The sequence below is a fragment of the Gossypium arboreum genome, chromosome 3 (assembly GCF_025698485.1).
Source record: "Gossypium arboreum isolate Shixiya-1 chromosome 3, ASM2569848v2, whole genome shotgun sequence".
NCBI lineage: Eukaryota > Viridiplantae > Streptophyta > Magnoliopsida > Malvales > Malvaceae > Gossypium > Gossypium arboreum.
Genome location: NC_069072.1, coordinates 2,128,349 through 2,272,527, shown reverse-complemented (window position 1 = coordinate 2,272,527; position 144,179 = coordinate 2,128,349). Strand labels below are relative to the sequence as shown.

General features: G+C 31.2%; 10 protein-coding genes and 1 long non-coding RNA gene across 21 annotated transcripts; 4 read left to right on the top strand and 7 right to left on the bottom strand.

Annotated features, from left to right (window-relative positions):
- Window positions 1-5,857: 5,857 nt before the first annotated feature.
- LOC108474845 (abscisic acid 8'-hydroxylase 4-like) lies at window positions 5,858-10,322 on the bottom strand. Of its 2 annotated transcripts, none has more exons than XM_017776874.2 (9): window positions 10,014-10,322; window positions 9,595-9,919; window positions 8,765-8,914; window positions 7,819-8,067; window positions 7,636-7,725; window positions 7,268-7,346; window positions 7,064-7,170; window positions 6,659-6,780; window positions 5,858-6,175 (listed from the first exon to the last, which is right to left on the bottom strand). In XM_017776874.2, exons 1-9 carry the CDS (start codon window positions 10,208-10,210, stop codon window positions 6,067-6,069), a joined length of 1,428 nt encoding a protein of 475 aa, XP_017632363.1. In that variant the 5' UTR covers window positions 10,211-10,322; the 3' UTR covers window positions 5,858-6,066. The 2 variants fall into 2 exon arrangements, with proteins under 2 accessions (XP_017632363.1, XP_017632364.1); XM_017776875.2 differs by having other exon boundaries at window positions 6,659-6,777.
- A 28,805-nt stretch (window positions 10,323-39,127) lies between these two features.
- On the bottom strand, window positions 39,128-43,008 carry LOC108474877 (uncharacterized). 3 transcript variants are annotated; one of them, XR_008280012.1, is made up of 5 exons: window positions 42,771-43,008; window positions 40,443-40,626; window positions 40,025-40,351; window positions 39,706-39,816; window positions 39,128-39,570 (listed from the first exon to the last, which is right to left on the bottom strand). XR_008280012.1 is itself a non-coding variant. In XM_017776912.2 (5 exons), the coding sequence occupies exons 3-5, from the start codon at window positions 40,299-40,301 to the stop codon at window positions 39,532-39,534; spliced, it is 399 nt and encodes a 132-aa protein (XP_017632401.1). In that variant the 5' UTR covers window positions 40,302-40,351; window positions 40,443-40,626; window positions 42,771-43,008; the 3' UTR covers window positions 39,128-39,531. The 3 variants fall into 3 exon arrangements, 2 of the variants coding, with proteins under 2 accessions (XP_017632401.1, XP_052881574.1); XM_017776912.2 differs by having other exon boundaries at window positions 40,053-40,351; XM_053025614.1 differs by having other exon boundaries at window positions 39,711-39,816; window positions 40,053-40,351.
- A 27,066-nt stretch (window positions 43,009-70,074) lies between these two features.
- Window positions 70,075-70,979, bottom strand: LOC108475619 (uncharacterized). The gene is made up of 2 exons (XM_017777603.2): window positions 70,441-70,979; window positions 70,075-70,337 (listed from the first exon to the last, which is right to left on the bottom strand). Exons 1-2 carry the CDS (start codon window positions 70,826-70,828, stop codon window positions 70,246-70,248), a joined length of 480 nt encoding a protein of 159 aa, XP_017633092.1. The 5' UTR covers window positions 70,829-70,979; the 3' UTR covers window positions 70,075-70,245.
- A 4,468-nt stretch (window positions 70,980-75,447) lies between these two features.
- Window positions 75,448-79,410, bottom strand: LOC108474566 (pentatricopeptide repeat-containing protein At4g33990). 2 transcript variants are annotated; one of them, XM_017776534.2, is made up of 2 exons: window positions 79,260-79,410; window positions 75,448-78,478 (listed from the first exon to the last, which is right to left on the bottom strand). In XM_017776534.2, exons 1-2 carry the CDS (start codon window positions 79,265-79,267, stop codon window positions 76,036-76,038), a joined length of 2,451 nt encoding a protein of 816 aa, XP_017632023.1. In that variant the 5' UTR covers window positions 79,268-79,410; the 3' UTR covers window positions 75,448-76,035. The 2 variants fall into 2 exon arrangements, with proteins under 2 accessions (XP_017632023.1, XP_052881353.1); XM_053025393.1 differs by having other exon boundaries at window positions 79,270-79,404.
- A 3,615-nt stretch (window positions 79,411-83,025) lies between these two features.
- LOC108476359 (ABSCISIC ACID-INSENSITIVE 5-like protein 7) lies at window positions 83,026-86,021 on the top strand. Of its 4 annotated transcripts, none has more exons than XM_017778555.2 (5): window positions 83,026-83,253; window positions 84,066-85,097; window positions 85,192-85,263; window positions 85,355-85,384; window positions 85,646-86,021. In XM_017778555.2, the coding sequence occupies exons 2-5, from the start codon at window positions 84,108-84,110 to the stop codon at window positions 85,718-85,720; spliced, it is 1,167 nt and encodes a 388-aa protein (XP_017634044.1). In that variant the 5' UTR covers window positions 83,026-83,253; window positions 84,066-84,107; the 3' UTR covers window positions 85,721-86,021. The 4 variants fall into 4 exon arrangements, with proteins under 4 accessions (XP_017634044.1, XP_052881352.1, XP_052881351.1 ...); XM_053025392.1 differs by having other exon boundaries at window positions 84,050-85,097; XM_053025391.1 differs by lacking the exon at window positions 83,026-83,253 and adding an exon at window positions 83,294-83,598.
- Window positions 86,022-88,471: 2,450 nt separating this feature from the next.
- Window positions 88,472-90,421, top strand: LOC108474773 (thioredoxin M3, chloroplastic-like). Of its 3 annotated transcripts, XM_053025390.1 has the most exons (4): window positions 88,472-88,738; window positions 89,486-89,506; window positions 89,670-89,704; window positions 89,856-90,077. In XM_053025390.1, the coding sequence occupies exons 1-4, from the start codon at window positions 88,540-88,542 to the stop codon at window positions 89,958-89,960; spliced, it is 360 nt and encodes a 119-aa protein (XP_052881350.1). In that variant the 5' UTR covers window positions 88,472-88,539; the 3' UTR covers window positions 89,961-90,077. The 3 variants fall into 3 exon arrangements, with proteins under 3 accessions (XP_052881350.1, XP_017632276.1, XP_017632277.1); XM_017776787.2 differs by having other exon boundaries at window positions 88,476-88,738; window positions 89,670-90,421; XM_017776788.2 differs by lacking the exon at window positions 89,486-89,506 and having other exon boundaries at window positions 88,478-88,738; window positions 89,670-90,421.
- A 9,066-nt stretch (window positions 90,422-99,487) lies between these two features.
- On the top strand, window positions 99,488-101,277 carry LOC108474731 (U-box domain-containing protein 26-like). The gene has a single exon (XM_017776741.2). It carries the CDS (start codon window positions 99,783-99,785, stop codon window positions 101,031-101,033), a length of 1,251 nt encoding a protein of 416 aa, XP_017632230.1. The 5' UTR covers window positions 99,488-99,782; the 3' UTR covers window positions 101,034-101,277.
- Window positions 101,278-103,379: 2,102 nt separating this feature from the next.
- Window positions 103,380-108,165, bottom strand: LOC108474387 (phytyl ester synthase 1, chloroplastic-like). The gene is made up of 13 exons (XM_017776294.2): window positions 107,341-108,165; window positions 107,208-107,259; window positions 106,316-106,371; window positions 106,028-106,186; window positions 105,831-105,935; window positions 105,627-105,733; window positions 105,365-105,486; window positions 105,166-105,274; window positions 104,917-105,050; window positions 104,469-104,838; window positions 104,205-104,318; window positions 104,033-104,118; window positions 103,380-103,918 (listed from the first exon to the last, which is right to left on the bottom strand). The coding sequence occupies exons 1-13, from the start codon at window positions 107,747-107,749 to the stop codon at window positions 103,618-103,620; spliced, it is 2,124 nt and encodes a 707-aa protein (XP_017631783.1). The 5' UTR covers window positions 107,750-108,165; the 3' UTR covers window positions 103,380-103,617.
- A 4,357-nt stretch (window positions 108,166-112,522) lies between these two features.
- Window positions 112,523-114,005, top strand: LOC128290415 (uncharacterized). The gene is made up of 2 exons (XR_008280252.1): window positions 112,523-112,580; window positions 113,842-114,005. It is a non-coding gene; the product is annotated as an uncharacterized LOC128290415 (long non-coding RNA).
- A 15,656-nt stretch (window positions 114,006-129,661) lies between these two features.
- Window positions 129,662-130,722, bottom strand: LOC108474745 (probable carboxylesterase 13). The gene has a single exon (XM_017776756.2). The coding sequence runs from the start codon at window positions 130,672-130,674 to the stop codon at window positions 129,754-129,756; it is 921 nt and encodes a 306-aa protein (XP_017632245.1). The 5' UTR covers window positions 130,675-130,722; the 3' UTR covers window positions 129,662-129,753.
- Window positions 130,723-134,860: 4,138 nt separating this feature from the next.
- On the bottom strand, window positions 134,861-137,957 carry LOC108475685 (probable inactive receptor kinase At5g58300). 2 transcript variants are annotated; one of them, XR_008280366.1, is made up of 3 exons: window positions 137,279-137,957; window positions 136,017-136,612; window positions 134,861-135,042 (listed from the first exon to the last, which is right to left on the bottom strand). XR_008280366.1 is itself a non-coding variant. In XM_017777672.2 (2 exons), the coding sequence occupies exons 1-2, from the start codon at window positions 137,775-137,777 to the stop codon at window positions 136,068-136,070; spliced, it is 1,044 nt and encodes a 347-aa protein (XP_017633161.1). In that variant the 5' UTR covers window positions 137,778-137,957; the 3' UTR covers window positions 135,099-136,067. The 2 variants fall into 2 exon arrangements, 1 of the variants encoding a protein (XP_017633161.1); XM_017777672.2 differs by lacking the exon at window positions 134,861-135,042 and having other exon boundaries at window positions 135,099-136,612.
- Window positions 137,958-144,179: the final 6,222 nt, after the last annotated feature.

Here is a 144,179-nt window from a genome sequence, read left to right as displayed (position 1 = left end):
AACTACAAGAGGTTCCTCTACGCACTAATCATTCAAAACATTTCCGTGTTTGTAAGGACGAATGCCTCACAAGTTTCTTTACTCGGATCCGATGCTACTAATCCTCTTCTTATTTTTCCATCTTTGATGAGTCCTTTAATCATTTGCTCTTATCATCGTGATTTGGTAACGGACTCTTTGTACCGGGGTATCATCAAACTTCACAATCCCCATCTCGAGGAGTCTTTCAACCGCCTTCTTGAAGGCGATCTGATTTCTATTAAATTCCCGATACTCCCGCATGATAATCACATTGAGCGTTTGAATCATACCATTTGGGGTATGGGGTTGCAACGGCTTTATATAATATGGGGACACCACGTGTGAATCAAATAAACTTTGATATAACTCCTTATATGACATTGGGATTGGCGTAAATTGGAGCTTTTCAAAATTTTGCCTTACACTTGATTCTGCTTTGTCGAACCTTGTTGCCCCTCGTAGTCACCTTTGGTTGATTGACGTTATTGACCTTGAGTGATCTCTATTGTATGAGCTCATACTGTTCACTTCATTCTCCTTTTTCTTTGGAACTGACCTCTTGGTAGTTTCTCCAACTTCAATCTTGCCACCTCTTATGGCATTCTCAATCATCTCACCGCCATTACCATATCGAAAAACTTTTGGTAGTATTCCCAATCATATGGGTGATGAATGGGGCCTTCAAAGTATTAATGAAGAGCATGGTCGCTTTCCTTCTCCAAAAGAGGTGGCTGGACTTGCATCGCTATTTCCTCCACCGTTGTGCATCTTGCTGAAACTCTCACTCGGCTTTTTTCCATGTTTTGTAGTGTGATCCTATCTGGCGTCATATCACCACATGGTTATATGTTACATGAAAGCTCGCAAGATCTCTCCATGAACCGATCTTTGCACGGCTCAACCGATTGTACCACCTAGCCATTGCTCCCATTAGGTCATCACGAAAACAATGGATCAATAGTTGATCGTTGTTCACATAGCCATCATCCTTCTACAAAACATTGTTATGTGCGCCTCTGGGCAAGTAGTCCGTTGTACTTTTCAAACTCGCATCTTAAATTTATGAGGAAGCACCAAATCGGAACCAAACTTAAGTCTTTGGCATCGATCCCCGATGATTGCCGCGCTTCTAAAACCCTAAACTTCTCCTCTAACCACCGCAACGATCTTCCAATTGTTTCGAGGATTCAGTGGCCATTCTTTCCTTCTCTATTAAATCTAGATCAGGAGTAATAGGGTTGACCAAGCTATCACCCAAATTATTTCCCAACCCAGATGGGAAATTTATGGGGATTCTAGCATCCACTGGCCCATGTTGAGGCCTCACTGTGACAGATGGCCTTCTAGGAGGTGCCTCGGTTTGCAGGGGCACATGAGGTGGGGTAAAACTCGGAGGGTAGGTAGGATCTTCATTATCTTCTCCCGCATTGATCAAAGGGCTTTTCCCCTTTTCTAATCCGCCAGCCAATAGACGAGTTAATTGATCCATCATGCTTTTCTGGGACTCTAACATATGGTCCCTCATATCTTGCTCTATCTTAGCCAGTTGCTCTTGCATCTGCTCTTGTAATTGTTCTTGCATCTCCCTTTGCATTTGTTCTATCCTTTCTAATCTCTGGTCCATTGCTTTGGTTTTACGGCGGGTATAGTGGCTGTGTTCGGTTGCTTGATTCTCGTTGGTTTCCAGATTAACTGAAATAATTTTGTTTAATCAGGGTTCTTTAGTGAAAGTTTAATACAAATGTTACAATGTAATGCAAATGTATGGAATGAATGCAAAAGAAAGGAAGATGTTGATCTTGAATTCAATTCCATTAGAATAACTTTTCTAGAAAACATATTTCTTTACATGAAAATAGATTACATATGCGGTATTGTCCTTCATATCCCAAGTAAACGCTGATCTTTTCTTCATGGTCGAATCTCAAATTCTCTAAAAGATGCCTTTACTAGTTCCTTGCTGCTTAATCTGAGCCTCGATCTCTTGCTCACTTATCTCCATGATACTCATCAAAAGTGCCGGCTCTTGAATAATCTTCGTTGGCAATTAAATCAAGTCATGTATTCCTTCGTGGTTCCGGCTTTCTCTCGTCATGCCTTTGTTGGCTTGAATCTCTGGCAATTACATCATGTATTCCTCCGTGAACTACCAGCTTTCTTTCATCGTGTTTACTTGGACTATATTCAGGCGATCGCACTATAATCTACTTTATCAAGAAATTCATTTCCTTATGACAAACTATTCTATTTAGGAATTGAATTTCGAATCAACACATTCTTTTCTTTGATGTAATGTAATGCAAATGTATGAACGCAAAAAAAAGTAAGGCATTGATTCTAAATTTAATTTCATTAGAACAACTTTTCTAGAAAGCAAATTCTTTTACATAAAACAGACTACATATACAGCTTTTCTCTTGTATTCCAAGTGAAGACACCTATCTTCCTCTTCATATCCGGATCTTGTGGTCGAGTCTGACGAATTCTCCAAGAGATGTCTATATTAACTCCTTTTTTGCTCGATCCAAGCTGCGATTCGTTGCTCACTTATTACTGTGATACTTGTCAGCTCCTTTAAGAAGGTCAAGATGTGACGGCTCTCGAATAATCTTTGTCAGTTTCTGTCTTCAGGCAATGAAGCGAAGTCTTGTATTTCTTCACGGGCTATCAGTCTTCTTTCATGTGTTCACTTGGATCATATTTAGACAACCGTATTATAATCCACTTTATCAAAAAATTTGTTTTCTTATGACAAACTATTCTATTTAGCAATCAAATATGAATCAACACCTCATTCCTAGGATGATGTAATGTAATGCAATTATAAACAAAACAAAAATAAAACACGTTAGTACAGGATAAATAAATAACAAATAAAGCAATTGGGTGACCACTAGGGGTTCGGAGTGGCTCTACCTAGGTGGGCTCTAGGTCTCTCTATATGTGGTTTGGTTCTAGAGTAAGGGTACTGAACCAGCAGATTCCTCGATCCTCACCCATTATAGGCTCATTTGAATCGAGTTCAATTCAGAGAATACATTTCCTTATGGCTACACGGAGATGAAAATCTCACGAAACCATAGGTACGGATGTATTCAAAGTGATCCACTATCCCGCACGGAGGTGAAAACCTCACGGCGTAGTTTCTCACTCCCACTTAAGGGTGTGACCACAACGGTCATGCAATACAATGCGAGAAGATATATGCATAAAAACTTAAAACGATTAAAGAAAATAGGAATAAAATGATGAAAACAGTACGAAAAACGGGTGAAACGCAATGAAGAGATCGTATATCAAAACCAAATTCTCAATTTTCGATAAAAGACAAAAGTTAATCAACTTGTGGCTTGACTCTCTTATAAAACTCCCGATTGAGTCGCCAAGTCGTCGTAACCATTTTTTTGAAAAACGGTATCGACTTGGAGAAAAAAAGCAAAACAGAGTCGCCACCAATCTTTTTAGGTGTGATCGGATCACCTTAAGTTAATCATTTTAATAAAAGTTAAGATTTACTAAAACGATAATTTTTGGTCTACGAAAATCGAAAATGAGTTCGGAGTCGATTCGCATGAGGAAGGATTAGCACCTCGATACGCCCAAAATTGGTACCTAGTTGATTAATTAGTGTCTTAGTGTCGAAAATTTGAAAACTTGAAAGAATTTAAAATACGATCCCTCTTTGTAAAGAAAATGCTCAAATGTTAAGGACCTTCTCGTCTCACAATATAAAATGTCACATCCAAGAAGTTAGGACACGACATCTTGAATTTTCGAGAGCGAGCTTGCCTTTTATATAAAAATTCGTGTATTTCAAAAGGTTATTCAGTTAGTTAAGGTGAACGAGGAAAATCGAAACCCGAATTTAGGCACGTTTCCTCAATTCCCAAACACCGAATATTGCCTTTACTTGCAAAAATCTTATTTCGAGGTAACAAAATGCCATACCCAGTAAGTTAGGGCACAACACCTCGTATCTCCGAGAATAAGCATTTTTCAAAACTCATGTCATGATTTAAAGAGTATTCCGTTATTTAGGTTAAAGGAGAAAATCAAACCCAATAAGTTAGGGCACGATTGTCTCGAATTACCAAATACTGAATATTACTTTATGAAAGAATTATTATTGGGTTGGATATAATGATAATAAGAATAATATTAAAGTAAAGTAAACAATAATACTATATATAAATATATATATATGTATATAATAGAAATACACACTACTATACAATAATAATAATAAATATAGAAATACAAAAGCAAATATAATAAAAATATTAAATTAAAGTAATAAAAACAATACTATATATAAATATATATATGTATATACATAAAAATATACACTAATATATAATAATAATAGTAATAGCAAAAATAATGAAAATATGAGTAATATTAATAATATATTAGAATACAAAAGTAAAGTAATAACAATAGGGTGATAATAATAATAATAATACAAACAATAATACATATATATATAATAATAGTAGTTAGAAATAAGAAATAATAGAAGTAACAATAATGATAGTAATAATATAAATAAATATGGAGAGGGCATATATAATATAATAATAATATAAATAATAATATATACATGAGAAATAATAATAATAATATAAATAATAGTAAAATAATAAAATAATAAAACAAAGCTCTCAACTCTCTTTCTCCTCTTTTCTAAATCCGCCGTTGGTCCGCTTTGTTTCATCATGGACCCCACGGGTCACATCGGCGCCACCTATTACACAATGTCGGACCTAAAAAAAAAACCTTTTTCGTAATGAAAATATGGGTAAGCTTCTTACTTTTATTTTTACTTTCAGATAAAAAAATAAAATAAAATTGAAAGGAAAACAATAAACAAACAAAGAACTAAAGATGAAAATAGACAAAAGAAACCTCTTTTGCTTTGATATTTGATTAATCTCCAAAAGTAGCCTTTCCAAGAAACAAAACAACCTTCTTTCCAAAAAACAAAAAACACCTCCAAAAACAAAAAAAACCTCCTCCAAAACAAAGAACAATCCTCCTCCAAAACCAAAACCCACCCCTAAAAACAAAGTCTTGAATGGCTTTTATAGCCAAATTTTACAAGTGGAGTGGTTGGGGTGGTTTAGGTGGCCAAGGGTGGTGGAGTTGGTGGCCAAGGTGGGTGGCCAACAAAGGTGGTGGAGTAGGTGGCCAAGGTTTTATTTATTTATTTATTTATTTATTTATTTATTTATTTTTGTGTTTGGGTTGGGATTAGGTTGGGCCAAAATTGGGTTTGGGCTTGTAACTGGATAATAGGCTAGGTTTAATTCGGGTTTGGTTTTATTGGGTCCCGGGCAAAATTTGGGTCTTACAGAACTATCCTTCTTCTATTTCAACCCTTAAATAGATGCAGTTAAAACTCCTCTTATATCATTTGTTTTTCAACATTAGTGAATTTCTCCTCCTCTGCCTGTAGTTTTTCCCGAAAGGGTTTTCTACGTAAAATCTGTGTGTTTTGTTTTTTTTTTTCTTATTGCTTTGCGATCGTTCTACCACTATTATCAACGTTTATTATAACAATTATTAGGATTGAATTTTTCATGATTATGTTAATAGAATAAATTTAATATTAATTGTGAATTTATTTTTAATTTGTCAAGTACAGTCCGATCGATGCGATTTAATTCAGGTTTTAGCTAATTATGATTTTTCATTAAATCATCTCTAAAATCCAACTTAAACACTAAAAAATTTACACTATTATCTTTAGGTACCAAAATGTATAACATTTATCAAATACAAATCACATTGAACCAAAAACAACACAAATACCACTATTATAAACTCAAATACTAAATTATGCATTAAATTTTTTCTTATTATTACGTGCCATAGCCAAAGGTAATAATATATACATGATTGTAGAAACCCCATGGTGAAAAATAATAGGGTTCCATTAGGTAGCATAAAAAGTATTGGTTTGGACTATTGGTACAATGGTGAAAGCATGGAATAGTATTCTCTTTTACCAAATTAGTTAACTAATTACTAATTAAAGACCAAACATCATGATTGTAACTGCTTTGGTTCCTTCCAAAATCTGGCTGGGAGTCCTTGTTGAGGCACTGGGAATGGCCCATATTGAATACCACTTTTTGAACTCACAACCTCGCACCTGTAATTTCAAATGTTCATCACCACATGCATAACCCTAAACCGGATAGAGACTTGTGTAAACTATCTAAACTATGATTCAGATTTTCATAAATTTCGAGATATTCTGATTGAATTCTTAAATTATTAATATAGTATTAATCAAAGTTTCTTATCGGCTTAGAAATTAAATATCAGTTCGAATTGGAAGTGAAGTATATTTAAAGTACATGTGTACTTAGATTTGATGGTGTCGATAAAATACACTAGGATTCTTTCTTTTTAACACGTCAAATCCAAGTTCTCTATGCCGTAAGTATTCGCGTGCTTTCAATTTGATACATGCGACTTAAATATGTTCAACGTTAATGTCCAAGCTAATAGTTAGATTGATGGAATGACTTATTTAATATCATATTTACTTTCAAAACTCAATCAGGATTTTTTGAAATTTAAGGGCAAATTTAGATCGACACCTAATAAAATCATATATATAAATAAATACCTAAAATTTGTTACTAGGTGGTGGATCAAAATGAGAGCCTCCAGCTTCGCCAGTTCATTGCCGGGGCAAGCATGAACGCCGTTTCCAAATGGCATGAAGGTGTTGGCTTTTGGAGCTACCTGCTTCAAAGTTTAAACCATTAAAAAAGTTGGCTTAATTCATCCTTTAGCCCTTAAATTTTATCTATTGTTTTCACTTCGGTACCTAATCTATCATTTTCTTCCTATCTTACCCTAAAATAAAAAAAATCTCAATAAAAACGTGACATGTGGTGCATTTTTAGTGGATGTTGTTAATTTTTGAGATAAAATAAGACGAAGATAATAGTTCAAGTACCAAAACGTGACAATATATATAATTCAAGAGCAAAATTATAATTAAAATTCGGTATAAATTAAATATTACCTCAAATCTAGATGGATCAAATTCTTGAGGATTGGGAAAAAATTCTGGGTTATGATGAATGTTCCTGAATAATGGCATCACTTTCCAACCCTTGGGTATTAAGTATCCTAAAGAGAAAATATAAAAAAACAGTGATGGTCAATATGCTAATTAATACAATATACAAAAAAGGGAATATTTCAGATTAAGCGTCTTCAGTTTTACCTTTGTATTCAACATCAACTACTGCTTCCCTGAATGTGAAAGATATAATACTTGCCATCCTCAAGCTCTCCATTACAACCTACAAAAAATAGCAAATAAGTGTTTAAATAACACAAGTTTCTTCAAGCTTCATCACTTTTTAATGGGTGAAAGTACCTACTAAGTCCCTCTATAATAAGGATTAGATTAAATTAGTCTCTATACAAATAAAAAAATAAAATAAAGTCAAATTGTAACAAAGTTAATATTTTCCTTTTAAAAACTTAGCCTTGTTTGATTCTTTTTAATAATACAAGGACTAAATTGATCTGATCCTTATAATAGAGGAAACCCTTTTTAAACTTTAGAAACATTGCATATTTATATACCCTATGTGTGAGAGGCATGCTTCTTGTTTGTTCCCATGTTAATGGCATTTTTCCTCCGTTGTTGGCGTCATATATTGCCATTTGCTCTGCCTGTAATGATTTGGGAATATTACAAATCAGGACAAAAAAAATGATAAAATTTGCAACAGAGTCCCTAATGGAAATGAAATATTTCTTTTTTACCTTAACAGCTTCTAGAAGTTTGGGATCATCATGAAGGAATTTAAGAACCCATGTTATAACACTGGCTGTTGTGTCTTGTGCTGCAAAAAGTACTCCAATAATGTTATCTGCAATCTGCTCATCGCTCAATTTTTGATCATTTTCATCCTTGAAGCTTAAAAAATGGCCCAACATGTCCTTCTCCAACAGCCTTTTCTCCTTCCTTGAGCTTATTATTTCACCCAAAATCCGGTTCAGCCTTTTCCTCGCCTTCCATAAAGTAAAATAGAAAAAATCAGAAAATGGCTACCAATCCCTCATGGACGAAACCACAAAATTGCTTTAAGGAGTCAAAAGCGCAATTTTATTATTATAATAACATATAATTTTATAAAAAAAATTTAAAGAACTAAATGACAAATCTATCGTTTAGGGACAAAGCAACTGCTTGCCTCCTTTGTTTTCGTCTCTACCTAATTAGGTCAAGTTGTAAGAATTAGAGGCGGATCTTAACATTAAATTTTAAAGGTTTAATTAAAATTTTTAAATAATTTAGATGATTTAACTAAAAATTTTAAAAAATTTGAAGGTCCAATTAATTTTTTTAAAAATTAGAGGCTTAATAAAGATTTCCAAAAATTTGGGGGTGAAGGCCTCTTCCTTCAATTACCATGTATATCCTCAATAAGAATAAATATATTCGATAAATCAATAAATATATTAAGTATAGTGATAAAACAACATTATATTATTAAAAAGAAATTCAAGTTCAAACCTTAAAAATAATAATATTAAGAGTAATCATGATTCCTAAAAGTTAAAAACAGAGAATTTGGCTCTCATTTAAAAATTCAACCTTTACAACTCTAAATTTAATCTAAATCTAATATGACCGAAAAAAAATGCCTATGTCTATATATATATTGTGTAATAAGGATAATATAGAAGGAGGGGGTTGATCACTTACAAGGATAGCTTGTTGATAAGCAGTCCCAGGAATGTTTGTCGGAAAGGAATTGTAGCCTTTGTCTACTTTCCGGTAATTCTCCTCCAACATCTCTCTGAACCCTCTTTCTATGTGACCAAAAATGGACAAAATGCCGACATCGAATGACAACTGTATATAAAGTCAAACAAAACCCACATGTTAGAACCGTATGATCTATTCATAAAGGTTGTCTCGGTGTTATGAAACTTATTTCAAATTTATACACCCACAATTTTCCTTTTACATTCTACATTTTCCTCTTTTTAAACATGCAAAAATTTATGCAACTATACAAAAAAAATTAAGAAAAATACACATTTCAAAAAGAAACATAGGGACTAAGCTTGAATTTGACCAATAAAAACATTTTTTTTTCACTTATGTCATGATTTGGCCATTAAATTATAACTTTTTTTCCATTTTAGTCTCATCTCATTTTACCTCAAAATTAGTATCCAATAAAAATGTGTTTTGTATCACGTTCTCACCGATAATTTTTTTTTAGGGTTAAAATAAAACAGAAATAATAGCTCATATACTAAAATGAGACTCGAAAAAAGTATCAAAATAAAAAAGGGTATACTTCTTTTTCACTTTAATACCTAACCTATCATTCTCATCTCATTTCACCCTAAACTCAACATACAATAAAAAGAAAATTGGACCATGCGTGACGTTGTTATTGATAACTTTTCTATTTTAGAGTAAAATGAGACCAAAACAATTAGACATCAAAATGAAAAAAGGAGTATACTTTAGGACTACATCAATAAATAACCCCTTTTTGTTTTTTTGTTATAAAAACAAACCTTCTTCATCTCATAAAAGGTGTTTACAACTTGACCAGAAGCAGCCCATGATTCGAGTGTCGAAACAGCAATGCCTTGAATATCAGGGATCAATTTCTTTATAGTTAGAGGTGCTAACGAGTTCTGCACCAATCTCCTCAACCGAGCATGGTATCCGCCTCGGTGAAAGAACAGTGCGTGAGGACCGATAAGCCTCTCTTTGCTCTTCGGATACGTCGGTTTGAACAAATGAGCATGTGTCACCAACACGAACCTAGCCGCCTCAGGGCTGGCCAACATCACACAAGGGCAACCCAGTATATGGGTTTTGAATATTTCACCATATCTGAAAATTACACCAAATTTGTTACATTAAAAAAACAAAAAAGAAAACCCTCAAATAAGAGCTTGTAAGAGCTTATAGGGATCATGGTGGGAACCTTTTTTGTTTGGTTAAAAAGAAAATATTTGGGTCTTGTGAATAGAGTTGAAGAGTTTCACCAACGTATGGCCAACCCATTGAACCAGGTGGAAGCTTGAATTTTTTAAAATGAATCCCATTCTTTTGTTTCTTTAATAATGAAAGAAGAGTGGAGAGGAAGAGGATAATGTATAGTAAAATAGAAACAATCTCCATAGCTAAAAAAGATGAGAGCTAGCAATGAAAGGAGATTAATGGAATGGTGAGGGGGGATCTTGTTGTGATGATGAGAGCAATGGGGAAAGGGTGAGATAGTTTGTGGGGAATTATATAGTGAAATTTTGGAGGGGTAAATTGATGGATAAGGACACAATTATATTCCTTTTTTTTCAACTTTTTTTTCTTGATGAAATTTTATCAACTTTTTTAGAGTTGGAAAAGCAGACTAGCAGAGGTGGCTCCTAGAAATTACTCCATTTCTTGATAAAGATCAATAAATTGACCAATTCACGAGAAGAGGTTGGAGGGTTTGACTTTTTAAAAAATTAAATTCTAGTGAAATTTCAGCCACAAAATACTTTTTTTAAAAATATATTAGATTTAAGATTAAAGTTTAGATTTTCGGGTTCATATTTTTGTAAAGAATTCATTTTAAAATTTGTGATTCTTTTATTAAAAATATGTATTTTAAATTTAATTTTTTAAGAGTGTAATGTGTATTATTACTGTATTTAATTTTTATTGGTTTGTAAATAATATATTTATTGTTGAGGTTTTAGAATTTAATTATATTTAATTTAATATTTTAAAAATTGAATCGGTGTTGATTGACTGACCATCCAGATTCGATTTGATCATCAATCTAACAATAATTACATAAACAAATCAAAGTTTATAAAACATTTTAAATATTTAAAAGAAATTATAAAACTAGTTCAACCGTTATTTTTTTATTTTGATTTTCGAATTTTATCTGTACGAACAATTTGCTCAAAGATTAATTCAACCTTTTTATCCGAATTGATGTACCAATCTATTTTTACTCCAATCCATCATACTCATTTGATTCCTATAACTTTGGTTTAAAAGTTAAATTTTAGTATTTGAGAATTAGTTTATAATATTCGTATTTGTGTTTAACTATAAATAAGAAAAGGAAAATCATGGTTAGTTTAGTGTCAACCATTTTCAATGGAATGACTAATTGCGAGGGTAGTGGTATCTTAAAACTTATATATATTTAATGTAGGTCAAATTTTAGGACAATTCAAGCATTTTTAATTTCATAAGATTAAGAAATCATCACATCTTTTTAATTGGTTTTAAAAAAAATTAAAAGCTAAATAAACGAGACATGTGATAATTTTCTAATTTTACTTGTGGAGTTGAAATATTGAATGTTACTTGAGGTTTCCTACGATGGTTGGGAGGAATAAGAGATATTGCTTTTCAAGGAATGTTGGATAGATTATGGGGGAGGGTGGATAGTTGGAGCTCAAGACTACTACCACAGGGTGAAAAGGAAATGTTTATCAAGTCAATTTTACAGTCATGACTTACATACACTATGTCTTGTTTTCTTCTACCAAAGTTGCTTTGTGGTGATTTACAAAATGTTATTAGCAAGTTTTGGTGGTAGAAATCGCAAAAAAAAAAAAAAAAGAGGTATACATTGGTGCGCTTGGCCTCCACTTTGTTTTCTAAAGGAGAAAGGGAGGTTAACTTCTAATCCTAATTATTTTATTGGTAGATTTTTAAAATCTAAGTATTTCTCCAATTTAGATTTTTTACATCTCCATCCCTTACATGGAGTAGCTAGCATATGGAGTGCTAAAGGTTTGCTTAATGTTGGATTAAAATGGAGAATGGGAGATGGTACCTCCATATCGATATGGGATGATTATTGGCTTCTTCACAACAATTCTTGCAAAATACAATCCCTTAAAATCAGCAATATGAACTATGTTTCACAGTTATTCCTACCAAATAGTAAGCTTTGGAACTTAAATCTAATATCTACAAGTTTTAACCCGATTGAGGCTCAAAAAAGTTTGTGTGCCCATTGCAAATGCTACTGTGCCAAATATGTTGGTTTGGCAACCAAAGTGTATTCAGAAAAAAGCGGGTACAAACTGCTTGTATCGGGGTTGGCCTCCTCAACCAATAAGGGTTATAATGGTATCTCTACAGAAGTTACTAATTTCTATCATCTACTTTGGCATATTACAGGACCGTCGAAACTTAAAAGTACAATTTGGAGATTTTACAACTTTATTCCTACTAAGGAAAATTTACATCTCAAAAGAACCACATCTAATGCTATGTGTCCTAGGTGTGGAGATGCTAGGGAGACCATAACTCATGTAATCTTGGATTGTCATCTTATAAGAGAGAGTTAGGATCTGTTGGGTATTCACTGATAATAACCCATTATGGTCCTGGTTAGAATATATGTTTGAAGCATGGAATGATGTTTCTAAACAAGTTATTTTTGTTGTGATGCATGTATTGTGGTGGTCGAGAAACAAGGCAGTGCATGAAAGTGTTAGGCAAATAAGCCAGGATATAGTTACTGTAACGACTTGATTTTCAGTGGTACTGGAAAATATAGTTTTAGAATCTCATTTTTTTTAAATTGAGCCTGTAAATATTAAATATGAATATTTACAAAGTTAATATAAAAATTTATTAAAGATTAGTCGAGTAATTTTGTTGAATTAATAGTTAATTAAAGCCCAAGGAATAAATTGTAAAAGTTCAATCGCTATAGAGTTTAATTGACAAAAGACTTGAGGACTTGAAGAGCAATTAACCAAAGGTCCAAAATGGTAATCAAACCATTTTTTAATCAACTGGTAGTGGATGATGATGGCATATCCATTAAACATGATTTGTAATTAGCTAAGTTAATTAAATATGATTAGTTAAATTAATTAAACTTTAATTAACCTATAAATAGCAAATTATGGTGGAAAGAAAGAGAAAATTTGTCATCTTCCTCACCACCTTAAATCGTCCACCATTTTTGAAGCAAAAGAAAACTTTCCCAAGATTTTGAAGCTTTCGACCTTTAATATATCAAGATTTGGATCAAAGTGGAGCTAATAAGGGAAAAGCTAAAATTTTAGATTAGCCTCTAAAGCATCGACTCATTTCATAATTTGAATAGGTAAGTTCACATGAAATTTATTGTTTCTTTTGATTGATATGTGTGCTAAGTTTAATTTGATATGTGTATGTTTGATTCTAATTTAAAATACTAGAGTGAATTTGGCAGATATGGCTAGTAAAAGATTGAATTGAAATGTTATGAGAAAATTTGAATGATTTCATGATATGGAAATGTAAGATGTGATTATTTACTAGGTGAAATATGTAAATGTGAATAACTACAGGGATGACGATGAAATATGTGTAATGAATGTCCATGTGAACGTAGTGAAAGGTTAGGATACAATTGGCATGCTAATAGGGTCATATGCACATTTGTATAAATTATAACGAGATCTAGCACTTGTTGTAGATCCTCAGGAAATATAGCAAGATCTAGCATTCATTGCAACTCATCGAGTAATATAATGAGATGCAGCCTTTGCTGCATATCATCGGGTAACATAACGAGATTTAGCATTAGTTGCGGATTCTCGGGTAATACATGACATAGGTTTAGCCCAAACGAGTTACCTGATGTAATTTTAGCTTGGATGAGCAACCTAGTTCACTCGTGTATCCGAGTCTATTTTACTAGAGTTCTATCGGGCGGTATATATTTTAATTGAAATGGGAAAGCTTGAAAATGTATTGAATATGGAATGGTATATGTTTGTAACTTGATAAGTGACATGTAAGTATTTTGGTATTAGGTGATGTTATTCATGGCATGTAAGTGTGTCTAACCTATTTGGATGTTAATGTTGACATGTGACTAGTTATGACATTATGTGCCAAGAATAGCCATGTAACAACCCGATTTTCAGTGGTGTCCAAAATGACGATTTCGGAACCCCATTTTCGTAGTCTGTCGTAGTCTAGTACAAAGTTTATTAAATTTTGGTCTAGTAATTTTTTCGATTTGATAGTTAATTAAGGTACAAGGACAAAATTGTAAAAATCTTATCTCTATAGATTTTTATATGGCCAAAGGACCAGATGAGTAATTAGACAATTTCTAACTGGTCAAATGGTGGTGGATGAAGGTGAAATCCATTAAATTTTGTTAATTTAGTTTAAGGTTTAATTAATTAAGTTCAATTAATTCATTTTCTTGTAATATTTATGTTTTTGAGGTTATGACAGCTTGATTTAGCTAGCCCATGTACCAATTTGCAAAATTGTTAAAATTTTTGAAAGTTGTCATTGTTGATTTCTTAAAGAAATTAATGTTAAATTGATAGATTTTAAGCTTAGATGTGAAAAAGGGCTAGATTTTAAAGTTTAAATTGCTAGTTTTGTCAAAAGGACTAAAGTGTATAAATTGAATATTTGATGCAAAATTTCTATAATTATAGATATTAGAGGGTCATAAAAGGATGTAATTGAGATTGGTATTAAACTAAAGCTCAAAATTAAAAGTTATGATAATTTTGGCTTTAGGGACTAAATTGAATAAAATGAATAACTTTAGGGGATTGGAAAAATGAAATTAAATTGGTTCATGCATATAGTATAATGTTATAAAATGTTTGGTATTGATAAATTGAATTGAATAATTGTATAGATCGGGAATTAAATCAAACCGAAAATAATCGTGGAAAAGTAAGATTGTTGATTAGTCCTTGAAGGTTTGGTTGTTTGCTATTTTTCCAGGTAAGTTCATGTGGAACTTACTATTTTGTTTGATTTATATGTTAAATTATGTGTAATTTGTTATATAATTTAGATTATTATGAAATGGATGAATCTAGCATCAATTGGACTAAATAGCAAAGTAAGAAAACTGTGGTTATTATGAATAGGTAAAATGTACCAAAATGGACATGGAATGTTTACAATATTTGTATGACATGTGTAAACTGATACAAGATTTGAAATATACAATTATGATAATGATGTCTGTATGAACTTAGTAAAATATTATGATACATATGACATGCCATTAGGGTTAAATACGAAATTGATTAAGGATTTACATGATGATATGAGATTCAGCATTTTCTGTGGGTTCTTGGTTTATATGTATCGTTGGTTTAGCCTAGATTGGTAACCTCAATATAATGTTAGCTTGTGTGAGCAATATAATCCTATTTGGTCGGTCCATTCAAAAAATCTTATATTATTTTTAATCATAACATTTTATCCACTTAATCACATAAATAATCCAAAGAAGGACTTTATGATCATTTTGATTTCTATATCTAATTTAAAGAAGTAAACGTAAATAAGACAACCTAATGCTATGACCAAAAATACACCTAATGTTATTTAATTAATCCAGGATTTCTTTTATATTTTATGGTCTAATTATGTTTTAACTCCTTTTACAATATTGAAATTTGAGAAATAATTATGCTTTAATTTAACATGATTTGGATTTTTCGACTTTTATAATGTTATTAATAGGTCCAAATTGATAGCATCATTAGTTGTTGTCACTAAATTAATGATGCATTTCTTTTATATTTAATCAGTCTCTTAGACACGTGGAAATCTATTTAACCATATTCAACCAATAATAAATTTACATGTCAATTGGATAATGTCAACATTTAGCAATGTTACTAATAACATTGTAATAATGGACACAATAAATTATGCCACATTAAAGTATAAACATTAAGTCCCAAAATTTAGCACAGTTGAAAGATTAATACACAATGCCTATATGCTCATTATAGGTCTTAGTCATATTTGCTCTTTTTGATACAATGTCTAGAACTATACATAGTTACTCCCTAACCCATAAATAGGAAGATAATGCGCTTTTAGCATTCAAACTTATGTCCTCTTGCATTGGCAACAATACCCATGTCAATCGGCTATTTTTATCCAATTCTTAAATTAACCATAACCCTCCTATTACTAAAGTGGAAGATATTACACCACTTTAAGCATGTTTGAACATAAGTCGTCCAAAATTTTACAATTGATACAATGTCAATCGAGCTAAAAATTTTTAAAAAAAATCACAATTATACATCTAATTCTTTAATTTTTATACAAATTAATAAACTCTTAAGATAAATCAATATTTTATTGGAATAAATAAAAGAAATTTCTTTAGATAATAATTTACCTTAAAATAAAAAGAGTTAATTCCATCATACATCCCCGAACTATAACCTTTATTCTAAACTGCTCCTCAAACTTTAAAACATTCTAATTACATTCTTAAACTATCAAGGTTATATCAATAAAGTCCTTACATTACTAAAATCATTAATTTAACCTTTAAATAAGGTGTTAGTTCTTATGTGACATAGTTTAAAATTCTTGATTTTGAGGTTTTCAAAACTTTTAAAAATGCTACATCGTTCACTTTCTCTTTTTTCGGTTTTACTTTATTTTTAGTTTTAACTTGTAAGAGTTACACAGTTATGTTTTATTTTTCTTTAAATTTTTCATTTTAAATTATGTCACATAAGATTTAATATGTCATTTAATGATTACATTAATTGCTTTAATAATAAAAGGACTTGATTGATATAATATCAATAGTTTTAGGAGGCTTTTAGAATATTTTAAAATTTAAAGACTGATTTGAAATGAAAATCATAATATGAGGATGTCAGATGCAATTAACTCAAATAAAAATAACTCATAATTTTTTTAATAATGTAACTCAATTGTAAAGCATGATTAAAAAAAATGGTATACCTTTGTAAGGACGCAACAACACTAAAATGGAAAGTACAGGGGCAGGTCTGTCTTTTCGAGATTGAATTAACGCGGAGGGGCTTGATAATGGGACCCATGCATTGATACGGCGGTGCATCACAGCTCACATGTTCGCGCCGTTATGATCTTTTCGTTTAACCAACCAGATCAGCCCGGGCCCATGCACGTAAAGTCATATTCTTGGACGGTGGACCCAATAAGTACTGACCCAACACGTGGTAGCTTCTAGACTGTAGAGAGCACTAGCTTTTGGCGGTCCAAAGGCCCACTAGATAATTTTCACCCCATTAAAAAATATATGTGACTTCATAATCAGTGAGAAGACAGCGCTGAAGTGAAAAGTCACTATAAACGACGATCTTGATCGAACACGTGCCTTCAATCTGGTGGCTCAAATCGAGAGAGTTCTGAACTGCGGTCAAACAGTTCACATCTGAGCCGTCCGATTGGTCGACATGTCGGTAATTGATTATTATTGGTGATTACCCTCATGTTATTTTGTCCCAATATAATGTAAAAATATGTCTGGATTTTTAATCATTATAATAAATATATTTGAAATTATTGTCTATATAAAATTAATTTTTTTTCACGTGAATACGATTATGAAACGTGTCGAAACACATCAAAATAGTCGAAATATGTCGAAATTTTGATAAAATGAAGCATAAATTACTTGATATTAATTTAAGATAAATACAAGTACTGATAATTAAGATATTACTAATACATAAATATAAATATAAAATTCTCTAAAATAAGTTGAATTATTCAAAAAAATATTCAAGGATTATTTAACTGAATTAGATGTTAAAATCAAAGTGTAATAAAATAAATTTAATAAATTATCATAATTTTATGGATGATTTGAAACCGAAAAATATTAAAAGACCTAAAATTGTTTTAAAAAAAACTAATTCTATAATAAGGATAATTGGGTAAAATATATCTTTATATCGCTCTTTTTATATAATATCTAGAACCACCGATAGCCCCTCTCTAATCCATAAATGGGAAGATAACGTGCTTCAACGCACTCGAACCCACATCCTCCAGCATTGACAACAATGTCTACACCGATCGAGCTAAAACTCAATCGACATATATAATAATGTTTTGAAACAATTATTCAAGGCAAACATTAATATAATGATTTTTTAATCATTTTTATAAATATCAATACTTAATTGAGTTTATTTTAGATATTAAAATTTTATGTTATTAACTTATATTGATAATAATACAAACTATCATAATGACTTATTGATAATAAATTTTAACATATAATACAAAAATGATATAATGACTTATTTGACCTCCAACTTTACAAAAGTTTTTAAAATTAATTAATTATTAACGTGACATACAACTTAATAGATGTTAACCTTTTATCTTTTTTGGAGTGATTTGACAAATAATACAAGTTCAAAGGCCAAAGAAGATAAAAAAAATGGAGGGCTAAAATAATTTTTCTATAAAATTGAAGGGCCAAATAAATTATTATAATTATAAAATAGTAAAAGTTAATACATACAACTTAACCCGTACTTTTTGACAATTATAGATTTCAGTTATTGCAACACCTTCTTTAACAAGGGATTCAATTATAGCAGGTCCCTTGGTACCCAAAAATGATTTTTTTTTCACTTTAGTCCTCTTATAAATAAAAATTATAAATTAATATATAGTAAAAATACACTCTAATCCCCATAAAAATTAAATAATTTATGTTCAATTTATTAAAAAATAATAAAATTATAAATTAATACATAATAAACTCATATTTTAATCTATAAAAAATTATAATTAAATTTCAGCCACTGCTAAAAAGAATTTGGATTAACATTTGGTCACATTCCTAAAATGTTTGTCTCTTTCAAAAAAAAAATTGTGAAAAGGAAGTAAGCCTTAAATTCAATTCTCTCGAAAATATCAAATCTAGAAAAGAACAAAATCAATGATAAATATTATAGTATTTTATTCTAATATTTTATTATAATTCTTATATTTGAAGTAATATTCAATATTTAAGAGAATTTAAATAAAATATTTTGTTAGAAAAAATTGGGCCCAACCTTAGAAAAATAAGTTCGTTTAAAATATAAGTTAAGTTTAAGCTCCGACATTAAAGACTCAATCCCAATTAAATTTATGATAATATAAAATAATATAATGTATATGCTAAGTTGGTAATGTTTTAAATTATAAAGCAATACAGCTGACTAAATCTTAGCTTGGTTAGCATTAACATTGTTGTCAATGCAGAAGGACATGTGCTCGAGTGTACCGAAATGTCTTTATCCTACTATTTAAGGATTGGAGAAAGTTTATAGGTAGTTTTAAGTATTGTACAAAAAAAATTATAATGACACAAAAATATATAAAATTACTTAATATTTAATTAATAATCACATAAACTTCTACAAACATAAAATTTACTAATATCGTTCATCATTTGAAAGTTGTGTATAAAAGAAATTATTTATTTGTCCAAGACTCGATTTATTTGGTTTGAAAAACTAATCTAACTAATTGTAATAATTTTGCCGATTGAGTTTTAGCTTGGCTGATACGGGTTAATTGTAATCTAACTAAAGCGTATCATCTTTTTATTTATGGGTTGAAGAAAAACTATAAGTATCATATATCCATAATTCGAAAACCTAAGAAACCGATGGATTAGGTATTGATACAAATCTAAAATCCAGATAAAGTTGAAATATAAGCAATCCTATCATAATCTAAAATAAATTATTTAATATAAGGATAATGAAGTTTTTTTAATTTTACAAGTAAGGTTAATATCAACTTGTCATATATTTTATTTATTCAATTTTTAAATATCAATTAAAGGTACATGGTCATGGGTGAACCAAAAATTCGGTACTGGGATCAAAATAAAATTGTAGAATTTTGATGTTAAAAGTTAAAAATTTTATTCACAGGAGGCTTAAATTAAACTATTGATAATTGAGAGGGATGAAACCTGCTATTATCCCAGTTGACCAAGGATGGCAAAGGGTACACTGCCCCTTCGTGTGACAGTTTTCTAATGTCTAATAAATTTATCGCTCCACTTTAGATTTAATTCTTATTTTTATATTATTTTAAGTTTTAAATTTTAATTAAATTGTAAAAAACTGACTAAATTATTAAAATTTTAATATACTAATGTTGCAATTTATGAGAATTTAATTCCTAACTTAAATATTCCTTTTCTTTTTTAAATTATGACTTTTTAAATTTGTTGATTATTTTAATTTTTATGAAGTACACGTGAGTGAATTGTAACTCAAGATACTACATCGGTGTCATTAAAATTTTAACAATTCAATTAATTTTATCTAAAAAGACAACTTGACTAGAATGATAAAAATTTAAAGTGACAAAATGGATAAACATTAAAATTAAATATATTATTAAATCATAATATTGATATATCATTCGATACCGAGTTAGATTTTTTTAATGTGGTACATATGTTATTTTTATCCAATCTGGTACTTGTATTTGACAAAAGTTATATATCTCGGTACTCAAAGATAACGATGTTAACTTTTTAATGTTTAAGTCACATTTTATAGTTGATTTGGTGAAAGCTAATTGCTAATATTATTATGTTTGAATTTTTCACAATTTTGTTAATAAAATAAATTCGGTGTTAATTGTGAATATTTTTTTAAAATTTTCTACTTAATTTGTTAAATCAAATCAACTCTAGAATCCGAAATTTAATATATATGACTTTTTAGTGCAACTGTTGAGTGTTTCGTGAGTCTTCCCATTATGGAGGCCAATTTTCCTATTTATATGGCATGGTCTTTGGATGTGACGTACTAAATAGGTGCGATGCATATGAACACATATCTTTTTGTAGGATCAACACGTACTCCCTAAATATAAGTTCGTCTGCATGATAGCGCGAACCCGTCAGACGCGAACTATTCGACTTGACCATAAAGTAAAGAGAATCGGATCAGCCGTAATTGGATAACGAGACAATAATGATGAACACTATAACAACAACATTAGACCCAAAAATAATATAAATACTACACTAAAAAATATTAAACTCAAATACCAAATTACATTAACGTATTAAATAATAATCCAAAAACAATAAATCCATTTAAAACTCAAAGGATAGTGAACCATAAAAGGAAAGATCTCGAAAAGGCAAGTGAAATCACATGAACACGAAAACTGACTTTAAAATTAATTAATAAAATTCATTTTCTTGTGGATAAGTTTAATTTCATTTTCTTTTTGTTCTCATTCTCTCAAATGGGTACTATTCTTCCACATTTTTTTTTATCCTTAATTTCACTAATTAGCTAAATCAGACAGGAAAAATAAGCCTAAAGTTTCCAACTTTAATTAAACACATGGTAGCAAAATACCCTTTTGACCTAAACAATCAACGTGTCTAGTACTTACATAATTTCAACCCAAAAGTAAGTAGATTGTTTGGTTCATGTCATGCCTCAAAATTTTGCCTTGATCCATGGCTTTTCCATTAATAGATTGCATGCCCTTTTCTTTCCTTTGATTATAACGCCAAACAAATTTGTAAAAGGCAATTGCGTATTGAAATTAAATTTAAGTTTGAATCATTTATGTTGGACTGAATCATTCGTTTAAGGGTAAGAAAGATGAGGTTTTGAAATTTTTGAAATTTTATGTTAAAAACTCATTTATAAGAATAAAGGTTTTAAAATGTTTTGATTGGATTTTTAAAGTCGGCTTATCCTATTAATCTGATTATCAATTTGAGTATTAATGTTAACTTGAATATGATGTGTAGCATGATGCAAATCAAAATTTAAATAAGTTTTTTTGAAAAAAGAAACACTCGTAAATTTATTATATTTGTTGAGGTTCGATCAATTCCTTTGGGACACTCCGAAGGTATTGTGCTAGGAAGGGTTTTGTCTCCCTTGCTCTGCCAAGAGCTAGCACGTTATGAGCGACTACCCTAAGGGCCTGGTTCACAAAGCTAAGAGAGCCTCAACTGTATATGGGCGTACGACCACCCACCAAGGGGATGTGAGTGTCTCGCCCTTGGTGGGGTTCAAACTCTAACCTATGGCATATAGGTCACTTGTTGGGGAAGATGGCACCACTTGAGCTAGGCCTACATATGGTCAAGGCGCTAGCTCACAACACACTAGCTCTCGACAAAGCATGGGAGACAAAACCCTCCCCGAGGGACAATACCTTTAGTTGTTGTGAGTTTTGTTGATTGCTCGCCAAATGCCACTTCAAAAACTTCTCTCGAAGGAACCGACCGACCCTCAACAAGTTAAATATAGTAGAGACGTAACTCAATCTCTTAGTTTTGTGTAATCATGGTTGGTGCCCGGGGGCTTGGCAGGAGCTTTGGCCTCTTAAAATAAAAAATTTTAATTTTAACCCTTTAAATTTTATAAATTTTAAATTATTGTATGATAAAATTATATTTTAAACTATTTAAAAATAATAAATTTTACTTTTAATAATTTAAAAATTATAAAAATATAAACTATTAAAATAATAAAATTATATATTTTAATTTCTCGTAAGAAAAATACAATTAAGACCAATAGGAATGATGGAATCCTCCGTTCATTTTGACAACACAATCTCCAATAGATATATGCACTGAGCAGATGATATATACTTGGAGATGTGTATGATAGCAGCAAATCGTTTTTGAAGTGATAGCCATTGCAGGGAAGATGTGGGCGCATATGCAATTTTCAATGGATTCTGAATCAGAAATGGACCAAATAAAGTCATATATCAATGGGAATTTATTATATCCATAAATCCTTTCTTCATACTTGTAATCATGCCAATGTTTACGTTCAGCAGAGTTTGGTACATTTAGCCTTTACTAGGGTTTAGGGTTTTCCTTCTAAATACCTAAAAGATTAAAAAAATCTACACTTGGATCCCACTAGAGATTATGAAAAATATGAATTATACTTGATTCTCTATTTTCTTTTAAAATTTTTATTATTAATAGAAACATTAAATGATAATACAAAGACTTGTTACATGGTAAAACGATAAATAAGACACTACAAATTAAAATATAAATATTATGTTTGTAGAATAATCTCAAAAAGAAGAGAAAGACAAAATGATAGTAACTACAACATTAAAAGAATTTGAAATAAATAAAAAAATACAACACATCGATCAAACTATTGAAAATTATATCCTAGGCCATCATCATCAGACCAAGTTGATGATGAACTCTGATTAACCAAAAAATCATTACTAAGAGTCTCAAGAGACTCACCGTATTAGTGGTGTAGAAAAGGTCAAGTCTCAAATAATTTATCTACTTCTCATCCTCATTTTAGATTCCAAACTTACAAGCATCATCACAGTGCTCTATCATGATAAAATCCTCTAAAAATAGTTTCTAATAAATCTGATATCATCCTTATTTTGACAAATTTCATATATACGTCAAAACATAATTAAAAACTACCACTGCTTTTGAAGAAAACAAAGTGGACTACAACCTCAATAATTTTAAGAGAAAATATGGTAGAAAATTATCAAATACTAAACATCATACATTGTATATGATGATTTTAATTTTAAAAACTATTAAATAAAATAATTCATTTAAACATCAATTAACATCCACAATCAAATATATATACCGACAATATATCAAATATTAAACCCGACACATATTCCTTTCATCTCTTGTATTCAATTTTTTCCTTTTTGGAACTTATAAATGAAAAGCTAATGGTTGAGTTTTCCAAAAAAAAATAAAAATAGTGACAAGCAAATAAGCTTTATATGTCTAGCCGGCCAAAGCATAAGATTGGACATTCATTTAATTTTGATTTTACACATAGTCGAAAAAAAGAGTGCTATACAGCATTTGTCTATTTCTTATTTCCATTTTTGGGTCATGCTATTCTATCTGCAAAGATTCCTTTGCACCCCATTTCGTTTTCTTTTAAGCTTTCTCTTTCAAGTCCCTCTACTTTTCTATAAATTTAAAATCTAAAGTGAGTTTGGATAGGAGAAAAGGTATGATATAGTGTGTTTAATTAAGTTTTTGTCTCACGTTATAGTATCGTTATAGTATCTAATCTCATCGCCGCTATTATTTTTACACTAACCACAGATAAACGCTCTACCCATCTAAACCCACTCTTAATCTTTATATTATTATTTTTAAGAATTTAATCTTTTTTTACTTTTCAAATTTTAAAATTCAAGTTTAATTGTTAATATTGTAAAATTTGTTGGTATGATATTTTGAGACTAAAAAATTGATGTGATGAACTTGGATTTAAGAAAATAATTTTAACGGGTTAACAGTTGGATTTGAATTTTAAAATCTAAAAGTTGGACTAAATTACTAAAAATAAAAGTATAAGAACTAAATTTTAAATTTACAAATAATATCTTTTTATTAATGTAAGTATTCAAACCCATTTAAAAAAATCTTAGGTTTAGTTCTATAAAATATTATCGTTTTTATTGATGCAATCAAAGTATTATTTATGTTTGTTTTATAGTCTATGAAAATTAATCTTTTCGGGTTTGTAGTTATTTTCTCAATAATATTATCTTTAGTGTTCGAATATGAATTCTTTCCATAAGAATGCAATACGTATTTTTTTCCGGTTTTTTTAACATCAACATCATTATAACTTTTTATGATAACCTCTCTTTTTGATACAATGACTAAAACTATCCATAGCCCATTTCTAACCCTTAAATAGGAGAATAATATACTTTAACGCACTAGAACACACGTCCTCCTACACTAACAATAATATCGATACCAATCAAATTAAAACTCAATCAACTTATTTTTTAAATTCACTGAAAGTTTGTTCATCCATAAGAGATATATAATATAAGCACCTAAAGAATTTGACCAATAAAATTACTACTAAACCCATAAAAATCTTATTACTTAGTGGTTTGAAAAATATCTATTTATCTCCTTTGAGGTTTGATGAAAAATATATTAATTTCCTAAAATTTATTTATTAAATTAATTTTAAATAAAAATTAATTTAATTTTTTTTGCTTATTATTATTATTATTATTTTGTTATTCATTTGCTTTTCTATAAAATAATTCTCAATTAAAATAAAAAATTTCCAAAAAATAAATCTAATTAATTATAAATTTATTTTAATTATTATTAACTAAATTAAAATTTTCATTTTAGTTACATATATTAAACATAATATATTTTTGATTAATATATGTAAGTATATTTTAATGAACTCGCATGAATAAAAATTATATTTTATTTTTGCCATCTATTTTACTTTTTATTTTTCTTAATCTTTTATGTAAATACATGTTAAATATTTTAAATTTTGGGTTCACCTTCTTATGTACTGTACAAGGTACAATTACTCGAAACAGAATCAAAAATTAAAACCTCTACTAAAAACATTATCCTACATAAAATTGAAACGATAATTTTCTGGCATAAAATTAACAATTTTTCAACTCTTACAAAATAATCATTTTCTAACATAAAATAATCATTTTTATCTTAAAAAATCATTTTCTCGTTCTAACATAAAAGATTTTTGTAGTAATTTTGAAAGTACAAAACTTTATTTAAAGAATATAGCGAGAGGCTAATATGTTCTAGAAGAGGACTTGCACAGTACTTTACCCTTTCCTTACGATAGTCGTATTATTCAATGAGATTATCAAGATTTTAATGTATTATAATATTTCTATATTATTAATAAAATTTTCAATTGTTTTCAAGAGTTAATTGGGTACTAATTCAGTTACAAAATTACAAAAATAACATTTCGTAATTAAAATAAATTATATTATTACATAAATTGGATTAGTAAAACTTTGAATTTACCACTAAACCAAAGTTTTATTTGATTTTTTAATGTCGTTAATTAAGTTTGTGTCATAAATTAACTCGACAGTAACTCACAAAACCATGATAAATAATTATATTGCGTTTAGTATTATTTATCTGATGTATTTATGTGTTTAAATAGCGTTTTACTCATAATTATTAATTTTTTTATTTTAGTAACGTACATATTTCATGTGTTATCTATACTATTATTTAAGCCCATGATCAATGGCGGAGCTAGAAGTTTTTTTTGGAGGGGCCGGAATTAAATTGTATATTTTTACAATAGTAAAAATACAATTTCATCATTTTAATAGCATATATCTTTATAATTTTTAAATAATTAAATTAAATTTTTATTATTTTTGGGAGGTTAAAATCTAATTTTACCATTACTAATTTAAAATTTTATAAATTATAAAGTACCTAAATTAAAATTTTACCATTTTAGGGCCCCTGGGTCTCTACTAAGCTCCGCCACTACCTCTAACTGAGTTGGTGTCACGAGTAAATCACACACCAACTTGATTAGGGAAGTTATGAAAATGTCTTTCCGTGAAATTTGAACCCGCATAAATTAAATTAATAAAATTTTAAATTTTAAATTTACCACTCAACCAAAGTTTCATTTTAATATATTTTATATATTTTTATTTTAATATGTACAAATTATTATCTTCATAAATTGTATATCTATATCTATACTTACGATTAATAAAATCTCTAATTGAGTTGATGTCACAAGTTAACTGGGTATCAACTCGATTAGAAAAATTATGAAAATTCCCTTTCATAATTAAAGTAAGTCATACTATTCGAGGGAATTTTAGTCTTTTCAGTTTAACAAAAATCAATTAAAATTTGCATGGGGGATTTGAACCGGCAATAATTGCATTAGTAAAATCTTAAATTTACCACCCAACCAGAACTTCATTTTAATATATTTTATATATTTTTATTTTATTATGCACATTTTATTATCTTCATCAATTGTATATCTATATATACTTCATTTTAATAAAATCTCTAACTACGTTGGTGTCACGAGTCAACCAAACACTAGCTCGGTTAGGAAAATTACAAAAATGTTCTTTCGTAATTAAAGTAACTCATATTATTCGAGAGTATTTTAGTCATTTCATTTTAACAGAAACCAATAAAAATTTGCATAAGGTGGCAATTGAACCTGCACCAATTGTATTAGTAAAATTTTAAATTTACCACTCAACCAAAGTTTCATTTTAGTATATTCTAGGCATTTTTATTTTAGTATGCACAATTTACTATCTCCGTCAGTTTTATATCTTTACTATTAATAAAATCTCTGGCTGAGTTGGTGTCATGAGTCAATCATGCACCAACTCGGTTAGGGAAATTACGAAAATGCCTTCCGTAATGAAAGTAAGTCATATTATTCGAAGGTATTTTAATTTTTTTATTTTGACAAAAACCAATAAAAATATGCATATGGTGCGGGTTAGACTCGCTCCAAATGTATTAGTAAAACCTTAAATTTATCACTCAATCAAAACTTTATTATTTATTGTATGTTATTTTTAAACACATATTTATATTCTAAATTCCTGGTTTACACACATACGCGTGTGATAAAATTTAATATTGGAATGTTTAATCAATTTTTAAAATGATATTTTAAAAATATTTTTATAATCATATTTCAATATTTAAATTTAAATTTAAAATATATATAAAGTAGATCACTCTCTTGATTATATATAGCTAACTTTTATGTAAAGGCTTAACTTGATAAATTTTTTAATTAGGCACCTAAAATTTTTTTATTTAATTTAGTACCTAAATTTAATTTTTTTCTATTTTGATAGCTGAGCATTTTTTGGGGTTCAATTTGGTGTGCAAACTTGAACGTTTTTCCTAAATTGGTATCTAAGTGTTTTTTTATTTTTTGTCCAATTTACTACCCAACTTGTCAAATGTATACAAATTACTCTAATATACTAATAATGTTATTTTTTATGAGGTAATCAAAATAATCAAAATAATCAATGTATAAGCGATATGTAACGGTGACATGAAAATTCTTTTGTATTTTAAATGTTGCATTACACTAAGTTTAATTTTTTGAATTTAAAATAATGAATTTATTTTATTTTGGGTTTTAAAACTCTTGTTTACTTTTTTTATATCCCTTTGTTAAGCAAATTTGAGTAGATTATTACCAAAACAGAGGAAACTTCGTATAAATGTAATTATTCATGCATTCCATGTCATCTACCACATGTTGTTCATACAGTAGCCATTTTTGTCCCTTTATAAAAGAAACTGACATCTATAGTGTTTTGGGTAATTTGTAACATTTGACAAGTTTAGTTACCAAATTAAACCAAAAAAAAAACTTAAGTGTCAAATTAGGGGGAAAAAGAGAGACTAATTTAGGTACCACTAAATTGGACCAAGAAAAATCTTATGTACTAAATTAGAAAAAAAAATATAAGTTTAGAAATCAAATGTTATATTAAACCTTATACAAAATATAAACTCGAAACTTTAAATTCTAAACCTTAAAGTTTAAACTTGATAAAAGTATCATGGATACCCTTGTACTAGGAGTAAGATTGCATTCTACCCCTATACTTAAAAAATGGGTAAACTAGTCCCTATAAATTAAACCAAAGAGTGAATTATTTCTTCTATTATCCATTGCTATTATTAAAAATTTATCATTGTACATTAGTATAAGGCACATAGTCATACCAATCTTTAACAATAGAAATGATGAATTTTTTTAACAAAAAGGGTCCAATTTTTTCTTTAATCAACTATTTTACTCGTTTTTAGAATATAAAACAAAATGTAATCATACATCTAATAGAAAAATTTCCATAATACTTTTACGGTTTTAAACTCTAAATATAAAAATATGAAATTATGGAAGGAAACAAACAGAAAAAGGAAGTGCTTCCTGATACCCAGAATGATGAACAAATCTACCTCGAAGTAGCGAAACAGCCAAGTGATCCTTTTCACTTTGGCTTTTGATTCCATATTTTGGAACATACGGCGAGTAATTATGACCAAAATGAATGAATGAACAACCCACCACCTTCATTGCTTGACCCCATGCCTCATGCCATAGTGAGAAGAAACAGATAAATTGCTCAAGTATTTTTTTTTTGTATCCTTTTAGCTTTTGTTTTTTTATGATAAATGTAACGAAATTATCTATCTATATTTCTTTTTATTTATACATAATATCAGAAAATTATGATGGTTGTAGTAGGATCTGCAAAAGTGGATTGTTTACCATTACATCGAATTTATTGAAAAATTTGGTGGGATCAATGAGATATATACACAAGATCTTGGCATGACACTAGCTAACATTGAAATAACAGTGCCAGTGGCCCCCCAGACATTAAAGTTCTGCTCATTTTATACACTTTCTTTCATCCTTGTTCATTCAAAATAGTTATTTATGATTATATAATGTAATATATTATTAATTATCTTTTTAATTATGCATTCAGGTCATTTTCTTTCTAGTCCAACGTTTATTTTTTAAATAAAATCATATTCATTAAAAAAAATAAAAAGGATTGAAAGAATAAAACAAAGTGAAAACAATGCACAAGTATACCCAAACCAACAGGCTTATTTAATACACATTTGTCTAAACCCTTCGTTTTCATCCAAATGCTCCAATCTATCAACATTGACAATACCAACAATAGAAGAACAACCAATACAATCAAAATAGTTTACTTTCAATAAAGCCACTCTTGCAAATGTATGAGCTGCTTTATTAGCATCCATACGAATCCAATGGACAAGTAAAGAATGAAAATCTAAAATAATATGATGAAAATCTGATAATAATATCTCGGAATCAGAAATGTCTTAAACCTTTAGAAGAGAGAGCTTGTCACAGCCTTTGGCTATCGGTTTCAAGAACAATGTCATCCACGTGACATGATCGAAGCAAAGACAGAGCCTCATTAGCTGCCAAAATTTTTACCATGAAAGGATCAACCTTACTTTTCATAAAACTAGAGATACACAGTACAAAATCCCTTCCTCATTATGCACAATTGTGCCCTATTCCATATGCCCACCATCAACAAAAATAGCATCATCAAAATTGCATTTGAGGGTACCCCATTCAGCCATCTCTAGCAATCGCTATTGCCCTCTCCTAACCTCCTAACCATCATTTGAGAATCATGAACTATCCCCTCCCCTAAACATCCATGAAAAAACTGATCCATATAAGGCACAATTTGATCTGCGATCATGATTTTCTACTTCCAAACTGACATGTTTTTGCAAAACCAAATACCCCATAACATGCCTAGAGCTTGCCTCCCACTATCCTCTTATTGCATGACAAGCAAACGGGAAACAAGCTCCCCCACCAAGCCAAAAGACAACATAATACCCACTTCTTACCATACAATAACAACACACCAAAGAAATTCCTTAAATCTTAGGGGGCAAAACTTCATTCCAAAGGTTTGCTAAGGACCCTCAACATGATAATCGACAATATCAGTAAACAAAGGAAAAGCCACTTGATATGCAAACCTCGTAGAATAACAACCATTAGGAGCAAAATGTCATATGAAACAATCATCAGAAGGAAACCAACCAATATACATGCTCAAAATCTTATTCGCATCATACAACGCAAGAAGCCCTTCCACCATATCTGTAACAGCTCATTTTTTAGTGGTATCGAAAACGGTGGTTTCGAAACCCTATTTTGATGTTTGAATACGTAAATATAATTATTTAATATTTACGGGGTTATATAAATTTTAGTTAAAGTTTGGTTCCTTAATTTTGTCAATCAAATAGTTAATTAAGGTACAATGACTAAATTGTAAAAGTAGTAAAATTTAATTCCTATGAATTTTTAGTTAACCGAATGGCTAATTGAGCAATTGGACCTAGTAATACTGATAGTTAGTGGAAAATGATGTATAGTTCCACTAACTTATGTTAATTGTGATTATGTTTTATTAATTAAGGTTTAATTTAAGTTAATTAAGATTTATTAATTATTAAGCTTAGTATAAAAGGAAAATTAAAAATAAAATAAAACACTTTCTCTCCATCTTGTGCCTTCCACCATTTCTAAAGAAAAGAAAAGGGGGCTTACAATCAGCCTCAATTTGGTGAGCAACGTCAAGTTCATTACTTGTATTTTTTATGTTTTTGAGGTCCGAGGAGTTTGATTTAGTTAGCCCATGTGTCAATTTGTAAAATTGATAAAGTTTTCAAAAGTTGTCATTGTTGATTTCTTGAAATTTTTGGTACTAAATTGTTAGATTTTAAGCTTAGAAGTGAAAAAAGGATTAGTTTGTAAAGTTTAATTGCTAGCTTTTAAATATAAGGATTAAAGTGCATGAATTTTGAAATTGGTATAATGTGTCTGTAATTTTAATAATAGAGGGTTATAGAAGGATGAAACTGAGATTGGTTTCAAAATAAAAACTCAAATTTGAAAGTTATGACAATTTCAATTTTAGGGACTAAATTGAATAAAGTAAAACAATTTAGGGGGCATTCGAATAATGAAATTGGATTGACATATGCATATTATAAGATGTTATGAAAGGGTTGGAATTGATAAATTGAATTGAATTATTATATATATTGAGAATTAGATCAAATTGAAGATAAACGGGGAAAGCCAAAATTGTTGATTAGTCCTTAAAGATTCTTTGCTTGTTGTTTTTCTAAGTAAGTTCATATGGGACTTACTTTTTTAATTCATAATATCTTTGTATTGTATTATTTTCCTTTCTAGTTTGAATTGTTATGAATATAATGTCTTTTGACCTCAAATGGACTAAATCGTAAAATACGAACTAAATGAAAATTTTGAGTAGGTACATTGTATTGAATGGATGTATGTAAATTTTTATATGACTGGATGATATGTATATGATGATGTTACAAGGTTTGGAATGATACGGTAATAGTAATGGTGTCTGTGTGAACTTAGTAAACGATTAGGATACAAATGACATGTCATTAAGGTCCAAAAAGGAAAAAATGGGTGTTTGATCAAGGATTAATACGATGGCTTGAGATCTAGCATGTGTGGCGGATTCTCTAAAGCTTGTGCGAGTAGCATTGAACTAAGCTTGTGTGTAACACCCCTAACCAGTATCCGTTATCGGAACAGGGTTACGAGGCATTATTGGACTTATACACTAGCATTCGTATAAAACCAAGTCAAAAATTTGAATTCTAAATTAAAAATTTTCAAATTTTATGATAAAGTCCCTAATATGGGCCTACGGGGCCCAATACATGCTTTGGAAATGGTTCGGGACTAAACTGGTAACTTTAGAAATTTTACCTTGAAGATAGGGGCACATGGCCGTGTGGCCTGGGACATGCCCGTGTGGCCAGCCCGTGTGGAATTCTGACTTGCAATTTCTTAAGTATCAAAGGGGCACACGGCCTGGGCACACGCCCATGTGGCTAGGCCATGTGGTAAACTGATTTTTAACCATTTTTAAGCCATTTTCACCACCATTTTAACACACGACCATGCTTGAGACCCGTGTCCTTCACACGAACAAGACACACGGCTGTATCTTTTGCCCGCGTACTATCCTAACTTCACATTTAAGGATGCAGGGGACACACGGCCTAGACACACGCCTGTGTGTCTAACCATGTGGACGAAAATAGGCCCTTTAAGACCACTTTTCTCACCCTCATACTAACCTCCTGCAAAAAAAAAAATACATTTATATACCAATAGAGTCCAACCAATCAACCAATTCAAACCAAAACATGCATATTTCATTATCTAATATAACTAACACATTCAACTTACATTGTATACTTAATTATTCATACAATTACATTATCAAATCAACCCCTATACATGCCATATAAATCAAAAAGTTGTTTAACAAAATCTATCGGAATTAAATTTGGATAATGTAATCCTTGATGTAGATCCGATCCTCCGTATGTATATAAGTCAATTTACAAAATAAATAATATACACAAGTAAGCTTATAGAAGTTTAGTAAGCTCATAGGCATAAAATATAAATCTTACCGAACATTGTACACAATCATATATCTTTTAGTTTAACTATTTCATCTTGTAAATCACAATTTCATTAATAAGCTCATTTGAATAATTTCCATGTTGCTATTCACAAATTTAATTCCTTTGGCCCATTCTTCATTTACTTCCATTGTCAAATTAGGGAACAATAATGGAATTGAGTACTTCATTATCACATTGCAATGGTAAACCATGGACTTGCACATAGTCACTTATCACACACCGAAGCCATAGCCCCACCATGGTCTTACACGGATCACATATCATATCGATGCCATATCCCAAATATGGCCTTATACGGAATCACATTATCACATCACACCGATTCCATAGCCCAGCTATGGTCTTATACGGGAACACGTATCATATTGCACCAATGTCATAGCCCAGCTATGGTCTTATACGGAAGCACATATCACATCTTTTCCGTCAATTCATCATGGTCATAAAATGAAAACACTCAAAACCATTGTTCCAACTAATTTGTACTTTTAGTTAAACATTATTTAGCAATTAATACAATTTGATAGCATTCATCTAAAATAAGGTACCTTAGCAATCATAATATTTTCATAATAAAACATTGAACATTGTCATACGAACTTACTTGGGCTAATTTGCAAAAGTCGTAGAAATTCAAGGACTATTTTTGTAATTTCTCCTTTCCACAATTCATTTCGTTTTCTTGATCTATAATTATAAAATCATTCCTTCATTAGCATATATTTCAATTCTATTCTATTTCACAATTTATTCCCTTAAATTTTCAAAATTATACTATTACCCCAAACTTTTTAGTTTTTTACAATTTAGTCCTGCTCAATTTATTCATCGATTGAGATAATTCCTCTCAAATAATACTTTATCAAGACATTATAAACTACTTCAGAGCCTTTAACACTCAAAATTTCATCACAAAACCCTAATTCCAACAACTTTCACAATTAGATCTTAAAAATTGATTTCTATAAAAATCTCTTCATAAAACATCATATAATAAAATTAATATCTCAATTCCATGATAAATCATCATAAAATTTCAGCACTTATTCATGGTCACTTTCAAAATTACCCATGAAATCAAAAACTAATGAATTAAACAAGTGGACCTAGTTGTAAAAGTCTCAAAAACATAAGAATTACAAGAAATAATCAAGAATTGTGCTTACATGTAGTAAAAATATGAGATACCAGCTTAAAAGAACCCTTCAATGGTGTTTTTTCTAGAGAGGATGAAGAAAAATGAAGAAAACTCTAGATTTACCAAATATATCATATTTTACAATTAAATTTTTTTACCCTATTTCCAATTTTGCCCCTTGTTTACACTTGATTTTTATTTTTCCTGCACACTCATGCTGTCAACCCATCTAATTTGGGTCTATTTACCTTTTAACTCCTTCTTTGATAATCTCTTAAGCTATTTAATCATATTTTATAGTTTTGTACTTTATTCAATTCAGTTCTTTTTCTTCAATTAATAACCGAAATGTTAAAATTTCTTAACGAAACTTTAATACTAACTTATTAACACTCCATAAATATTTTTAGAAATATTTATGGCTCGGTTTATAAATTCAAGGTCTCGATACCTCATTTTTATCTCATTTAATCTACAAATTTTCTTTAATTCATAATTTCACTAAAAAAAATTTCTAAAACCACACTTATAAAACCACACTTAACTTTTATTTACTAACATCTAAACTCACATGTCGGATTTAGTGATCTCAAAATACTATTTCGATATCACTAAAATTTGGGCCGTTACATTGTGTGAGCAACCCTGGTCTGAAACTTGTGTGAGTAGCCCAAATATGTCAGCTTGTGTGAGCAAATTAGTCTCGTGTATCCATGTTCAATTTACTATAGTTCTCCAGGTGAAACAAAAACAAAAAATTGTAATTAAAATGGAAGTGAAATGATTGAAATAAGTTGAATTGTTATATTTACAAATTGAGTGTAGCTTGAAACATGTATGTTATGAGATGGAATGGTCGTATATGTGTACATGATTTGGGTATTATGAACTTGTTATGTTAATGAACTAATCTATTGGTTGAATTTTTTAAATTAAGGATGCCAAAGGATAATAGTTTTTATACTAATGTGTTTCCAATTGTTTAAATTGTTATAATGTCAAAGTAAGTTAAGTAAATTTCATATGAATTTAATAAGCATTAATTATGCTTATCCCATTGTTTTCCCTTCTACGTGTAGATTGTTTACTTGCGGAACATGTCGATCTGATCGTCTCAAAGCTCACACTATCTTGCTATTGACTTAGTATTCTTTTATTCATTTTTTGACTCAATTATGTGGCATGTGCGTAGGTGTTGCTTTGTTAACCTAAAATAATAGTTTTAGTTGAACCAATGTTTGATCTTTGATAAAGTTAATACCTATATGAATATGTGTTGGTTTTATTATTATGTTGCGACATTTTGAATGGTATTTAAATGGCATAGTTGTACATGAAATGGAATGGAAAAGTGTTTGTTTTGAATGGCTAAAAGGCATAATTGTATAAGTTGAGTTTGATTAAGTTGAATTGGTATGGTTGGGTGCCAAATTGTGGCATGTTGGGTTGATTGATTTGAATTGGTTTATGTGTGATATCTGGTATGTTTTTAAAGTGATCTTGTGTAGGTAAATGTGTTCAATTATGCACCAAATGTGCAAATGGCTTAATTTGTTCCAAAAACAAAGTTTTCGTCTGACAACCACATTTCCTCGTCGCAACGCTGGCCGACAATATGTGATGTCGCGACATCAAGTGGCCTGACGTCGTGATATGACAAACTGTTTGGCAACGCCACGACGTTGACCCTGAATTTTCAAAACTTTACAATTTATTCCTATTTCATGCTCGAGTGAATAAAAGAGCTTTTATAAGCTCGATTAAGGCTCAAAGTTAATTGTATATCATATTATGAATATGTTTAAGACATGAATGTTTGTTTAAATAATATAATTACAATATGTTTGACGATAGTTGCTCCAGCAACAGTTGTAGCATCCTGTAATTCAGACCCGACGATCGGGTCTGGCAAGAGGTATTACAATATTTGTGTCCTATGAATCCTCATTAGGATGAAATAAATCACAAGCTTTTAGATGAGCATACCCCTCAATTAGAACAACATCCACATAAAACTTGTCATCATCAGTAATTCAAGGATCATTAAAAATTTTAACTTTACTCCCATGATTTTTTTAGGGTGAATAAAGTTTGACATTTAGCCATAATTAAGGTGATAGAAATTAAATCCACTTAAGGGTAAAGTTAAGAATTATGTGAAGGGAGATGAGATAAAACTTTAAAAAAAAAATTTAGAGGGTCCAAGCTGAAAACTTTGTCTTGAAAGTGGCTTAAATTGAATTTTTTTAACTTTTGAAAGGGGCCAAAATTGTAAATTTTTTCACTAAATAAGGCTAAAAAAGCTTAACTTGAATTATTTACATTAGAGAGACATTAAAAGTGCAATTATACCATTCAACCAAGGAAGCAAACCCCTTTCTTGTGCATATACCTTTGATTTAAAAACCTTAATTCAATCATCTACATTGCTAGAATTTTCATCAGTTGTTAAAAAATTCCGGTGTCTAACCCGACCTCTGATCAATTCCTTTCTATTTTTTTGGCTCTTTAATTTCCTACCAAGAAAGCAAATGAGCAATCAAAGTGTTTTCACCTGTACTGGGAAATTTCATAGAAAAGCAATAAGACAGTGATGTGAAGAATTAGAAGAAAAAAATGAAAGCGAGCAATAGTTCAAAAACTAGTAGACTAAATGACCAACACCATTTATTAACATTTAACATTATATTCGACAATATCTAAAGCTCATATTATTGCAACATGTGTAGTCATTTGAAAGCGTTACAGTCTCCAAGAGGCTAATTCAAGGGGACATTAACTATGTCGAGTTATGGTGTTTGGGTCGTTATCGGTTCGGTAGCTCGATGATTCTTTACAACAATGTTAATGCGTAAACTGAACCTTTCATGTATGTATATATGTATATATATATATATTGTGTGGCTTGTATTCGTAAAGGGTCACAATGTATGGCCCCCCAGACTACATTCAAAAGTGATCCCGGGGATTGGTTGATTTGTTTTTGTTATGGTCAAGTCTTTGTTTGTTCATTATTCTGCAATTTGACAATTCCTTTTCAATTCTTTTGATGGCTGTAATGAATTGGGATATAAGTAGGTGTAATTACGTGAATCTACCATTTGAATCTACCATTTGAGTTACGAAATATCATCTATCAATTCTTTAAGGGGTTAGTATTGTTTTTTGACAAATCAAAAACATCACATTAAATCATATCGTAAATAGCCTATAGTCATCTACCAAAAAAAAATGTGCATCCATGCATAACAAGATTTGAACTTGTGCCCCTTAAACTATAACTAAGTGAAACAAAATCTTAAACTTGACTTAAGACAATATCAATCTTTCGAAGAATTCATCAATTTTAATTGGACAACAATTCAAAAAAAATTTCGTAAAGAATCAAACTTCCTTTCACAAACTATATATCTTTTGATTTGAGTGTAATAATATAGTTCATAATTATTGATATAATAAATATTAATACAATATGACAGGAAATATTTAAAAAACACCATAAAAATAATATATATATATATATAATAATGATTGTGAAGTCACTATATTAAATCCCATTCTCAAGCAAATCAGGCAACACCAATCCCTGAATTTGCCCACCGTTGTCTTTGTTTTAACGTTGGCTGACCCATGCTTTCCATATTTCCTTGTCACAAAACCAGAGCTACGTATCGATTAGGGCACTTGTGGTTGCACTATTCGATAGCTTCCAGTCCCATCATGAATCTTGTTGTCACCATTGACAGAAGAAAATTACACTAACACATATAATAATAAAATGTCAGATTATATTTTATCTTTTCTATTAAAAAATAAATAAAATAATTTATATCCATTAAAGAAAAAATTAATCATTTTATTAGAAATTTTATTTATCTATACGACTAAAAACATACTAAATTAATAAATAATTATGCGTAACTCATATTAATATACAATAATTAATTTTAATAATAAACACGAAAGATTTTTTAACAAAATACGAACTTTCTATTTGACCTAATATATAAACACCAATTTATCAAATTATTTTAATAAAATCAACATAATACAAATCAACTCTCACCACAAATACTCCAAAATACTTTTACTTTTATTTCATATCCCTTATAACACTTTCCCAACAATCAAGGTCTACCAAGATTCGAATCTTGCCAAATATTCCCATATGATGGATGGATTATTAGCTCTTTTCGAAACTTGTGACATGCAATGACTGTTTCTTTAATTACATTTTCATGATATCAACCTTTCTAACTTCAATCCTTCCTTCCATCTTTATGGGAATTTTTTATCTATACTTAAAATCGAATTAGTTCAAATCCTTCAATCTCCTAATATTATTTTCTTTCATTCACAAAACTTGACCCAACGAGAGTTACTATCTCAATATTCAGATTCTATCGAAGGCGATTATTTCTCTAAACTTTTTAAGAATAAGAAAAAGATCGGTAATTAACTAAACTGTTTGATCTAAATTTTTTTTAAAAAGAACTCATAAAAATAGGAAGAAAATTCTATAAAATTGATTAACATAAAAGCGGTAAAATCCAACCCAGTTTTTTGTTTTATGTCGGATTTTTGGACTAATAAGTTGGAAAAAAAATATTTAAAAAAGTTGTTCAATTGGTTTTTTAATGATTTAATGGCGATTTCTAGCTGTTTGCTCAAAACCCAATCTATTATCAACCGGCACACCAGTGGACTCTCAGCCCCACACGGCAGTCGATTCCCAGCCTGACTGCTCAAAACCCAATCTAATATCAACCAGCACACCAGTCGATCCCTAGCCCAAGTGACCAATTCCATCAACATTGCTTTTGATAAAAATGCATGTTTCTCTCTTGATCCACTCTTGGACCAGGGTCTAAACTTCCAGCATCCACCTCCACTGATGCTGGCGATATCAACAGCATATTTTTAGGGGTGGAAGATGAAAGTAGATGGCAATGCTTGAGGCAACGAAACCAATAGAGAAGGAAAACAACTGGTATAGATGTTGTTCCACAAGTTGAAACAAAGAATACTAGTTTGGAACCGCAAGAATTGTTTTTGGTTGAAAAAGGAAGTTCAAGTAGTGGAAGAACGGAGGGCTTATGTGAAAAGGGTTAAAAAAATTTAATGTTTTGAATCCCAATTATTGCCAAGCTAAACTGAACAATCGATTGAGCCTTAACTTAGTTAAGGCTATCACTTGCGCGCACTTAACTGCATATTTTCTTCCAAGTTAAGAGTTTAGAAAGTTACTGATAGTAACAAGAGTTGTATAAAAGAAAAACCTAAACAGCCTTTTACTTTGGCCCTGTTTAGTGGAACATCTGAAGGGTTAGTAGGGATCAAAGTATGAGGGAGTGTCCGTATTTAGCATTGCTTTTGACTGTTCAAAAGTAATTGTTTTTGCAGCAAAAACAATGCTAAACAAGAGTTTTTGCCATTCAAAACTGGCAAAATACTTCTAAAGAGTGCTTTTGAAGCCACACGAAGGAACTGGCTCGAAGAGTTTATTTTAGGCAATTGCGATTGTGAACGGCTATACCAGGCAACATGTATGAGTCGACAGAGCTCTCAGGGCAGCTCCCCTTCCACACCAATTTCTTCTTCTCTCCTTTTGCATATGTTTTATTGAAGATTGAGTTCTCTATTGTACCCACTTTTCACCTGAAGAAGAGTTTCAGTTCATGGATGATAAATAAATGTGAGGTATACAAACATGTAATGTAAAAAATTGTCTCAAACAGACTTACAATATTTTTACAAAAAAATTAAGTGGCATGCATAAAGTTAAAGTTTTACTTGACCATGGCTCGAAGCATCAAGAACTGCCATCATCTTCAAGCTTTTTGCACCGGACATTGCTGGTTTTTTTTCCTTGGTCTTCATCCACCAAGTTCTGATCTGACACCTCTATGAAAGACCACAATACTAAAGCTAAGTAAAAATTAATAAATCAAAACTCTAATCATTCTTATCTAAATATATTCCACAGGAATCAGGAAAATGATGAAGGTTCATGGCAAAGTTCACACATAAGTTCAAAAGTATACATGAGTTCAGTTAGCATGGAATATTGAAACTTGTATTAGAAATGAACAAAGAGAAGATATATATATACCAGCAGATTGAAGCCTAATTAGATTTACCAGCGGTACAGCTACCCAAGCTGTAGTTGCAGAACTGATATATGGGATGCTGCCCTGAATTCCTTGCTGATTTGTGAGAGAAGTTTGTATTACTTCTTGAGTAGATGTAGATTCCATCATTGGGCACCACAATTTCTCTTGGAACAGGAAATGTAGTTGAGCTGCTTTTTCCTGCAGGTGTAAGTGATGTAACCGTGAACATCCCATGATATCACAAGAATCAGCGGGTGCTGCTGAACAAAGGGTCATAACTCTGATAGTTTATCTTTCGGTTTGCAGTCAACTTGTAGAACCAAAATCTGACAAGATAACTATATAAGTTATTGCGCAAAGCAATTAATTGAAATAAAAACAACAATGTGAAGATAATAAGCAGATTAAGTGTCCGACCTGATGGGAAAATCTATGACCTTTTGCTGGAAGTTGTGGGGTTGCACAAGGCTCCCACGTTTTCTCTTCTCAGTGACAGCCATGCAAATTCGTAGAACTATGCAACTGCTTAACAAATGATGCTTCTAAGAAATCAAGATAAGAGTTGCATTTGCTTCTCATTTGTCCAAACCATAGTTTGATCCTGCAGAGTTAAAAATTAAAACAACAAAGGAGAACGTTAGAACTAAACACACAAGGAAAAGAGAGCTATAGCTATAAAGAGAAAACTAAACAACAAATATTGGTGGAGAAAAAATCTAATAATTTAAGTAAGGTTAACTTATAAAGAACAAAGAGATTCCTACAACAAGAGGACATTCTTTAACTTACCATCCAATCCAAAGTGACTTCAATCAGCTGAAGAATCATTCTGCTAGGTTTTACCCAATTGTCCTCACCTTTTTGGATTTCTCAGATAGATTTATCATTAGCAGACAGATGAATAAGGTGCTGAACAAATAATTAAGCCTAGGTTGGGAGGCTAGCTAGTGCAAGAGAAAGTTGCAATACTAACTGAAGGAATCCAGTATTGAAGTTGTTCACGGAAAATATACATCGATAGCAAGTGAAGAATTAATAAGCACGGCAATTTAATAAGGAACCTAATCACCTCCGGAAGAATCCCTTACTAAATGAATTAAGGAAGTGATGGTATCATACTCGCAATGAGGGAGTTATCGCGTTCTGAAAATGTTGAGAGAGAACTATATTTTTGTGATCATTAAAAATATTTGTGTAATTCTTTCTCAAGATAATAATCAACTCCATGACCCTAGAATGATGTACGAAAGCTTTCAAAGTGGTCGTGTGAGTGCTGCCAGTGGCAGAGAACTTGCTGCCATGTTGGAGAGTGGTGAGGAATGGCTGTGTTCAGGAGTCAAGTTCAAATGGTGTGGAAAGAGAGGCTGTCTGGGCAGATTGAGAAGGAATTTCAATAGAGAAGAAAGAATATTGAGAGTTGCATTTATTAATGGAGACACCTCATTCAAATGAGACTTGGAAAGCAAGATAGGCCCAAAATGGAAAACAGGAAGAAGACCACATGAGTAGTTCAGGCAGGAATCTCTTTCGACTGTCTGGTGCCATAGCTTCGTAGTATAATGATCCATAGACACAGCAATGAGGGGAACTGATAAAAGAAATATCAAGTAAGACAATTTAATAATCATTAAATCCAAGCGAACACTCTTCTTCCATTAAGGTTGTCTTAATACACTATTTGTATTTAAATGCTTAGTATTGGCAAGCAGAATAATGCATAGCCTTTCCACACACACAGAAAAAGGGCCCTTGAATTTTAACCTCAGCAATCAGCATATATCTTCAAGATTGATAGCATATAAACAAGAATCTGGAATAGATTATCCACTCAACCTTTGCTCCGAATCCACCATTGTATTTGTGGACTTGTCCAATGGTAAACATCTACTGTCTAAACTTTGAAAAAGTTTCTGAAGCATAAAGAACAAGAAAAGAAAAAATTATACCATTCAAAAACCATCGGTGACCAATCTTGAACAAAATTGCGGCCAATTCTATCTAGATAAAGTGAGAAATAGAACCCTAAATCTTTCTTCACAACTAAAATTATTAGAAATTCAATTTATATTTAGAAAGAAAAAGCAAATCCAAATTAACAAGGTAATCCACTCTGTTTATCCATATTATAATATTTCAGTGGTTATTTCCAAAAAATTTATCACCACAACTACACATCAAGATTTTGCTTGATGATTGGCATTTAAAGAGTAGGATCCAGTAAATAATTCAAATATTCAGTAGTTGGCCAAAAAGCAAAAAACAACAAGCAGTAATGTGTGCTAAATAAATATATTAGTTAAAATTTCACATACCAATTTCCATTTCATTACGAAACTATTTGGCATCATAAAAACTGAGATTCTCAGTAAAAGATCAGTAGCTTTCAAATTTTAAAGCAACTCAAAAGTGCTCTACAGCCTGTGTGACCTACTATTCCAGAATATAAATAGATGCGCAAACTAAAGGTTATAAAGACACTTACTATATAATCTTCATTCTTTCAGCAATTAAAAACACAAAAATCAGCTAAATCCTTCAATAAATAGATCTTCTCTTCTCTTTATCTTTTCCTAATATGATTTTCTAACTGAAAATAGAACCTTAACAATTGCCGCAAAAAAATAAAATCTGCAGTCACAATGTCATATCACTAAAAGCTAACTACTAAAATTTATAAACGGAGAATAACACATGCAAAGCAATTACTGAAATGAAAGATAAAATTCAACTAGAAAGGAAGATTACCAGTCTTGCATTTGCGGTAGAATCTCTGACGCTCTCAGCTCATCCGAGTCAACTCACTTGCACAAGCCTTAGAGGATTCGAATATGGAGCCGGAAACGGAAAACTCCGCCGGAGATTATTTTCTTTTTTTATAAAATAAAAAAGGTGGAATTTGTTTTTAAATTAAAAGGGAAAAAGAAAATTGGTTTTCAATTTATAGCGGGGAGAAAATCGCGAGGGAATGAGATAGCGACGGTGTTGGGCCGATAAAGGCTCCAAATGGCGACTTTTTTACACGTGTCAATACATCAGATGGGTCCCACGTCAGCTTTAATATCTTCGGCAATTGTCAACCAGATATTTATTCTTCCGAATCCCAAGAGAAAGAAGTGCATAATGAAATATTAGGTGACAAGCAACTGTCTATTAAATAATATTTTATTAGTCCATAAAAAGAGGTTGTGCGGATTGACCTACACATCAATACGGATTAGTTGAATTAATTTTTATTTTTATGATTTGTTTAATGATATTTTAATTAAATTGAATGCACTAATAAATTAATAATTTGATTAATTTAATTATTAATTTTGATAGTTAATTATACATAGTAAAAAAATGAAAAGTGAATTTAATTTTTAAATATTTGTATGGTATGTCCTCGTCTAATTTATAGATATTATATTATGTTATATATTATCAGTGTATTACATATAATTTATTTTATTATTTAAAAACTTTAAAATGTATATCATTTTTAATAAAGGCAAACCGAATTTAATTTTTAATAAAAGCTATAATTGAATTATAAATATTTAAGAAATTTTTTATTTAATCATTTTTAAAGGATTAAACATAATTTATTTTATTTTTGAGTTAAAGTACAATTTTACCATATATTAACTTAAATTTTTATTATTTATAAAAAAAAATAAATGACATGATTTTCATTTTAGGAGTGTCATGGCAACTGTCTGCCCCTCTTAAATTTGCCCCTGGTTTTGTGGGATATTATAAATTGAGAGAGGAGAAGTTATTGTCAGGATTTGAACTTTGAACTTTAAATGTTAATACCAAATTTTTAATCGCTTTTTCCTTTCTGTTGTTGGCAGAAGTATTAGATTATGTGGCATTCACAATGTGGGATAAAACAATTTATGTAAATGTTATATATTTATCTATACTACAATAAAGTCTCTGATTAAGTTGGTACCACACGTCAACTGAGTCTCAACTTATTTACTAAATTACTAAAGAGTTTATTCATTTTATAAAATAAGTTAAATTATCATGAGGGTATTTTTATCTTTTTATATTTTGTTTATAAATCAATAAAAATTACTCATAATGGAAAAGCACAATGCATATAAAACCTTTAACTTTACCATTTCAACTAAAGCATTATTTGAGTTTTTTTATGTAAATTATTAATTAAATATATTTGTTACATAATTTTTTCACTCGTGTTATATGTAGCGACGTAAAAATTTTAGCTTAGCTTGGTCACTAATTGTGGCGATTTATTGAAAAAAAGTTTGAAATTTGACGTTTGATTTTTGAAATAAACAGGGAGTCGCCACCGATCCTTTTTCCTAGGTGTGATCGGACACCTATTAGACCTCTTATTAAAACAAATAAAAGGTTGAGTTTAGGTCTACGTTAAAATCCAGAGAAAATTTAGGGTTCGGGAGTCGGTTACGAACGAGGAAGATATTAGCACCCTCGCGACGCCCAAAATTGGTATCTTATAAACACGTGTTGTCTTGATTTTCAAAAATACGAGTTCAATATAAGATTAAATCGTGATCCGTTTGAAAAGACAAGAATTTTCAATCTTTTTGATTTTTTTTTTTTGAGAAGGATATACCTAGAAGTGTGCATGGGCAGGCGGCCTACCCGGCCAAGGACCGCTTTGAAAAATGGGAGGTTTGGGTAAAATATAGGCCAAAAACGGGTTTGGACAAAAAGCGAGGCCGTTTAGAAAACAGGCAGACCTCGGGTAAGATTTTTTTGTAGGGCTGGCCAGCCCGATTTTAATATTAAATTATTTTAAATTATTTTTATTTTTAATTTTAATTTTAAATAACTTTAGTACTTTTACTTTACTTTTTGTTGTTTTGATGTTATTTTGATATTGTAAAACTTTTGTTATTAATATAATTTAATTCTTAATTTAGTTTTAATTTGTTTCAATTTTAATATAATTACTTTTTATTATATTTTTAATTTATGTATTATTTTAATAATTATTTTAGTCCCATTATTTATTTATTTTTTGTTTTAATATTTGATTTATTATATTTTAAAGTTTTTTATTTAATAAAAAAAGCAACAAAAAAATTTAATATGACCGGGCCGGGCCGGGCTCGGGCCTACCATTTTTTTCTCGGGCCGGGCTTGGACAAATTTTCAGGCCCATATTTCGGGCCGGGCCGGGCCCGGGCCTTAAAAAAGGGCCAAAATTTTTATGGGCCCGGCCCGGCCCAGCCCATGCACACCTCTAGATATACCGTTTTAACACGAGGCGATTGATATTCACCCAGCATAGCGATAAAATTGACGACTTGGTGTTAAACCGATATGTTGCCTTATGCCTCGAAATTAATCGAAAAACAGGAAAAATATTTTCGAAATAATGCAAAGCAAATTGATATGAAATAGAAATAAATAAAAGTGTCGTATATATTAAAACAAATAATAAATAGAATAATAATATTAAAAACAATAATCATGCATGTGATATTAAACGTAAATAATGATAATATTAAACATGAAATAAAAACAACGAATATATATACATAATAATAATATTAAAAGTGTGTACATAAGATATATATAGTAATGGAGTCATAAATATACTATACATAGTATTTGAAATATATACATAAAATAGGAAAAAGACTAACTAATATAGTAAAAACGCATATACATATGTGATATTAAAATGTATATAAAAGAAAATATGCGTAAATATATGTACATAAGACCGTATAAAAGTGTACAACTATAATACTAAAGTATATATATATATACACATTAGAATATTTATTGAAACTAAAACTAATAAAATAATATAGTACAAAATATGTAACTAAAAACGCTATAATATGAACACGTACATATAATATAATATTAAAATATACATAATATATACATATATAAAACATGTATTAAGATTAATAATAATAAAGATGATATAAAGATATGTACATGAAATAAAAACATATAACTAATAAAAATAAATAAGGAAATATACGATATAAAACGTATGCGATATATATATATATTAGAAGTGATAAATAAAAATATTTATGCGATAAAAATACGTGCGTATATATAGTAATAACGTTAGAAATACTCAATATATAATAGTTAAAAATATATATACATAATACAAAACATATATAGCGTAGCATTAAAATATAAACACAATATATACATTTTGAAACTAATAATAATAAAAAAAACTATTGATAATACTTCACGAATACATACATATTAAAATATACGTAATAATATATATATAAATATAATATTAAAAGTACGTAACATATAAATATATATATATACACATAGTATATGGGCACATTAGAAGTATTAATAATAATAATAATAAATTAAAGTAGAGTAACGAAAAAAGGTAAAAAGGACGAAATTGAATTAAAAACTAAATTTTGGGGCCAATTTGAAATAAAAACTAAAGAAAAGGACGAAATTATAACATGCGCATAACTTGGAGGGGCTAAAAGGGAAATTTGCCCAACCTCCAAAACGCACAGCATTGAATGTGACTAAATCATAAGGCGCGAAAAATTATGGGGCCAAATTGAAAATAAAAAATGACTTAATTGCAAAAGAGTGAAAAAGCGGAAGGACCGCGCGTATAAATAAACCATTAATAGAAAACACGCGGATCCTTGGCAGGTTTGGATTGAGTCGGATCGGGTAGGCTCAAAACGACGTCGTTTTGAGCCTAAAGGGCAGCCCCAAAACGACGTCGTTTTGGAGGGCTATATAAGGCCAATTTTTGACCAAAAAAATCATTTTGAAGAGAGAAAGAAGAAAAAAAAAGAAGGGAGAAAGAAGAGAGAATTGAGGGGAGAAAGGAAATCCGGCCAGGGGGCCGGTCACCGGCCGATCGTTGACCACCGTCCGTCGCCGGCGCCGGCCACCGCCCACGATAGCCGGAAAAGATAATTTTTTTTTGCTTAATAATATATGTATATATAAAGAAAGAAAAAAACAACAAAAAAAGAAAGAAAAAAGATTCGAAAGAAGAGGAAAAAAAGAAAAAAAATGCAACCTTTTTATTGATGTTTCTTTTGTGTTCAAAATTTAGAAGGATTTTTGTGTTTTTTTTTTCTCTTTTCAATATTGTAAAATATCCCTCTGTTTACAATTGGATCTGGCTCTTATAGCCATTTTAAAAAAATATTTTAAACCTCTTGCTACTGCTCCTGTATTGTCTACCTCTGTCTTGGTGTTTGTCTCCTTTTGCAGGGTATGGCCGTTGTCAGAGAAGCATGGTGGGCAGCAGTGGCGTGGTGGTGGTAGTGGCTGGTGCCAGGTCTCGGGCAGAGGCATGCCTAGCATGCGGCGGCCTAGGGTTTCCCTTGGCTGAAAGTTTTGGTTTTTTTTTGGGGCTAGGGTTAGAATTGGGCTATTTGTTATTGGGTTAATTTGGGTATGGGTAGTGGTTAGGTTGGTATTGGGTTGTATTTGGGTTTTAGGGGGTTTGGGCAATTGGGTTGTACTTGGGTTTTATTTGGGTTAATTTAGATGGGTATTAGGTTTATGAAATGGGTTGAGGTTTAAGTGTGGATAAAATTGAGCTGTGGGTATTTTGTAAAAGGGCCCAAAATTGGCCTACAACAGTTGTCCCTCTTTGCTCATTGTCATGTAACGGGAATAGAGCAAAGACACAAATAAAGGTCAATTTTGTCCAGTCTTGCTAAGTCTTGACGTCTTTGGTACTCTTCTTGTTCAAGTAGTCTCTCTCCAGTCCACCGCATCTTGTAGCTTTGGTTCAATTCATTGCATCTTCTAATATGGGCCTTGTAGCTTCAATCTACTCCAATGTAGTTTCAAGGATATGAGATTTGTGGCTTCGATCCGCTTTACTGTAACTTCAGAAAGATAAGATCTACAACTTCAATCTGCTCTTCTATCGCTTCAGTGAGATGAGGTTTTGGTCTTCTCTTCTGCCACTTTAGAAAGGCAAGATCTGATATCCTCGATCAACTCCACTGCAACTTCAGGGAGACAAAATCTGGTGTCTTTAATCAGCTGTAATATTGATTCTTTACTCAGCGTGTGATCCTGAGCTCGACTCACTTCTCGCAATATGAATTGACTCTTTAAAAAATAGACATTAAAAACAGAAATTAAAAATAGCTCAGCGTGTGAGCCAAGGCTCAACTCACTTCTCGCAATATGATTTTGTTTTTTAAACTTAATTTGAAAAGCAGAATTTGAAAATACCTCGACATGTGATCCGAGGCTCCACTCACCTCTCGCAATATGAGTTGATTTTCGAAAACGGAGATCAAAATTACCTTAGCGTATCCTGAGGCTCAACTCACCTCTCGCAATATGAGTTGATTATTTTGAAAGACAGAAATTGAAATTACCTCAGCGTGTCTTGAGGCTCAACTCACCTCTCGCAATATGAGTTGATTTTTTGAAAGACAGAAATTGAAAATACCTCAACGTGTCTTGAGGCTCAACTCACTTCTTGCAGTATGAGTTGAATTTTTTGAAAGACAGAAATTGAAAATACCTCAACGTGTCTTGAGGCTCAAATCACTTCTTGCAGTATGAGTTGAATTTTGAAACAGAAATAAAAATTATCTCAGGGTGTCCCAAGGCTCAACTCACCTCTCGTAATATGAGTTGATTTTTTTTTTTTTGAAAGACAGAAATTGAAATTACCTCAGCGTGTCCTGAGGCTCAACTCACCTCTTACAATATGAGTTGATATTTTTGTGAAAGGCAGAAATTGAAAATACCTCAACGTGTCAGTCAAGGCTCAACTCACCTCTCGCAATATGAGTTGATTTTTTTTGAACCGTAGAAATTAAAGAACAGAAATGGAAAATACCTCAGCGTATGACCCGAGGCTCAACTCACCTCTTGCAATATGAGTTTATTTTTTTAAAAATAGAAATAAACATCAAAATACCAGAACATATCGTCTGGTGGAACTCAGGTGTCTTTCCTTAATTCAGTACAGCTAACATCATATCCTCTTGCTCTGCTGGAGTACCTGTATATGTCATGCCTAATGTTATCATGATATGCACATGTTTGTCTTAAATGCCTTTATGCCTACATGATTATGCTATGAGCTTTAGGTATGTTTTTCATATATCCCTTTTTCGTCACGATTTTTGATGATCCGCGTTCAATTCTTCGACTCTTGACTATCTCTTCAGTACCCACACCCCTCCTCAAGCTTTACGAATAATCTGTGTTTCTCAGATATCACTCTTTTTGTAACGCCCCTTACCCGAGACCGTTGCCGGAGTCGAGCACAAGGCACTACTAAACTTATTTGAGCACTTAACCAAATTTAGATAATTTATATAATACTTTTCAAACAAGCTGTCCAACTGTGTCATAGTTTCTAAATAATTCATATCTCGAGTTATAAAACTCGAAATCCAAATCCGTAAATTTTCTCTAAATTTATACTCATATATCTACTTACCAATTTTTTTCTAGAATTTTTGGTCAAGCCAATTAGTACAGTTTATTATTTAAAATCTCCCCTGTTTCAGGGTTTGACTACTCTGACCTTTGTGTATTACGAATCAGATATCTCTCTGTAAAGAGCTTCAATGACTATACCGTTTGTCTCTAATAAAACTAGACTCAATAAGGAATCTGTACATATAAAGTATGACTTCTAATTATCTTTGTAAAATTTATGGTGAATTTCCAAAGTCAGAACAGGGGATCCAGAAATCGCTCTGGCCCTGTTTCACAAAAATTTAAACATCTCATAAAATATAGCTCATATACCTGTTTTGCTTCTTCCATATGAAAATAGACTCATCAACATTCGATTCCATAATTTATTCATTATTTAATTCCATTTATACTATTTTTAGTGATTTTTCAAAGTCAAACTACTGCTACTTACCGAAAACTGTTTTAGTACAAATATTGTTAACTAGTTTATAACATCTTTACTTCAATTCATTCAAACTCTATACATGCCATATAAATCTTTAAACATAAAACAAAACTACCGAATTAATCTGAATAGTGTACCTGTTGTGTTGATCCGATCTACCCACTTCACTTCAAGTCAATCTACATAAAATATTAAACACACACAAGTAAGCTTATTGAAGCTTAGTAAGCTCATAGGCATATAAACACAAATCATATCAAATATCGTACACAATCATATATCTATTAGTTTAACTATTTCATCCTCCAAATCACAATTTCATTAATAACTCATTGGAATAATTTCCATATGGCAACTCACAATTTAACTCCCTTAGGCCCATTTCTCATTTACTTCATTGTCAAATTAGGGAACAATAAGGAATTGAGTGCTTCATTATCACATTGCCATAGTAAACCATGGACTTTCACATTGATACGCATCACACACGAAGCCATAGCCTTGCCATGGTCTTACACGGTTCACATATCATACCGAAGCCATATCCCACACATGGTCTTATACTAATCACATTATCACATTATACCGATGCCATAGCCCAGCTATGGTCTTATACGGAGTCACATTATCACATTGCACCGATGCCATAGCCAGCTATGGTCTTAAACGCACACTTGTCACATATGTTTCATCAACTCATCGAGGTCACATGAATAGAAGCACTCAAATCCATTGTTCCTACTAATTTGTACTTTTAGTTACACATTATTCATTAGTTAATGCAAATTGATAGTATTCATCAACAATAAAATACTTTAACAATCATAATATTTTCATATCAAAACATTGAACTTTGCCATATCGTAGAAATTCAGGGACTATTCTTGAATTTTCTCCTTTCCACGATTCGGTTCGTTTTCTTGATCTATAATTATAAAATCATTCCTTCATTAGCATCCATTTCAATTCTATTTCACTTCACAATTTATGCTGTTCAAATTTCGAAATTGCACTTTTACCCCAAAATTTACAATTTTCACAATTTAGTCCTTCTCAATTCACCCATCAATTGAACTAATTTTCTCAATTAACACTTTATTTTATCATTATAAACTATTTCAAAACCTTTTATATTCTTAATTTCAACAGAAACCTTCAATTCACAACTTTTTCACAATTAGGTCCTAAATATCATTTCCTATCAAAATCACTTAATAAAACCACCTTAACATAAAATTAGAACTTAAATTTCATAATAATTCATCATAAAATTCCCTTATCCATCCAGGGTAACTTCCAATTTCACCCATAAAATCAAAAACTAATGAATTCTACAAGTGGACCTAATTGTAAAAGTCATAAAACATAAAATTATCAAGAAAAGTAAGAATTAAACTCACATGATGTAAAATATGAAAAACCAGCTTTATCCAGACCTTCTATGGCGTTTTAGCTGAGAAAATATGAAGAAATGTCTAGATTTTTCAATTACATCATTATTTAACTATTAACTTTTATGCTATTTCCAATTTTGCCCCTTGTTCACATTGTTTTCTTGCTTATTTCATACCCAAACCGTCCAGCCATTAACCTTTGGGTCTAATTGCTCTTTAAATCCATCTTTTTAAATACTTAAGCTATTTACTCACAATTTAACAAATTTTGCGCTATTTTCAATTTAGTCCTTTTAATTAATTAGCCATCCAAACGTTAAAATTTTCTAACGAAACTTTAATACTAACTCAATGACACTCCATAAATATTTATAAAAATATTTATAGCTCGATTTTAAACTTTGAGGTCTCGATACCTCATTTTTGACCCGTTTGACCTAATAAATTCTTTTAATTCACTAATTTCACCATTTCACAAATTCTTCTAAATTCTTACTTGACTCATAAATATTAAATTACTATCTTGTTCAATCTTATTTGTTGAATTTAGTGATCTCAAATCACCATTTCCGACACCACTGAAAATTAGGCCGTTACACTTTTGCCCCTGGTTGAGCTTTGTCCTTGCGTTGAGGCTCTTGTACTTATCAAATTCTTCCCCGGGTAATGCTTAACATTTCTTTTGTTTAGAGTATGTCATTTCACTATTTATCATGTAAATGAACCACATAATGAGATGCATGATAATGGTCAGGTAGGGACAAAAGGATACCTCACATTTATTCATTTCAAATGTAGCAAACAAAGAAAGTTAACCAATGATAGTAAAAGAGTGTCATAAAGAGAAAAGGGATTGCATTCAACGAATACAAATGCTCTAGATATTCAATGCATGAACTCTTCCACGTTCCTCAATCAAGAACCTTTTCGAGCATGGTTTCTTGCGTAGAAGATTTCGAGCTTTCAGAAATGCTTCAAATACTGTAGTCTCACTATTTGACCCACCGTTCAAAACGCCTTGTTCTTTAAGCCTGGGTTTTCTTCATTAGAATGCCCTTTCAGGTTTCATCCTAATCTTTTGTGTTTAATCAATACGCCCTTTTCGGGTTTTCACCTTGATCACCCTTTTTTTTTTTTAAGATGCCCTTTTCGGGTTTTCATCTTGGTTTTCTTTTTCAAGCATAATATTTCTTTACAGTATCTATATTCGGTAACTCCTTCCTATCCATCTCGGTGAGAATCAAAGCTCCGCCCGAGAATGCCTTCTTTACGACGTATGGACCTTCCCAATTTGGCGCCCATTTTCCTCGGAAGTCTTTTTGTATTGGGAGAATCTTTCTCAGCACGAGTTCTCCTTCGTGGAATTCTCTTGGCCGTACTTTCTTATCACGAGCCGCGATCATTCTCTTCTGATACATCTGTCCATGACAAATTGCCTTTAGAAGTTTTTCTTCGATGAGGTTTAACTGGTCATATCGAGCTCGAACCCATTCTGCTTCCTCTAATTTCGACTCCATTAGGACTCGTAGAGAGGGGATCTCAACTTCGATAGATAGCACAGCTTCCATTCCATAGACCAGAGAGAAAAGAGTTGCCCCCGTAGATGTCCGTACAGATGTGCAATATGCATACAAAGCAAATGGTAGCTTCTCGTGCCAGTCTTTATATGTCTCGGTCATTTTCCCAATAATCTTCTTAATATTCTTGTTGGCCGCTTCAACAGCTCCGTTCATCTTTGGGCGATAGGGCGAGGAGTTATGATGCTTTATTTGGAATTGCTCACACACTTCTTTCATCATCTTGTTGTTCAAATTCAAGGCATTATCTGAAATGATTCTTTCAGGCAAGCCATATCGACAAATGATTTCCTTTTTCAAAAACCTGCAAACCACAGTCTTCGTCACATTGGCAAACGATGCGGCTTCTATCCATTTTGTGAAGTAATCAATAACTAAAAAAATGAATTGGTGTCCATTAAAAGCTTTTGGGGAAATTAGCCCTATAACATCTATGCCCCACATAGAAAAAGGCTACGGAGAAGTCATGACGTGAAGGGGCAAAGGGGTTACATGAATTTTATCATCATAAATTTGACATTTATGGCATTTTCGTGCGAAATTAATGCAGTCGCTTTCCATCGACAGCCAGTAATATCCGAGTCTCATAATCTTCCTGGCTATAGTGAAACCATTGGCATGTGTCCCGCAAATTCCCTCATGGACATCTTTAAGTATTTTTCTGGCTTCAACAGCATCTACACATCTCAAGAGCACCTGATCTTTTCCTCTTTTGTACAGGATATCCCCATCAAGAACGAATCCCGCTGCCATTCTTCTGATTGTTCTTTTGTCATTCTCGTTTGCTTGTTCGGGATACTTTTGATTCTTGATATATTCTAAGACATCATGGAATCATGGCCATCCATCTGGCTCTTTTTCAATGCTGAAACAATGTGCAGGGACTTCACATATGCTCATTTGAAGAGGCATTATTTCTATTTCTCTGTTTGCTTTGAACATTGAAGTCAAAGTGGCCAGGGCATCAGCCAATTGGTTTTCTTCTCGTGGGAGGTAATTAAAAGTTATTTCTTCGAATTCTTTAATCAACTCTGCCACTAGACCACTGTATTTAACCAGTTTCGAGTATCTCACTTCCCAATCTCCACGGATTTGGTAAATCACCAAGGCTGAGTCTCCGTATACCTCTAAAGTTTTGACGTTTCGTTCAATAGCTGCACGAAGTCCCATGATACATGCCTCATAAGCTTTAGCTGGAACTTTCTCAGTCTATTGAACAACTTTTTCAGGTTCACTACATGCTCTTCTTCCCCTCGAGATTTAACAATCATATCGTCGACGTAGACCTCTATTTCTTTATGCATCATGTCATGGAAAAACGTCACCATAGCCCTCTGATATGTTGCCCCAGCATTTTTTAGCCCAAGTGGCATCACCTTGTAGCAGAATATTCCTCACATTGTTACGAAGGTAGTTTTCTCCATATTCTCAGGGGCCATCTTGATCTGATTATACCCCGAGAATCTGTCCATGAAAGAAAATAATGAATGTTCTGCTGTGTTATCCACCAACGTATCAATGTGTGGTAATGGAAAATTATCTTTAAGACTTGCTCGATTCAGGTCACGGTAATCCATGTACTTTCGTACTTTGTCGTCTTTCTTTGGTACCGGGACTATGTTAGCCACCCATTCTAGATATTTGGAGGCTTGTAGGAAGCCAGCATCAAATTGCTTCTTGACTTCCTCTTTTATCTTCAACAACATCTCAGGCCTCATCCGTAGCTTTTGTTGAATGGGCTTGCATTCTGGCTTTAATGGGAGCTTATGGACCGCTACATCTTCATCCAATCCTGGCATGTCCTGATATGACCATGCAAATACATCTTTGTACTCGCGGAGTAAAGCAATCAAATTATGCCTGGTGCCCCCTGAAATAGAAGTCCTAATCTTCACTTCTTGCTTCCTTTCTTTAATTCCCAGATTTATTGTTTCAACAGATTCTTGATGAGGCAAAATCTGTTTATCCTCTTGTTCCACCATTCTTAGCAAGTCAGGAGACGAGACATAGTCTTCAGCATTTTCTTCGGCTTCGAATTCTCCTAAACAAACAACCTTCTCAAAATTGATTTCATGACTCGTAACGGGTTTGTTCATGTTGTTGACATCTGAGCACCTGAAAGTTGAATGGAAAATGAAACTATAGAGGGGCATCCAAGTATTGGAACCAACAAACGAAATATTATGGCATGGCATGAGGCAAATGTAAGGATTGGCTATGAAATGAGAAAATGATTATGAAATTAGTGATAATGTGAAAGATTATAACAAAATGCATCTTCATTGATATTCATTTGAATGATAAAGAGCGAATGCAGGCTCTTACAAAAGAATTCTATTATATCTAAGGACATAACAGAATGTTAACGTTTGAGCATTACTCTGAAGACTTATAAACTACAAGAAGATCCTCGATAGTCCAATTGTTCAACCTGAAACCCAGGAGACAAGGGCGTATCCTTGAGACGTCTTTACTTGCGTTAGCTCCTTTGTCAATGACGTTTATACTGATATTCTGAAAACCCTTTTCGATCATTAACATTGTGCCTTATGCATTATCTCGCCCCGGGTATATCATTCCCGCAGACGTAAATGTTCTTGACAAAAGAGGGAATTCCATAGGCTCCCATTCTGGTTCTCGGCCTAAGGTTCTCACGATCCTTTTTTCCTGATCTTTCTTCCACTACCTTATTCTTTGACGCATGTCCGGCTGGAAACCTAAACCGTATCGGGCCTTGTGGTGTACTAGCCTTAGAGCCCTAACTATTCCTTGCAGATATTTCCCTAAACCTCTTCTCGCTCGAGCTCCCCTTCCTATAATCAACTTGATGCCCATCCTGGTATTTCTCGACAGTTTTGGCTCGAGAATTTTGTTACCCTCAGCGATGAATGTGGCATTGACAAATTCAAGGGATCGGAAGGAACATTCTACTGCATCTTTGCTTACTTCAAGGTATGGCGCATCAGCAGAGATAGATGCGACAATGTCTTCTTCTCCCTCAACAGTGACCAAACAACCATCCATGATAAATTTCACCTTTTGATGGAGGGATGATGGGACTGCTCCAGCAGAATAGATCCAAGGTCTTCCCAAGAGATAATTGTATGATGGTGTAATGTCCAAGACTTGAAACTCAACATCGTATATGTAGGGACCCACTTCTAGAGGGATCTCGATTTTTCCCATAACATCTCGTCTTGTTCCATCGAATGCCCTTACTGTAGAATGGCAGGGCCTTAGATAGGACAAATCCATCAGAATCCTGGAAAGTGTGGCCAAAGGTATGACATTAAGTGCCGATCTATTGTCGATGAGCACGTTTGGTATTATATAGCCCTTACAACGGGTTGTGATATCAATGCTTTCACTGAGCCTCTACCATTAGGCGGTATTTCACAATCACTAAAAGAAATGAAATTATCCGCATTCAAGTTGTTCATCCATTTATCCAGTTTTTCAAAGGATACATTGTTTGCCACATAAGCTTGATTTAACACTTTCAACAGAGCGTTCCGGTGTGGTTCTGAATTCAACAGTAGAAATAATACCGAGATTCGCATTGGCTGCTTACTCAATTGTTCTACCACATTGTACTCACTGTGCTTGATAAATTTTAAGAATTCCTGTGCTTCCTCCTCGTCCACAGGCTTTTTAGCTTCTTGTTCAGGCACAGTTTCATACTCATATTCGGTCACGTGCATCAGTGCTTTTCCTTTCTGTTTCAAGTCACTGTTCTTCTTCACTTCCTTCGAATAACATTTACCACTATGAGTGAAATGACCTAATTCCCCGACGCTTCCAGTCATGGCTTTGGGTTTTTCATCTTCAAGTGTGACGATATTAATGTCATATTTCCATGGTACTGCTTTATTGTCCTTGTAAGGGAAAGGATACGGTACTTCAATTATCATTTTTAGTTTCACCGGTTCTTTCCTTGCATCGTAATAAATTACGAATTGTCGATCGACGCTATACAGAAAACCTGACGATTGATTGTCAGTGGCACATACTTCTCTCTCATTGGCCTCTCCTTCATTAATGATATCAATCTCCTTATTATCTATCCGGTCTTGCAATAACCTTTTAAATTCCTCACATGATTGAATGTCGTGCCCTACAATTCCATGAAAATCACAAAAAACCTGACATTCTTTTCTGAGATTATCGTCGGGGCGACTGAGCAATCCTTTCTTAACCAGTGTCTCCCAAATTTTCTGCAGAGGCGTCCTTATTTCTGAAACACATCTTCTGACTTGCCTTTCATCTTCTTTCCCCACTGTGCTCACATTTCCTTTAGTATGGTTAGGAAATGGGTTCCCGGTTGTACCGTTAGTACCATCAAATCGCAGAATACCCGCATCGATAAGTCCTTGAACTCTCCTTTTGAAGGCAATGCAGTTTTCCGTAGAGTGTCCCTGGTTCCCAGCGTGGTACACACAACTAGCGTTTGGGTCGTACCATTTCGGGTATGGGGGCCTCAAGGGTACCATATAATGCGGGGATATCAATTGCTTCTCCAAAAGTTTTGGGTACAGTTCCCCATATGACACAGGAATAGGGGTAAATTGTGGTATCTCGGAATTGGGTTTTGCTGGCCTCTGCTCATTTTTGGGTTGACCTTGGGCGGGTATTGTATTTTGTGGGAATATAGTGGTTGGTCTCAGGTTACTTGAGGCATAAACGGGGTAAGAAGAGTGAAGAGGCGGTGTTTGGTAGTAAGGGGTTTGAGGAGGATAATAGAAATCCGGAGGTGGATAATTTTGAGGCCGGAGTTGGTTTGGATATGGATTAGGGGTATAACGACTTCCTATTCCCACCATGTGAGCTTCTGGTTCTTTCTTCTTCATGGGCGCTACCCTTCTTGAACTTTCTTGACCTTCCATTCTACCGCTTTTGACGGCGTTCTCTATAAGCTCACCGGATATTACAATATCCGTGAAGTCTTTCGTGGCGCTTCCCACTAGTTTGTCATAAAACGGCGTCTTTAAGGTATTGATAAAAAGGACGGTTATCTCCGTTTTCGTAAGTGGAGGTTCCACTTGGGCTGAAACGTCCCTCTATCTCTGCGCATACTATCTAAAAGTTTCTGACGGCTTTTTCTCCATCATTTGTAAAGTCATCCGATCAGGCACCATATCTGATACATGCTTGTACTGCTCATAGAATGCCAACGCCAAGTCTTTCCAAGATCGGATCCTTTCCTTACTGAGCTGGTTGTACCATCGAAGAGCTGATCCTACCAGACTATCTTGAAAACAATGTACAAGTAGCTTATCTTCGTTCACATAACCGGTCATTTTTTGGCAAAACATGACAACATGCACTTTTAGACATCTTGTCCCATCGTATTTTTTGAAGTCAGGCACCTTGAACTTCGAAGGTAGAATTAGATCAGATACCAAACTGAGTTCTTTAGCACCTAGTACCGAGAAGGCTTCAGTACCTTCTATTGCCTTGAGTCTTTCTTCCAAACTCTTATACTTCTCTTGAGCCTCGTGATCATCTATTTTCAACTTGGCTATTTCGACTGGATCATCTAAATCTGGAACTACAGGATTGGCAGGGGTTGCTCCGGGATTTGACATAAATGTTCATTGCCCTAGATGAGCAAATGGCATAAGTCGTTGTTCCAAGCCTGTGGATTCCCCTTGAGTATACCTTCTTTGTGCTACGTGGGCATGTGGTGGAGTGAATCCTGGGGGATAGAGTGGATCCTGGTCATGATTAATTCTTGATTGAGGTTCCATATTGTCGGGGTTCTGCATGGGTCCTTTTCTTTTGACCAAAACTGACATCATCTCTATCATTCTAGCCATTTGATCCTTTTGTTCAAGTGATTCCTCTCGAGATCTTACTATCAAATCCCTCGTTTATTGCTGTGACTTAGCTAGTTGTTCTTGTAATTCCTTCTGGACTCTTTCCATCCTTTCGATTCTTTTATTGAACTCAGCCTCCATTGCTCTAGCTTGTCAACGGGTTTTATACGAATGGCGTGGTTCCAGATTTTAAGTGTTGCAACTGCGAATTATATGATTCTAACCTTAGCGAACAATTATGGGATATGTATATGCAATGAATGAATGAATAAATGTTGAATAAATGTCAGTCATGAAAGAAATGCGAGAAATTGGTGTTGATCTCGAGATAGTCCCTATTAGGCATTTCATTCATCAAAAGAGTTCATTACAAAACATTTTGCCATTTTTTATTCGGCCATTACACAAACTTCCTAGCTATATCGATATTTCTTTACTCGCTCTAAGAACTCCGATATGCTCGATTGTTGGCTCAGCGAAAATTGGCAACTGAGATCCTCTGCTTCATCTGATAGTTGTATTATGTGCACAGCCGCTTCACGGATTTTGTTGATCAAAAAACCAAGTTGCATTTCTCTTTCTTGGAGGTCCGTTTTATAAGCGTGAGTGTCTCTATCATATTGATCATTCTTTTCTTCCAAGGCTTTTAAGAGAGTATCCAATTATTGCTGACGAGCTCGCAACGCATCTTCTAGATCCCGTACTCTTTCTCTTAAGCTTTGACGTTCAGATTGACTGGTTGTCCATTTGGTAGACATAGCTTCGTGTTCAGCACTTTTCTTTCTCAATTCTATCATAACCCGCGCAGCCTTTTCCTCCTCCTTCTCTGCCCTCTTTTTCCAAAATTCTATTCCACCTTTAACATTGTTTAATTCTTCTCTCCATTCTATTGACGACTTACCCAACCCACTATTCTTGATAGTGACTCTTAACTTTTTATTTTCCAGATGAAGGTCCCTTAAGTTATTTCTTACGACTTCAACTTCTTTTTGTGCTTTCTCGGTTTTAGACCTTTCGATCTGGACGTCGATCTTCAACTGGTAATTTTCTTCTTGAAGAATACTAATGTCCCGTAACATTTTGACCTTTTCGCGCTCAAATTCCTGTCTTGCTATTTCTAGCTCGGATGGCACTTCTGTCGAGAAAAGATTCTGGACGGTGTAATTTGTCGACGAGGTTTGCTGGGTGTTCACCCGTTGCGTTCTCCATATGTCGTAATCTTGGGTGAGGGTATCAGTATATAGAGCTAATTCCATGTGATGAATTTTCTTCCAAGACTTTGCAGTATGTCGGACCCTCTTCATATATCCTTCACCCGGAAAAGCAAACTCTGATTGTGCTAATCCTCCGGTGGCGGGTACAAATTGTCGTGAAGAAAATTACCTTTGGACCATTAACGGAGCATATCCAACTCTTCCCCATAACCCGAGTAGTAGCACCCAATCTTGATCTCCGACCTTGGATAGCAGAACTAACGGGCGTATCCACGGGGCTCTCCAAGTTACGTCATCGGCGCGAAGATTCTGAAAGATTGAGACCCAGTGTTGTTCGGTGACCTCCTTCGGCCATTCTTTCTTGAGATAAGCTTCAAACGGAGAGAATGTTTTAGAAAACATATGGAACGGTGTGCGCTCTACTTTCCAGAAGTGGCTCAGAATCCAAACATTGAGTAACTGTGCGCATCCGATAAAACGACCTTCCCCTTTCTTCCTACAGCTACTTAGTAATCTGAAGGTTTCGGCCAGGATAGTTGGGACGGGGTTGATTCCTTGTTTTAATCTTTCGAAGAAATCTACTACCGCAACTTCTATGTGTCCAAGGACCTTCGGGAAGATGATCAAACCATAAATGGCCAGAGCGAACAGATCTACCTTTTTTAACATGTCGGGATAGTTCAGAACCAAGTCTCGTAGGGAAGACCATGGGATGTAAATGGTTTCATTCTTCTTCTTTATCTATTTTTCGACCCACGCGTCAGTCATGTCTGTCAATCTTACTAACTTTTTCTTGAAGGTCATTGGCTTAGGCTCCTTCACATATATCTTATAGGGTTGTACATTATCGACACGAAAGCAAGCGTACAGACTCTATAGTCGGAGTCAGATCTTCTTGGTTGAAGATAAAACATGCATAAGCCGGATCCCAAAATCTGATCATGGCTTGGATCAATCGTTCGTCTATGTTGACAGCAATCAAGTTGGCTATGTCTCCATATCTCTCGGTGAAGATACCTCTAGTATCCGAGTCCCACTGATTCCAAACCCGAACCAAATCTTCAAGGTTATTCTGGCGAACATTTACAGTTACGTACTCGGGAAAATTGGCAATACATCCCTCCACTAGACTATCCCCTCTTTCTTTCTGAGTCTTTAGAGACCAGTCTCGAACCGCGACATTCCTCTCGATTGTTTGTATAATTGACTCTTCCATTAGAAACCCGTTTTTTGGCAATCGATCTCTAGTCAACACCTTCCTAATATGATGCCTATAATGCATGATGTAAAATAAGAATAAAAACAAACAAACTTGGTTAGCACAACACATATGAACAGAGAAAAACTGTGGACAATCTAATAAATTAAGCTACTTGGTCCAATGGACTCGATTCCCTTGCATAGAAAGCGTAAGTGTAAAAGAAACAGAAGGTAAGATGTGTTTTTCCCGTGTACTTATTTAGGTGACTAGTAAACGGACGGAGGTTTGGCACGGCTCTAGTTGGATGGCTTGTATGGTTCCCTATATGCGGTTTTGGTTCTAGATGGATACTCGAATCGTCTGTACTGTCATCTACTAAGATTAGTACAGAGCCTCGGTCATGGCCCATCATAGGCTTACGAGATCAATTCGAGGGATTACATTTACTTATTCCTATGCGGAGGGACGAGTTAACTCACGAAAGCATAAGTCATATGTAACCCGAAAGTATTTACTAGCCTGTGCGAAGGAACGAGTTAACTCACGCAGGCGTAGCGTTTACTTTCACTTAACAGGGACGGAGCCTGGGTATAGTGCTCATGTTATGCAACAAAAATGCATGTGCACGGAGTGTGGGGAGAAACTTGCAAACCTTTTCTCTTTATTTAAAACTAAAAACTAGAATCATAAAAACTTAGAGCTGAAAAACGGATGATAAACAAGTTAGGAAAATATTTACAACACGATACAAATGATTCTTCGAAATTTAAAATTTTAAGGATCACGACTAAATATGTTTTTGAACAAGGAATTTTTGCAAATTTTAACAATATATGCTCAACTCGAAAAAAGGGTCCCCAGCGGAGTCGTCATCTGTAGCGACGTAAAAATTTTAGCTTAGCTTGGTCGCTAATTGTGGCGATTTATTGAAAAAAAGTTTGAAATTTGATGTTTGATTTTTGAAATAAACAGGGAGTCGCCACCGATCCTTTTTCCTAGGTGTGATCAGACACCTATTAGATCTCTTATTAAAACAAATAAAAGGCTGAGTTTAGGTCTACGTTAAAATCCAGAGAAAAATTAGGGTTCGAGAGTCGGTTATGCGTGAGGAAGGCATTAGCACCCTCACGACGCCCAAAATTGGTATCTTATAAACACGTGTTGTCTTGATTTTCAAAAATACGAGTTCAATATAAGATTAAATCGTGATCCATTTGAAAAGACAAGAATTTTCAATCTTTTTGATTTTTTTTTTAGAAGGATATACCGTTTTAACACGAGTCGATTTATATTCACCCAGCATAGCGATGAAATTGACGACTTGGTGTTAAACCGATATGTTACCTTATGCCTCAAAATTAATCGGAAAACAGGAATAAGATTTTCGAAATAATGCAAAGCAAATTGATATGAAATAGAAATAAATAAAAGTGCGGTATATATTAAAACAAATAATAAATAGGATAATAATATTAAAAACAATAATCATGCATGTGATATTAAACGTAAATAATGATAATATTAAACATGAAATAAAAACAACGAATATATATACATAATAATAATATTAAAAGTGTGTACATAAGATATATATAGTAATGGAGTCATAAATATACTATACATAGTATTTCAAATATATATATAAAATAGGAAAAAGACTAACTAATATAGTAAAAACGCATATACATATGTGATATTAAAATGTATATAAAAGAAAATATGTGTGTAAATATATGTACATAAGACCGTATAAAAGTATACAACTATGATACTAAAGGATATATATATATACACATTAGAATATTTATTGAAACTAAAACTAATAAAATAATATAGTACAAAAATATGTAACCAAAAACACTATAATATGAATACGTACATATAATATAATATTAAAATATACATAATATATACATATATAAAACATGTATTAAGATTAATAATAATAAAGATGATATAAAGATATGTACATGAAATAAAAACATATAACTAATAAAAAATAAATAAGGGAAATATACGATATAAAACGTATGCGATATATATATATTAGAAGTGATAAATAAAAATATTTATGCGATAAAAATACGTGCGTATATATAGTAATAATGTTAGAAATACTCAATATATAATATTTAAAATATATATACATAATACAAAACATATATAGTGTAGTATTAAAATATAAACACAATATATACATTTTGAAACTAATAATAATAATAAACTATTGATAATACTTCACGAATACATACATATTAAAATATACGTAATAATATATATATATAAATATAATATTAAAAGTACGTAACATATAAATATATATATATACACATAGTACAATACATAATATGGGCACATTAGAAGTAATAATAATAATAATAATAAATTAAAGTAGAGTAACGAAAAAAGGTAAAAAATGATGAAATTGAATTAAAAACTAAATTTTGGGGCCAACTTGAAATAAAAACTAAAGAAAATGACGAAATTATAACATGCGCGTAACTTGAAGGGGCTAAAAGGGAAATTTGCCCAACCTCCAAAACGCACAGCATTGAATGGGACTAAATCGTAAGGCGCAAAAAATTATGGGGCCAAATTGAAAATAAAAAATGACTTAATTGCAAAAGAGTGAAAAAGCGGAAGGACCGCGCGCATAAATAAACCATTAATAGAAAACACGCGGATCCTTAGCGGGTTTGGATAGGGTCGGATCGGGTAGGCTCAAAACGACGTCGTTTTGGGGTTAAAGGGCAGCCCCCAAAACGACGTCGTTTTGGAGGGCTATATAAGGCCAATTTTTGACCAAAAAAATCATTTTGAATAGAGAAAGAAGAAAAAAAAAAGAAGGGAGAAAGAAGAGAGAGGGAGGAGAAGGAAATCGGCCAGGGGCGTCACTTATCGATCGTCGTGGCCGTCCGTCGTCGGGCACGGCCACCGCCTACGGTGGCCGGAAAAGTAATTTTTTTTTGCTTAATAATATATGTATATATAAAGAAAGAAAAAAAACAACAAAAAAAAGAAAGAAAAAAGATTCGAAAGAAGAGGAAAAAAGAAAAAAATGCAACCTTTTTATTGATGTTTCTTTTGTGTTCAAAATTTGGAGGGATTTTTGTGTTTTTTTTTTCTCTTTTCAATATTGTAAAATATCCCCCTGTTTACAATTGGATTGGCTCTTATAGCCATTTTAAAACAATATTTTAAACCTCTTGCTATTGCTTCTGTATTGTCTGCCTCTGTCTTAGTGTTTGTCTCCTTTTGCAGGGTATGGCCGTTGTCAGAGAAGCATGGTGGGCAGCAATGGCGTGGTGGTGGTAGTGGCTGGTGCCAGGTCTCGGGCAGATGTATGCCTAGCATGCGGCGGCCTAGGGTTTCCCTTGGCTGAAAGTTTTGGTTTTTTTGGGGGGGGGCTAAGGTTAGAATTGGGCTATTTGTTATTGGGCTAATTTGGGCATGGGTAGTGGTTAGGTTGATATTGGGTTGTATTTGGGTTTTAGGGGGTTTGGGTAATTGTGTTGTACTTGGGTTTTATTTGGGTTAATTTAGATGGGTATTAGGTTTATGAAATGGGTTAAGGTTTAAGTGTGGATAAAATTGGGCTGTGGGTATTTTGTAAAATGGCCCAAAATTGGCCTACAACATTATAGGTGTGTCATAAATCTATCATTTAAATGTCGATATTTAAAAAATAATATATGATTTTTTTTAGAGGTGATAGTTTAGAGGATTTTTTAAGCACTATTTTATTTATTTATGATATTATATAAAATTCAAAAGATAAAATTACTTTTGAAATATTATTTTTAATACATAAAAGATATATAATTTTTTGACTAATTTGATGTCGGAAGTTAAACAAACATTGATGAAATTATTTTTTCAAGAAAGCGATAAATATTATTATAAAAGTGTTATTGTATTTTAATCTTTGCATATAAAATTTTTAAATAAAACAACTAAAACACATTACTTCTCTAATCTCCAATATTGACCGTCATATCAACTTGGATCTAATGTATGTTATTCTACTCGTTGATGGGTACTTATCCATCGTATTATCATCGAATCGTCCCTTGAAGCTCGCTAGCCAAACTTTTTTATATTAGGAAAAAAAAAAGACTTAAATAATAACTTTTGAATAATTTAATAACTTAAATGAAAAACTTTTGAATAGTTTAGTAATTGAAATATAAATTTACTAATAATTTTATGACATTGAGTGTAGTTGCCTTTAAGTATTTTGTTATATCCCTACCAATTTGGACCTGGTTGGACCTTCCATAAGACTCTTACTTCTCTTATAAATACCCTAAAATATCACTTAGTAGACTCCTTTCCACTCAAAATCCTAATGTATTAAACAATCATCTTGTATCCCCTAATTGTCTTTCGATCTTAGAATGAGTGAACCGACACTTCTCTTTTTTAATAGAATAGAATATATCAATTCACTAAAATAATAAAGTAAGTTTTCTTTATAAAGAGAGGGAATTTGGATTTGTTGCTTTTGCTATTAAATTCAAGTTAACAAAACTATTTTTTTTAAATCATCACTTTTTTTAACATTAATTTCATTATAGTTCTTATCATATATGTTCTTTATGATGCAATGTCTAGAATTACTCATAGCCCTTCTCCAAACCCTTAAATAGAAGGATACTGCACTTCAATGCACTCGAATTCATGTCCTCCTGCACTGACAACAATGCTGATGACAATCAAGCTGAGACTCAATCAACCGTTTTTTTTTTATGGATAAATATGTTAAACTAGCTAGTTAAAAAAACTAAACCTTCCCCTCCAATAGGAATACTTCAAACACACTTAAACCATAACGTCTATCTTGGACTAGCTTGACCAGGTTATCAGCATCTTGATTATTCTCTCTAGAGATGTGGCATATATTCCATTATCTGAACTACAGCAAAAGTTGATGAATTCTTCTGATTAACGTAGAATTGGAATCCTCAGAAGAATACTCTTGAATGACTTTAGTCGTGTAACAACTCAACAGTCAAGGGTGTCAGAAAGTGTATTCCTGAGACTCTGTTTTCATAAATTGGACTCGTAAATATTTTATTATAAATATTTACTAAGTTAGTGGTGTAGTTAATTAGGTTTCGGTTAAACAAATTTACTTAAATTAAAAGCAATTAGGTATAAGGACTAAATTGTATATAGGGTGAAAGTTGAATTATAGATTAAAGAATAACTAAAGAGACTAAAGAAGAAATTATACCTTATTCCATTAAGTGGATGGTATTAGTGACTTATATGTGTAAATTTTTTTATATATTATAATAGTTATAGTTAAAATATATTATAATATTAAGAAACTTAATAATTAAGTAAATGTATATATTATATAATAATAATTAATTAATGTATAATAAAACAAATTAAAAAAAAAGAAAGCCATACAAACCAAGGAAAAAAAGAAAGAAAGAAGAAAAGAAGGAACGTACGGTCTTAGGGTTCTAATTTTTTAAAGCTTAATTGGTTAGTCAATTTAGTCTCTTTTTTTGTAATTTTTATATTTTTTGAATTTCGGTACCTAGGGCAACCCGACCCATGTTAAAATTTTAGCAATTATTAAGTTTATAAATGTTTTTAATGTTGGATAATTTTAGTATTAGTGATTAAATTGATAAATTTTAAGCTAGAAATGAAAAAGAATTAAATTGTGGAATAAATTGTAAATTTTGAGTAATAGGGACTAAATTGTGAAAATTTTGAAATTTAGATGTTTAAGTGAAAATAGGAGTTAAATTTAGTTTAAAGTGGAATTTGTATGAAAATATACAATTAAATGTGAATAATAAAAAATTAATCTCGGTTTAGGGACTAAATTGGAATTTAGGTAAATATTGAGTAAAAATTGAAATATTCAATATATTAAATATTCAATATGAAATTGAAATTTTATTGCATTGATGAATTTTAATTATTTTAATTCTGTAGCTAACGTTGTATCGAATCCTCAACTAAAAAGGGGAAAGATAAAATAGACTTGGAATAACTTGAAATTCCTAGTTTGTATTTCTATAATCCGAACTTAATTGTTAATTATTATAATTCAATTTAATGCATATGGTAAGTGTTGAGGTGAGTAATTGACATTTTGATAATTGATTGAAATGGATTGAATTGGTAGATACATATTGAATGTATTAATTATTGAATTGAAATGAATATATGTGTTAATGTGAAAGTTGGATATTGATTATTATAAATTGAATTTAATTCATGTGTATATATTTGATTATATGAAAAATTAGTATTGGATATTGGTTATATCTAAAATGTGAAATTAAACCCTATTAATTGTATCGGGTTGAGTTGGATATAGATGGCATGCCATAGGATAGGAAGAGTTTAGGGATTTTTTCGACCTCGAGTGGATGAGGCACTGGGTGTCAATTTACTTAAACTGGTGAGACACTAGGTGTCAAATTTATATAGCATTGGGCGCAGTTACTACTTCGAATTCATCTGATGAGGCAGTGGGTGCCAAACTGGTGTGTTGGTTGGATCCGTGTATCCGTCCGAGTCTGAGTCGTGTTAATAGGGGTAATTAAATAAAACGGTACTATGATTGATATTGGATGATATTGTATGTAAATTGAAGATAGGATAGTGATTTGAAACATGAAAATGAGATACATGAGTTATGTACTCATGAATTGGATAATGTTATTGTTTAAATGATATATAGATCAAATTGTGAAAAGCTATTATATAGCAAGTGATGAGAATTGAGTATGGTATGAAATGATGTATTCATGAGTTGAGTATTGAATGGCTAATGCCATTGTACAAATAAATGTGGTTTGATATGTGAAGAACTATTTATATAGCAATTGTGTGAATTGGGACATTGTTTAACAAATGAAATATGATAGCATATGATAGTTATGATACTAGACATTAATATGGGCTTAAAATTCAGTTGTGCATATTATATTATATTGTCTTTAAATATTTAGATTATAGAAATAGCATTGAGTTTTACTCAGCATACGGTATTGTTTTTTCGTGCGCAAATTAGGTACTTCACTTTTGATTGCCAATTCAGTATCCAACAACGATCCCAAACTTAAATGTGGTGATATTTATCTTTTGTGTCGACATGTACCTAGGACGTCTAAATGATAGTTATTTGGTGGATGGATTGTAAATAAGGTTATAAATGTAATGTTGGTTTGGTATATACATATAAACATGTGCTTGTGTTTGAAGCCATATTATGACATGGTAAATTGAACCAAATCTAGATATGTGCATGTGAATTTAAGTTAATGTTTTAGGTAGATTTGAGTTAGGCCAAATCGATGAATTTTGACATGTTTATAATTTTAAATTGGTTGATGTTTTGATGATATAAATGTGGTACCAATGAGGGTATATTGGTTAGGCACCTAGCATAATTGTTTTGGCATATTTTGAATGTGTTTGATAGTGTTTTGAACATGTTAAACGAATGGTTTTTAAATTATTTAATGTCCAAGCATGTAGGAAATGGTAAATTTATTGTATACAGCATATTTTAGGTCCACACGGCTAGACACGCGAGCGTGTAAGACACAAGGCTAGCACACGAACGTGCGAGGCCATTTCAAAGGGTACACGGCTTGGCACACGGGCGTGTGGCTTGGCTGTGTGACCCAAGTTAGAGAGTTACACGGGTAAAGACATGAGTTGGGACATGGCTGTGTGTCCCTCCTTCGAATCCCCACACAGCGAGACACATGGGCGTGTGACTTGGCCGTATGAGTCACACGGCCTAACCACACAGCCATGTGAACCCCTGCAGTTAAAATTTTTCTAACTTTTTCCTAAAATTTTTCAATGTTCCCGATTTAGTCTCAAATCATTTCTAAAGTGTTATCAAACCCTCAAAAGCTTAATAAGTGACTCTATGCATGTTAATGATGAATCATTTTTTTTTTTGCTAGAAATATTTGAAATGAATGTTTAGATTACGATTACTCGGTAATGCTCTGAATTAAGACAACGGATATGGGTTTGAAGTGTTACAAGTCGCCTCAAGATTATTAGATTGAATTAAGACATTAGCATAATCCCGATCGATCAGGATAGCTAGACCATCCAATATACCCCATAATTTTGCATCCAACACAGATCAATTCCTCAAGTATCTGTTATAGCCAAGCATCCATTTTCCATTTTGATCACAAGCAATTCCTTCTGCAGCCGCAAAACCTTTTCTATCTCCAACTGACCTATCAGTGTTTAAACAAACTCAATTACTTGACAGGTGAGGATATGAAATCGAACTTAGGCAAGGAATATTTTAATTAGTTATATTTTCCAATTTCTTAATAAAGAAATATTTTATTTCCTTTTTATTTTCAAAATGCGTCGCTTATAGCATTTGACAAGTTTTTCTTTTTCCATGTTTCAATATTACCATTTTAGACGCTCAAAAAAAATTTTCCATTTTAGATTCCATATTAACGTTACTAAGTTCATGAATAATATTTAACCAAAAATCTCTTTATCATATCGTAAATATTTTGGTCCCTACATTAATACCTTCAAATTTCGACGTTATAAAACTTCACATAAAACGTAATTCCAAAAAAAAAAAAATCAAATATGGTAGTGCATATAAAAAATCAACTAAATTAATTCTTAAAATTTAAAATATTTCAATTACATCCTAAACTATTAAAATTATATCATTTAAAATTATATCATTTAAGTCCTTTTGTTATTAAAACTATTAAATGTCACGTTAAATTCTACGTGAATAAATTTAAAATAATTTTTCTTAAATAAAAGATTACACAAAAAGTTTTCGAAAATTTCAAAATCAAAACATTTATATCAGCCATATAGTTTGATACAAAATTTTCATGTTCTTAATAATTTTAAATTATTGTTATTTTAAAATATATAATCATTAAAATGATTAATATTAATATATAAATAAAATTAGATTACAATGAAATGATAAGGCAAATATTGTCCAAAACCACCAAAAGCAATAATCAAAATTTATATTACAATGGAATGAAAATCATATATTACAAAAAAAAATTGAAATTCATAAATTATATAAAACTAAATGAAAATGTAATTAATTACATCAAATTCCATTATCCTTTTTATACAAAAAAACCCTCCAACGGCAAATCAATTTGGATTCCCTGAAATTTGCTGCACCGAGCAAGCCACCACCTGCGCCCATTGTCGCAACCTAGTCTTAACCGTTTGAGGATCATCGCCTATATCAAGAAATTCAAATAAAACAATCAAGAACCTGATTTTAATACGGTTAATTTCAACTTAATAAGAAAATTTAAAAATTACTTTAAATTTAAAACTGACCTTGATCAATTATGGTGTTTGTGCTGCCAGCGTCACTGAAAGATCCTATCGAAGATGCCGACGAAGTCCTCGACAATCTACAGCTGTACTGACGGTTGACTGCACAGTAGAACGGCAGAGCGGGTAAAGTATCGGATAACTTCGGATCCAATTCAGGCGAGTCGTGTTCGAAACCGAAACCTAACTCGATACAGCCTTTGAGCTCTTCCAAATCATCGTTTGAGAAGCTCTGAGATCGGCGGAGGCCGTGGCTGTGGCCGTGGCTTTCCTTCCGTCTCAGCCACGCCTCGTCTCGTTCCACGTCGGGAGACCACGAACGTTGCTTGTATAAAGGCCGTGGTTGTAGTTGAGGAGGTGGTGGAGGCGGAGGACGGTAACGTTTCGGCATGATTTCAGCAACGCCGTCACAAGCCGCTGTTTTCACGGCGGCTATGGTTTTTTGGAGGTCGGTTGGGGGGAACGAAGAAGGAAAATTTGGGACGTTTCTGGAAAGTGTTTAGTACGTTTCTCCAAAGTGTGAGTCTCTGTCTCTATATATATACGGTCATACACAGATATGGTTTTGTTTGGTTTGTTTTAATAATTTTGGTCAACTTTCTAAAAGGTCCCTGTATTATATATTTTAACGAATTTAATCTTTCTACTATAATTGTATCATTTCCTATCCCTTGTTTTTTATTTTAAAAATATGTAAATAAGGAAAAATAATAAATACAAATTAATGATAATAGAAAGATAAACATTTATTTCATAAATTTTAAAATATTTAAACTAATTTAAAACCCATTCAATTTTATACTCTCGATTCTTGGTTCAACCAACCGAACCATTTAGTTCCAACAATCATGCTAATTCCATTTTTTTCGTTAATTTTATCAAATAATTTAACACGACTTATTTCTTGTAACATGTGATGATATGATATATACTTCACAATATTTTTTATTCAATCGAATAAAAAAATATTGTAGAAGGACTAAATCGGCAAAATAAAAAAAATGGGAGGTAAGGTGGGTCAAAAGTGGGTCCACACAAAATTATAGAAGTTTCATTAATCATTAATGGGCACATGGGTAAAGCTGTCAATTAATAGTTAGTTTGTGAATTATTTATAAATTTATTAAATTCTTGTTTCGTGTGGGACGGTTTAAAGTTTCATTGGGCTTAAATAATTCGGGTCAGCTTATTTTTCAAGTTTAAATACCTATCTTAATTACATAACGTGAATTCCAATATTTGAAAATAAAATTATTTTTTTTTATTCTTTAATGTATCCCTATTAGTCTAGTAACTAATTTTTCACATTTTGTGGACTTATTAAGAGGTGAATCGACCATGAGTTTTAAAGCTACTCTATACCTAAGGCAAGAATTGAACTCACGACCACTAGGTAAAGTAGGAGAGACCTTTGTAGGGGCGAAGGCAGAAAATTTGTTTAGGAAGGCTGAAATTAAATTGTAGTTTTACTATAATAAAAATGCAATTTCACTATTTTATTAGCCTATATCTTTATGATTTTTAAATGATTAAATTAAATATTTATCATTTTAGTGGGACTAAAATGTAATTTTACTTTTATTAATTTAATATTTTTAAATTTTTAAGGGATTAAATGAATTTTTTTCATTTTAAAGGGCTAGGCTCCTACCACCCAGTAACTCACGCCTCTAGACCTTTGTCATCTCATCTAATTTCGTGATTAAATAAAATTAATATTTAATTTTTACTTAAATTAAAATGTTCAAATAGTTTAATGATAAAATTATATTTTTTAGTTAAATGACAAAAAAAAGTACTCATTTCAATATTTGTGTAAATTTTAGTTTTTTATTTATTTTATATTTCATGATTTTGAATATTTACTGATAGGATAATATTTGTAGATTTTTAATATTTAATTAGATTTTTTATTTTACAAAATTTGGAAAGTTAATTTACATGTTTGTAAAGTAAACACAAGACCTTAAATTATTATTTTTGTTAATTTATTGCATATAAATTATTGAACTATTAATTTTTTGTTATTTTTGGTTATAAATTGTTGAACGATTTATTTTTATGTTAATGATTTAATAATAAGGTTTAATAATGTTACCTAATTAGTAGGGCCGGCAACGGGGCAAATAGGGCTTGGCTCTCTAAAATGGAAAATTCTCATTTAGATCTTTTTCAATTTTATTAAATTATGAATAGTACATGGTAATTTTACAAATTGACCTCTCAAAAATGAGAAAATTTTGATTTATTCCTTCTAAAAACTATGAAGATGTAAACCAATATATTGGTAAAATTGTATTTTAGTTCTTATAAAATATATAACTTAGTTTTGGCCCCTCAAAAAAAAATTATGTTTCCACCCCTACTAGTCGAGCTAAATTTTCAATTTTCATAAAATATAAAAAGCTAATACGCTTGTTTAAGGATTGGGATATCTGCCCAAATGAGAAGTATTGTTGAATATTTGGAAGAGTATAGGCAATAAAATTAGGTTGTGTAAAATATGTGCCAAACTTGGACTATAACATTCAAGGCTCCAGCCCAAATTAATCGTTGAATATTAGAACGTAGCGTTTTATTTTATTATGTGTTATATGATTTATAACACATAAAGATTAAAGTTATAATATATAATACTATAATGTAAACATTAAAAAATATATTATATTTAAAAGTAATAAAAGTAAAATTTATATAAAATTATTAAATAGTAGATTAAAAATAATTTAAAATTATTTTTAAATTGTAGCCAACTCTAAATTGGTTTGCGTTTTGTCATTCACAAATATGGATGGACTCGATAAAACTTTAAGACGTTATTTTGGACTAGAATGACCTTAAGCAAGATTGCTTTAATACCATACAATGGCCTAACCCGACCCAACTTTATAACCAAGTAGAGACAACTTCCCAATATTTTAAAACTGGAATCCACAATTTTGTTTTGAGAGTTTCTATTTTACAAATAAATACCAGTGTAGAGAACTAAGACGTGGAACTAAGTCAATATAAAGCACAATAAGAACCAAAAAAAATTGGATAAATTCATTCAAGGCATAGACACATATTGGGATTAGAAATCCACGTATCGTAATTACACATAGTTGGACTTAAACTTGAATATTTAAGTATCCAAAGAATCCACCCTTAATCGACAATGCCAAAATTTAATTCGCACAAAATTCATAATTAATTATGTTATTATTAAAATTATTTTTTTCCTATTTTAATGGTTCTAGATGTTGTTAATTATAAATGGTTTAAATAAAAAATTGACTTGAAATTAAAACGTATTTTTCACTTAAGTGTTTTTTTTTTGTCAAAAGTGATATTTAAATTATTAATTTTGTTTCATTTCATCCCATAATACGATATTGAAGAATAATAACATGACACATGTCATGTCTTTATTAGACTATCATCCAATTTTTAAGTAGAATGAAAACTTTAAGTACCTAAACGAAAAATATATATAATTTGGAGGCCAATTTCGTAGTTAAACCAATTTCAAATACAAACTTATTAATAGTTGACTTGGGACAAGCCTTACCTTACCACAAGGGTCTGATCTGATGATTAATAAGTTGTCTAACCCTCATAAAAATATTCATATGAAATTAAAAAAATCCTGAAGAAAAGGGGATTTTGGCTGTTTATTGTCAAAAGGACTAAGCTGGCAATTATGAAGACTTGTGAGGACTAATGAAGTCAAACTACTGTGAATGATCTTTTTTCTCCCTGTTTCCATGTTGGCATGAAGCATAGTCCAGATAAGCAGATGGACCCCTTGTCATTTCTTCCAAGCTGGCACCTTCCACCTCTACACCTCACAATATTAAAGTCAAATTCTATAAAAAGTATCTCTCTTATGTGTTTTTTTGCAGATTTAGTCCCTCTGTTATTATCTTATTCCACTTTGTCATTTTTAACTTTGAAGAATTGTAAAAAGAAAAATTGAAAAGAGTTGACAACAAGATTAAAAAATACACATTTCAAAAAAGTAAAAGAGCTAAAGAGATCGAATTCTGTCATTAGTCTATGTGTAAGTTACGGATTTAATTTTTGTGCTTAATTTTGATTATTTTTAGTCTTTCTTTTTTTACTTTTCAAATTTTGGTATGATTATATTCTGTTAAGTTAAATTGTGTATTTTAAAATCTTATGCAATAAATATATTATATTATTTCTACATATAATTATACAAAATTACGTCATTTTAATTAATGAATTTAACAAATGAAGGTTTGAATCAAGATTAAAAATTCAAAATTCAAAACGTATAAAAATTAAAAATGATCAAATTGAAAAATATGTAATAAATTTGCAACTTACGCATAGTATGAGACTAATAGGTAAGTTTGACATAGCGTACATAATCGATACTATTTGAAACAAGATTAAGATTTTAAATTTTAAAAAATATATATATAAGGACTAAATTTACAAATTATATATATATATATATATATATATATTGATTAATAACAAATTTTAATCATCTAAAAATATCAAATTACAGCATAAAGACTAAAATCACCAAAAAAAATAGTACAAGAATATTTCAAAATTTATATAATACAAAAGTTAAAAATATGTCACAAGTCTTTGTACTTTTCATAAATTTAAAATTTATTCTCTTTATTTTTTTTAAGAATTTAATCTTTACTTTTCAAATTTCAAAATTTAAATCAAATTATTTACATTGTTATATATATTTTTAAAATCGGTTGGTGCGATAAAAATATATATACTCGTTGCCATGTAACAAAAAAATGACGATACAATATACCTAAATTACCTAAATTAATTTAACAAAACAATTTTAACAATGTTAACGGTTAGACTTGAATTTTGAAATCTGAAAATACTAACTTCTAAATTTACAAAAACTACAATGACTTATGACATATTTTAACAAATTTTTTTAGCATTAGACTAATTTAACCACCAGTTTATTAGTCCAACTAATTCAACCGGTTCGATTAATAAATCATTAAAAATTTCACAAAATTTATTAAAAATCCAATTCAAAGGTCCAATTCAATGAGCTTTTTGTTGGGTTCAACTGTTCTATACCGATTCTTGAATCAATCAGCTCAATGTCCTCTGGACCAATAATCCAGCCAGTTCCCATTCCAACCAACCCGACCAGAATTTTAACCAAATACAAATTATTTACGTATCAAAATTTATATATAAATATAAAACACATTAATCAGACATGTTGAAAGAAAGCACAAAGTAATTAGACTTCAGAGAATGGCAAAAATGATGAGGTTTTCTATTAAGTCATATCGGTTTGCAGATTTGAATGGGTACATCATCCTGAAAGTATGGTTCACCGGTAATCAATCCAAGCTCCGGTTCAACTGCCTGAGCATATAAAGAGCCAACCCCATTTTCATGATGCCGAAAAATGGCTCGAACCAGGCTTGATGGTCTCTCTCAGTACAGCAGATTTGAATGAGTACATCTTGTTGTCTGATAAAGTGCAACTCAAGCCGGAAGTATGGTTTAATGATAATCAATCCAAGTTCCGGCTCAACGGCTTAAGCTTTATAGAGTGTACTCCGTTCTTGTTGTTTCTCGAATTCATGTTTACCAATAGTCACTGCAAGAGCAAACCCCGTCTTTGAAATGATGAAAACGGTTGGAATCCCGTACAATGATCTCTCTCTCAGTGATTTTAGATATGTACTTGGTTGCGTTGTGACAATCACCACAAACTCTCAGGTTCTTGAATATTCGAATAGGAGTTTTAGGAGGGGTACTGATAATCCCGAATGCAATCGCCAATCTCTCGCTATGACTCATAAGGATATGCTCCTTCTCATCTTCTTCGACATCCTGCAAAACGAAACTGTAGTCTGGAACATAGCCTAGACTTTTCATTTTAGCATTCAAATTCCTCAACTCCTTGTATATCTCCTCGCATTTCGGATGGCTTTGATTTCCAGTATAAAAGACATCGACCTTGTTATTCGCCTCAATCGAGCTCCATCCAGGAGTTTTCCTCAATCCCATATCTCTGGCTAGTGTTCTTACTTTATCTACTCCTTCCCATTTCCCAATATTCGCATAAATGTTAGACATCAGAACATAGTACCCGACATTCTCGGAATCCACTTGAAACAAACGTTCGGATGCAAAAGCGCCCAAATCGATGTTTCCATGTATTCTACAAGCACCAAGAAGGGCACCCCAAACAGATGCATCGGGTTTTACTGGCATGTCTTTTATAAAATTATATGCCTTCTCTAGATGCCCAGCTCGACCAAACATATCTACCATGCAACCATAATGCTTCAAAATAGGCTCAATCCCGTATTCTTCCCGCATCACATTAAAGCACCACTGACCCTCTTCAACTAAACCTGAATGGCTACAAGCTGAGAGCAGTGATACAAAAGTTACGTGGTCCGGCTTCACTCTCTCTTCTCGCATTTCTCTAAATAGTTTTATAGCTTTCTCAGCATGCCCGTGAATTCCGTGACAAGATATTATGGCATTCCAGGGGACAGATGTCATTTTCGGTACTTCATAGAACAAGGACATAGCATCATCTAATTTCCCACATTTCCCATACATGTCAATGAGGCAGGTTCCGACAAAGATATCCAGATAGAGCGATGACTTAACCAACAGTCCGTGAACCCGCATCCCTTGTTGCAAGGCGCCTATATTGGAATAAGCAGGTAAAATGCTGACCCAAGTCGCTTGATTCGGTGCTATTTCCTTTTGCATCATGTCGAATACTTCGATTGCCTCGCTTGCCAAACCATTCTGAGTGTAACCGGTGATTAAAGTGTTCCAAGATACCACGTCTTTAACCGGAAGGGCTTCAAAAACTGCACCTGCAGAACTCATATCACCAAGTTTACTGTACATGTCCACCACTGAATTTCCGGAGATGACATCTTTCAGAATCCAACCTCTCCTCATGACAAATCCATGGACGGACTTACCATTCCAAGAATCACCTAATTGAGCAACGATAGATGATAGACTCACCAGTGTCAGGTAATCAGGACTAATTCCACTTAGTTGCATGTCGTAGAATAAAGCTAGCGCCCTGGTCGGATCATCATTCTGCTCGTAAGCAGAGGTTATCGAGTTCCAAGAGACCACATCCCTTACTACCATGTTATCAAAAACCTTCTGCGCAATTGCCAACTCACCAAATTTCGCGTACATGTTAATCAAAGCATTAGATACGAACAAATCATACTCCAACCCACGTTTTATAGAATATACATGAATCGACATTCCATTTAAAATATCGTCTAACTGTGCACAAATAGGAAGAATGCTAACTATAGTAACCGGATCCATCAGTACCCCTTCTGATCTCATCTCATTCAAAACATCTAATGCCTCCGCAGCATTGCTGTTTTGACAGTATCCAGAAATCATTGCATTCCAAGAACCCATATCTCGTACTGGCATATCATCAAATAATTTACGAGCATTGCCTAAAGCTCTGAATCGGGTATACATGTGAACCAAGGAAGCGGTGACAAAGACATCCCATTCAAAGCCCAGTTTTAGTACCAAGCAATGTATCCTCATCCCATCGAGTGGATTTTTACAAGCTTTTAGCACGGGAGCAAAAGTGTAGAAATCAGGTCGAAGACCAGAGGTCAAGAAAAACTGATAGAAACAATCTACAGCTTCCCGAAAATGACCCGTTCGAACATAAGCAGAAACCATTGAATTCCAGGTATAAACATCTTTGTTGGGTATTTGATCAAATGTGCGGCGCGAGAATGAGACATCGCCAAGGTAGGCATAAACATTAACAAGCTTGGCAGAAAAAAAGATGCTTCGAGCTTTCCCCGCAACAACAACAAGGGCATGGAGGAGCTTGGCAAGGTGCAACCGGTTGCAGGATTTGAATAGACGATCGAAATCGATCCTCTTGTCACCGTCTTCATCTGATGTGCGTTGAAGAGCATTCACGGATGTTGAAAACAAGGTGCGACGAGCTTGAAACAACGGCAAACTTTCGGAAATATGCCTACTTCTGTAGGTGGACACCAATCTGAGTAAAATAGATAATACATAAGGCATACTGCAAATTGGATTTAGAAACAAAAAATATGGCCTAAGTCTAGCAATTACAAGGCACAAACACCAGTAGCTATCAACAAAGAAATTCTGTTCAACCTGTTACCTATGCAGTAATTAGATATATATTTGTTGAGAGATTTCCGACTTCTTTTACAGAAGTCTTCTAAGTGTAGCTCACCCAAAGCCAGCAAACCCCTCAACACGTCTAGTATTGTCCCAGCTCGAGGTTTTGTCTCCTGATTCCATCGAGAGCCTCATGGGATTCACTTGATCAACTTGATCAGGTTATCGGCACAATCAGACGAGGCACCCCCACTCCGCGAATCCTGCATGGTTCTCAACGGAGTTGGGAGACAAAACCCAGACCAAGGACATTACCAGACATGTTGAAGGCTCCACTGGCTCTGAGCAAACTAATACTTCGAAAACTTCACCTAGAAGGGGTCGGAAATCACTCAAAAATATTTATCTAATTAATCTAATTAACAAAGAACAGTAACCCAATATAGATTCTATGGTTCCCCTATGATATCTAATTAGAAAATTCAAGTTACAGATAATTGTGAATATTAAGTGGTGAAATGGAAACATAATCTTCACCTTTTTTCCTCAATCCAATAAAAACGTATTCTGAGAATGACCCCATCATTAAACTAAATGCAAAAGCATTAATAAAATCTCTTGAACTACCCAGTGTTCTAAATTGAATGTAAACAAAAGGGAAAAAATAAAAAAAGCTCGGATAATCATACCTGAACATACATATAAATGTTATGGTAAAGACGATGTTGCAAAAATGAGTGTACAAATTCGAATGACGATATGCCGAGTTGCAGAGAGCAAGGGTGGGCCAATTAGGGTTTTAGAAATTAGGTATTAAAGCCATTAACGTTTCCTCAAGTTAAAATTCAAGTCACTCAACCGTTATGAGGAAAAGTGACGTGGCCTTTTGCATATTAACACATTTAATCCTCATTACTTACACATTTAAATAATTTAATCCTCAAACACATATAATTAAATTATTATTTATATATTACGGAAAATTACAAAATATTTAATTAAAATTACAATGCTCAAATATTCATTTAGCCCCTTGAACTTGACACCTTCTCTCAACTGGGTACTTATAAAATATTTAAAATTTTAAAGTATTTATATAAAATTTTAAAATATAAAATAAACTATAAATCATAAAAATATATGTATCTAAAAATTTTAAAAATATTACAAAAACAAATAAAATTCAAGTTAGAAAAATCGAAAAGGCAGATAATTTAATTTTTATCTAAATAAATTAGACAACGATAAATTATACAATAAATTCTATTTAAATTTTAATAAACTTCGTTAAGTTAAACAAGCAATCAAATATATTTAAATTTTAATCTCTTTCTTTGGTTTTTTTTATAGAATGTCTAAAATTACCCATAACTTCTCCCAACTCATAAATAGGAAGATAGTGTGCTTCAGCGCACTTGAAACCACATCTTCCTGTATTGACAATAATGCCCATGTCAATCGAGCTAATACTCAATTGACTTTAATAGAAGAATTTTAACTATGTTAACATCTGTACTTACATTTCTAAATTTGAATTGTATGAAAGCTACATTCGTCTAAATAAAAATAGAAAGATTAAACCCAAATCTAGAAATAATACAATTATTTTATGTTTTAATCATGACTTAAATCCTTGTATTTTTAACTATTTCTTTTCTAATTTTCAACATTTTAATTCCCATACTTGTTAATAGATCTCCTTTAAATTTAAATACATAGTGTTTCAATATTCAATTTTTGATTTAAAGTTTAAATATTATTTGATAAAACTTATTCAAATTACATAAATCAAATCATAGTATTTGAATTAAATTTTAATTATAAATTAAATAAGTAAAATGAATAAATTTTAAAATTTTAAAATTAAAACATTAAATTTCAAAAAAAATTGTTATTCTGTTTCTATGTGCATTGTGTAGTTTATATTTATTCAAAAAACATGCAGAGTTTCATCATAATCATGTGCATTTGGTGCAACACATGTGATGATGATATGGTGTGACCCTATGACATGTGAAATCCATTTCATTCTTAAAAAAAATATATTAATTTTGTATATTTTATTTAATACCACTGTTTAACTATCAATTGAGTTTTAGTTCGATTAGTATTAATAATGTTGTCAGTGCAGGAGAACGTGAATTCGAGTGCGCTAAAACACATTATCCTTCTATTTAAGGGTTGGAAAGAATGTTATGGATACCTCGTATGTATTCAAATTGGACTAACAAATAATTTTTTTTAAATATTTACTAATATTATTGTATTAAAAACAACAATTAATTATTTTATTCAATATTTCAAATACATTTCAAATTAAATTCATCGACAAAATCTCAATTGTATCACTTTTTTTATAAATAAAATGAAAAATTACATTAAAGTAAATTGAGCAAAAACACCACTAATTTTGTCCTATTGGAGGAACTCTGAGACCTCGATTGGTGCTACATAAAAAACTTGCAACCTTGACCTTCATGTTAAGCTCAACTTGACTAAATAATCGGTAACTAAGTTACATTATCTAGGAATAAATCTTACCCTCTATTACCCTTCAGTTCACATAATCTCTTTAATCCTCCTTACCACAGTGATTATTGAGTCTACCATCTCATTATTGTATAAAATTCCGACCACTTTCAAATTATCTATCTGAATAATGGCCCTTTTAATATCTTTATCGAATAGAACCAATTATATCACTTTTTAGTTGTTTTATTGAGTATAATATTATATTAAAAACAATAATTAATTGTTTTATTCATCATTTCAAATTACAATCATTAATAAACACTTTAATTATATCACATCTACAATTGAATAAAATATTTTATTTTACAATATACATTTTCTTTGTCGGAAAGAAGTAAAGTAGAAATTATTTTCAATAGAATTAACGTTAACTGAAAATTTAAATATATAATTCAATTTATTTTTTACTTCATATATTTTTTAAGATTAATCAAATATTATTTATAATGAATACTAATTTTTAATATATTAAATAAAAATTTTACAAATTAAGATTTAAAATAAATACTAATAAATTATTGAAAATTGTGATCGCATCGTCAATATACACAATTTTTTATCATGTGAACAAAACGTGATAAATTAAAATCTTACTCCTAACTCAAAGGAACCATCCGATCAATCTTGTTGGAAAGCAGATCCAACGGCTGTGAAAACCACACGTTTCTCTAAGTAATTCGGTAATGTAAAGTCAAAATTCAAACCAAAACTTTAGTGGCCCACGTTGCATGATCTCATCCACTAAAGCAATCTCATCCAACTCGAATACTATAACAAAACAGGTCAAATTTGATATTAGTCCCTCTACTATGCTTAAATTTGAGATTTAGTATTATATTTTAATTTTGAATATTATAACATATATACTCGAAGATGATTTAGATGTATAATTTAAATTATGTCTCACGTATGATTTGGATGAAAAATAATTTTAAATAAATATATATTTATAAAGATTTTGTTTATCAATTAAATCATAGGTTTGTGGTAAAATATTTATGTAAAATCCTCATCAAATTTGGGTGTTCAATCCCTAAATATTTGGTTTATTACTTTTTAATAGTAAATTTTCAAGTCATTTTTTGATTCAGTTGATATTCAATTAATTTAGAGTTGTTCATGGACTAAGTCGAGTCTTAATAAAATTTAGGCCCGATTATCAATCTCGGGCTCAATCCTTTCCAAAAAATAGGCCTAAATTTCTGCTCAAATCTAATTTTGATAAAAATGCTAAAATTTGGACTCATATTTTTTTAAATTTATTTTTATATAATTTTTTAAATAGATAATACATCAAATACATTGAAAATATTAAAATAGATGTTTCTCAACAAATTAAAAATAAATTTAGAAAAGTCTTTATACTTAAATAAAACTAAGATAAGTACAATTTAATAAACAAATACTTTTAAAATAGTACAAAAGTAAAACAAGTATTATATAATATCCAAATATTAACAACATAATAATAAATTTGTAGCAAAATAGTTGCAAAAAGTGAGAAAACAACAGCAAAATACGAAAAAACAACAACAAAAATACTAGGGCTTTTTTTTAATTGAAAATTCGGGCAGACCTTAGAAAAAACTTATCTGAGGCCCGACACATTTTTTAAATTAATATTGTTTTTTTGCCAAACCCTATTTTTTTATTATATTTTTGTCCAAACCATCCCATTTTTCGAGTGATTCGACTCATGGACAACTCTAAATTAACTTAGTAAAAAAAATTATAAATCCACGTCAACATTTTAACCAAAAACAATTAACTGTATTACTTACTCGAGATGAGTAGGATTTAGATTATTTCAAATAAAATATATAAACTAATATCATATTTGAACATAATATAGGGACTAAGACAATAATTTAACCTTACAAACGATAGAAAATTACAATTAAATCCTCTCAGAAATCTGGGGAAAAAGCTGCTTATATTTGGACTAAGTGTCGAGGCGACAATAGACACTTGTCGTCTCCACAAAGCTAAAGCCTCCCCTCTGTATTTTTTTTTCCCTTTCTTCAAAGAAAAAACGACACAATTTTCAGCTCGCTCTAGTCCATCACCACCACACACTCTCGATTTTCAACAAATTTTTTTATTTTATTTTCTGGGTTTTAATTTTAAACCCGAAAAAATAAAAATTTAAAGGTAAAGAAAAAAAATCACAAAAGAAGCAGTCTCTTTCGTTTCTTCTATCACTATTATACTTTACCCTTTCTCTCCCTTTTTCTTCCTTTGTTCTTTACTGTTTTATATATTTTTTTTGTTATTTTTGTTTGCCTTTTTTGGTAATTTTAGTTTTGCTTGATTAAAGAAACTATTTTGAATGTTTTAATGAAGGATTTTGTTACCTGAGCTAATTTAGCTGCTTTTAAAAAAAAAAAATTTAAAAATATATAATTTTCCTTCATTTGATTTTCTTTTTGTTACTGGGTTTGATTTTTTTTTAACATTTTAACATGTTGTTGATGGGTTTTATGGTTAAAAATTTGGGTTGGTTTTAGATTTTGTTAAAGCTTTGATTTTTTTTTCATTTTCTGTGTTAATTAGCTTCTACCTCTAGGATTAATAAATTGTTTGCGGATCTGGATATTATATCTACACCTTCTGCTTTATCTTTATTATCTGCATAATTTGGATGGATTTACAAGAAAATTTGTTTGTTTATATGTATAATTGTATATTTTCTACTATTTGTTGAAGAGAATGTTGAAAATTTCAAGCTTTTAACATGAAAGTTTTGGTCTATTGTTTTGCTCATTGTATGCTATGATTAGATTTAATTTTGGTTTAATAGAATTTGGTATTAAAATGGCTGTAATTGGAACTATAATGAGAATGATATATATGATTAGCTTGCACTTTGCTTTGTTTGGTGAACATGTATTAGATCTTAAGTTAAAGAAAAGGAAAGTGAATGTCATAATCATCTCATCTACTTTAGTTGATGGAATTTATAGGGCAATTTGAATTGTGGCCATAATATTTTGCTGTTGTGGAAAATGGGATCTCATTTAAATTTCAAGAACTTTGGTGGTGATGGGAACAACGGGTCGAAGCCGGTTGCAAATTCGCCATTGGTTAGGCAGTCATCTATATATTCATTGACCTTTGATGAGTTGCAGAGCACTTTTGGTGGACTTGGGAAGGATTTTGGGTCAATGAATATGGATGAATTGTTGAGGAATATATCGACAGCGGAAGAGACTCAATCAGCTATGACGGCTTCGGTTAGTGTGGGTGAAGGAGGAGGTGTTTCTGGTGGGAATTTGCAGAAACAAGGGTCGTTGACATTGCCGAGGACTTTGAGTCAAAAAACGGTCGATGAAGTATGGAAGTACTTGATGAAAGAAAGTGATGGTGGCAGTAACAATGGAAGTACTGGTGGAGAAGTGAATTTGCCGCAGAGGCAACAGACGTTAGGAACGATGACGCTTGAGGAGTTCTTGGCAAGGGCAGGTGTTGTAAGGGAAGATATGCAACAGATTGGGATGGTGAACAATGGTGGATTCTTTGCTGACAACTCGGCTTTAGCTCTTGGGTTTCAACAGGCAAATACAAACAATGGGTTTGCAAGTGGAGTCAAATCATCGTCACAGCTGCAACAGCAGCCACAGCCACTCTTTCCCAAGCAACAAGTAGTTGCTTTTGCTCCTCCTATGCACCTTATGAACGGGACACAGCTCGCTAGTCCGGGTGCTAAGGGTTCAGTGGTTGGAATTGGTGACCCTTCTATGAATAATAACCTGGTTCAGACCACAGGACTGCAGGGTGGTGGGATAGGGATAGTTGGTTTAGGCTCACCCGCAAGCCAGATATCTTCTGATGTGGTTTCGAAGAACAGCACCGATACCACTTCGCCTTCACCAGTTCCTTACATATTTGGCCGAGGAAGAAAATGCAGTGCAAATTTGGAGAAAGTAGTTGAGAGAAGGCAAAGGAGAATGATTAAGAACAGAGAGTCAGCTGCAAGATCACGAGCTCGCAAGCAGGTGAGTTGGGTCATTTAGCCTCCATTTTGTTTTGTGTATGAATAAAGCTCGTTTATGTGGATATATTGAATCAACTGTTGTGAGTTTCTTGTAGGCCTATACATTGGAACTCGAAGCAGAGGTGGCAAAGCTTAAAGAAATGAACCAAGAATTGTTGAAGAAACAGGTTCCTATTATCTGCTAACTAAGATTCTTCATGTTTTATTGAAAAAACGTGGGGTAGACGGCCCTCCTTAACTATACTTTGGTTGGTGCAGGAAGAAATGATGGAAATGCAGAAAAACCAGGTAATGCTCCTTGATTTTAGATTTGTTGCAACTTGAAAAGCCTAAAGAACTAGAAACTTTCGGAAACTATAGTATAATGACATACGGATATTCATCGAAATGCTGTCGTGTTTTAGGATGTTCCTTTCGATGCACCGTATTTTCACATAGCGATAGCAGTAAAACGCATATCCCGTATAACATACATGTTTTGTCTCTTTCTATTGCTAACCTCATTATAATGCCGATATGTATCGGTTTTCCGTTGCCTAATTTGAACAGATGCTAGAGAAAGCGAATCGACCATGGGGACGTAAAAGACAATGCTTGAGAAGAACAATAACATGCCCTTGGTAGAAAATCTTGGCTGGCGGTACGAACATGAGGGAATTGCAGCGTGCATCGATCATCGATCATCGATCATCTGTATTGATGCTCAAAAGGGGTAGGCATCTGTATGTATAGAATCAAAAAGGGTTTTTGAGATGTATATTATGAACATCATACTATTAGTTTTGTATATTAGATTTTTCTTTATTGGCTTCGATCTTCAGTTTTGCTTATCAGATGGTATAAACCTTGACACAAACAAAGGGATGTAGGAAAAAAAAACTTGGCTGTTTTAAGTAACCATGGTTAGTTTTTAACCTCCATTAAATCTCACTCTTAAAATTTAGAACACATTCTCCATCTTTGTAGCAAATAAGCTTAAGTTCATGAGCTTTCTATATTCCTTGGTTATGTCTCATTTGGTCTCTTTAGTCCCTATACTTTATAATTTGATCCTTCTACTCTTTATAACTTCATTACCTAGCCTAAATAATTAATATCATTAACTGTTCTGGTTTAAGAAAAACACTTGTTTTAACTCATCATGTTAATATAGATTTTTTTTTAATTGTGCGTGTTGAGAAGCGTACTTTTAAGGGAAATCTACGTCAATATTTTAAATTAACGGTGTTAAGTATTTGGACCAATTAATAATAGTATCAAAGTAGAATACTAAATTATGTCAATTAAAGAATGAATATTAAATTGAGACAAGTAGAGGGATTGAAGCCATGATTTGACCATTTTTTGTTTTGGTTTTATGAAGTTAATTGATTTGGATTTTTTTTTTTTTTGTGTGTTGTTGGAATTAGACTAGACCAATCTGTTGGATTGAGAATCGAACAAGACTCTCAAAGGACTAGCAAAAAATCGAAAACTAAGTAAAAAATTTAGTAGTTGAATTGGTTTTAAGAGTGAGCAAGATTCGATTCGATTCGAAAAAGTTGAGAAAAAATTTGAATTTTGAGTTAATCGAATTGAATTATTCGAGTTTTGAGTTTAGTCGAGTTAAATTTTACAATTCAAATAATAAATTAGTAGTTATTGCTAATTTTGAAAATGAGCAAAATTATCTCTCTCAACAAAAATTATAAAAAGAAATCAAAATAAAATTTAAAATTCAAAATATTTATAAAAATTTCAAATTTCATTTTTTTAAATTATAATTTTTTAAAAATTCTAAAAACATATAAAGAAAGTTAAAATTTTAAAAATATTCTAAAATAATAATGTTGGAACTAAATAAGTTTATTAGCAATTCAAATTTATAATACTAAAATATCTTCTTCTTTTTAATTAGTTTGCTTTAAAAAATTTTAAAATATACATGGTTCAATTTATGTACTTTAACATGAAATTAGTTATATTGTAATAATATTTTAATTTCACATGCTTAGGTTTTAATTTAACTTGAACAATTTTACTTGATTCGACTCGAATTTCATTCTATTTGACTCAATTCGAAAAAATTCAAATCAAGTTAGAATGATAAAATATAACTCGTCAACTCATTTACATTTTATTTCGATCAAAAGCTCACCCCTAATTAGTTTTATAAACTTTTTATTTATTTTTTGAATTATTAAATCATTTAACCATCAATCCGGTTATTAGAATCATTTCTATTGAAATTAAATTAGATCAGTTGAATTTAAAACTAACTTTTACATTGATTTAGAAGAAGACAAAAATTGATTAACTCAGAACTAAAAATCAACAATTAAACTGAATTTTATAATTTTAATAATTTATTTAATTTAAATGGGTACAAGTAACTGGAAAATGGGTGACTTAAAGATCGATTAAAACATTAGGTTTGAGATGTGCAGAAGAACAACCTTAAAAGAAAGAACAAAAGACGTGCACGTTTAGCTTTTGTACTTTTTGTCTTGGTGCTAGACATGTTCTAATCTTGTACTGAACTGAAACAGGTGGCAAAATCAAAGCCTCATCTTTCAAAAAGCCCTTTATCCTACTGACGTGGATGTTCCTTACTTTTCTACTTTTTAATTCGATTAATACCAAAGAATAAAATTTGCAAGAGAAAGAACATGATGTTTGGTTAGTGAAAGTGAAACCCAGAAAATCCCAAAAAATCCACGTATTTGTTTGTAGGCTTGTATAAGGGTTAGGCCGAAGTCCAAAATTTATATGAGAAGTGAAAGAGTTTGAGTAAAAATATGAATTCGAAAAATAAAGTTGGATCTATATTTTTATCCAATTTAAGCTTAAGTTTATATTCCGTGTCTATATTTTCTCAAGGTGAAAGTAAACTTTGATTCGAAGCGAATCACTTTGAAAGTTGAGGATGGATCAGAGATTGTGGTCGTTGGAGAGAGAATCAAATTTCTCTCTAATGTGATTTCAGCGACTTAGGTTGAGAAGTTTTTGAGTAAAAGTTGCGAAGTTTACTTAGCCTATGTGCTGAATTTTGGAAGTAAGGGGTTGAGAGCTCAAAATATTTGTACTGTGAGGGATTTTCTAAGATGTTTTTAAAAGAGTTACCTAGTTTACCTCGTTATTTTATTTAGTTTTGTTATTTGGACGATAGAAAGATAACGTAATAATTCTAAAGTTAGAACAATAATAAATTTAGCCTTTAATATTTACTAATACATAATTTAATAAAAACGAGAGTTAGAACCTAAAACATCAAATTCCTCGAGTTTAAATATGTCATGCATTTGCTAATGATTAACAGTAGGCCCATTAGGCCCATCCCTACCATACCCACTAACACCATATCCAATGGGGCTCGGCATTTAAGGTACACTTCTATTTTGTACAAAAAATCATTTAATTTCTCAGTTAAAAGACCGCTCCTTTCGTCATTTTTCTGTTGTCCAATGGCTTCTTCTTCTACTTCGGTTACTCCATCATCTCATTTGGCTACCAAACTTGCTCACCCACGCGCCATTTCTTCTCATTTTTCCTCTAATCCCAACTCTTTGAACATCTCATTTCCTTTGAAAAATGGGTCCTTTAAGCTTCGTCGCAATGCGACTTCTATCACTCTCAAAACCCTTTTTGCCCATGACCCCAAAGGTAATCTCTTTCTCTTTGTTCCATTATATAATACTGTTTGAATTTCTGGGTTTTGATTTTGATTTTCTTTTTGGGGGGGTGATTTTATGGCTTATCTAGTGTTGTTTGATTGTTTGGTTGCCCAGAAACCTGATAAAGAAAACAGGCAAAAAATTTCCGGGAATTTGGAAAATTTAGCTTAAAGCAATCAGAAGGGGTTTGCATGTGTGTTAGAATCGGTCAAATTGGTCGTAATCGTAGCAACTAGCTTCTAATTGTTTGGTTGCGCAGAAACATGAGAAAAGAAAAGAGGCAAATATTTTCCGGGAATTTGCAAAATCTATTAGCTTAAAGCAATCAAAAAGGGTGTGTAATTATGTGTTAAGACGCTCAGTTAGTGATAATTGTAGCAGCTAGCTACCAAGTCTAAGAAATAGTTTGAACTTTGAAGGATTAGTGCTTTTGAATTAGCATTAAAAGGTTAAAAAGTTACCTTTTTCAGAAAGGATTTTTGTTAGAACTATGAGAACCAAAGATCACTTTTTTGCCAATGTTTTGGTCTTTTTGGTTGGAAATTAGATGTTCTAACATGTTTGGTCCTTTAGGGTTTACGGACCGAAGCAATAGAAGAGCGATTCAACTGATTTCATTCAATTTTAGGAAAGTTTAATGCAGAACAATTCTGTTAAAATGTTGTTCATGTCGATCCTGGTAGATTAGATTCCGGCAAAATTTTCACATACCGTAACAATCACTATGATCTTGCAGGTGAATTTGATGTTCTGAAAGGTGCTTAATTCGTAAAACGAATGTGATCTATCAGCTGAAAAAACTTGTTTGTTGTTGTGCACTGGAACATTGATCAATTTTTTTTCCTCATGTATTAAGAGCAATTTTCATAGAGCATGTGTGTCTATATTCAATGATAGTCTTTTTCATTAATGTCGTGTAGCTGCTGTGGTTACTGAAGACACATGGGAGAAATCGGTAATGAATAGTGATGCCCCTGTTCTTGTCGAGTTTTATGCGAGCTGGTGTGGTCCTTGTATGATGGTCCACCGCATTATCGATGAGATTGCAAGTGAATATGCTGGTAGAGTGAGCTGCTTTATTCTCAATACTGACACTGACTTTCCAGTTGCAGAGGTTTATAACATTATGGCCGTACCGGTGGTGTTACTGTTCAAAAATGGAGAGAGGAAAGAGTCTGTTGTTGGTACCATGCCAAAGGAGTACTATATAGCTGCCATAGAAAGAATTCTGAAATCATGAACGATGAAACGGTGCGTAACCAGAATCTACTGTAAAGCTTTTCGCCCTCTCTGGTGTATATAATGTTAATCGGTGCACAAATTGTTCATCCTTTAGTTGGTATCATGGTAGTGAAACTGGAGTCCCTAAAACTATAAAACTGATGTTACCGATGCAATCTTCCCAGTGTACCCAGATTCTCTTTTGGATTACTTTGTGTACTGTTCTATCAAGCTAGAAAAGTTTTTTGTTGAAGATAGGAAGCATTAATCAGTGAGAATGATTAGGGGTGTAATCGAGCTGAGCTGAGCCGAGCTCAAGCTTGACTCGAAATTCAGTGCTCAATACTCTGCTCGAGCTTTGTCGAACATCTATTTTTAAGCTCGAGCTTGGCCCAAGATATAAATTTTTGTATTCAAGTTCAAATTCAAAAATCAAACTTAGTGTTAATAATGGATATATATTATGGGCAATAATGTAGTTTAATAATATAAATATATTAAAAATGAAAGCTTGATAAGGCTTGTAAGTTGTTTGAGCTGAGTATAACTGAGCTCAAATTCAGCTTGTCCAATAGTTCGAGCTTGGCTTGATAATTATTGAGTCGAGTTCAAGTTTTTCTTCGAACATAAGTAGTTTGGGAAGCTGAGTATTACGAAGCCTCAAATTCAGCTTGACCAATAGTTTGAGCTTGGCTCGATAATTATTGAGTCAAGTTCAAGTTTTTCTCGAGTAGAACATAAGTAGTTTGGGAACCAGTGTCTTATTTTGCACTTGTAAAAATGATTGTGTTCCATTATCATAGCTCCAAAACAATTATTTTTAGGTCGTTACGATTATTATTGAAGATTAGGCTTAATACATTATTTGGTCCTCGAGATTGACACTCTTTTTGTAATATGATACTTGTATTTCTTTTTATGTCCAATGTGATATCTATATTTTGAAAAGTTATACATTTTGGTGTTCAAAGATAATGATATTACTTTTTTAGAGTTTAATTCGGATTCTAAAGATTGATTTGGCCAGCGTTAATTGCTAATATTTTCAGGTTTGAATTTCATGATTTTGTTAATAGAATAAATTTAATATTAATTGTGAAATTTTTTTTATGTTCAATTTGTTAAATGTAGTTTGATGGTTGTAATTTTTTTAACTTTAGGGTTAATTTGACAAAAGTTAATTGTTAATATTATTAGTTAATTATGATTTTTCATCAAATTAATCCTAAAATCTAAATTAAACATTAAAAAGTTAATATGGAGTAAAAAGTATCATGGAGGTCATTGTACTAAAGTCACAGAGTTAGATCTTTTGTCTCGCGATCCGTGTGGCCTTAGGCGATTCGTTTGTTCAAATTCACCAAAGTCAGTTTTTACTCCCAAAAGTGAGATTTTTTTATAATTCTTTTAAGGCACCAATTTGTATAGCGAAAGCGATTGTGCCAAAAGAAGCTGCAAATAAATAACAATAAGCCAAAGAAAGAATGCACACAAAGTGTTTTGAGTAAATGGTCAAAAAATTCTATTATTTTTAAGAATTTAACATACAATGGATGAGATGCAAATGAGGGAAGGTTCTCTATTTATAGTTGAGTTCTCTCAAAACTTACGGTTAAGATTAAATTACATTGACGGATGAGATTAGCCTATTCTTTCATTTTAGGGATTTACAAGATTACATCATATCAAATCAAATTTAAAAGATATGATTTTCCTATTTACTAAAAATAGTCTAAGTTGTCATATTTTCATTATCGAGTTAACTAGGCTTCAACTGACCGGCTTCTCTAACATTTTTTTGAATTGGGGTAGTTCTTGTGGGCTAAATGTTTCCCATCTAATCGATAGACTTCCATGGGACTCATCTTGTGTCACGGGATTTGTACTTTGGCCCGTGACACTAGGAGTTAGATTGCATTTTACCCCTCTACTAAAAAAATGCGCAAGCTAGTCATTGTACATAAAATCAAAGAGTATATCTATTAGAAAATTCATCTATTTATAAATACTAAAAATTGACGTGGTTGCCATAATAATCAAATAGTGACATGTGTCACTTATACATCATGTTGATATACAGAAATAGTTTTTAACTATAAAAAGTATTGGAGACGAACAAAATCATCTTATATAAAAAAATGTGAACACGAAAATTAAAAAATTAATAATTTATGAATATCTATATGATTGTTTAGGCTTTTGATTGAGTTGGTGTAACGAGTAAATCATAAACTCAATTAGGGAAATTAGAAGAATGTCTTTTCATAATTAAAATAAGTCATATTCTTTGAACCTGCATTGATTGCGTTAGTAAAACTTTTAATTTATCACTCAATTAAAATTTTGTTTTGACATTTGTATACATTTTAATTTTGCCATGCACATTTTATTACCTCCGTGAATTGTATATTTATTAATAATGTATTTGATTGAGTTGATGTCATAAAGTTAACTCAACACCGACTTAAGATTGATAGCACCATTCGTACATATTTGTGTTTTAAATTTGTGATTTTCACACGCATACGCATGTGATAAGATTTTTAGTATTAATAATGTTTTTGATTGAGATGGTATCTCAATTAACTGGATATAAACTTATGATTAATGATTATATTCATTTAGTATTCTTAATCTAATAAATTCATATGTTTAAATTTTGTTTTACTTACCATTTATTTTGTTTCTTTATTTTGATATTGTACATATTTAATGTGTGATTATTAATTAATTTCAAACTATACATTTCATTAGTTATTATATGTTATTTTAAAACACAAATCTATATTCTAAATATGTAATTTGAGATACCTATACACATGTGATAGAATTTCTTTTTCTAGTAGAAAGTTAAACATTCAAATTTATCTAGATATAATAAAAGTATTAAGAAAATTCACATAATAAAGTTTAAGGGTTAAATAGGTCATATATGAAAAAAAAATGTTAATTGGTCAAATAGGTCGATTTTTTAAAAATTTAAGAAAATAGGTCTTTTTTAAAAGTGTATGAAAGCTCACTCAGCTGGATGAGCTTTCCTGTCAACTATGCAAAAAGTTTGCCCAACTGACGAACTTTCTTGCCAACTGTGTAAAAAATTTGTCTAGTTAGACGAGTTTTCCTATCAATTATGCAGCTAAATATGATTTCCTGCCAAATCAATTTTTTTTTGTGACATATATGGCAAGTTTAAGATTCGTTTAATATTTTAGCTTAGTACGGAATTGGGGGTGAAGTCAACAATACTTAAGTTTGGGGTCCTCCTTCCTTATTGGTCCATCACTTAAGAGTTAATCTTGCATTAATCAATGGTCACTTCATCATTAAAATAAGTAATCCTTTTATTATTCGTGCACAGCTCAAGAAACCTTAATTCCCATTATTTTAAGTCCTTCAATGGCTTCATTATTATCCACTAAAATTCAGGGTCAAATTTCGGTTTTCATCCCTCTCTTATGTTCATATTTTGGTATTTAATCCCTTTACTATAATCTGACATAATTTAACCTCTTTACTTTACAATGTCATTAGTTTCACTATTAATTATTTTAATTAAAATAATTATATATTTTTTAAAAGAAAAGAAACACCCTCTAATACAAAAACTCATGTCAATATGATATGTTGGAATAAAAAAGAAAAAAAGAAACCGAGACTATTGATAGAGTCATGGCGAGAAAATTGTTTTAATGTGTTAGAAATGAATTATAATTTTTGACGGAGTTAAAATGTAATTTTATTATTATATTAATTTGTATAAGATACATTTTTCAAAAGTGATAGCAAGATCAAATTTTGGAGACAATGTTGTTAGAAAAAGCAAGAACAAATCTTGAATTGTTGGGGATAAAGTTGAATTAAGCAACAAACAAGAACGAATAGAGAAAATTAAACATAAATATTTACTTTAAAAAAATCGTCTAAAAAGGATAAAAAAATTATGGGTAAAAGAAACTTCACTAAAGCAGCAAATAATTGAAGAGGAGTATAAGATGGAGAAACAAAAACAAACCCAAACTCAAAAATATAAGGTCTCACGAAATTTCCACAAAACTCTCTTAATTGTGTTGTTGAATCAATCTCTCTAGGGTCGTTAAAAGCCCTATTTATAGGTTGAAATTTGTGTGCTAATCTGATTAAAATATCTCTAGAGTTATTAGAGTTCGATTGAGAAAATATAGCAAAATTTAATTGGGAGAAGAAATCAGATTTAGTAAGGAACATGTTGCCATGCCGTGACGTCATTTATCGGTTCGTCAAGTGTTAGCTCTTCCATGTCACGACGTTAACTTTGTTTCATCCAAAATGCAAGGTACACTCCACTTGAATATTTACCATAAAATGTACATTGAAAAGAGAGGGGAAAAAAAAAACCTTACAATTCCACCAAACCTAAATGGTCTAAATGAAAATTTTACCATTTTAAGGGGCCAAGATTCTTGCTCCTTGCCTACGCCCTTGACCGCTAATTAACGATATTCCAAAAGTATTAAGATCAAATCTACTTAATAGAAGTACATGGACTAAATCTTAAATTTAAAGATAATAAAAGGACCCAAACTACAATTCAGCCACAATTAACATGCACCAAAACTTAAAACCCAGCTGTGTACTTTTGAATACTGTAATTAATTGTGAACACTCAAATCTAAACAATTTGTTTGTTTATTTACAATTGGTCCTTGTACATTGTACTATGTCGGTTTAAATAGTGTTTCATCTATATTACATTATCTTTTACTGAAATTTGTACTTTTTTATTAAATGTGAGATTCGGTCCAATTTTTAAATTGGTGGTATATTTGTAAGTATTCAATTCAATCAAAACTACCCAATTTTAATATGCAAAAAAGGAATATGATCAATTAGGGGGAGTTAATTTGTAATAAATCCCTCAAAATACGATAGTACAAAGCACCCAATCTTAGACTTTGACAAATATTGTAGGGAAATAGGGGGAAACTGTCGTGAGTTTTTGTCATCATTTATGGCATATTCCTGCCAATGATGCTTTTGATGGGTTAGAAGTTGCGTCTGCGTCCGGTTTGAGTTCGAGTTTTATTTTACGTAAATTATATATATATATTTTTATTTTTTATTTAAATTTTATAATACATAATTTTTTGTGTATATATTATTTATATTTATAATTATAATGATGCTTTTACATATAACTTTTAAAAAATGGCATATTCTTGGAAATCTTCTATTAAATTTATGATAAGATTTGCGATTAGAGCTTAGTACAATGAATGATATTTAAAAAAAAAGGAAAGAGTATTTTTCTTTAATTTTATTGGATGATAAATGGAATTGGTGAAGTGCTCCACTAGAAAATTATTTTGTGGGGTGTTTGAAAATATGCTACCTTTGTACCCCTCAAGTTCACATGCTAAAACAGGGAATAAAAAAATCAAAATTAAATTATATATTTTTATGATAAGTAAAAATATGATTTATATGTTTATAAATTTTAAAAATTAAATTAAATTTTTATGATAATAAAATGTAAAGTAAATATATAATGACAGACTTTTAACATTTTAATTTTTTCCGAACAATTTTATTATAGATTCTAATGATATGTGTTCTTTTTGATATGATATTTAGAATTACTAATAACTCTTTCTCAACTCATTAATAAAAAGATAATGTGCTTCAGCACACTTAAAAATCGAACCTACATCCTCTTACATTGATAATAATCTTTATACCAATCGAATTAAGACTCAATCTACTTATAGTTCCTTAACGAAACTCTTGATAGAACATAAGTAAAAAAGGGAATCCAAATTTATTTTACCCTAAATTTAAAAACTATAAAATCTAAGTTTCATGCATTGTACCAACTTGAAAGGGCACAAAATTCAATGTTGAGTCATTGGATAATGTTTTTCTTTGAATGCCAAAATTCCAAGTGAAAAAAAATTGTTGCTTATCTTGTTTAATAAATAAACAAATAAATAAAGGTTAAATTTATCTATTAGTCCTTGTATGATGCATAAACTACAAATTTAGTTCATATATTCTAATTTGGTTATTTTAATTAATAGCTTTAATGGTTATTGTTTGAATGAGAGTTGAAATCGAAAAAATATAAGGATTAAAAATGTTTAACAATGACTTAATACACGGCTCGTGCCAAAATTTTACTTAACAGATTTAATTACTACCATTAGATATTTTGGAAAAATATAAGAATTGAAATTAACCAGAATAGAGTGTAAAGACTAAATTCATAATATTCGTATAGTATAAGGGATTGATAGCAATATTTAACCATAAATGAATAAACTCTGTTACACTCAAAGGAGGTGGAAACACGTGCTGGTTTGGCACGTGCATCGGGGCAGGCAAATATTGAGTAGGCTGTCGCGGCAATTCATTGCCGGGTTGACCGGATACAGCAAGGAGGGCGGGCGCGTGGATCGTGTGGCTCACTGTTCCCCATCACGCGTGTGCGCCTCCGCCGCTAAACGACACCGACTTTTTCCACCTCTCTTTCCTTCTGCTCTCTTTTAGGCATCCCCTTCCAAATTTACTATTTTAAGCCCTTCAATTCCTCTGATAATTGAATCCATTAATATGATTAATTAAATCTACAGCCATTTAACTAATCCGAATAAATTTAAGATAAAATTTACAAATTTTCATAAAATAAAATTCGAACCCAAAATTTCAAAATTCTTAAATTAAAATAAATATATGCTAAGCTTTGACGTAATGATGAAATGCAAAATCTAAACACTTCATATTTACTATAGATGTGTTCATGGGTAAGGTCAACCTTTACCAAATTCTAAAACAATTTTCAAGCCTAAGCTTTAAGGTTGATATCAATTCGGTTTGATTCGGTCGAGTTTTTTCAAATTTTTTTAACTAGTCATCATAATTCAGTTTGATTTTTTATTTTTAGAATTTCTTTTTAGTAGAAAATAGACAATACTAGGCAATTACAATAATCAATTCATAAATAAACGGAGCAAAGAGTCTGTCAGCACATTTAGCCATGTGATCTGCAACTCCGTTTTGATCCCTTGAAATATGTCGGACATGAACCTCTCATCTTCATCGCAACAATTGATGTAATAACTTTTGTTTTATGACATTCGAATATGATTCAACAAAATGTCAAAGTATTTTTCATAAATATTTCTAAATTACACTAAATTTTCAACAAAAAAAAATCACTATTTCAAATATAAAATTATATATTTTATATCATAAAAATTAAAATTAACTATAAATTAAATATTTTTTTCAAAATTTCATAAATTATTCAAACACTTCAATTTAAATAGATTTTTTATTTTTTCAGCTCAACCCTACTAAACTTAACCTAACCCATCTCCCACAAATAACTCATTCCATTATATTCAAATCCGACTCAAAATAAACTAAAAACACCTCTCTATTATTATAAGAAAGGGATATTTAGTTGACGTAAATAGTATACATAGAGCGGAAAAGAATATTGTAAGGGGTCCAATCTATTCAACATCGTCCACTCATTTTGGACCCACCCACTTCTATTTGATGTTATTATTCACCATTTTTATTTTTATTTTTTATGAATTTTTTTGATTGGTCAAAAGAAAAGTGGAGAGACAATCTGGAGGGTGGACCCCACATATTCCTCTGTTTATAAAAATAAACATATATCTTAGTCTTTGACCTTTGACTGCCACTACCACTACCACTGTATTAATATCAGACAATTCAAACATAATAATTAAATATCCCAATCACTTTCTTCCTCCCACTATTTGATTAAGATTAGATTCCCATTATCCTTATCTAACATTTTATTTTTTTATTGAGTCTTAATTCAATTAATATAAGTATTAGTGTCATGTTGAGCCGTTAATAGTTATTGCTTATCTTATTAAAAGTTTTGACCATATCTGTTATTTTTAATAAAATACTTAAAACTACTCATAATTACTCTCTAACTCATATTCTTTTATACTGGAGTAATTTTCATGCCAATTGAACTAAAATTCAATTGGCTAAAATATAATATGATGTTAAGTTAAATAAAAACTCAAAAATAGTAATTATCTAAACATTAATCGTAAAACAGATATTTATATTCAAAATTCATAAAACAAAACCCATTTAATACAAAAATCGAGAATTGAATAGTAAATTTTAAAAAAAAAACCCAATTAAAGGAATCCAAAAATTTTCTGTATTTGATATTTTATTACTTTTACTCTTATGGCTTTTAAAAGCAACCTAAGAATACCACTATGAAGCTAATTATAGGCAAAAAAAAAAAGAGAAAGAAAATATTTGTGGAATCTTTTAGTCATTGCCACCTTTTTTTAAAGCCACAAAAGCTCGAAAGGTGCCATTGGTTTGATTTTTATTTTATATTTTTTTAAAAAATTCAATTCAGTCACATAATAAAGCAAAGATTTGACACCCCACCAGGCACCAGACTGTAAAAGCGTTGCCCTTAATTTTTGTCCTCTTTAATCCCATGGGACATACAAACCATAACAGCATGCACCATACACACAAAAAAGGAAGAAGAAGAAATTCAATGTTTTTTATAAAAAAAATAAAATTGAATGAATTTTAATCCTAGTATATTTGGTATTGTCAAAAAAAAAGATAGTGCAGTATGTATGAAAACACCAAACTATAAGGATTTAATTGCAAAAGACACTTACGTCAATGATAAAAGTCTAATTATGATTTTAGTCCCTCTACTATTTTATTAGTAAGTCTAAAGAAAAATTTTCAAATAAAAAAAAGCGTATTTCTTAAAAATACTTTTATATAATATTTTGAAGTTAATTTTATTGTTTTAAATATAAAACCTCGTTTAACCTCATTAAAATAAAATTAATCAATTCAATTTAAATAAAATTCTAAATTGTAAATTGTAAATTAAAATAGTTAAAAATATCAAGATTGATTGATTTTAAGTTAGATTACATTTTATCTATTTTATTCAAAAATGAGCAAAATAGTTATTGTACATCAAATTAAAGAGTAAATTGATCATTTCTATTAAAAATTTAATTCATTTCTATTGTTAAAAACTGGCGTAGCTAATAAAATAACCAAACAATTACACATGGTGTGCCATGTGAGTAGCCATGTGTACTCATGGCGAAGCCAAGATATTAATCTTGGAGGGACCAAGCTACAATTAGACATGCTACGTAATAATCGATTCAAAAGAAGTAGTATTCTAACATAACAATCGATTTAACATAAAAACAATTGATTTAAAAAAAAATAATATTTTTAAAAAATTGTAAAAATCGATTTATATTTTTAGGAGGATTATAGTATATATCTACAAAGAGTTAAATTACAAAAAACTTTAAACCTAGGGGAACCATGGTCCCCGAGCCTCTACTACGTTTCACCATTAATGTGTACCTTATTATAACATATAATGGTAAATTTTTAATAGTATAGATGAATAAATTTATTATCTAATATATAAAGACAAAATACTTGATGGTACAATTACCGCAAACCAATAGTGGGTGTAATCAGAAGTTAGTTTTTAGGGTGAAAAAAAGTAAAAGAAAAAAACAGAAAAAGTAGGAACCAAACAAAGTGAGCACATTTCCTTTGACCAAACCTTTTGCTTGGTTACCCAGTTAGGTTCCAGAGACCGGACTTATAACTGTCACACGTGTGGACCTTGTCTCTCTGTTCCAACCTGTTCTTTCTTTTTTTTTTTTTCATATAAAGCTTTCGAAACCAAAAACCACGCATCATTCACAGAGAATTTCCAGTGTCCTTTTTTTAAAAGAAAAAAAAAATTATCTGTTCTTGCTTTGGAGATGCCTGGAAGTATAGAGCCTTTAGATTTGTGTAATGTTCAAGTTCCGTACTATTTCAGGTGCCCAATCTCACTCGAATTAATGCGAGACCCGGTAACTGTTAGCACCGGCCAGACCTATGACCGAACCAGTATCGAGTCATGGGCTGCTACCGGCAACACCACTTGTCCGGTCACTCGAGCACCACTGTCGGATTTCACTCTCATCCCTAACCATACACTTCGCCGGCTTATACAAGATTGGTGTGTTGCGAACCGGGCTTTTGGTATTGAACGAATTCCCACGCCTAAACAACCGGCTGAACCGGGTATGGTTAGGTCGTTGTTGAACCAGGCTTCAACGGTTTCGAATCCGTTTTCGGTTCGTCATTCTGCTTTGGTTCGACTCAAGGGGTTGGCTCGGGAATCGGAGAAGAATCGGAACGTGATTTGTTCTCATGAGGCTAAGGAGATACTGATGAGGATTGTCTTTTCCGATGTGAGTTCCGTTTCGTCGGAGTTGAGCCAGGAGGCGCTTGCGGTTTTGGTGATGTTTCAACTCAGTGAGTCTGAGTGCACGGAGATCGGTTCAGATTCGAACAGAGTGGTGTATTTGTCGGAACTCTTGTTCCATTCCTCGATCGAAGTACGAGTCAACTCAGCTTCGCTCATCGAAACCATTCTCGCCGGGCTGAGATCATCAGATCTCCGATCTGAGATTTGCAATGTGGATGAAATCTTCGCCGGCGTTACCGATATATTGAAAAACCTAAGTTCGTATCCACGCGCGTTGAGGATCGGCGTTCGAGCTCTTTTCGCCTTGTGCTTACTGAAACAAACTAGGCACAAAGCCGTACAAGCCGGAGCTGCCGAAACGTTGATTGACCGGTTAACTGATCTAGACAAGTGTGATGCCGAACGAGCCCTAGCAACGATAGAACTCTTATGCCGGATCCCCTCGGGTTGCTCCGCCTTCGCCTCACACGCGCTCACTGTCCCGCTTTTGGTAAAGACGATACTGAGGATCTCCGACAGGGCCACGGAATACGCCGCTGGTGCGTTGATGGCACTCTGTTCGGAATCGGAACAGAGTCAAAAGGACGCGGTGAGCGCGGGCGTTCTGACTCAGCTGCTGCTGCTGGTTCAAAGCGATTGTACGGACAGGGCTAAGAGGAAAGCTCAAATGCTGCTTAAATTGCTTCGGGATTCGTGGCCTGAAGATTCCATCGGAAATTCGGATGATTTCGCTTGCAGTGAAATCGTACCCTTTTGAAAACGATAAGTACTTCACCCAGATTCTCCATTAAAAAGAAGACCAATATTTTTAAATTTTTATTATTTTTGCTTAAATCAAAAACCTAAAAATTTAAAATCATAATTTCTGGGTTTTTTTTAGTGTTTAGATCAAAGTATATAGAGGAAGACTGTAATTTTCATGTATCTAATTTTTGTACCTAAGAATTTTTGTTAAAAGCAAATCAATATGAAAATGTTAGCTCTGTTCTTGCTCCTATCAATTTCAATCCTTCCTATCAACCATTTTCCATTTCAATTAAATAATCAATATTTAAAATATATTTTAAAATTTTATAAAATTTATTTAATAATGTAATTTTTTAAAAAATATCTTTTTAAAAAATTAATTTGATTTGATCAATGTTATGAATATTTAAATAAAAATGTGGAAATGATTTGATTTGATTGATGTGAGTGAACACATGTTTCATTCATAGCTGTTAAGCAGTCTTTTCTTGGAAATTAGAGTTGAACGTTGGCTCTATCATTTATTTATAAAATCAACTATTCGATAATCATTATATTAAATCAATAATTACAGATAAATAAAAGAATATATTTTAAACTTAGATTGATTTAAAAATAATAGAAATAAATTTGTGATGTTAAAACTGTTTCATAAATAAAATTAAATTATAAAAGAGAATTGATATGGTTGACGTGAACAAAAATAATTAAAATATAAATTTATTAATGATATGTAATTTATCTAAAATTAAAACATAACCAAATCAATTGCACCAAGACCAAAATAATTTTTTATATTCTATAGAACCGTAAAAAGGATAAATATTGATCACGAATTTTAAAATAAATTCAACTAAGTTTTTAACAATAATATCAAGAACTTGTGAACAAAATTTGCATATGTTTTTGTTTTAAGGTTTGAGTTGTTATAATTATTTTGGCTTGTATAAAGAAACACCACACATTGGAAACACAGTACAGAATCCAGTTTCTGGTTATAGAAAGCTGATACTTAATTTTTTTTTTTTTAAATATCACATTCAAAACACTGAAATTTTGTCCCCTGGAATCCAGACCAGACCAGCCTCCTCTTCATCTTTCTTTTTCATTGCCCCTCGGGCCCTATTTTTTGGTCTGAAATCTGACAGTGAAAAATTGGGTTTCCTTTTTTATTACTATTTGTTGCTTTGTTTTGGTGGGGTTAAAGCTTTGAGACTGGGTTTTTGTTTTTTTGACAGCGGCTAAAAGATGGCTAAGGTTCTAGCATTTTCAATGGTTTCTCGCGTGCATGCTTTTAGGTCCACATAAGAATTATGTGCAGTGAATCTTGGGGAAAAAAAATGTGGTATTAGGGATAGGGGTGTGCGGGTTTTAAGTTTAGATTAAATCACATTTTAGGGTTTAAATTTGATAATTATTCTTATACTGAGACTTAAAAATTTAGAAACTTTTTTTATATAAGTTAGTCCTTAATATTTTCTTGAAAAGTTCTGGAGTTTAAGTTTTAATATAGGAAAAATTATTAAATTTAGAGATTAACTTAGAAAAAAAAATTAAGCCCCAATTTAAAAAAGTTACTTCGTTCAGACTCCAATATGAGAACGATTATCAAACTCAATAACTAATTTTAACAAAAAAAAAATTGAACCCTGATATGAGAGTAATTACAAGTTTAGACACTACAATAGTGATTTAGCCTTTTATATTTTAAACATGTGCGGAGGAGATGATGGATGAGTCACATGTTGGTGGGAATTTATATAAAAACACGATGGTGTCACATGGATTGGACCATGTTTTTTGAGTAGGTATTGTAGAGGTTGACGTCTCGTTGTGATTTAAACTCGAAAATTTAATTTATTTGTGAAATTTAAATTTGAAATTAATTTTGAATTTAAAAAATTTTAAACTGAAATGATTAAAACTTTGAAATGATCTTAAAATATAATAATTTTATTTAAAATATTATAAGGCAAAACTTGAATAATTCAAATTAAAAATAATACAAATTCGAAATTGATGTAAATCGAGTTAGTCTAGCCATTAAAACGTTAAATTTGTTGACGATGACATTAAATACAAATAGTATTGCCAGCATGAATTAAACATGCACGATCACAAGTTCCCACATCAACACAATTTAAAAATAATAATATTTTAACCAGTATTTTTATTGAAAAACGATTTAATTCTTTTTAAAAGGACAATATCCAAATTTAGCTAAAAAGAAGAACCAAAGTTATAAAAAAAAAAAAAAGTGAATATTGAGAGTTAAATTTATCATTATATCGTACTAAAATGCATAGCTTTTACCAAATTCAGATGCCATATTGAAACAAAACCCACAAAAATCACATTAAAAAAAGTGTCAAACCCGAATATTAATTAATTTAATAATTAATAAAAAATATTACATTTTCTTCTTTGATTTTCATAGTTTCTTATTTTCCTTTTGTATTTTTAACTGTGTAAATATTACGTCATAATATTAGCAATGGCCTATATTACATAAACTATGCAGAATACTACAAAGAAAAATAAGCCTCATAAAAGAATCAAAGATGCATATGCTTTGAGTCATTTTTTTTTCCCCTTCAAGGCTTGAATGCTGGAACTTGATCTACAGAAGAATAAAGCGCGCCATAGATCGTCCGATCGATTATACTCCGATATGGATCCTCCTCTCGCTTCTTCAACAAGTAATCTATACATCGTTCAACTTCTGATTTTACCTGCAAATACAAATCATTTGCATCTTCTCTGTTCTTCGTCAAATCCTCCCTTCCTTTCAACTTTATCGGTTTTCCGAACAGATAGTAAAACCGTCCTGGGATCTTTGGTAACATCCCCGGGATAAAGAGCTGTTGGTTTCCGACCTCTCCATCTGTTTCATCCCTACAAATCAGAGAATGTAACTGCAAATAAGCAAGCTTCTTGTTGTTGTTGTTCCTAATGTAACTTAATACACACTCATGCGGGAAACCGAAACCGAAATATACAGGTAATGACCTTATTCTTATACCATCCCGAATGGATTCTTTTATTCTCTCGTTTATCACGGGGATTTTCATCCAGTCATTGTAGTCGAGAACCAACTGCAATGGAAGATTAAAGTCAGAACAACGATATTAAGCTGTTTTTCGATCGGATACGAAGTAAAAAATGAAGCAGAAAAACTTACTTCTGCTATATCATCTTCTCCTACAGTTCCAAAAGGTACAATTGTGGCCCCGAATCGTGCTGCCATTCGTACAAATTCGGGTTGTTCTGGCCAAAATAATTTGTATTCTTCACCCTGCAATGATAAAAGACACTATTTCCTAAGAATTTATGTCGGAAATATTGGCACGAAAAGGCAGTATGTCATAAGAAAATGGAAAGTAAACACGAAGTCCTCTTAATATTCTCGGTTCCCATATAGTTCCTGAACTATGGACGGTCTGACCTTATAATGGAGGGCCTCGCGGGCGCCACCGGGATAAAGAAGAACATGGGATTTCGTAGACAGAGCTTTGAACAGATAATTTGCTGTTACGGGCAATGCACCCATAACTTTAACCCAATCAGAGAAAGCAAATTCATTGGACGAACTTTGAAGCTTCCCCCAAAACAATTCTGGATGTGCAATTCCGCGGACCATAATCTTCTTCTCTCGCAAGAACGCTTCGATAAGGCAAGAAAGTTCAAGTCCCATTAACATATGGTAACCAACTAACAACACCGGACCTTCATTTGGAACCCCTGCAAGCCCCTGCACTATTTTTCCGTCTTCCATGGTAGAGAACATTGCCGAACCAGAAGCAAATCGTATGTACCTGCAATTTTGAGTGGCAGTAAGTATGAGCCAAAATTGGTGAAGTGATGCATACAATACATTGCTTGGTGGGAATTACCCGGCTACTTCATCGAATGCATATTTGAATTCCGACATGCTGGGAGGCACAAAATCCGCTATAAAATCGTGCTTCTTGGAGTGCCGGTATTTGCAAGTACCTTTAATGATAGTCAGTAAATTCAAGCTATCTTCCTGTAGCACAGTAAAAACATGCATGAATATCCAAAACCAATGAGAACCATTTTTCGATTGAAACAGGCCTGAGTGCCCCTCTGTCGATTCATTAACTACACATATGCTTCAGTACCAGTAAAAGGGTATGTCCGTTGTCCTTGAAGCGACGGACTTTGCAATTCGATAATGAATTCATGAGACGTTGAGCTTCATCTTGACTAGGAAGCATATTATCCTTGTCACTGAAATGCAGAGACGTTTAAGCAATTCACCAAAATACAGAAGATTCAGAAACAATAAGATGAAGATGGCATGAGGGAGAGAATAAAGACCTTGCAAGCACTAGTACTTCGGCTTTAACAGCATGGAGACGCGAATTCGTATAAGCAGAAGCTGTTTTGAGCAACTTCAGCTTCCAAACGAGAGTCTCCTTTGGTATAATATTGGCCATACCCTGAAAAGTAAGGACAACCAACATTACAGGTTAACAGCCAACACGGAACTCGAACCAAACCATGTTACTCGGACTTGGACAGCCAGCAAATGCAAATAACAAAACACAATGCATCATAACCAACCGAGAACAGTTCTTACAGAAAGAAGAGGAAGCAAAGCAGTGAGGTTGCCGGACAACTGTTCGATTTTCTGCATAGGCGAAAGCCTACCTTCGATACCAACAGTTGCCATTTTCACTGGTTCACCTTTAAAAAACAGAAGTAGCAGTATTAGAACAAACTTACCTTTGTTATAAACCGAATAAATATGATCAAATGAAGCACACCAATAGTAAAGACATACCCATTACAAGGCTCAAAAGATAGGGGATGGTAACATGGAGTCCATCCGGGAAAGCTTCCAATATCGGGAACAACGGTTGTAACTGTGACCTGCCAAATGATGTAGCTAAAATGAATGGTAAAGAAAAAGTATCAGCAAACCATGGAATTTCAGCAACCTGAATTCGTAAAATAAGTACAGGTTTTAAAAAGGCACACCAGGGTTAGCTAATATCAAAACCAAGTCTATGGTTGGATTCCGAGCAGCAACAGCAAGCGCTAAACATCCTCCAAACGAATCGCCCACCAAATAGATTGGTGTATTCGGGCGGGAAGTGTGCTCAAGCCTTATTGCTTCTTCAACAAGTTTCACCAGCCCTTCAAAATGCATAAAAAATACCATGAACAATCATCAACTATCGCAGTTAAAAGGATGCAAATTTATAGAGAAAAGAAAGCAAATAAGCAATCATATGCTGTTCTCAAGGCATGTATCAGCATTGAAACCTTCGAATGGTGTTCGATCTTGGACAGGAATATGAAGGCATTGTACTTTAAAAACCCTGCATTCAACAAAAATCTTCAATATAAATTGTTACTTTCAAGTTTCAAATGAACAACTCTTCCTATACATATATATATATAAACATGACAATAAATCAGTATACTATGAGCTAATCAGCAGGAAAAACTTTTTTGGCATATATTGTTCGACTCTTCATTTTGCTTGAAGCATCCAAACGAGTTTGGTATCTGTATCAGGAGCATATACAAAGATGGGTGCGAGATATGACCCTCTAGAAACTTACCATATACATGGAAAAACATAGAAAAAAATTGGACATATATCGGACATGCACGCCAAATTCAAGCAACTAGTTTATTGGCCACATTGAAAGGAAATATAAATGCCACCAAGGAAGCTATAGAGCTGGTTTTCCTCTAGTGTACTTGAAGAATCCAGACAATGTGTTCGATATTGGGAACATATACAAACATGGGTACGGGATATGGCAGTCCAACAACTTTGTATATACACAGAAAAGCATAGAAATAATTTGAATATATCCATGTTGGGCATATATCTGACAACGCCAAATTCATTGGCCATGTTGAAAGGAAATATAAATGCCACCAAGAAGGCTATAGTGCTGATTTCCCTCTAGTGTGCTTGAAGCATCTAGACAACGTGTTCTATATACATACAAACATGGGTACAGGATATGATCCTCCAAAAACTTACCATATTCGATATTGGAAACATATACAAACATGGGAACAGAATATGACCCTCCAAAAACTTACCATATACATGAAAATGCATAGAGAAAACTGAATATCAACCAAAGTAATCAGGTAAATAGACACAAGTGATATAGGGAAGGATAATACAACTTACTTGCCAAGAGCTTTATGGTGCAAAATGAGGCCCATACCAACACCATCAAGCCCTGCAATTACATCAAGTAACAAAATGAAGTTCCCATTATACACATTCAAAACATCAAACAAAAAGAGGGCAACAAATTTACCTGGTAAAAACAGAAGAAGAGGAGAATCATTTATAGGCTGACAACATTCAACAGGACAAAACCACCTAGGTGGTCCACCATCAGGCTTGATCATCTCCTCAGCTGCAATAAGATAATCTTTCACAGTCTTTGTTCCATAACCATCATCCCACAACACTTCAAGTTCTTCACAAACCCTTTTTTTCACCATTTTTTGTTCAATCCTAGGCTTTAAGCTCCCATTTCCACCATTAAGAAATGACCCTTTTTTCTCCTTCTCCTCCATTACAGAACCAGCACCACCATTCACTGAATACACTGACAAATTATCATCACCACTAGCTAATCTTTCAGCTCTAAAACGAGGCTTCAACTTTGGGTTAATCCCAAAAAAAGGCGAAACCCTGAAAGTAAGTATAGCAGATGCCATCGATTCCCCTCACACCCTTTGGCTAAACACAGAGATTTGAACAACTTTATACACAACTAGAAACAGTATTCAAAACCATTAATACCCCATTTTCACGAATAAAAAAGACTGAAGAAAGAATGATATTTGGTGTGAACCCAGATTAGTGAAACAAGGTTCACAGCTTCTCAAAAACCCAGTACTATATTTCTAGAATTTTTTGTGAAGATCAAGCAATGAAACAAATACTGAAATTGACAGTGTTTTAATGGCAAATAACAATTTAAAACCAACGCAGAAGAAAAAGAGAAAAAAGGGAATTTTTAGTTGCTTAAAAGTCTTGAAAAGGTAGACTATTGATTGTTCTCATTGATTCTTGTACTGTTTTTATGGCTAAGTGTAATTATCCATGGTTGTGGCTGTAAAGTAGCCAATGACCCTATGAATTCTTTTTAACTGGTAATAATTCTTACTGAATTTGGAGGTTGCTTTTAGGTTAATTTTTGCTATTAGTCCTTGTACTTTTAAAAGTTGTGTATTTAATCTTTTACTTTAATTTGTTCATCTCTAGTCTCGTACTTTTCGAATTTTAAAATCTCAGTCATCATCAAATGATAACTGAAAATTAATTGAGTTAAGTTCTGCTATTTCTAAAATCGATCGTCAAATATATTATCATATATGTAATGTAATGTTAGTTTATTATTTCCACATATTACTTACCAAAAATATAATTAATAGGTTAATAACTGTCATTTACGTCAAGACTGAAATTTTAAATTTTAAAAAGTATAGAAATTTAGAATGATTTAATTGGAGAAATTGAACAAATCTACAATTATACATATAGTACAAAACTAATAATCGAATTTAACCAAATAGATTCAAATGTTATTGTTTGGGTTGGAACTAAAATTTTAAAAATTAAAAAGTAGAGGACTAAATCAACCAATTTAAAAATAAAATAACTAAATTTTATCAAGTTAAAGTATAAGGACTAAATCTACTACATAAAGTATAGGGACTAATAATAAATTCTAACCATGTTTTTAACGGTTAAATTTTAATAACTTAGTATTTTTATTATTTTTAATTTAATATTTTAGATTATTTTTCTTTTATTAAAATTTAAATTTTAGATAAAATAACACATTTTTAAGGTTTACATAGTATGTATTATATATGTATATATTTAATTTTATATAATATAAATTATATAATATATAAAATAAAATATATTATAAAAATATAAAATGGGTAGGGTATTGAAATTTAAACTTGGTTTATATTTTAAATTATCTTATTTCTTTTAAGCTCATTATTCAAGTTTTATACTTTTATTCATATTTTCTCATATTTCGAATGGACTTTCGATTTAGACAAATAACTCACCTTATGAATGAACTTAATCGATATTTAGAATTATGATAGATAGAATCAAGTTAAATCGAATCTAGATATAAAGTTCTTTACCTAGAATCAAGAAAAGTTAAGTTTACTTAATAAAGCAAGCTGTCCGACATACAGACAGGTCTAGTATTATTTGTGGCGGTTGTCGATGACTTCGACAATTGCAGCTGCCAATGGCAATAGCAGACAGTACGTGGCAGATTCTCAGTGACGCAGCCCAGAGTCTACCATTGGGGCAACCACTTATTGTGTGATCATAAGTGATTTGAGACAAATATCTTTGGGAAAAAGTTCCCTCCAGTTATAAAATGATTGAAACAAAATGTGAAGAAGAATATGCCGAAAAAAAGAGGGTAAATTACCCTAAAGATCATTAAACTATTAATAAATTTATGTTTTGTTATACAACTTTAAAAAGTTATAAAATAGTCACTAAATTATTCAAAAAAAATTATTTAAGTCATTGGGTTGTTAAACTTTCTCTTTTAAGTTTGGATAGTGAGTTTTAAGCGTATAGTAGATTAGTACCCATTGACGAGTAGAACATATTTAAGATCCAAAGTCTATCTGACGGTCAATATCAAAGATTAACAAAGAAACTATTTAGATTTTGGTTCGTAGATTTCTGACATTTAAAGTTATTTTATAAAAAAAATGAACTGTAGAGGAAAAGAATAATAAGAGCTTTCGATTGATGCAAGTGATGCAAATGAAAAAGGCTATAAACAACAATTTTAACAGACCGGTGGCTTAAACAAAATTTTTTGAATAATTCAAAAATCATTTTATAATTTTTTGAAATTAAGTGATCAAAATATAAATTTATTAATAACTTAGTGAAATTGGGTGTAATTTATCAACAAAAAAATAATTCTATATTTGTTATCTTATTGCTGTTGACTTGTTAGTGAAAAAAAATGCAAATACAAGATTTAATCCCATCACGTTATTTATATTTAGGTCTATTTACGGTTTTAGTCCCTCTATTAAAATTTAAGATTTAATCCCTCAACTTAATTTGATAATTGACTCGTAGTATTATTAGTAGGTCCAATTTAATAACGGTTTAACTGCTTTTCAATAAAATGATGATGTAGATTAACATTAATATATTTTCAACTCTCTTAAACCCTCAAAAACATGTTCTTAAAAAGTTTGACATGTTTTAAATGTTTTCGAGTCGATCAAATAAGTTTTAAAGTATTTCAGAATAATTTTCACAAGTTTTTCATTAAGGATTTACCAAGCGATTGACCTGAGGACTGGTCCTTGTGTTCAATCCCCAAGCTAGTATCCACATTTTTTTTTATAAAGCTTGGGGATTGATCAATGATTTATTAGCAAAGATTTCTAATACATTGCCAGTGTAATGACCCGAATTTTACCGTTACCGAAAAAGTGTATTTTCGGGTTTCTATTTCTGAAAAATGGATTAGTAAATATTTATTAAAAATATTTACAAAGTTAATCGAGTGGTTAATTAAAGTTTAATTAAGTGAACTAGCTTAAATTAAGGATAATTGGATAAAAGGATTAAATTGAATGAAGTGTGAAAGTTTAATTATAGAATAAAGAAAATTGAAAGGACTAAATAAGTAAATAAGCCAAAAAGAGTGCTAAGTATATGGCAAAAATAAAATACAAGTGTAATAAATATAATACACACATTTGTAATACATGTATGTATTTACTTATTATTTAAGTAAATATTAGTGTATTTATTAATATTAAATTAATATTATATGATAAATAAATAAAAGTAAGACAAATGTGTGGTAGTGATTGGGTACAAGTGTAAAGTGCAACCCACAGATCTTCCTGTTGTAAATCCCAAGAACTTCTCAAATTTCCATCAAAGAATTTGTCTTTCAAACAAATTCAACAATTCATTAGGATAGTCAATTATGTTAGAGACTTTATTCCATTACAAGTATTTAAGTATTAATAGATATTAATTATTTATAAAAGGTATTTATTAATTAAATAATTATATTATAAGATTTTATGTGAAAAATAAATAAAAATTGGCAAGTGTATGGTATGTATAGTGACATGTGTAATATTAGTATATGTACATTTGTAAAATACATGTATATTTACTTATTATATAATATATTATTAAATTATATATTATTATTAAGTAAAATATATTTATATAATAAATACATTAGTGAAAGACAAGTGTAATATTATAAATGGATACAAATGTTAAAAGAATATTTGTTATTAAATAGATTTTATAATAGATAATTATTAGGTTATTATATTATATATATAATGGTTTAATGAAATAAAGAAAAAAATAGAAATAGAAATAGAATAGGCAAAACGAAAAGCAGGGAAAGAAAGAGAGAAAGAAAGAAAGGAGAAAAGAAAGAAGAAAGGGAAAATTGAAAGTTTGATGCTTGAAGCTTAAATAGGTAAGTCAATTTAGCCCTTTTTACTTAATTTTTATGTTTTAGAAAGTTTAGAACAAGGTTTTGATGAAGTTAAGTTGATATATTGTAAGATAGTTGATTATAAGACATTGTTCTTGTTGAACAAAAAGATGAATTAAGGGCTAAATTGATAGAAATTCAAGTTAGAAATGAAATAAGGTTTGAATTGTAAAGTGATTCATAAGTTTTATGCTTTAAGGACTAAATTGAAAGAATTTCGAAATTATGCTTTTATGATGAAAAATAGATAATTATGTCTAATTTTAGCTAAAAATTGAGTATGAATAAAGTATGAATTAAGATAGAAAAGTAAGTGAATTTAGTTAGGATTAAATTGAAATTAAAGCGAAAATCAACATTTTGTATTAAGACTGTTTGGGATAGCAGTAGTAGTCTAAGTTTGAAAAATCACCAAAAATTGTATAAATTTAATTAGATGATGAATAAAATATGAAATTAAAGCCTATTGAGTCTAATTTCTTATAGAAGAAACGGTGTAAGCAATTGAATTGTAAATTATGAGATATAATGAGTTTTGTAAGACAAGGTCAGAATGAATTTGGGTTCCCCTATTTTGACTTTAGAAAATCACCAAAACTTGGAGAAAAACAATTAGAGGCTTAAAGTTATAATTTTAGAATCCCTAATGAGTCTATTTTCAATAGATATCAACGGGAATATTATCTGAGTTCTACACTGTGAGATAATTAATTTTTAGTGAATAAGGGTCGAAACTGTCAGACAGCAGAATAGGGGTGAATTTAAAGAATAAACTGTATTTAATGGCTAAACAAAAAATTCTGAAAATTTTATGGTAAGAAGATTTGTGAGTCTAGTTTCAGGAGAAATTAGCAGATCTTAATTTAGAATTCTGTAACTCAAGATATAAATTAGTAATGTATTAATGATTATGAATTGTATTACTTTCGTAGTCAATGTGGTACCGGAAATCTCGGCTAAGAAAGGACAAGACAAAGTCAACGGGAGTTAGCTCGAAAATTACGGTTTGTATTTCTATAACCCGAACTTAATATTTAATTATTGAATTTATTATTTATTATGTATGGTAGGTGCATTGATTAAATTATTTGAAATAAAATGAATATTGATTGAAATTGAAGGGTGAATTTAATTAATAATTGTTGTATTTTAATTGAATGTTATGGTAAATAATTAAAGTATGAATTATTGGTATTGTGTTTTTATTGAAATGATTTGATTTGAAAATATGGTGAAATAATTATGAACATGTGTTTATTGTGAAATTGAATATTTATTAGTGAAAAGTGAATAGAATTATATTGAATTGAAAAAAATATATAATTAATTAATTAAAATATGAATTAATTGAAAACTGAAAAGTGAATTAAATACCCTATTAACTAGTCGGGCTAGTCGGATATAGTTGGCATGCCATAGGATATGAAAGAGTACGGGTTTTCCGACTTCGATCGAGCACTTATGTGCCGACTCTTATCTTATTCAGATTCTTTATTATCGATTCGACGCCGTGTGTCGGATATTATTCTTATTATCAATTCTTTATTCTTGTTTAATTTGTTCGATGAGGTATTCGTGTACCGCATCTTTATTCTTGTTCAATTTGTTCGATGAGGTACTACGTAACGTATTACTCTTTATTCTTATTCGTTCGGCTTTGGCGATGAGGCACTATGTGCCGCATCGGTGTTCGTTGGATCCATGTATCCGCCTCGAGTCGAGTCATGTTAATAGGGGTAAATAAAGGTATAAAATAACTGATTATTCTTGAATAATTGATTATTACGGATAATTGATCTTCTTGGATATTAGATCATCTTGAATAATGAATATTCTTGAATAATTGATCATTCTTGAATAAGCGATTGTCATTGAATGAATGACGCTCTTGAATAACTTAATTGTTACTGAATATCTGATTTTACTGAATAATTGACTGTTACTGGATAACCGATCAATTGATCGATACTGAATAACTGGTTATTATTGAATAATTCATTGTTACCGAATAAGTGACTGTTACTGAATAAATAATTGTTCTGATTGTTAATGAACATTACTGATTGATTAATTGCTATTGAAATTAATAAATGATTTGAAATTTAAAGTAGACCAAAACAATGGTTGGAAAGTGAATGTTTGAATACTCATTGAGTTTGAATAGTTCAGTATATATAAATTAATAAGTTTTATAATTGTTTAAGTGTTCGGATTATAGAAATACCACTGAGTGTATACTCAGCGTACAGTTTATTTCATGCGCAGGTTAAGTTAAGGCTAGACTGTTGAATCAGCATCCCAGGCCGATCCCAAATTCAATGAGGTAAAGTATGTTGAGTATTGATAATGGCATGTACCTAGGATGTTTAATGAGACTCATTTAGGTTGTAAAAGTATTGATGAAATAAGTAAATTATGGTTGTCAACGATATGTAGTATGAATTTTAAAATTTACTAAAAACTCGTAGTGATTCTAAATTAGTCCCGAATTGAATTCACTATTCATATTGGACCGCGAGGGCCCATTAAAGGGACGACATCTTAAAACTAGGATGTGTGTGAATATTTATTTTAATTAATGGCCGGAATTGGACTGTACTGATTGGTAATGTCTCGTAACCCTATTTCGGAGATGGTATAGGGTTAGGGGACGTTACAACCAGCATCTACCCCTTAATTTTATTTAAGTCACTTGGATATTAAAATCACTACTATCACCGTCTGCACCAATCAAAAGCTCTCATTCTCCTTCTCTTCTACAATTTAGTTTTATTTTCATGAAACAACTTTAAACCTCACGAATCTGCAAACAAAAATCCAAACAGTTTTCTTCTCTAATCTCCGACACTGACTATTAGATTGATTTGGATCTAAGGTATTTTTTTTCTAATGTGTGCTAATTAGACTTGATCATGGGTCGGTTCGATGCAAAATTTTAGGTCGATTTTCTAGGCTTGAGCCTAGCCAAAAAATGTGCCTAAAATTTTGCCAAAGCCTGACCCAAATGAAAATGCTAACCCCAGTCTATCCTCGCCCGTATTAATTTTTATATAAAAATAACTTAAAAAATATAATACATCAAATACATTACAAACATTAAAAAATTTGTACTTAAATAACACTAAGATAATTGGTACTTAGCAAGTAAACTCCTCTAAAATAGTAGCAAAATTAACAATAAAATAAGAGTTATACAATATCCAAACAATAACAATAAAATAGTAACAATGTAATAGTAAAATTGTAATGGCCTAATTTTCAGTGGTGTCGGAAATAGTGATTTGAGGTCACTAAATCCGATAAATAAGATTGAACAAGATAGTAATTTAATATTTATGAGTCAAGTAAGAATTTAGAAGAATTTGTGAAATGGTGAAATTAGTAAATTAAAAGAATTTATTAGGTCAAACGGATCAAAAACGAGGTATCGAGACCTCAAAATTAAAAATCGAGCTATAAATATTTTTATAAATATTTATGGAGTGTCATTGAGTTAGTATTAAAGTTTTGTTAGAAAATTTTAACGTTTGGATGGCTAATTAATTAAAAAGGACAAAATTGAAAATAGCGCAAAATTTGTTAAATTGTGAGTAAATAGCTTAAGTATTTAAAAAGATGGATTTAAAGATCAATTAGACCCAAGGTTAATGGATGGATGGTTTGGGTATGAAATAAGCAAGAAAACAATGTGAACAAGGGGCAAAATTGAAAATAGCATAAAAGTTAATAGTTAAATAATGATGTAATTGAAAAATCTAGACATTTCTTCATATTTCTCAGCCAAAATGCCATAGAAGGTCTGGAGAAAGCTGGTTTTTCATATTTTTACATCATGTGAGTTTAATTCTTGCTTTTTTCTTGATAATTTTTATGTTTTTTTGACTTTTACAATTAGGTCCACTTATAGAATTCATTAGTTTTTGATTTTATGGGTGAAATTGGAAGTTGCCCTGGATGGATAAGGGAATTTTATGATGAATTATTATGAAATTTAAGTTCTAATTTCATATTAATGTGGTTTTATTAAGTGATTTTGATAGGAAATGATATTTAGGACCTAATTGTGAAAAAGTTATGAATTGAAGGTTTCTGTTGAAATTCAGAATATAAAAGGTTTTGAAATAGTTTATAATGATAAAATAAAGTGTTAATTGAGAAAAATTAGTTCAATTGATGGGTGAATTGAGCAGGGACTAAATTGTGAAAACTGTAAATTTTGGGGTAAAAGTGTAATTTCGAAATTTGAACAGCATAAATTGTGAAGTGAAATAGAAATCAAATAAATGCTAATGAGTAGAAATATTTTATATTATAGATCAAGAATCCAAAGAAGAACAAGGAAAAGAAAAAGTTGCGGAATAGTCCCTAAATTTCAATATCTTCTACAAATTAGCCGGGTAAGTTCATATGGTTGAATTTAGATGTTTATTTGGGAATGATTGAAGTAGTGTGTTATTATATATGAATTTGTTGTGGGATTGTGTAAATTTTGTTAATGAAAGAATAAATGTGGAAATGCAAATTAGGAAAAACGCAGGATTGAGTACGTTCGTATCGTGACATGTGATGAATTGACGGATAAGACCATGGTTGTTCCATGGCAAAGTTCATCCATACTGAGTTGTGAAATTTAGGTATGGTATCATCCATATTGAGTTGTGATATGTAGGTATGGTATCATCCATACTGAGTTGTGATATGTAGGTATGGTATTATCAAATCCATATTGAGTTAAGAAATGTAAGTATGGCATTGCCCATACCGAATTGTAAAATGTAAGTATGGTATTTCAATGAGGAAAACCATACTGAGTTATGAATCGTGGCCTTGAATAACGGCGTACTCAATTTAAATAGCCGTTTCCTAATTTGATTATAAGAAATAAAGAGAAGTGATCCAAATGAAAGAGATTGAGTAGTTGTTATTGTTGAGCTCAACTATGTGAATTATTATAACAATGATTGTGAATCGCAGGAAACTTTAGTAAATGTTTTGGTATTGTTTGGAAATATTATGTTGGTAAGCATTACTTTTAAACCTATGAACTTACTAAGCTTCAATAAGCTTACTTGTGTGTGTTTGATATTTTTATGTAGATTGAATTGAAGTGAAGTTGGTAGATAGGATCAACACAAAAAAGCACGCTATCCAGATCAATTCCGGTAGCTTTTGTTTTATGTTTGAAGATTTATATGGCATGTATAGAGTTTAACTGAAATGAAGTAAAGATGTCAACATTTTGTACTAAAACAGTTTTTGGTTAGTAGCAGTAGTTTGACTTTGAAAATTCACCATAAATTATGAAAATCTCATTAGAGGTTGAATAAAATATTAAATTAAATCTTATTGAATCTAGTTTCACATAGAGGAAATGGTGTAAGAAAAACGCTTTCATATCAGGAGATATTTGAATTTTTGTGAGACAAGGTCAGAGTGATTTTAAACTCCCCTATTCTGATTTGTAAAAATCATTAAAAATTGTACAAAAATATTTAGGAGTCTTACTATATATATATGGATTCCTTATTGAGTCTATTTTTAAGAAAAACAATTGTCTTGGTTATTTGAATTCTGTACATGGAGAAATTCGGTTCGTAGTACACAGGGCTCAGAGTAGCCGAACCCTGAAATAGGGGAGACTTCAACTAATAAACTGTACTGATTGGCCCAACCAAAAATTCTAAAAAAAAATTAGTAAGTAGATATATAAGCCTAGATTTAGGAAAAATTTACGGATTTGGATTTCTAGATTTGTAACTCGAGATATGATTTTTTTTGCATCTATAATGCAGTTGGACAGCTTGTCTGGAAAGTGTGATATAAATTGTTTGAATTTGTTTAAGTGCTCAAATAAGTTTAGTAATGCCTCGTGCTCGACTCCGGCGATGGTCTCGCGTAAAGGGGCTGTTACATTTATTGGTATCAGAGCTTTGGTTTAGTCGATTCTCGGAACGAATTTGATGTGTAAAGTGTTTAGAAATACATGCCATATAAATCTGTGATAGTGTGATGTGAATGATCCGATCTAATTACTATTTTTTGTTATAGATTGTAAAGATGTCTGATAGACCCGATGGTGCTAGTCAGGAAGATGAAGCTAATAGTAAAATACAGACTTCTAAGCAGGGAACAAGTGGTAATGTCCCGATTTCTTTGATGAGAGAGGAAGAACTTAAAAATATGATTTACGGATTAATGAATCAGTGGTATCATGAAACAATATAAGGAAGAAGTCAGGCACAACAACTTGCTCCTCCCCCTACTGTACCACCAGTTACAACCCCGGTTGCTCCTCCTTTAACAGATGAATCTAGCAAAAGAACACCGATTGAAAAACTCAGAAAGTTTGGAGCTGAAGAATTTCGAGAGAGATCAGACGATGATCCCGTTAAAGCAGAGTATTGGTTAAAGAGTTTGAAGAGAGTTTTTAAACAGATGATGTGTTCTCCGGAGGACTATTTGAGGTGTGCAGTTTCGCTATTGAAAGAAGAAGCGTATAATTGGTGGGAAACCATTGAGGCGATGGTACTGCAGATAAACTTACAGGAATTCTTCCAAAACGAATTTAAGAAGAAGTATGTGGGAAAGAGATATTTAGATAAGAAGAAGAGAATTTCTTGATCTTCGACAAGGGAATAAAACAATGGCGAATATGAAAGAGAATTTGTGTATCTTAGTAGATATGCTCGGGATGTTGTAAAATCGACAGAGGAAGAAATGTGCATTAGATTTGAAGAAGGGCTTAATGATGAAATCGAATGATGATTGGAGGTACAGAGATTCGAGAATTTGTGATTCTGTCTGATCAAGCTCAAAAAATGGAAGAAGTGTATAACAGAAAGATGCAAAGAGAAAGAAGAGGTAAAGAGGTATACAAAGAAGTTTCTCTAGACCAACTTCGACTTTTCCGGTCAAAAAGTTCAGAGATGATTCTAGTCGACCTGTTACAATTTCGGAACGATCGAGTAAAAGTAAAACGACTTAACAAGATGTCGAAGTAACTAAGAAACCAGCAGCTAGTGTTAGTGGTGTGCAAAATATTCCGAGACTTAGATGTAAAAATTGTGGTAGATTTCATATTGGTGAGTGTTGGGGAAGAGCCGGAGATTGCTATAAATGTGGTGGAACTGATCATTTTATTCGGGACTGTCCTCAATTATTAAAAAAATATAGAGAATAAGGGGAGAAGCAAGCAAATACTCCTCAGAAAGGTAAACGTTCGGGTCAAAACAGTGCTGCTGGAACTGTTCATTCGGGAACGAGAGATACTGCAACTCGATCAGAGACAAGAGCACCTGCACGTACATATGCTATCCGGACAATAGAAGAAGCTTCTGCTTCAGATGTGATAGCTGGTAATTTCTATCTTTTTGATGATTCTGTGTATGCTTTAATTGATCCTGGATCTACACATTCATATATTTGCACTGCATTAGTGTCAGAAAAGAAAATGACTGTTGAGTCCACTGACCTTGAATTGCAAGTCACTAATCCACTAGGGCAAAGTGTGTTGGTTAATTTAATATGTCGGAATTGTCCACTGAAAATACAAGGCTGTGAATTCTCTGTTGATTTAATGTTGTTACCTTTCCGAGAATTTGATGTTATTCTTAGAATGGATTGCTTGATTAAACATGACGTTATAGTGAATTGTAGAGAAAAACGGATTGATTTAAAATGCCAGACAGGGGAAATAGTTTCAGCTAAGTTTGGGGATAAAAAGAATGATGTCAGAATTATTTCAGCCTTTGTAGCTCGGAAATTGATTCGAAAAGGTAATGAAGCTTTTTTAGCTTATATTCTTGATACTCGGGGTTCTGAATTGAAGATGGAACAATTGTCAGTTGTTAATGAGTTTACTAATGTGTTTCCTGAGGAATTACCTGGTTTACCCCCAGATCGTGAGGTTGAATTCACAATTGATGTAATTTCGGGTACAGCTCCGATATCAATAACACCGTATAGAATGGCACCAGCTGAGTTAAAAGAGTTGAAGACACAGTTGCAAGAGTTATTGGACAAAGGGTTCATCAGACTGAGTACATCACCTTGGGGCGCACATGTTTTATTTGTGAAAAAAAAAGATGGTTCGTTGCGATTGTGTATTGATTACAGACAGTTGAACAAGGTAACAATTAAAAATAAATATCCATTACCTCGTATCGATGATTTATTTGATCAACTGAAAGGTGCTACAGTGTTCTAAAAAATAGACCTTAGATCTGGGTATTATCAGCTGAAGGTTAAATAGTGTGATGTGCCAAAGACTGCTTTTCGAACTCGGTATGGTCACTACGAATTTTTGGTAATGCCTTTTGGTTTAACGAATGCCCCTGCTGCATTTATGGATTTAATGAATCGAATTTTTCAGTCTTATTTAGATAGATTTTTGGTGGTATTTATTGATGACATATTGGTCTATTCAAAGACAGAATCTGAACATGCACAACACTTGAGAATTGTACTACAGACTTTGAGAGAAAAGCAGTTATATGCGAAATTTAGTAAATGTGAGTTTTGGCTTCATGAGGTTGGATTTCTGGGTCATATTATATCAGCCGAAGGAATTCGTATGGATTCAAGTAAAGTTTCGGCAGTGATGAATTGGAAAACACTGAAGAATGTAACTGAAGTGTGAAGTTTTCTGGGATTAGCAGGATACTATCGCCGTTTTGTAAAGAATTTTTCCATGATTGCTTCACCAATGACTCGTTTATTACAGAAGAATGCTGAGTTTATGTGGTCTGATAAATGTCATCAGAGCTTTGATCAGTTAAAGAAAATGTTAACAGAAGCTCCAGTCTTGACTCAACCAGAATCAGGTATACCGTATATTGTGTACAGTGATGCATCTTTAAGTGGTTTGGGTTGTGTGTTAATGCAGTCGGGAAAGGTGGTGGCTTATGCTCCACTGCAATTAAAACCACATAAAAAGAATTACCCTACACATGATCTTGAGTTAGCTGCAATTGTTTTTGCTTTAAAAATTTGGATACACTATTTATATGGTGAGAAGTGTTATATGTATACGGATCACAAAAGTTTGAAATACTTAATGACTCAGAAGGAACTAAACTTAAGACAGAGACGGTGGTTAGAGTTGCTGAAAGACTATGATTTGGTTATTGACTATCATTCAGGGAAAGCTAATGTAGTTACTGATGCACTGAGTCGAAAGTCATCCTTGTTTGCACTTCGGGCAATGAATGCTTATTTGGCTCTTAATGAAGAAGGTGTTGTATTAGTAGAATTGAAGGTAAAACCAATGTTTCTTCAACCAATTCAGAAGCTGTAGAATGAAGATCCAAAATTGGTGCTGAAACGGCTAATGGTTCGGGATAATTTAGATTCAGAGTTCAGTATTGATGATGAAGGTATATTGCGCTATCATAATAGGATTTGTGTTCCAAATAATTCTGATTTAAAGAATGATATTCTTTATGTATTCTATTCATCCGGGTAGTACAAAGATGTATGGTGATCTGAAAAAGACATATTGGTAGCCTGGTATGAAAAGAGAAATTTCAAAATTTATTGCAAAATGTTTGATTTGCCAGCAAGTTAAAGCAGAGCATCAAGTGCCAACGGGTTTATTACAACCCATTATGATTCCTGAATGGAAGTGGGAGCATATTTCAATGGATTTTGTGTCAGGTTTGCCTGTGACTCCAAGAAAGAAAGATTCGATATGGGTGATTATTGATAGATTGACAAAGTCAGCACATTTTATTCGGTCGAATGATTTTTCACTTAAGAAGTTAGCAGAATTGTATGTGTCAGAGATTGTGAGACTACATGGAGTTCCAATATCTATCATTTCAGACCGGGATCCGAGGTTTACTTCAAGATTTTAGAATAAATTGCAAGAAGCTTTAGGCACCAGATGTAACACCCCCTAACCCCAAACCGTTACCGGAACGAGGTTATGAGGCATTACCGGACATATCAGACAACTTACGAATAATTTACAATTAATATAACTTTCATAGTATAATATAATAATTAAGTCCCTATCTTGAACTCTCGAAGTTCAAACACGTATTAAAAGTAGAACGGGACTTGTTCGAGTATTCCAATATTTTTTTTTTTTTTTTTTTTTATAAAAATTTCAGCAGTATTTCTGCTTATTTTTACCTAAACCTCCTGCAAATTCAAACCAAAACAACCAACACCAATATTTCACATTCATATACTAATATTTATATTATTAACAAAATTTTAATTTAATAACTATCATAGCATCATTCAAAATTGATTAAAAACTTCATCCATTTAACAACTTAATGTTCATGTATCAAAATATCATGTACTTTCCTTACCATTTCATTTAACCGTCTAAATTTTATAATTCATTCTTCACTACCCAAAGTAATATACATATTCAAGTGACTAAATAACACCTATGTACATGCCACCTTTACCAAAGAAAATATACATCACCAAGTTTGTGTTGGAGTCGGGATTGTTCGGATCTTTGGTAGGACACTTGACTTCTACTAACTGCATGACGGAATCAATCGTGCGCTGAGTATGGATATACTCATTGGTATTACTATAAATCAAGACTATTTAATATTAATAAATTACAAACATCAACCATAAATTTTATAATTATTTAAACTACTTTTATATAAAATTATTTTACTTCATGAATCTTAAATTCATAATTTATTTTTCTCATACTAACTCAATTCATAATTTAGTTCATACATTCTTTCTCGTACTTTTCAATAGTGCTAAAACAAATAATCTCATTTTCAAAATTTCATTTCAATTATTTACCCTATTAACAAAGCTCGGACTATGACAGATACGCGGATTCCATCCAAACACACCAAAATGTCCAACCTAGACACACCCGGAATATTGTAAATCCTCCATAACACACCGGTATAATATATCCTCCCAAACACACCAATAAGGCATTAAATGCCTATTCGGATAAACCGAAGTGTATAATAACAGAAACATCCTCTCGGCTGAACTACAATCTCTTCATCACATCACAAATCCAATGGCATGCCATTTGTATCGAATCTAGTCCGACAAGTTAATAGGGTATTATTTTTTTTTTCTAATTTCAATTTCATTTACACAAAAATTTTCAATACTCATTCAATTCAAATATCTATTATCTTAATTCATATACAAATTAATTTTCACACAAGTGTATACCATCAACACCATACATTTGTCACAATTTATTTATTTTCAATCAATACACTTTTCAAATAACCACATATTCCATAATTCACTTATTCAATTCAATTTGATTCAATTTATATCACTTTCATTTTCACTCAATATTCATATCGATTTCACATACTTACCTCAAGTCTTATTTACCATACATAACAATTAAAATTTCAGCAATCAATAATAATTAAAATTTGAATTATAGTAATACACACGTAATTCTCCGTTTTAGTCCTCGATGACTTTCTCCTTTCCTTTCGATGCTGATGCTTCCGGTTCTTTGTTGGCTACGAAAATAATAGTAATTTACATTATTATTTACAGCACTAATTATAATAAATAATTAAATTTCTAAACAACTCCTACCTTATTCCCAATTTAATCCTAACTAAACTTAATTATTTTCTTAATCCAATTCACTCTCTTTTCTATTCAAATTTTGTCTAAACTTATATTTAACTATAAAATTTCCAGCATATTTCCCTAATTTCGAAATTTCTTCAATTTAGTCCCTACAACATAAAACTTATAACCTAGTTTACAATTTAATCCCTTAATCAATTCTAACTTAGAATTCATTCAATTAAATCCCTAATTCCATAATTTTTCCAACATGAACCCTACTTGGAAACATATGAACTCTTGAACTATCAACTTAATTTCATCAAAATCTTGTTTCAAAGCTCCTAAAACATCAAAATTAACTAAAAAGGACTTAATTGACTTAATTGACTTACCAAATTAACTCCAAGCTTCAAATCCTTAGTTTTCTCTTTTATTTTTCTTTCCCTTTTTCTTTCTCTTTTTCTCCCCTGCTTCCCGTTTTCAACTCTGTTTCTATTTCCTTTTGTTTCTTTATTTCTTTAATTCTTTTATACTTTATTATTTTATTAACATAATATAATATTAATATAATATATTAAAATATCTTTTACTTTAATATTAAGTAAATTAATAATTATATAACAAGTGTACATATTTATATTATTACAAATGTCATTATCTAATTTGCTTATTAAATAAAAATCTCATGATTTAATTAATACAATTAATAATTATAAAATATCTTTATACTTAAATTATAAGTAATTAAATATTTAAATTAAAAATGTACCCATACAATTCTTACACATGTATATTTTATTACCATACAATTGTCTTCTATTTAATTTATTTATAATATATTATCAATTAAATAATCATAACAATTTAATATAAAACCATAATAATAATCATTATAATATATAAAACCTAAAAAAATCTTTGATTTTATTTCACCAATATGCCACCTCAGTTGTAGTCAATGGCTTAATTGCCATTTTAATCATTTTTATTTTCTATTGCTTTATAATTAAACTTTTATCCTTTATTCAATTTAATCCTTTTTATTACTTACTCTAAATTAAGCTAAATTCATTTAATTAGATCCTAATTAGACACACCACTAGGCTCATAAATATTTTTAATAATTATTTTCAAACTTATTTCACTAAGACGGAGGCCCTATAACTCACTTTTCCGGTGCCCGTGAATTTCAGGTCATTACACCAGATTGAATTTTAGTACAACATTTCATCCTCAAACAGATGGACAGTCAGAGCGAGTGATTCAAATTTTAAAAGATATGTTAATATGTAGTATACTCGAGTTTGGTGACAGTTGGGAAAGGTATTTACCGTTGGCTGAGTTTGCTTACAACAATAGCTATCAATCTAGTATAAAAATGGCACCATTTGAGGCTCTTTATGGTAGAAAATGCAAGACTCCATTGTGTTGGTTTGAATTGAGTGAATAAAAAATAGTTGGGGTTGAGTTGATTCGAGAAACCGAAGAGAAAGTCCGGATTATTCGAGATAGTCTAAAAGCTGCTTCAGACCATCAGAAGTCATATACGGATTTTAAACGAAGAGACATAGAATATGCTGTGGGTGATCGAGTATTTTTAAAAGTTTCACCATGGAAAAAGGTGTTACGGTTTGGTAAAAAGGAAAAATTAAGTCCGAGATTCATAGGGCCATATGAAGTTGTGGAAATGATTGGTCCTGTAGCTTATCGGTTGGCTTTACCTCCGGAACTTGAGAAGATCCACAATGTGTTTCATGTGTCTATGCTAAGGCGGTATAGGTCAGATCCTTCACACGTAATTCCTCATACTGAAATTGAGCTTCAACTAGATATGACTTATTCAGAAGAACCAGTGAAGATTTTGGCTCGTGAAGTTAAAGAATTGCGGAACAAAAGAGTACCATTGGTTAAAGTATTATGGCATCGACATGGTATGGAGGAGGCAACCTGGGAAACAGAGGAGTCAATGAGATCACAGTATCCAAATATATTTTCAGGTAACAAATTTTGAGGACGAAATTTTTAAAGAGGGGGAGAGTTATAACAGCCTAATTTTCAGTGGTGTCGAAAATGGTGATTTGAGGTCACTAAATCCGATAAATAAGATTGAACAAGATAGTAATTTAATATTTATGAGTCAAGTAAGAATTTAGAAGAATTTGTGAAATGGTGAAATTAGTGAATTAAAAGAATTTATTAGGTCAAACGGGTCAAAAACGAGGTATCGAGACCTCAAAATTGAAAATCGAGCTATAAATATTTTTATAAATATTTATGGAGTGTCATTGAGTTAGTATTAAAGTTTTGTTAGAAAATTTTAACGTTTGGATGGCTAATTAATTAAAAAGGACAAAATTGAAAATAGCGCAAAATTTGTTAAATTGTGAGTAAATAGCTTAAGTATTTAAAAAGATGGATTTAAAGAGCAATTAGACCCAAGGTTAATGGCTGGACGGTTTGGGTATGAAATAAGCAAGAAAACAATGTGAACAAGGGGCAAAATTGAAAATAGCATAAAAGTTAATAGTTAAATAATGATGTAATTGAAAAGCTAGACATTTCTTCATATTTTCTCAGCCAAAAAGCCATAGAAGGTCTGGAGAAAGCTGTTTTTTCATATTTTTACATCATGTGAGTTTAATTCTTGCTTTTTTCTTGATAATTTTTATGTTTTTATGACTTTTACAATTAGGTCCACTTATAGAATTCATTAGTTTTTGATTTTATGGGTGAAATTGGAAGTTAACCTGGATGGATAAGGGAATTTTATGATGAATTATTATGAAATTTAAGTTCTAATTTCATATTAAGGTGGTTTTATTAAGTGATTTTGATAGGAAATGATATTTAGGACCTAATTGTGAAAAAGTTATGAATTGAAGGTTGCTGTTGAAATTCAGAATATAAAAGGTTTTGAAATAGTTTATAATGATAAAATAAAGTGTTAATTGAGAAAAATTAGTTCAATTGATGGGTGAATTGAGCAGGGACTAAATTGTGAAAACTGTAAATTTTGGGGTAAAAGTGTAATTTCGAAATTTGAACAGCATAAATTGTGAAGTGAAATAGAAATCAAATAAATGCTAATGAGTAGAAATATTTTATATTATAGATCAAGAATCCAAAGAAGAACGAGGAAAAGAAAAAGTTGCGGAATAGTCCCTAAATTTCAATATCTTCTACAAATTAGCCGGGTAAGTTCATATGGTTGAATTTAGATGTTTATTTGGGAATGATTGAAGTAATGTGTTATTATATATGAATTTGTTGTGGGATTGTGTAAATTTTGTTAATGAAAGAATAAATGTGGAAATGCAAATTAGGAAAAACGCAGGATTGAGTACGTTCGTATCGTGACATGTGATGAATTGACGGATAAGACCATGGTTGTTCCATGGGAAAGTGTGAAATGTAGGTATGGTATCATCCATACTAAGTTGTGAAATGTAGGTATGGTATCATCCATACTGAGTTGTGATATGTAGGTATGGTATTATCAAATCCATACTGAGTTAAGAAATGTAGGTATGGCATTGCCCATACCGAGTTGTAAAATGCAAGTATCGTATTTCAATGAAGAAAACCATACTGAGTTATGAATCGTGGCACTGAACAACGACGTACTCAATTTCGTAAGCCGTTTCCTAATTTGATTATAAGAAATAAAAGAGAAGTGATCCAAATGAAAGAGATTGAGTAGTTGTTATTGTTGAGCTCAACTATGTGAATTATTATAACAATGGTTGTGAATCGCAGGAAACTTTAGTAAATGTTTTGGTATTGTTTGGAAATATTATGTTGGTAAGCATTACTTTTAAACCTATGAACTTACTAAGCTTCAATAAGCTTACTTGTGTGTGTTTGATATTTTTATGTAGATTGAATTGAAGTGAAGTTGGTAGATCGGATCAACACAACAAAGCACGCTATCCAGATCAATTCCGGTAGCTTTTGTTTTATGTTTGAAGATTTATATGGCATGTATAGAGTTTAAATGAAATGAAGTAAAGATGTCAACATTTTGTACTAAAACAGTTTTTGGTTAGTAGCAGTAGTTTGATTTTGAAAATTCACCATAAATTATGAAAATATCATTAGAGGTTGAATAAAATATGAAATTAAATCTTATTGAATCTAGTTTCACATAGAAGAAACGGTGTAAGCAAAAGGTTTTCATATCAGGAGATATTTGAATTTTTGTCAGACAAGGTCAGAGTGATTTTGAACTCCCCTGTTCTGATTTGTAAAAATTATTAAAAATTGTACAAAAATATTTAGGAGTCATACTATATATATATGGATTTCTTATTGAGTCTATTTTTAAGAGAAACAATCGGCTTGGTTATTTGAATTCTGTACATAGAGAAATTTGGTTCGTAGTGCACAGGGGTCAGAGTAGCCGAACCCTGAAACAGGGGAGACTTCAACTAATAAACTGTACTAATTGGCCCAACCAAAAATTCTAGAAAAAAATTAGTAAGTAGATATATGAGTCTAGATTTGGGGAAAATTTACGGATTTGGATTTCGAGTTTTGTAACTCGAGATATGATTTTTTTTGCGTCTGTAATGCAGTTGGACAGCTTGTCTGGAAAGTGTGATATAAATTGTTTGAATTTGTTTAAATGCTCAAATAAGTTTAGTAATGCCTTGTGCTCGACTCCAGCGATGGTCTCGAGTAAAGGGGGTGTTACAAAAATGGTAGTCAAAATAGCAACAAAACAGTAGCAAATAGAAATAGAAAAAAATTAGTCAGATTAGGGTCGGACCTGAACAAAAAAATTCTTACCTGGGGCCCGACCTGTTTAGAAAATGGGTATTATTTTTTTGTCTAAGCCCATTTTTTTCCTTATATTTTTGCCCAAATGATCAAGTCTAATATTAATCCATCATACTGATCATTAAATTAGAGTTTACTAGCTTAACTTAAAAAGAACTTAATAGCCTATTGACTTGAATAAAAAACTTTCGAATAGTTTAGTGGGTTAAATAAAAACTTTCGAATTATCTAATGACTATTTTATAATTTTTTTAAAATTAATTGACCAAAATATAAATTTATTAATAATTTAATGACTTTCGGTGTGATTTACCTTTTTAAAATTGAAGAAGAAAACCGTGACATAAGATGACGGATTTTTCACGTGATTCATACCATGCTTGACACGTGGTTGGAGAGCTATTTACTTTGATTAAAATATACCATAGGTCGCTCCACTTTTCATTGATTTAAAATTTAGATCTAATTATTAAAGCTATTATTTTTTGTTAAATTTATTGGTTTAATATTTTGAAATAAAAAATACTCACTTGGTAGTAATGTACTTAAAAAGAAAAAGTTGTAAAGAACTTAAATTTAACAAAATAATATTAACAGTGTTAATAACTGAATCTAAAATTTAAAATTTAAAAATAAAAAGACTAAATTTTTAAAAATAAAAGTATAAAAGACTAAATTTTAAATTTACGAAAAATATATAAACTTACAACATTTTTCAACATTTACTTTTCAATTATTGGCAGGACCACACGTGGCAGTGACAGAAGAGAAAAGTTGAAATTATGCATATGTATACCTATGGCTAGAGAGGGCTCTTTTTCTTTTGGCAATATATATGAATTTCTTATTTTTTTTCAATTTGATCCTTTAAATTTTCGTTTCATTTTGTTAAACTAAACATGCCATTAAATTCAAAAAATTTAGGCAAAATGAGGCCAAACTAGAGGCACTAAAGGTATTCCCAAATAGGCCAGCTTTAGGCCAGGCTTCAATCATTTGAACCCATCAGGTCAAGGTCGAGTCTAACTTTTTTAAAGAAATCTTGACCCGTCTCATCAACACTTATAAAAACAAATTAAATATATTAACATTTGGGTTAATGCATTGTTTTGGATTTCAACTTAACAATTATTTTCAGCTTAAAATGTTTTTTCTAAGTTAATATTTAAATTTAGTAATTATTTTCACATTAAGATTTCAATTTTTTTTTAATTCAAGTTAGTCTTTAAATTTGGCAATTGTTATCAAATTAGAACTTAAACTTTTTTTGTCCAAATTAGTCCTTAATATTGAGATATATCCTTAAAAAGAGGGGGGGAGAAAGTCAAGTCCCAATACGTGAATAATTACTTAGTTTAAATCCCAATATCGGAACAATTGTGAAATTCAAAGACTAAGTTGGACAAAAAAAATTCAAATCTCACTATAAAAAAATTTTTCAAGTTCAATTCCTAAAAAGTGCATTACCCCTTAAACATGTTGCTCTAAAATAGATAAAACTCGAAACACCTATCTACTCCATATAATATCTAATTAGAAAATATGGACTAAATCTATAATTATATGCATAGTACAATACTGGTAATTGAATTTAATCAAATAGATTTAACTGCTACCATTTTGGGTTAGGACTAAAATTTTAAATTTTAAAAAGTATAAGGACTAAAATTGATCAAATTAAAGCAATGGGACCAAATCCACAACTTTCACAAAGTATAAAGACTAATAGCAGGATTTAGCCAATAATAAAAACACACAGAAGAAATCCTATTAATGGCGCTTTTATTTCAACAATGCTGGCTCTAAAAGTTGACCATTTTACAATTTGATCCTTGGGGAATTTCAAGTTTCAAAGCTTCAAAGATTCAGAAATGAAGAAACTCGATCCATCAACTCACCAGCTTTCTCACAATCTGGTTTAAACAAATAAAAAACATGCTCTTCCCCTTCAATCTCCACCATTTCTATAACCCCATTCCACCCACTGTTCTTCACCGTTTCATAGTAACTCACACCCCTTTCTCTCAGAAAATCCTTCTCTGCAACACAGACCAGTATCCTTTTGCAGACCAGACCAGCAGCCAGCTCTTTAATGGCGATACAAGCCGGGTTCAACCTCGGGTCATTGGGACCTTTGCTTGAAGGGAAAATGAATGATATAAGTTCGTCAGGCTCGTCGTTCATGAAAAAAGGGTTCATCAAAAGCAAACCGGAGAGTTTGAGTCGGACTTGGTCGTCTCGGGCGGATTTCATTATCATGTTGTGAGCGATGTTGGCTCCAGCACTGTCGCCGCCTAAGAACACTTTATCAAAGTCGGCGTTTTCGTTGAGCCATGGCTCGGGACCGTTCCTTTCAATGTGGGAAGCGATCCAGTTGATTGCATCCCAGGCGTCGTCGTACGCGGCGGGGAGGTTGTGCTCCGGAGCTTTCCTGTACTGTACGGAAACGGCTATTACCTTGGCTTTGGCGACGAGGGAAGTGAGGTAGTTGTGGTAAGTGGGGGAGAAAGGGGACTCGATGCAAAACGCGCCGCCGTGGATGTAGATGAGGAGCGGGAGTTTGGCGGTGGGGTCTGAGGTTTTGGGGAGGAAAATACGAGCTGACGATAGGGGAGGCACCGGTGCGTCTTTAGACCGAACGCCGGTTTTGGGGTCGTCGGACGCTGGGACCGTTACCGTTTTCCGGAGTCTCTCGGCGCGTCCGTCTTTGTAAAGTTGGAACATGGGATATGAAGGGAAGAATACACGGGCTATTTCTGAGTTACTGCTTGAAGCCATTTTAGAAGAAGATGCTAAATTAACCTCTTAAAGAAGAAAAAGACTATATATATAGATATGCATGCACATACTTTTTTTATTATATTTTTTTCATTTATTTTCTATTTACCTAACACAAAACCTATCCCCACCAAACATCTTTAAAATTATTATTCCATTTTCATTTATGAATTGAATCTTTAACTCGATTATATTTAAATTAATGTGAACACAAAAAATATAAATTTAAATATATTTAAATATATTACCTTCTAATTTATGAATTAAAAAGATTATTCTAAGCATTAATTAATCGGTCCAATTCGTATGTTTTAGGTTGATATTTAATGTCCTACTTATTAGCTCAACTAACCAAGAAACAATATTAATATGACAATGATGTTATGGCAGGAAGTGATTATCTGGGTTTGTACTCGAAATTCGGTGTCAATTAAGAGATAAGCAATGTAAGTCATTTACCACTATAACAATTATAAGTGTTTTAATAATTAGATTAATGATTGAATTTATGAAACATCAACTTTCGATTTAATTATCAATTCAATAATAATTAAAAATATAATTTTTATTTTTATTTATTTCAAACTATTTATTGAAAGATTAATTTAATTTTTTGTTTAAATTATATATCAATCAATCAGTTCAATCCAATTTACGTAATAAAATAATATCAATTTACATTTATTTTATTTTATTTTGTAATCTTCTTTCACCATACCAACTATAAACCTAATTTGGTTGGAATAATTTTTAAAGATTTTGGAAAATGAAAATCAAAGAAAGCTTTGATTAGTAGTAGCTAGGTGTAGGGAGTCAAACTTTTGGTGCTTGTTATTTTATTTTGATGACCAAATACACTTTTAATTAGACTTCATCATGGTTGAGTTGGGTAGAGTTAATATTGTGTAGATGTGAAATTTTAATTCTATTTTTTTAGGTTTGGGTTTAATTTGATCTGAAAAATTGTGCTTAAAATTTTACTCATGTTTGTCTTAGATTAAAAATACTAAATTTAATTCCAACTTGACTTGTCTATATTAATTTTTTATAGATTATTTTTATACAAAATAAATTTAAAAAATATAGTACATTAAATACACTAAAAATATTAAAATAAATATTTTCTAACAAATTAAAATAAATTAAAAATATTTATATTTAAATAATACTAAAATAGTTGCAACTTCTAAGTAAACGCCTTAGAATAATAACAAAATTAATAATAAAATAAGAATTATATAATATCTAAAAGAATAATAATAAAATAATAATAATATAATAACAAAATAATAATAAAGTAGCAACAAAACAGCTAATTCAAATTGAGCCGAGCCCAAATAAAAAAAATCTTACTCAAAATTCAACCTATTCAAAGAACAAATATTATTTTTTATTCAAACTTATTTTTCGAAATTATATTTTCTACCTATTTTACAAACCACGCTTCATAACTAGCGTGTGATTGCATTATGTTTGCATGCATTTATGACGAATAAGTACCATCTATCGTGGCAAATTAATAGCCAAAGGCACTCCACTTGTCCCAGTTGATTTTCGTCGGACCTATGTGCATGCATGTCATCACTTCATTCTTTAAAAAAAATTATAATCTCTTTATATTTTTCTTTTATCTTTTAAAGATTTTATATAAATTCTTTAAAAATTCATGTCATAACATAATTCAATCTTAAAGTATCACATCATCGTTCTTAAAAAATTATCATATTTGAGATTAATGTGGACAAAAAAATTCTAAGACCAAGTTAAAATAATTACTAAATTCAAGTATTAAATATTATTTTTCTTTTTTAAAAAATAAAATATATTCTATATATAATTAATGCCCAAACAGTTTTAAAAACTATCACGCGATTTCTTAATATTTAGGTTTGTTTTCTATTTCTTACATTATAAAATAATAATTAAAATTTACTTTTGGTCCATGTTAAAATTTAGAAATTAATTTATACAATTTCTTTTACATAGTTTGGTAATCCATTTTATAATTTATTTAGTTAGTAAAAATAGTTATAGTGTTAACTATTTTGATTGAAATGTTATAGTCATTTTTTAACAACATTATTTCAAAATAAAAATAAAAATTATCACGATGAGTTTGAATTTTTGTTTTTATGAAAAAATTCAGATTAGGATTTTCTTTTTTTAATTTCAAATGTCATGCCAATGAATTTAACAGATGAATTTTAACAGTGATAAATTTTGACTTTAATTTACAAATATTAAAAAAAAATTTAGATATACGAAGTGTATAAAGACTTTGAGAATATTTTTAATCTATAATTTGGCCCAAACAAATAATTAGCCTAACCCCAAACGTGAATTAGAAACTATACTAGTACGTATAAAATGAATACTTAAGGGCTTCTCTTTATTAAACACGTGACACATCCAACTCCTTTCTTTTTCTTTTTTTTCGGGGGGTTAAATAATTATTTGGGTCTAAACTTGACAACAATCTCACATCAGGATTTGAAAAAAAAATTGTTTAAGTTAGACCATGAACTTGGTAATTATTCTCATATTGTGACTTAAACTAGATAATTATTCCGACATTGGAGCTTAAACTTTTTTTGTCCAAGTTAATTCCTGAACTTGACAATTGTTCCCAAATTGAGGCATAAACTTAACAATTGTTTTCACATTTTGGCTTGGATTTTAGGGTTTTCAAGTAACTATCAAGGACTAACCTGGACTAAAAAAAGCTCAAGCCTCAATGTGAGCACAATTGCTAAGTTCAAGGACTAGGTTAGATAAAAAAAAGTTTAGGCCCTAATGTGGGAACAATTGTTAAGTTCATGGACTAACTTGAATAAAAAAAAAGTTCAGGTCCCAATATGGGGATAATTACCAAGTTGAGACCTAAAAAGTGATTTAACCCTTTTTTAATCATTATACTTTAATTGTCTAATTTTAGCTTTGATTCATCTACTATGCTCACATTTGGGATTTAATTTTTGTATTTTAGTTTTACATAATTTGATCATATACTTTTACAATGAAATCAGTAGTCAACCCAAACAATTAACATTCTTAATTATTTCAATTAAAATGATGACGTTATTTTTTTTCTTAAAACTCATTTCTAACAGACACACACAATCTATTTTGACATGATAAGTTGGAATGTGTATTTTTAAGAAGAAATTTGCCTCAACATTTTAATCGGTACAATTAAGGGTGTCAACTATAAAAGTACGTAAACCAAACCATGTCAAATTAAAGTATAGATATTAAGCCTTAAATTTAAACACAGTAGAGGACCATAACCATAATTTGACCTAAAACAATAAATGCCTGACATGGTTGTTTATCGTTTGATTTAATAATTTTTTTATTATTTTAAAATATTATTTTTAATTAAATTGATTTAAATTATTGGTTCACCTATGATAAGCAGAGAGCTGGAGATAAGAAACTAAGGAAGGGAGAAGGAGGAGAAGAAAGAGAAGAAAAAAGCTAAGGTTTTTCAAGGGTGAGGGAGCCAATCCTTGGTTTCTCATGCACTCATGCTTATATAAATGGGTCACCCCTTGTCTTGAAGTGCAACATAGTTGACCATGTAGTGTCTTGCAAGGTTGTGTGTGCTTGGCTAGATGATAGGATTGTTACAGGTAAGTTGTCATCATATAGTGTACTATGTGTCTTGCCCTGACATTCTCATCCCTAAATCTGTACAAGGTTGTCACGCCTCAATGGTACATATGGAGGGTGCACAACAAGTAGTACTCATGAAAGGTGCGTAACAGACTATATTTAAGCTGATTTGGACAAAATGCATAGGAAGTCACCTATGGATCATCCTAAGCAAGGGTCGCTACAGATGGTCCCTAGCAGAGAGTTGGAAGTGATTGCCCCTAGTAGGTCGTTTACAAATTGTCTCATGTATTGCCATGTGCCATGCTATATATGGGGGTATAACAACGTCAAATTGGAAGTAATATTTAATGTTAAAATAAATAAATATGTTGGACAAAGGACCGAATGATATAATACTAAAACTTCAAAATTTTAATTAAAACATTTTAAATATAGAAATTTTATTAAAATTTATCTCATAAATTGAGAATGTTTAGTGCAATTAAACAATCAACAAACTGTTTATTCATCAAGGGATGAAAAACAAAAAAAAAAAAGTTTTACCATTTTTATGACTTGACATCTTCATTTTATTTTTATAACATTTAGATACATGATAATGTATCCTTAGAATATAATTTGTCTTCTATTAGAGAAAAAAACAGCAACTACTTACTGTAAATGTAGTTAATTTCGCATCAATTAAAAATTCCAGCTTGTACCAATCACATCAGTCCCTTCCTCCTAATTCTAATTGCATCAAGCAAAATACTGTACATCGATCAGTGCATAAATAATGTTAAAATATATAATTACTAAAATCAACCTTAAACAAACTCTAACAAATTTAAACTTTAAATAACAAAAAAAAATGAGAAACTTATACAACAAATAAAGGAAAAAAAAAACAAAATCCTTAAAAACTTAAACTTCATTTTAACCCAGTTTGTTTAATACACTAAATAATTTTTCAAAAAATATGTAACACCTTTTACTCAAGTAAACTCGAGCAACGAATGTTACATTTAACAGTGAACAATTATTGATGATTTCAAATATTTTTAAAATTGGACTTTTAACTATGATTTTAAGGCGTTATCACACATTTGAAACATAATTAGACTATTATTAAAGTTTAATATCATATAAAATTTGTTTCGGGACTTATTTAATTTAAATAAAAATTTTCAACTATGGCTCAGTATGTCTTGAGACAGAGGCTTATTGGTCTGAAGACATAGTCATGACACTGTAGAAGTTTAACTTCGAAGTTGCCTTGTCCTAAGTCTCGAGACATGCGAACTATGTCTTGAGACATAAAAACTTCAAAGCTAAAAATCTATCATAACTGAGTCATGTCTCAAGACATAAGCCCCTTTGTCTCAAGAACCTATACTCGTGTGTCTCGAGACAAGCCATTTTGAAGCTACGCTTCTATGGTGTCATGGCTATGTCTCGAGACATATTGGCCTTGGTCTCGAGACATATAGGTTAACAACTGAAAAGTTTTATTTGAATTAAATGAGACTCAAAACAAATTTTATATATGATTAATCTTTATTAATAATCTAATTATGTTCTTAAAGGTGTAATAAGGCTTTAAATTCATTTTTAGAAGTCCAATTCAAAAGTATTTGAAATCGTAAATACATGTTCAGTGTTAAATGTTTACTTAAGTAAGGGGTGTTACAAAATATCAATAAATTTAAAACGATACATAAAAAGAAATCAAGATTAATACGTACCAGTTCTAAATAAAAACGATGCGTCCAGCTACCAATATGGTACTGACTAACTTACGATACTTGGATCATGTGAACTACATCATCCATGGATGGCCTATCTCTTGGCTTACAAGACAAGCAACTCCAAGCAATTTCAATCATCTCCACCATGCTTTCATTCACTTCACTGCCCATCTTCGTATCACATAAATTGTCTAATGTTCCCTTTATTTTCTTCTCACGCAAGTAAGCGCTCAAGTTCGTCGTCGAAGGCCTTTGCCCTGTGATTAGCTCTAACAACAAAATCCCGAAGCTGTAAACGTCGGATTTTTGTGTGAATGTTTTCTGATAATGGTACTTTAGCTCCGGCGCAACTCGACCTGGGTTTCGTTTGATGATCATTTCAGGAGGGACTAAGTACGGTGTTTCGTAGCTAGAGAGGCACGCGGAGAAATCTACTCGGATTAGGATGTTAGAAGCTTTGATCACACCGCAAATGAGTGGTTCGCCATTTTTGGTTACTCGGCTATGGATTAATGCCACTGCTTGGGCTGCATATAATGCTATTTTTTTCCTTATTTCCCAGTTTAGTGGAGTGAACTGAACTCCTTCACTGCCTACACACATTTAAAATTGATAGAAAAATGTTAATTTAAACTCCAAAACATATTTTTAAAATTATAAAAATTATTTAATTGTTGATAAGACATCTATGTGACAATTTATATATGTCATATCAGCAAAGTTAATAAACATTAATTTTTATATTTACTTTGAGATGATTCGACAAACAACGAAAATTTAAAAATTAAAAAACAAAAATTAAATGAAATGCTAAAATTACTTTTTCATAAAATTAAAAGACAAAATAAATCATTATATTTTATTCTAACGATTTTAGAAGTGAAAAAATAATATTTTACATTTAAAATAAAATCTAAAATATAATTTCACACAGCAGTATACAAACATGTAACTATGATTATTTACTAATTAAACATGTTTATACATTCAAAACATTGTTTGGAATGGTAAAATTTTAATAAGAGCCTTAATTTTTTTGAAAATTTTAAATAGATCCTCAAAATTCAGTGTTGTTAGAATTAAATCTAAGGATTAAGAATGGATGGATTTTATGAATCAAAACAAAAGGATTGAACTTATTAACAAACTATTTAAAATCATAATAATTTAATAGATTCAGACCACTCAAAGTGAGTGATTTGATGTAAAAAATCCATCACTCAAAGAGATGATGATGACTACGTAGAATCATAGTTTACCATGTAAAAGCTCCTCCAAGCTTCCCAAGATCAAATACTCGTACAAAATAAAAGCTTCGCCGCCGTACCAAAAGCTAAAAAGTATCGGCAATAACCAATCGTCCTTCATACCGCCGAAGAAATTGATCCACAACTCCAGACCACTGGCATTCATGATCAGCCCTTCTCGAATCTTCCGAATCGTTATGATCGAACCGCATTGGAGAACAACCTTAAACAACGTCCCTAAAGTACCTTCGCCGAGCCTAGTTTTAGGGATTTGAGCTATTTCCGGTGGATCAAACTTCTCGGCAACCTTAATGCCACCAAATATTACTTTTATCGGAAGCGTGACCTTAACTTCCAGCAACGAAATCGGCGTCGTCGTGATCGTCGTCACTTTTCCGTCGCTGGATTTCGTCTTCTTTTTGATAGCTCTGATGCATATTAAGACGGTAAAAGCAACGACAAGTGCGAGCGTCAACGCTGTGTAAATGAACGCTAATCCGACAGGTTTCATGATTTGGGATAAAGATTAAGTGAAATTCATTCGGAATGGGAGTTTCTAAGATTTTTTTTTTCCCTCTTTTTCTCCATTTCTTCTTTGGTTTTTTCACCATAGACTTTGGGATCATCAAGCAGCCATACCGGACCTTACACTGCCTTATTTCATATCTATAGGTGTTGAAATTTCGATTAAACCGAAGTAATCGACTGAAACTATCTAATTCAATTAATAGGTAGTTAATCAATCTAATTCAGTCAGAGGTTGGTTAATGATTTTTTAAAGGTTTGGTTATAGATTAATTCGGTTCGAAATCGGATAGTTAACTGAATTAACCTAACTTAATAATTAATAATACAAATTATATGTAGTTTTAATTCAGTCAATTTGGACAATTCAATCAAATGTACTTTATCAATTTATTTTTTATATGTTTTTTATTGGTTTTAACCAAAAAAACAAAAAAATATAAATTTCGGTCATTCTGGTTAACTAGTCGAATTAACCAAAATATTTTAGTTCAGTTAATTTAAAAAAAATAATTAATTTGATTAACGGTAAAAGGATTAAAAAATTCAGTTAATACTAGTTCGGTTCGATTAACCGTTTAAACACCCCTATCTAAAACTATAAAAAAACAATCCCCAATTGGACTCGTGGCCAACATTTACCTATTAATGAGCCTACAGAATGCAAAGGATTAGTTATTGGACTCGTTCCGCTAGATACATTGGAAAAAAATCCCCAATGGGATTATAGTTTAGGGTTTATTCTTTTTTTTTTCTTGCCATGCGATTATATCCCAAATGAATAGGATTATTGGAAAGATAAATATCAAATTTATACATGAATTTTAATTTAGTGTAATTATATATATTAAATTTTAATTTTAATTTACTTGTACAAATTTAAATAAATGAATACATATATTTATTTTTTATTAATATAAAAGGTAAACTACACCATTTGTCACTAAACTATGGGTAAGCTTTCGTTTTGGTCACTTAACTAAAAAAGTTATAATTTGGTCATTAAACTATTAGAAAATTTTTATTTAAGTCACTGAACGATTCAAAAGTTATTATTTAAGTCACTAGGCTCTTGAGTTTATTTAAAACTAAGTTTCGCTAATGAGCTCCAAGCAATGATTCGACAATCGATATGATGGATTAGTACCCATTAACGAGTAAAAGAACATATCTCGGACCCAAGTCGATTTGATGGTCAATGTCGAAGGTCAGAGAAAAAAATTGTTTAAATTTTTGTTCGTATATTCATAACGTCCAAAGCTATTTCATGAAATAAAAACTAAACTGTAAAAAAAGAAAGAGAAAGAGAGCTTTAAAGTGGTCTCAATAGCCTAATAGCTTACATAAAAACTTTTAAATAGTTCAATGACTAAATTATAATTTTTTTTAGTCAAGTGGCAAAAACGAAAACTTACCCATAGCTTAGTGACTAATAGTATAGTTTATTCTTAATATAATTGTTCGTATATGTAACATATCAATGTAAAATGATGTTAATTTATTAGTAGTAATTTTAAAATTTAAATCAAAACAAAATTTCATGTATAAAATCTAAAAATTAAAATTAATTTATGATAATGCGCATTAGATTAAAGTTTATTTATCCCTAGTTTGATCCATGTCTAACTTTTTCACTTGACACAAGACAGTTTTTTCTATAAAATATTTCATAAATTCTTGTGCTATTCATAAATTTAAATTTTAGTCTATATACTTTTTATTTTTAAGAATTTAGTTTTTTGTTTTTCAAATTTTAAATTTTAAGTCTAATTATTAACACTAATAAAATTATTTTGTTAATGCGCTATTTTCTTAGCCACATGGTCACATGGTGGTCTTGATTTTCTTTTTAACGTCGTGGGCTGATTTGAGTAACGGATAATAATTTAAATACTAAATTGAAACAAAAAAAAATTAGGTACAAAAATTGAAAAACATATATAATTCGAGGCCCGAATTGAGCATTAAGTTTTTTTTAAATTTCGGATCAATTCCAAGCCATTTTATGAAATAATAACAAAATACAAAAATATAATTAATAATTTTATATATTTATAATTAAATTTAAACCAAAATATTTTATTATTTTAATAATAAAAAGAATCATTTAGATGAACCCAAACGGGTGGGACTCAATCTTACCGTTTTCTTAACCCGACCGGCCCTGCCATAAGCAACCATAACGGCCAATTCAACTACACAAGCAATAATGTTGATAATGAAGTGGAATACGTTGAAATCTGTCTGCATTTTTTTTCCCACACTTATCTTCAATTTCATTTTCCTGTATTATATTTATCCGTTTAAAATTTGCTCTAAGTCTTTATATTTTTATATTTAAAAAATTTAATTAATTATTTTTATTTTTAAATTTTAAAATGTAATTTTAATTATAAATTCCGACTAAAATTTTCAATTAGGTTCACCATATGATATTTTAATATAAAATAAGAAAAATGAAGTTATAATAAATCAATTTTTCTAAAAAAATTATGTTAACAAGAATTTAAATTTAAAAATTTTAAATAAAAGAGTTAAAATTTAAAAGTATTAATAATAAAAGGATTTAGACTATTAAAACAATATTAAACTCCTAGTCTATTAAAATTTTTATCTATTTTAGAAAATCAAAATATTGAAAAATTAAAAAATGAAATCAAACGATGAAACTTTAGCAATACTCAATTTAAACGAGGATTGTAATATGAGCACAGTTGTGAGTACAAGAGTACATGAGTTTATTGCCATTATAAGAAAATATAATTTAGTTGTATTGAAACGAATTATTCTCGTACAGAAGGATTAGTTAAAGCTATCAGCAGTTCCAACAAAAAAATTGTATAGGAATTTAATATTAAATAAAATATATATTTAATTAGATTATACGAATAGAAACTCTAAAATTACAAATATATATATATATATATCTTCTTTGATAAAAGAATACCTAATCAAAATTCAAAATTCTCATATACGGAACCAAAAATCCAAAAAAAGAGAAGAAAATGTTGGAAGTTAAAGAAATTCAAATAGAAAATAGACTTCTCCAGTCCTTAAAATACATGATTAGGCTAAATTTACACATTCAAATTCCCAAACGTAGATAGTAGAGCAACAACAGCAAAAATTAGAAAAGGATTCAAACCGATCATTTTCTCTAATGAAAAGGGAAAAAAAATTCGGAAAATTGAAACTGATCAGCAAGGAAGAAACCCGACTAAGGGAACCGAAGTAGCGAAGGACCGGCTAGCCGTCATTACTGGCGGCGAGTGGTTTTGATGAATGACTATTCCGACTGCTTCCGCCACAACCACGACAAACTCTACGGCTAGTTTCATCAATTCAACGCATATCTCCAATCTTTGAAGCACCATTTTTGCAAAGCTCTTTAATCTTTTCTTTCTTCTTCTGCTTCTTTTTTTTTTTTTTTCCCTTTTTTCTATTCTCTCCTATCAGCTGACCTCTAAGATGCCTTTATGTATATACAATTAGGTGTGAGTACTTTTGTATTTTATTGGGTAAATTTCAGGATTATATATGAACTTTGGTCAATTATGCAATTTGGTATATAAACTTAGTTTTGGTGTAATTATAAACACAAAATTTTTATTTTAATTTAATTGTATAAATTTAAGAAACTAAATATATCAATTTATTTTAATATTTAATAAAAAATTATTTACATATACAATATATAAATGTAAAACGGTGATATACTAAAATTAATCAAATCAAATTTTCGATATAAAATTACACGAAATTTAATCCTATTTATATTATATGAAATTTAAATTATTCAAGTATTTATATCAATGTTCATATTACTTTGGGTTAATTGCACCAAGTGCTCCTAATTTGTGGCTTTAAGTTTTAAGTTTAGCTTTAAACTTCAAAATATTTCAATTAAAATCTTATTTTAAAAATATCGTTTCAATAAGGTAATTCTATCGATTTAACCAACAATTTTGATATTAAATGTCGGTTATGTGCTTATAAATATTTATTGATTCATACGTGTTTAAAAAATGAATTCGAATATACCTAAACTAATATATAATTCCAAAGTTGATGGCTTAATTTACGAAATAGCATGGTTGAAAGGGTACTTCAATTGAATCACATGTGATGATCTGATGATTAAGAGTGTTCACTGTCCCAGCTGTGGTCTGAGTTCGAGTCGTGCTAGTCGCATTTGTTGTTAGGGCTTTGCCCAGTTATTGTAATTCCAAAAAAAAAAAAATACTTCAATTAAAAAGTTCAAATATATTGTATTGAAGTTTAAGAATCAACTTGAAATTTAACCTATAATTTAAGGACTTCTGATGAATTTAGCCCTTTTCTTTATGTCGTATTTAAAATATTTATATATTTAAAATAAATTATCTAATATTACTTGGGTGTTGGGAAGCAGCAAGAAAATGAATGCTTAAAGTAGATAAATATGGCCTTTCCAAACACCCAAAGGTCGGATTTTGCCCTTTTTGTGGGGAATTCAATTATCCCAAAATAAATAATAATGTTAGTTTTATGTGGCTTTTTTTATAGTACTTAAATTTCAAAATATTTTAATTAAATTATCAAAGTATAAATATTATATTAATCATATCCTTCTATCAACTTGAGCGTTAAACGTTAGTTCGAATTTGACGTAGGCATATTTAACGTGAATTAATTTATAAACATGTTTATATCTGTCACATAGATATATTGAATATGATGTGTTAAAAAAAAATAACCACCCTCTTTAATTTTAATGACGGCTAATAAAAAATCTAATTAAATCATAACTTAGGAAAATCCAATAAAATTAGGAATTAATTTAAATTATAAACCATTATTTGAAGAAATATGATAAAACTAACCCTTTGAAAAATAATTAAAGATTCATTAAACAAACCCATTTACCAAAAAAATTTGAATTTTGGTAAAAGTATCATGGAGGCCCCTATATTAAGAGTTAGATTGCATTTTGTTCCTTTATTTAAAAATTAGCAGATTAGTCCATATACGTTAAATCAAATAGCAAAGTGGTCATTTCAATTAAAATGTTCATCCATTTATACGAATAAAAACTATCATGGCTGACAAAATAACCAAATAGTTAGACATGGCATACTATATGTACCTCATACATGGACCAATTTTTAATAATAGAAATTGATGACTTTTTTTAACAAAATGACCAGTTTACTCTTTGATCTAACATATAATGATTAATTTATTCGTTTTTTAAATATTAAAAATAAAATACAATCTAAATTTTAATATAAAAACTTCCATAATATTTTTACCCGAATTTTAGATTGAACAACCACATACATAGTTAAGCAACAATAATTTTGCAAATCTACATCTTATCCAAATGAAAGGGAAATGTGGGATAAAAAAACCATAAAAGCAAAATAAAATATTGTTGCACTTGTAAAAGCTAACTGCTAAGAGAAAAAGACATCAAAATTTGTTCAATTTTGGTATATGAAATTTATTATTAGTTTATTCTTCATTCCATACAATGATTTAATTTTAAAATTATAGTAATAGCAATTAGGGTTTTTATTTATAAAATTCCCCAAATTGCAAAACAACCATGCCATTTTTTTTTTTTTTTTTTGTTTGTGGATAAGATTGAAGATTTATTATGTATTCGATTAGGACATCTATTATTTAACTAAAAGGGATTTTAATATTTGATTTGAGATGCTTTTTTTGGGTGGGGTCTAGCTGATTGGACTTGAAGGACTAATAGGAGCATTCAAATTATGATTTAGTTATTAATTGAATTGAATTATTTGAAATGTGAGAGTTTTTTATCTATTAATTGAATTAAATTTTTTAAATATATTAATTAAATTAGAATTTTTGACTAACTGAATTAATCGAAATTTATATGTTTTTTCTTTTAGTTAAAATAAGTATAAAACATATAAAAAATACATTACTAATGTTCATTTTCTTTTTAAATAGTTTAAAATATATATTATTTATTTCAATTAATATAAAATAATAGTTCAAAAATATATTACTAATATAAAATATTATATATAATATATTTATTTATTTTGGTTAATTCTGTTAATTATCTAATTTCTAACCGAATTAACTTATAACTGAAATTTCAAAAGTTCATTAACCGACCTCCAACCAAACTAAATTCGACCATCGATCAATTAACCGAATTAGATCAATTTAGTTGGTTAATTCGATTTTAACCGAAATATGAACTCTCCTATCCACCCATTTTATATATATAGACTTATTTCGAGGTTCTGACGGGTTAAGCAATCCACTCAACATGGCCAGTTGGTCTCGTTTTAGACTATGTTTGGGTTTATGTTTTTCAACTTTAAATTGATTTGGATTAATCCATTTTATTATTCAAAAACAATAA

Bases quoted from the DNA above. Each gene is read 5' to 3' on its own strand.
- LOC108474387 (XM_017776294.2), bottom strand. From the start codon at position 107,749: ATGGCATCTGCTATACTTACTTTCAGGGTTTCGCCTTTTTTTGGGATT. The intron at 107,260-107,340 runs GTAAATTTGTTG...ATGTAATTGCAG, and splicing joins TCTTCTTCTGTTTTTACCAG to GGCTTGATGGTGTTGGTATG. The intron at 105,734-105,830 runs GTATGTCTTTAC...TGTTTTTTAAAG, and splicing joins TCTTTTGAGCCTTGTAATGG to GTGAACCAGTGAAAATGGCA.
- LOC108474745 (XM_017776756.2), bottom strand. From the start codon at position 130,674: ATGGCTTCAAGCAGTAACTCAGAAATAGCCCGTGTATTCTTCCCTTCA.
- LOC108475685 (XM_017777672.2), bottom strand. From the start codon at position 137,777: ATGAAACCTGTCGGATTAGCGTTCATTTACACAGCGTTGACGCTCGCA. The intron at 136,613-137,278 runs GTAAACTATGAT...AAATGTGTGTAG, and splicing joins CTTGGAGGAGCTTTTACATG to GCAGTGAAGGAGTTCAGTTC.
- LOC108474845 (XM_017776874.2), bottom strand. From the start codon at position 10,210: ATGGAGATTGTTTCTATTTTACTATACATTATCCTCTTCCTCTCCACT. The intron at 8,915-9,594 runs GTTTGTTTTTAT...CTTTATATACAG, and splicing joins CCTTTTATGAGATGAAGAAG to TTGTCATTCGATGTCGGCAT. The intron at 7,347-7,635 runs GTATATAAATAT...TATTTTTTGTAG, and splicing joins GCATGCCTCTCACACATAGG to GTTGTAATGGAGAGCTTGAG.
- LOC108474877 (XM_017776912.2), bottom strand. From the start codon at position 40,301: ATGACCCTTTGTTCAGCAGCACCCGCTGATTCTTGTGATATCATGGGA. The intron at 39,817-40,052 runs GTAAATCTAATT...GGTCTTTCATAG, and splicing joins CTTGGGTAGCTGTACCGCTG to AGGTGTCAGATCAGAACTTG. The intron at 39,571-39,705 runs GTAAAACTTTAA...ACTCTTCTTCAG, and splicing joins ATGCTTCGAGCCATGGTCAA to GTGAAAAGTGGGTACAATAG.
- LOC108476359 (XM_017778555.2), top strand. From the start codon at position 84,108: ATGGGATCTCATTTAAATTTCAAGAACTTTGGTGGTGATGGGAACAAC. The intron at 85,098-85,191 runs GTGAGTTGGGTC...AGTTTCTTGTAG, and splicing joins GATCACGAGCTCGCAAGCAG to GCCTATACATTGGAACTCGA. The intron at 85,385-85,645 runs GTAATGCTCCTT...TAATTTGAACAG, and splicing joins TGGAAATGCAGAAAAACCAG to ATGCTAGAGAAAGCGAATCG.
- LOC108474773 (XM_017776787.2), top strand. From the start codon at position 88,540: ATGGCTTCTTCTTCTACTTCGGTTACTCCATCATCTCATTTGGCTACC. The intron at 88,739-89,485 runs GTAATCTCTTTC...ATGATCTTGCAG, and splicing joins TTTTGCCCATGACCCCAAAG to GTGAATTTGATGTTCTGAAA. The intron at 89,507-89,669 runs GTGCTTAATTCG...AATGTCGTGTAG, and splicing joins TGAATTTGATGTTCTGAAAG to CTGCTGTGGTTACTGAAGAC.
- LOC108475619 (XM_017777603.2), bottom strand. From the start codon at position 70,828: ATGCCGAAACGTTACCGTCCTCCGCCTCCACCACCTCCTCAACTACAA. The intron at 70,338-70,440 runs GTCAGTTTTAAA...TTCTTGATATAG, and splicing joins AAACACCATAATTGATCAAG to GCGATGATCCTCAAACGGTT.
- LOC108474731 (XM_017776741.2), top strand. From the start codon at position 99,783: ATGCCTGGAAGTATAGAGCCTTTAGATTTGTGTAATGTTCAAGTTCCG.